This window comes from Trachemys scripta, chromosome 2, assembly GCF_013100865.1.
Source record: "Trachemys scripta elegans isolate TJP31775 chromosome 2, CAS_Tse_1.0, whole genome shotgun sequence".
Taxonomy (NCBI): domain Eukaryota; kingdom Metazoa; phylum Chordata; order Testudines; family Emydidae; genus Trachemys; species Trachemys scripta.
In genome coordinates, this window is record NC_048299.1 from 7,212,906 (window position 1) to 7,341,962 (window position 129,057).

General features: G+C 43.6%; 1 protein-coding gene across 7 annotated transcripts; it reads right to left on the bottom strand.

The window, feature by feature from the left end:
• Nucleotides 1-15,072: 15,072 nt before the first annotated feature.
• On the bottom strand, nt 15,073-91,258 carry NKTR (natural killer cell triggering receptor). 7 transcript variants are annotated; one of them, XM_034759837.1, is made up of 17 exons: nt 91,164-91,258; nt 86,916-87,010; nt 68,033-68,107; nt 65,957-66,064; nt 64,292-64,336; nt 62,312-62,399; nt 50,812-50,841; nt 48,812-48,957; nt 45,492-45,687; nt 44,513-44,668; nt 40,071-40,158; nt 34,698-34,843; nt 23,704-26,670; nt 22,551-22,646; nt 21,824-21,883; nt 21,050-21,151; nt 15,073-17,702 (listed from the first exon to the last, which is right to left on the bottom strand). In XM_034759837.1, exons 2-17 carry the CDS (start codon nt 86,971-86,973, stop codon nt 17,624-17,626), a joined length of 4,440 nt encoding a protein of 1,479 aa, XP_034615728.1. In that variant the 5' UTR covers nt 86,974-87,010; nt 91,164-91,258; the 3' UTR covers nt 15,073-17,623. The 7 variants fall into 7 exon arrangements, with proteins under 7 accessions (XP_034615728.1, XP_034615727.1, XP_034615726.1 ...); XM_034759836.1 differs by having other exon boundaries at nt 44,513-44,671; XM_034759835.1 differs by having other exon boundaries at nt 45,465-45,687.
• Nucleotides 91,259-129,057: the final 37,799 nt, after the last annotated feature.

Genomic DNA, 129,057 nt, shown 5'->3' on the forward strand with positions numbered 1-129,057 from the left:
GGGGGGGGGGGGGGTTGGGGGGGGGGGCCCCGGCCCCGGGAGTGTCCTCCATTAGGAGGCACAAAATATGGTAACCCTAGCTTCACGGTTTGCCGGGCGGCCTCCAGACCCTGCGCCCCTGGCTGGGCGCTTCCCCTCCCGGGCTCCAGCTGCGCTGGGGAAGCGCCGGCCGGGGGCGCAGTGTCTGGTGGTTGACCGGCAAACCGTGAAGCTGGTAGCGTTCGGGCAGCCCTTTTCATGTGGCTGGGAGGGAGGAGGGGGAATGTGGGGCGCTCAGGGGAGGGGGCGGAGTTAGGGTGGGGACTTTGGGGACAGGGCGGGGCCAGGGCCCCGTGGAGTGTCCTCTTTTTTTATTTTTTAAATACGGTAACCCTAATTCCATGGCGTCTCAGACATTTCTCCCCTTCTGGGGTGAAAACTGCTAGGGGAGAGGTTTTATTTTTGGAAGGGGAGAGTCACTGTTGATGCACCGAGCACCCATGACTACACTCAACGCCCATTGGAGCTGGAGGTGTTCAGCAGCTCCGATTTAGTTTGAAGCAGCTGTCAGGTCTACGTCATTGTGCCTGCCAGCTGGCGGCCAAAGACTGGGGCGGATGTGTACAATAACAGGTTGGATTTATTGAAGGCTTTTTAGGATTGTAGGTTCTCTTTTCTAGTCGAAGAGTTTTTAATGACTGTTTTTTACCCGGAGATGCCAAGTTCAGGAAGCACAGGTCTGCCTTTGGGCATTCCAATCTACAGGTCACAGCGAGGGAACGAGCTAAATTAGTTGAAAAATGGGAAAATTTCTTGCCAAAATTTTAGCTCTTCTTTTTTTCTCCATTGAAAAACTTCTGCACTGGAAATTTTTCAGCCATCGGTAAGTCCAGGCTCTGAGGATCCAAACAAAGAAGCAATGGGTGGAAGATGAATCTAGGCAAATTCAGACTGGAAATAAGGTGTCCATTTTTAAGTGAGGGTAATTAACCATTGGAACAACTTAACCAGGGTTGGGATGGATTCTTCTTCACCGGGTATTTGAAAATCACGATTGGATATTTTTGGAAAGATCTGCTCTAGTTCAATCACTGCTACTGGACATGAAGCAGGAATGAATTCACGGAAGGCTTGTGGCCTGTGTTCTGCGTTAGGTCAGACTAGCCAATCACCATGATCCCTTCTGGCCCTAAAATCTAGGAATCTATGAAAAAGGCATCTCCAGAGCAGAAACAAAGTGAGCTGGAATTAAGCTCCAGGCTTGGAGGAGTGCCTGTCTGAACATTAAGCCATTTTAAAAATATTTTTGTTCCCATTTATAGCTGTTTTGACAAAGCTTTTATTTGCTGAGCTTTTACTGTCTTCTGCTTCCCACTAGTTTAACTACAAAGGAGACATCTGTGTACAATACCGCTCCTTCCAGCACAGAGCAAATCAGAGACTGCACCAGGCTGGGGGGGAAGGCACTACAAAGCAGCCTGTATTTTATGTAGCTTCTCACTAGTTCATGTCCCCAAATTCACAATTGCTGACCAACAGAAAGGATCTTCTCTCTCTGCTTCTGTTTATATACCCTCAGCTGTATAGTATCTGAGCACCTCACAATCATGAATGGATTTTATCCTCGCAGCATCCTTGTGAGCTGGGGATGTTTTATCCCCATTTTACAGACGGGGAACTGGGGCATAAGGTAGATTAAATGACTTGCACAAGGTTCCACAGGAAGTCGGTGGCACAGCTGGGAAATGAACCTGGATTCTTAAATCCTAGCCCCACACAGATTATTAGATTAAGTGTCCTTGATATTCCGCCGTCCTGCTGTTTAAAATGAACAGCCACTTACTTGCTGTCAGGAAGAGGTTTGATCTTTGTCATTCCCTTCTTTTACGCCCCAATGCAGCAAAGCACTTAAGCACGTGCTCAAGGCCATCCTTATTTGGCAAAGCAGTTAAGCACATGCTAAAGTCCCACTGATGTCAGTGGGACTTGTGGCATGCTAAGTCCCATGTCCTTAAAATTAAGCATGTGCTTAAGTACTTTGCTGAATTGGGGCCTTAATGCAGGGACCAGCCACATTCACAGGCAAACCACAACTTTCCTTTGTTTTATATGTTTAAAAGGCCTCTCAGTGTCTACGATAGTGGATGCAGTAGCTGTTAGGAACTAACATAATGAGTCGCTAGAAAGAGCCATTCTGCAGAACAAGATTTATTGGTCCTACATAACTCAGGCAGTGCTGGGTTTACAATGGAGCCGGGCCCATGCTCAGAAGGGGCCCCTGGCTGCTCCCCTTGCACTGTGCCCCCAGCCCATCACTTGCTTCTCTGGGCCTGCCCGACGGCTGGCCGAGGGCTCCTCTCCGCCTCCTGGCCCCACGTCCTCTCCTTCTCTCTGCCCCCTGGCCAGACCCCAGTGCACCTCCAGTTCCGGGCACTCTCTGCTTCCCACCACCTGTGGGGCCCCGTCTGTCCCCCCAGAGCTGAGCCACCTGGGACTGGTGCAGAAGCCTGGCCAGTCTCGGCCAGTTGCAGGGGGCAGTGTGGGGGGGTTGTCAGTAGCTATCGGTGTGATGCTCTGCTCTTGTTTGATGATGCTAACAGTCGGCTGCGTGCATGTTCCCTCTGTGTGCTGCCCCGGCTCTGCACAGATAGCTGACACCGCAGACCCCGAGAGAACCCCCAATGACCACAGACTCTAGTAAAGTACGAAGGCACCCGGCCAGGTTTACTGTCAAACGAAGTACAGTAATAGTTTCCTATAGACTCTACAGGACATACTACGAATATGCACAAGTTCCTCTTATTAGCACTTATGTGGGGATGCACCTGCTTCTAGCAACCCTCTTCTCGCCAACTTCTGTGAGTGGGGCCTGCCTCTGGCTCACAGCCCAGCTTTTGCTTAGCAATTCCTGGAAGTACTTTGGTTCAGGCTTCAGGCCTCAGACCGGGCCTCTGACACAAGAGTTTATGTTTCAGGACCTCATCTTACTACAGGGGGCTTGGCTAGGCCTCTCCAGGGAAGTGCGTCTTGAGGGAGCCCAGCCGGAGCGATTCCCCGCCCCGGAGCAGCCCTGGCCGGAGCGATTCCCCGCCCCGGAGCAGCCCAGCAGACACCCAGTTGCCTCCCAGCAGGGCCGGTGAGTGCGGCCGAGAGGTGGAGCATGGGGGAGTGGGTCTCTGAGAGGTCTGGGGAGGTGGGAAGTGCTGGGCTGTGAAGGGGCAGGGAAGATGTGTATGAATTGGGGCACTAGGGCATGGGGGTTCTGTGGGGGTGCTGGGCAGAGGTGGTGTTGCTGTGGGCAGAGGTGGTGCTGCGTAGGGCGCTGGGCATTTGTGGGGAGGGTTGGAAGGGCGCTGGGCATAGTGGGTCCGCATGGCATGGGCCCGCCCCCAAAGGGAAGGGGCATGCTGGCAGCACAGGGCTGGGTGTGTGTCTGGCAACTGCCAGTTTGTAAATAGTGCCCTTGCACTGGGCAGCGTGGGGCCGCCAATGCCATGCCAAGTCCTATTGCCTCTGGCTGGCCCCTCGCTCTGGGGACTGACCTCCCCGCGCCATGCTCCATTGCCTACATGGGGGCCCACAAATATGTTTGGCGCCGGGCCTATAAAACGTTAATCCGGCCCTGAACTCAGGAACTTTGCTACATATTCTTAAGTGGCACCTACTGGCATTTTATCTGTTAACTATTTACATATACACATCTCATTTCCAGAGGACTGCTGTAATGTAGTGGACCACTATAGTTAAGGTTGCATGGTAGTTGCCATTCTAAGCTCCTGTCTTTAGTCTCTTAGGACTTATTGAAATGTTCCTCCATCAGGCTGAAATGTTTCTGGGTCATGGGCACACTTAAATTTTTGCGGGTTGTTTTTTGGAAAGTTAGAACAAAAATTCTTCAGCCATTTTGAAACAAGGGAGTGGGGAAATTATATACATTATATACATACATACTCTTCATTTTAAAATAATTCTTGCATATTCTTTTTGAACAGCTTTGCAGCTGAAGTGAGATAGGAGTAAAAATCCAAAATTTAGGCCGACCCTGCCATGAGATGATTTCAGTCATACCTTTCCACTCACGTAGAGTGCTGGGATATAATCTCATTGCAGGATTGGGGCCATAGCAGGGAAACAGCTCCCATTGAGAAGTGTCTTTCAGTGCAGTGATGAAAATTGTTTAGATTTCAATGAGCGATGAGCTGATAGAATCTGCGGTGTGCGTACAAGCAATGCATTTTGGAAATGGCTTTTTTGCTATGCTTAAGTATGCGCTTATGTTACCCATACCCACTCAGTGTGGTGCTCTGTCCCCCTCTAGTGGTGGCTAGGCCACATCTAGAGGTTGATGAGCCAGCTACAACCTTGGATAAGAGAGAGCTGAGTCTTTTAGCTCATGCAATAGAGGCTTATGCTTTAAGAACCAGGGATACCAATGCGATCCCTGCTGCTGGCAATCTACCCAGGGGCCTGGCATTTAACTTAAAGCAAATATTTAAGTACTTGACTGAAATGAAGTAGCAAAACAAAGCCAAGCTGCTAGTGTATGCTCAGAAATACCGGTTTCTCTTGTGTTGGTCACTGAAAAATGCACTCTTTTCACTGTACCACATTCCTTTCGGGACAATTACACCCTCTCACCATTGCTGCGCCATACTATGACTTTTCACCCAAAACACTTCAAATTTTTTGGGCGTTGTTCCACTTTCAAGATGAACGGAAAGTAGTCCCTTCAGCGGGGAGAAGAAAAAGAGGGGTAAATATGGTTTTGTTCCTTGTTGGGAGCCTTAGTTAGAAAACAAATCTTTAGGGACACAAGCCCCCAAACCTGATATTTAAATAATGTTATAATTTGTTCAGGGAAATGTCCTATCAATGGTAAATAAATTAAAATAAAGCCATTACTTAACCACAGGAAAATAATAGGGTTTATCTAGGATCTACAATGGCTTTGCAGCAGTTCACTAAATTAATTGAGTTCTATGCTGCTGTCTCATTCTAGGTCTGTACAGGGTCTAGGACAATTGGCCCCCGTTCTTGGCTGGTCCCTAGGCACGACCATAGTATCAAAGCAAGGGCCTAGTATTATACTGGTAGAGGTTCCATCTGGAGAACCCAAGGTTAGATACATTTTCTCATCCCTGTTTTAAGTGGAGGACAATTTTAGCACAAAGTATTTCCTACAATGGTGACAAACCCGGACATCCTCCACTAGAATGATCTGAGTTGGATTTCCTGCCTCCTAATACTTGTTCTTCTGCACATAGGTGAATATATGATCCTAAATCATTAAACAACATTTATTGGTTCTCTTTGGACCATTCTATTTTTTGCTATTTAATTGTCTCTACTCATCCTGATGGATGGTATAAGATTGTAAAAACAGAAGAGTTGAAATGTACCTAATGAATACTGTAAGTTTTTAGTATCCGAGTCTGTATTCACATGGGCTCCAACACTGCTAGAAGTGTTTGCTTTCAAATAAAAAATTCAGAATATAGACTAAAAGCCCTTAGTATTTATGCTATTCTTCACCAAAATGCAAAATAAGAGAGATGGGGCAGGAACTTGATTGTTAATTGTTACTAAAAGTAGACTGCATTAGGGATACAGCCAACAATAAATTCCAAGCCAGGTCATTAAAGATTCCATTGCAATTTTTGTAAAAGCACAGGTGTTTACCTCAGTGTATTGGCCATATTCCAATTGCTGGGTAAAATGAAAGAAAAGTGCTATGACAAATAGGATTACAGGTAAGCAATCTTCACTTATTTTTACACTTTCACATTTACAAATTGTAATCCTGATCTGCTGTCAACCTTGGTGCTGGAGTCATCAAAGAGGTCTGGAGGAGATCCTGCAGTATTCACAAAGATGACATCACTAGTGTGTTTCCTTGGAATCTCTTATCCCTCATGTCAGATTATCGACAGTGATTCTAAAAGATATAAACCCACATGCATCAACTATAGCAGGTTAGACTTCTCTAGGAGCAGATTATCTCATAACTGCCTATATCTGGGCTTTGCGCACCATCCTCTGAAGCATCTGGTGTTGGCAGCTGTCAGATTGAATATTGGACTAGTTGGATTAGGGTCTGATTCAATACGTCTCTGAACCCATTTGCAGAGAGACATTGAATCTTACCTACTACAGGACAGGCCCAAGTTAGGAAAATAACAGAACACCACTGGCCATCACGTACAGGCCCCAGCTAAAACCTCTCCAGCGCATTATCAACAATCTACAACCTATCCTGGAAAACGATCCCTCACTCTCACAGATCTTGGGAGACAGGCCAGTCCTCGCTTACAGACAGCTCCCCAACCTGAAACAAATACTCACCAGCAACTACACACCACACCACAGAAACACCAACCCAGGAACCAATCCCTGGAGCAAACCTCGTTGCCTACTCTGTCCCCATATCTACTCTAGCAACACCATCAGAGGATCCAACCACATCAGCCACACCATCAAGGGCTCATTTACCTGCACGTCTACTAATGTGATATATGCCATCATGTGCCAGCAATGCCCCTCTGCCATGTACATTGGCCAACCCGGACAGTCCCTACGTAAAAGAATAAATGGACACAAATCGGACATCAGGAATGGTAACATACAAAAGCCAGTAGGTGAACACTTCAACCTCCCTGGACATTCAATAACAGATTTAAAAGTAACTGTTCTTGAACAAAAAAATTTCAGAAACAGACTTCAAAGAGAAACAGCAGAATTAAAATTCATTTGCAAATTTAACACCATTAATCTGGGCTTGAATAGGGACTGGGAGTTGCTGGCTCATTACAGAAGCAGCTTTGTCTCTCCTGGAATTGATACCTCCTCATCTATTATTGGGAGTGGGCTACATCCACCCTGATCGAATTGGCCCTGTCAACACTGGTTCTCCACTTGTGAGGTAACTCCCTTCTCTTCATGTGTCATTACATAATGCCTGCATCTGTAACTCCATGCATTGGAAGAAGTAGGTTTTTTTGGCCACGAAAGCTTATGCCCAAATAAATCTGTTAGTCTTTACGGTGCCACCGGACTTCCTTGTTGTTTTTGTGGATACAGACTAACGCGGCTACCCCCTGATACTTGAATTTTATCGTTGTTATAGATGTGCATATTGGGAGTGTAGGGAGCAGCACCTTGTTCTGGTCTAATTATCACTAAGGCTAAGATTTGGTCATGGTTATTTTTAGTAAAAGTCACGGTCAGGTCATGGGCAATAAACAAAAATTCAGGGAGCCCGTGACCTGCCCGTGACTTTACTAAAAATAACCGGGGGCAGGGCTAAGTAAGGGGAGAGGAATGGAGTCCCATGGGCGGGAGGGGGCGACTGACAGGCCGAGAACCCCGCCATGGCGGGTGGCCCAGCCCTGGCTCCAGCAGCTCCAGCCGGGGGCGCAACAACGGGGGGTGCACAGCCCCTGGTCCAGAGCTGGCCGCAGCTGCAGCCCCCAGCCAAAGCTGCAGGGCTGGGGCGCAGTGGGGGGCGCAGCCACGGGGGGCACGCAGTCCCCCTCTGGAGCTGGCTGCAGCTGTGGGAAAGGGGTGCGGTGCACAGTCCAGAGATGCTGCAAGGGGGGGCGCATGGCCCCGGCTGCAGCCCCGGTGGAAGCTGTGGGGTTGGGGCGCAGTGGGGGGCACAACCACAGGGGACACAGCTCCCGCTCCAGAGCTGGCCGCAGCTGTGGGACGGGTGCGCACAGCCTGGCTGCAGCTCCCCCCCGCCCCGCGCCTGCAAGCCGCAGGGAAGGGGATGCAGGGTCCCTGCTTCCAGCCATCCAGCCCCAGTGATAGCAGGGCAGGGGCGCACAGTCCCACCTCCAGCTGCTGAAAGCTGAAGAAGTCACGGAGGTCCAGTCAAGTCATGGAATCTGTGACTGCTGTGACTAATGGTAGCGTTAATTATCACTTCCACCAGGTAGTGGCACAGGCCTTTCAACCCCCCCTCTGCCTTTGGAGACTTACAGATCTTGCTGGACTCCCAAATTCTCTAGGGCAGAATGTTGTCCAGCCACTGGACCAGTGAATTAATGGGCAGGAAGGGCATTAGAAACATCAGTTGTCTACAATCGTCAAAGCATTAGCTCTCAGATGTCCCCTTCCTTGATGTTGTCTTCACAAGACACCATGATTTATGGATGCCGAGACAGATCCGGCACAAGAGGAAGAGCAAGCCTTTGCCTAGGATTCGGACAACCTGGTTTCAATTCCTTGCTCTGCCACAGGCTGTGTGAACATGGGGTATGTGACGCAATCTCTCTGTGCCTCAGTATCTCCTCTATAAAAAGGGGACAATAAACAGCACTTCTCTACCTCACAGGGGTGTTGTGAAGGCGAACACATTAAAGATTGTGTAGATACTACAGTAATGGAGGCCATATTGATCGAGAGAGGGACGGGGACAGGAACAGTGGCGGGGAGCACTGATTGCGGAGCTGAGAGATTTTACAATCGAAGGTCAGGGCTGTGGTGAGGACTCAGAGGTTTCTTCTCTCCTGTTACATAACATCTGTGAATTCCCTAGCAACAGAACAGCCACAGATAGTGAGCCGTCTGATTAAGCTGGGCTGTCTTCCCCAAGGGCTCAGTCTAATGTTTCCTGCCATCAGGCGCTTTCATCTTACTTTGCAGCGAAGACAGAGTGGATTCAGGATAGGGTCCCTAGTGTCACCACGGGGCAGCTCGAGGAGCCCTTACCTCATACTACTGAGCATATGTGGTTGGCATAGAACGACACTCATCAGCAAGTGATGATCACCAACACAAGGGTTTCACAGTTCAGCTGTTCAAGCAAGTTTGAGCAAACACACTGAACAATTCAGTGGGAGTTGGAATCCTAAACCCCATCGGTTCCTTTAATAATCCCAGCCACCGGTCCATCCCATTTCACAACAGGGTGAACAGGGGATATCTGCTGTACTGTGTGTGAAGATCTATTGCTCCATGATTGATAAAAGCCAATGAGAAATGCCTAGATCTACTGCTGATGTGGGGGATCATTAACACTTCCCTTAAAGATGGTTTAAAACTCTTAAAAACAAAAACCAACCAACCACCTGAAACTTTAATTTCAATGACAATTAACCCTTTGGAGAAATAAAAAGAAGGTTATTCACTCTATGCATTAACTGAGGTTCTTTGAGATGGCTGTCCGGTGGATGTTGAATCTGTGCTCCTGAACTTGTAATCAGAGATTTTTATTAGTAATGCCTGGTTGGGTATCACATGCGCTGATCCCCTCTCATACGGTCTCTGGCGGTTACATAGCGCTGTGACACCAATCCCCACTCATTTCCTTCTCTACCGCAGAGCCACTAGCATGAAAACTCTGAAGTAGAGGTGAGAAGGGAAGGGTAGTGCAGCACCCACAGGGACAAGCATCTCAAAGAACCTCAGTTACTGCACGTGGTGAGTAACCTTCTCTTCTTCAAGGGATGTCCCTGTGGATGCTCCACTTTAGGTGACGGTAGAGCAGTGCCCCGCAGTGGAAGAGAGGGGTTTTGGAGTTGCAGTCATGGGAGATGATAAAACCACAAGTCCCAGTACAGCGTGTGATGTCGAGCGCTACTCTATGGCATAGTGCCGTGTGAACATATGGGTTGACACTCAGGTTGCTGCTCTGCAGATGTCCACAATGGGCACATTGTTGAGGGAGGCTACTGATGTAGAGAGAGCTCTGGTGGAGCATCTGTGGGCCCCTGGCATGTCCCTTGTAGCTATTGATGGCGACAGCAAAAGTCAATGCAGCAGGAGATCCATTTCGACAGCCTTTGTCTGGATGCGGCGTCTCCCTTAGATTGTTCGTCAATGGAAAGAAATAACTGGTGACTTTCTGAAAGACTCTGTCCTTTCAATGTAAAAAGTTAGCGCCCTTCGGATGTCCAGGGTATGAAACATTGCTTCTTGCTTGTTCCCGTGAGGATTTGGGAAGAACGATAGGAGATGGATGGGTTGATTCAAATGGAATGTGGAACTATTTTAGGTAGGAACGTGGGGTGTGGTCATAGGGTAACTTTGTTTTAGAAAAATATTGTATATGGGGGATATGCCATGAGGGCCCCCAGTTCTCCCACTTGTCAGGCGTAGAGTTGCCAACTTTCTAATTGCACAAAACCAAACACCTTAGCCCCGCCCCTTCCGAGGCCCTGCCCCCATTCACTCCAGCCCCCATCCCTCTGTCACTCACTCTTCTCCACCCTCACTCACTTTCACTGGGATGGGGCAGGGGGGTTGAGGTGCGGGAGGTGAGGGCTGTAACTGGGGGTGCATGCTCCAATATGGGGCCAGAAATGAGAGGTTCAGGGTGTGGGAGGGGGCTCCAGGCTGGGGCAGAGGTGTTCAGTTTGTGAGGGCTCTGTCTGGGGGTGCAGACTCTGTGGTGGGGCTGGGGATGAGGGGTTTGGGGTGCAGGAGGGTCTCCAGGTTTGATGGGGGCTCAGGGCAGGGGCACAGGCTTACCTTCAGCAGCTCCCAGCCAGCAGCACAGTGGAGGGTGCTAAGGCAGGGTTCCTGCCTGTCCTGACTCTGCACTGCACCCCAGAAACGGCCAGCAGGTCTGTCTCCTAGGCAGAGGCGTAGCAGGCAGCATTGTGTGCTGCTCTCACCCGCAGGCACCACCTCCACAGCTCCCATTGGCCACGGTTCCCAGCCAATGGGAGTGAGGAGCCAGTGCTCGGGCAGCATACAGAGCCCCGTGGCCCCCCTCCACCTAGGAGCCGGACCTGCTGGCCACTTCCAGGGTGCAGCACGGAGCCAGGACAGGTAGGGACTAGCCTGCCTTAGACCCTCAGCACCGCCGACCAGACTTTTAACGGCCTGGTCGGCAGTGCTGACCGGAGCCGCCAGGATCCCTTTTCGACCGGGTGTTTCAGTCGAAAAACGGACCCTGGGTCACCCTAGTCAGGCGGATGTGATAGCAACAAGGAAGGCCACCTTCATGGAGAGGTGGAGAAGTGAGCACACCGCTATGGCTCAAAAGGGGACCCTGTACAGTATCACAGCACCAGACTGTGGTCCCATGATGGAGTGGGGGCTTGTATTTCAGGGTAGTGGTTGCGAAGACCGTTGAGAAAATGTTTAGTGGTAGGGTGGACAAAGATTGAGAACTCGTCCATTTTGTGGTGGAAAGCTGTGATTGCCTCAAGGTGTACTCTGATTGAGCTCACTGAGACACCCGATTTCTTGAGGGCCAGTATGTAATCCAATACCATTGGTAAAGGAGAGGTCATTGCAGTGTTTGCTTATTCTGGCATCATGTATGAAATCTCTTCCATTTGCGCAGATAGGTATACTGGGTAATAGATCATCTGCTGTTTAAAAGAATGTCCCTTACCTCCGTGAACAGGTCATTTCACTGTCTCAGAACCATGGAGTAGCCATGCCTTCAAGTGGAGTCTTGCCAGGTTCAGGTGTTCAACTTGGCCAGTATCTTGAGACAGGAGATGAGGTAGAAGTGGAAGTGTGTGTGGTGGGCACACAGCCATCTTCAGGAAGTAAGGAAACCATGTTTGTCTGGGCCACCTGGGGGCTATCAAGATGACTCTGGAGTTGTTGGTACTTATCTTGTGTATGACCCTGGCTAGAAAAAGGGTTGGGGGAAAGGCATATAATAGATGTGTAATCATTTGCAGAGAAAGGCATTGTCGAGAGAACATGGCCCCCGCCTCGCTCTGGAGCAGAAGTATGGGCACTTGGTGGTCTGGTTTGTTGCAAAGAGGTCTATAGTTGGGAACCCCCGTGTCTGAATAGAAGATGTGGGAGATGTCTCAGGTCCTTGACCAAACCCTCAAAACTGTTGTTTAGAGGGAGGCTGTTGGGATGTTGAGGGCTGAGAAGGGAGTGGTCTCTGAGGTTGGGTGTAGGGCACAGATTTTGCCTCTGAGGTTGGGTGTAGGGCACAGATTTTGTTCTTTATGCTGAGTAATATTTCCCCCGTTTTTTTCTTTTGAGTAGGTGTGTAAATACCCAAGGATCTGAGGGTCACCCTGGAGTCCTTTAATGTGAAGCAACTCATCCGTTTTGGCTGCGAATAGCTTCGGGCTCTCAAACAGAAGATCCTTGAAGGTACATTGTACCAATTTTGGAAAAACCAGAGATGGAGCCAGGAAGCTTGTTGCATGACTACAGTCATGGCAATGGAACGTGCTGCTGTGTCTACTGAGTCCAGTGAGGCTTGTAAGGCTGTTCAGGCAAGAAGGTGGCCCTCCAAGATGGCTGCTTTGAATTGCTCTTTTTTAGCCTCAGGTAGAAAAATCAATACATTCAGACATTTTTGAATAATTTGTGTAACTGTATTTGAATGCCTTGCAATTGGCAATCCTAAATTGTAGGTTGCTGACGAGTAGGCATTACGTCCAAAAAGGTCCAACCGCTTCCAGTCCCTGTCATATGGGGTGGTTCAGGAGTCTTGTCGTCTGTCCCTTTCTTTCATGGCCTCTACCACCAGAGAGTTTGGTGTGAGATGTGAACAAAAATTCCATGCCAGGGTCTGCCAGATGGTCTTGGCCAGGTCCAGAAGAGCCTCATTTATTGGTAGGGCAATCTTGGAAGAAGTTGAAGTCTGGAGGATGTCCAGCAGCTTTTGTTGGGATTCTGCAACTTCTCCCAACAGAATCTCTATTGAATCGGTAATCCTCTTAAACAATTCTGAAACTGTTTAAAGTTGTTCCCCATCATGGGTGGTGAGGGCATGATAGCTTCATCCCAAGAGGAGAAGGAAAAATTGGTAGCTGGGGTTACTTCTTGATCAGAAGTCTCCTCCAGTTCCTCAACTGCCTCTTGTGGAGGTTCAAAGGGTTCTGGTACTGAGGGTGATGGGGAATGCCTCACCCTCTCTCTGTGTGTACTGGGAGGCTTAGCAAAGTTGGTGGTATGCTGCCCATGGGCCCCAGTAAGGCCACTGTGATGGGAATGGCATCCATGGGTGTCTGTATCATCCTGGAGTTTCAGGGTCTGGGGTGGTATTCATGGTGCTCTGGTGGACCTGGTCTGGTAGTTACGTGGATAGGCAAGGAGCGATGTGAGGAGTAGATTTCTCCTTCATCATCATCCTCGTTGCTGGATATAGGAAAGTCCGTCAGAAACCAGGATTGACGACCAGCAAATGAGGCAATGTTTAAAACCTGGGGAGCTGGCCATGCCTCTTAGAATAGGGTAAAGGGCAAATTAAACAAACAAAAACCAAGACACACCTTAATAAACCCTGACTAGAACTTTCTACATCATGGGGAAACACAAAAAGGGCCATTGCCCTGTCTCCTCCATGTGCTTGTTTCCCTCAGCCACCTATTCTGTCTTGCCTTTTAGATTATAAGCAGTTTGGGGCAGAGACTTTCATTTTCTGTATTTTTTACACAGCAGTTAGCATAACTGGGGCCCAACATGGCTGGCCCCTCGGTACTATCAATGCTAAATAAGTTCCATTTAAAAAAAAAATCATTTGTAGATCACCTTTAAGGGCTTTAAATATGACAGATTGCAAAATAGTAAGGACTTATTATATATAAATATAATACATATATATATACATACATATATACACATACACACACTCCAGTAGCAGTGTTTTAGCTTTATAAAACACTGGTAACACATTCTAACTGGTTATACCCATGCAATTCCATTGACTTCAGGTTGAATGGGTGTAATTTTAAATGCAGAAATTGGTCCCTTTAATTAACAGTTTATAAAATTTTAATAAGAGATTTAAACCTCCTATAAATAAATAGCTAAAAACTATCCTAAAATGCAGGTGGATAAGTGTGTTTCACAACCATATTAATGCAAAAAGTTGTTTATATTGGTGTATGACTGCAGGAGAATTTGAAGCTTTATCTTCTTGTGATTTAAATCCTAGGCAGCATTCATGTTGGAAATTACACCAGATGGGTTCCAGAGTACTGCAGCTCAAGGTCATCTAAATGCTGCGTTCTGCTCCAAACGGTAAGCATGATCATGATGAACCACGGAAGGCCATCAACAGAAATTTAATACTGTCAGACAGTGGGTGATCCTCAGCTAGAGCATTTTAAAATGCTTCTTACCACCCCAGGACAAGGACACAAACAACCCTCATGGAGGAACTAAAGACCTCTTCATGTGCAAATCTATTTAAAAAAGAAAAACTGCATTTATGTTGCTGCTCTTTAAACTGTTTAGAGCACAAGAGCTAGTTATTCATGTGATGGATTCCATTATGCCCAAAGTTATTATTTTCCTCCCTTAGGCATATTAAAAAGGAAATTGCTTACCTGTAATTATAGATTCCTGAAGATAGTATCCTCTACAGAGCTACATTGCTAGAGCATTCTGGATGCAATGTAGTTGATAATCTAATAAAAACAGCCAGAAATATAAAGACATAACCCACTGAACCAAATTTAGGTTTCTTTAAAATGGGGTTCTACTATATTTGAAACATAAGTATTAGATTTCAATTTTATGGAATGATGCCCTAAACTAACAATACATCCCTTAATATATGGAGATATACCTATCTCATAGAACTGGAAGGGACCCTGAAAGGTAATTGAGTCCAGCCCCCTGCCTTCACTAGCAGGATCAAGTACTGATTTAGCCCCAGATCCCTAAGTGGCCCCCTCAAGGATTGAACCCTGGGTTTAGCAGGCCAATGCTCAAACCACTGAGCTATCCTTCCCCCTAAGAAACAATGCTGATCTTTCCATGAAATCCAGTTTTTCTGGAACAGAAGTTCTAAAAGACTAATGGCTTAGTTTGCTAAGCCATTATATCTGCTGACTAAAACTAATCCCACGTTTTGAGTATTACACAAATGTGGCAATGTGTATTTGGGAAAGAATATTTAGCTCAGCATTTAAAGTGAGATCATTTCAGCAAAGATCTGTTAAAGGTCTTTCACAAAGAATATACACCTTTTACATATCTTGATTTGGTGTCAGACCACTTCCTTGCTTCAAACCTTTTCAAAATATTTGTTCCTCACGCAGCTATTATGTAAATTCACTATACAGATGTAGGAATCCTTTCCTATATTGGTCAGGAAGAGAAAAGACAACTTGTAGTCTTTTAGAGAAAAAAAAAAAAACAACCACACAGATGGATATAGAACTTGAAGTATACTTTTAATTTCTTTAAGTTCCCCTATTAAGTACTAGAGGAATTTTTTCAAATGTAAAGAAATCAGTGTTTGCATATATGTACAAAAATTCCATTGACATTTTTAACCACCACCTGCTTCTGAATAACAAATTTGCAGTAAGTAAACAGAACATTATAAAAACGCTCAATAGTGCATTTTCTATTAGGACAATTCGACGTAATACAGAGTCCTAAATACAGCGTGAATCCCTTTATAAAGCTGACAATTGCTGATGTGAACCATAAAAATAGAACATTCTAGCAGTATGCTTTCGACTGGTATAATTATTAGTTGACAGTATTTCTATTGCACCCAGTTTTTCTAGCTTTAAAAGTCAACCCTAGCCTGAAACACAACAAAGTTATAGCCTGGGAACACTTTTTGTTTTACCCCATGTGATACGGCAGTGTTGAAGATTTTGGATGCCTTATTTCATGTTTAGTACTCAAAATAGTAAAACTTTAATATGGATTAATCCCTTGCAAACCAGGTGAAATATTCACTTACTTTTGCATTTAAAATTATGGATCTGCACCAAATAACATTGTAGTTGTTTTGAGTTAGCAAGGACATATCCATTCATGATTCTGATTAGCAGGTTGCAACTTTATTAGAAAAATTTCTGTAAACCTGCATGACCTGCTAGAACACCACTATTTATAGCTTCAGTTGAATGTATATTTCAAGAACTTACAAAATATGGATTTAAAAGATTATGGGTGTGCTTTTTCTTTTAAAGCTACCATAAGAGTTAGAAGGGTTTAATCCTAACTTTTGGAATTAAGAACCTGATTTGGACCTATGTTTGAAAGCTGGATATTCATATCTCAATTAGTTCAGTTCTAGGTATCCCAGGACCTTGCAAACTAATTGCCCCCTCTTATCTATGCACAGAGGGTAAGTGGAGTATGACATTACATTTTCAACCTTCTTTTTGAATTTCCTTTGCATGTTTCAGTTGAGCACCTAAAGACTAATTTTTAAGTAATTTAATGCTATCAAAAATTATTGAATTAACTAAGAAAAAAATTGACAACTTTTTACACTTCAAAGCTCCTGATACAAAAAAAAAATAAAAATAATTTTCACTGTTGCAAAACATTTGAGAAAAGTAAACAATCTCAAAATATTACAGAACGTTAGTAAAGCAAGCTATTATAGTACATTGCAGTACTCATTAGCACCGCTAAAGCTATATTAGTCAGCTTTTCCATTATAAACCCAGATTTCAGGAGTTTATTACTGCCATTTAAATAAAAAAATCATTTCTTAGTATACAAATGCTTAAACAATGAAAAATGTATTTATTTACAAGTAATTTTAAATCAGTTGAATCAGAGTTTTGCAAAAAATTATTCAACACAACTTTTGCAAACCATGTGTCCATAATGTGGACTCGCTTTTGGTATTAAACTTCCAAAGTACTGTGGATACTTTTTATTAAGCATATCACTTTTATAGCAATGCCATATTACAGATTAATAAATAGTCCAATAACTGCACAATGACATCTCCCTAAGACAGAAGGGATACATCCTAACTTAGAAGACAATGTTTTACCTACAAACATTTTGGAATGGGCCATTATGATTTATTCTGTCAAAACTACTTTTCATGTCTATTTTCATGGACTTATAATGTGACTCAAAGATTTATAATGTTCAACTTCAAAGACAAACTGATGTGTTCCACGCACAGCGGCATGAATTGAAATAGGACTGCCTAGAAGCAATTTTTTTTCTGGGGTCTTGAACATTGGGCTAATTATCACAAAGAAAATCACTTAAAAACATTAAAGTTCTAGGCAACAAATCGGATATTAAGAATCAACTCTGATTCATCACCCTTTTCTTTGCACATTGTGCCTAATTATTACAATCTGCATGGTATACAATATCTCACCCTTTTCCTCATACCTTTGCAATATCAAGGTACAAAGGGGTTGAGTGTTAAGACAGTGTGGCAGTCTGTTTTCATCACCTTGCTACTGTTAATCAGATCTATGTTTATAAGAAGTATGTACAAGACACCACTGAACTGATGGCCAGCATTTAAAAATAAGCATTTTAATAAAATATACAGATGGCAGCCTTTACAAATATTTTTCTTCAAAGTTTTATAGTTATCAGCATTTATTTCAAAATAATAGGCTGAGAGCCCTCCGGTATTTATATGGACACTTTGAGACAGTACAGATTGCTGCACCCAGAAAAGGAATACCAGCAAATGTACATCAATGTAATTTCATGGCTTGGAAAATGTGATTTGATCAAATAAAGTTAATCTTCATAGTTTGTTACAGTAGCATTTGGCATAAGGGAAAAAACCCAAAACCTTAGCTGAGTTGTGCTCAAAATGTCCATTTGTCAATGCAGCCAGTCAAATGAACCCACTGCTAATACCTCACTCAGTAAACATCCTTCACTTTCACTTGTGACACTGACAGAACAAAGGTATTACAACATTTACATAGAATTACTAAATACAATCTACATTGCTGAGAAGACATTTTCAGCTAGATCGGCTGCTTTCACTGGGGCTTCGGTTGTTAGAATAACTGCGATCACTTTCACTGTCAGAACCATAAGACCTACAATTTAAAAAAAAAAAGAAGATTAAAACTCCTTACAAATCAGATTTCTATCTTTTTGTTTCAAGTTCAAAACTGGGTTAATCCAAATTTTAGGAAAGGAGTGTAGGTGAAAGGAAAAAAATCTGTGGAAACTTCTACAGGAACACAATATATATCCATTTTGAAGCACTTGGAGGAGAGGAAGGTGATCAGGAACAGTCAACATGGATTCACCAAGGGCAAGTCATGGCTGACCAACCTGATTGCCTTCTATGATGAAGTAACTGGCTCTGTGGATATGGGGAAAGCAGTGGATGTGATACATCTTGACTTGAGCAAAGCTTTTAATATGGTCTCCCACAGTATTCTTGCCAGCAAGTTAAAAAAGTATGGATTGGATGAATGAAGTATAAAGTGGACAGAAACCTGGCTAGATCGTCGGGCTCAACAGGTAGTGATCAACAGCTCGATGTTTAGTTGGCAGCCAGTATCAAGAGGAGTGCCCCAGGGGTCGGTCCTGGGGCCGGTTTTGTTTAACATCTTCATTAATGATCTGGATGATGGGATGGATTGCACCCTCAGCAAGTTTGCTGATGACACTAAGCTGGGAGGAGAGGTAGATATGCTGGAGGACAGGGATTAAGACAGAAGGATCCCATGCACTGTTACAGGCTGGGGACTGATAGGCTAAGCGGCAGTTCTGCAGAAAAGGACCTCGGGATAATAGTGGACGAGAAGCTGGATGAGAGTCAACAGTGTGCCCTTGTTGCCAAGAAGGCTAATGGCTAATTGGGCTGCATTAGTAGGAGCACTGCCAGTAGATCGAGGGAAGTGATTATTCCCCTCTATTCGCACTCGTGAGGCCACATCTGGAGTACTGCGTCCAGTTTTGAGACCCCACTACAGAAAGGATGTGGACAAATTGGAGAAAGTCCAGCAGAGGGCAACAAAAATGATTAGGGGGCTGGGACACATGACTTATGAGGAGAGGCTGAGGGAACTGGGTTTATTTAATCTGCAGAAAACAAGAGTGAGTGGGGATTTGATAGCAGCCTTCAACTATCTGAAGGGGGGTTCCAAAGAAGATGGAACTAGGCTGTTCTCAGTGGTGGCAGATGACAGAACAAGGAGCAATGGTCTCAAGTTGCAGTGGGGGAGGTCTAGGTTGAATATTAGGAAAAACTATTTCACTAGGAGGGTAGTGAAGCACTGCAATGGGTTATCTAGGGAGGTGGTGGAATCTCCATCCTGAGAGGTTTTTAAGGCCCAGCTTGACAAAGCCCTGGCTGGGATGATTTAGTTGGGGTTGGTCCTGCTTTGAGCAGGGGGTTGGACTAGATGACCTCCTGAGGTCTCTTCCAACCCTAATCTTCTATGGTTCTATGATTCCATTGAAAATGTGATCATTTTAATAGAGCTTCATCATTTCAAAGCCTATTTGTTACATCCAAAATGTTGCTAAATTTCCAGAGTTTGCAGTGAGGTCAACAGGGCATTTGCCATTAACTTCAGTGTGGCCAGGATATCACCCACAGTAACTAAATTTTGGAAGCAGAACCAAAAAATAGATTTTGTTTTGCTTGAGTTCAGTGAGCTAGCACAGGCTGAATAGGCAGTGTCTTTTTGAATGGATCCTTAGAGCTGTTTTACTTATGTTTTCTCCAAGGGCCTAATCCTGCAAAACCCTTAGAAGGGGTTTGCAAGACTGGGCCCCCTGAAATGATAAAGCTAGATTTTGGAAATATCAGCATATCAAAATGAGCATAGGCACTTCCTGGATGTATAAACCAGAAGTGTTGAATACTTGGCCAATGGCCAGGATGCAGCTCGCTTCATGTTCTTTTTTGGTCCTTTTGGCTGTGAAGAAAACCTTCCAAATGCAAATAAGTGTACCCTGATCCAATGCTGTCTTCCTGATGTTTGCAGGCAGCCTGAAACAATTATTCAGAGGGGTCTACTTCCCACCCTCCATTATCCTCATGAGGATGTCAACATTAATGCATAATGAAACTTAACTTTATGGGCATGCCTACACAGTGTGGTAATGCACACCAGTGTGGGGGTGTCAATTCTAGTGTTGTGCACTAACTGACTGACATAGACCCTGTTGGTGCGCACTAAAAGTTCTCTAGTGCACACCAGGAAACTGAGTGCACACCAGCAGGGTCTACACAGGCCAGTTAGCATGCAGCACATTGGTGAATGTTAGAATTCACACCTCACTGATGTGTGTTACTGCACGGTGTAGACAAGCCCTATGTCACCAGTGGATGGGATGGGAAGGGGTGGGAGTGATTTCCACAGGCTAAAAATGGAATTGTTACAAGGAGAGAAATCTAGAGGAAACAAGAAAATTGGGGAATGAAAAAGAAAGGAGACTGGAGAAGGAAGAAAAAAAGGGCAGAAACAGTGATGTTGCTAAACACTGGCACATTTTTCCACCGAGTGATGCTGGTTGAGAGAACAACTAAAACTTAACTTAACTTACTCCTGAAAGATCATATTCCACCCTTGATCTTTGTGCAAGCCTCCCACAGACATCTGAAGGAATTCCATTGTGGACTGAGGGTGATATATAGTCCCAAATTTATAGCCTGGACCACACTGTACAGACAGCAATACCAGCAATGCACTAGGCTTGTAGACAACGATTCTTTTTTAAAAACGTGCTAGGAATGTCACCTTTAACAGCAATTGGACTGTGAAGAATGGAGCCAAAGTCCATAGAAGTGTAAATGTAATTACACTTAGAGTTACTTTAATTGTAGCTGTAATTACATTGTAGGAAGCATCATTTCGATTGTCATTCCTGTTAGCATAGTTATTTTTCATCTTCCTTTCACCATTTTTTTGTATTAGACATTGAGGTCTAGCTAAAAAGGATCTACCATCCAGTAGAATCTGGACACTTAGGGTAGTTTTCAGTCCTTTATACCCATGGCATTTAAGCACAAGCATGGTCAAATTTAAATTCAGCAATTACTATTCCTGATTTAGCCAATGGGAACTAAATGACAGATTTTAAAAAAAATTGTATATGCATGTGTAGAGATGAACATATGCACACGTACACACAATGGATTACATAGAATAGTACGATGATGTCTCTCTCCTCTCAAATCCCTCTGCCCTCCTCTTTCCTTTGGAATTTTTGAAGTACGGATTGCGTGTGTTTGTGTTAACTCTTTATATTTCTGGTTCTTAATTTACCATTAAACAAATTTGCTAGTAACAGTACATTTTATACTTGAAAAAAGGACTGCATCTATTGAAATGTTGTTCCTTATAAACTTCCAGTAAAGCACCTAAGGAAATTAATTGTGTACAGTTAAGTTTTTGAAATTGTGGCACTGAAAAATTCATACCTGGATCGTCTGTCATAACTTCGAGATCTGCGGTAGCTGTCGCTCCTCTGACTTCTACTTCGACTACGACTTCTGCTATAGTAACTATCATAAGTATATGACCTATTATAACAGGGAAAAAAATCATTGAAGATTTTGGAAAGTTCTTTTCTAAAATGATAAAAATTAGAATTTTGGATGTTTCTTGTAAAGACATTTATATAAGGAAAGATTTTTGTTGCTATATTCCTATTACTTGAAGGATTTGGCAAATAAGCCAAAATAATTGTAAATGTAATAAAATGTTTATCAGGAAGAGTATAAAGTTTCTTCACAATGCAGCGGTTTACCCAAATAAGTGGTTTACTTTTAAAAATAACAATGTATTTTTAAATAAAATAAAAAAAATTTACAAATCTGTCGACAAATTTTGCACAAAGTATCAAGAATATCAAGCCTTGACTTCCCTCCTTGACCATACTCTTGTAAAATAAACAGCAGAAAAATTTGGGGAGATTTAAAACGGAGGACAAAGAGTAGAAAGCAGCAGTAAAGGGCACCAATCAATTCAATTCTCTTCAGGGCCTAATACCATGCCCATGACTGATATCTGGATACTCTAATTGTTTTAAAAGAGGAAAAGAGCAATCTGATTTAATTTCAGAAAGGTAAGTTTGCAATATTTTGGCTTACTATAAAGCTGTATGTACTTTGAACAATATCACTGTCTTAACATAGTTGCTCATTATAAAAATTACTTTGTTCCCAGTGTTCGTGTAGTATCATAATCCATACCTGGATCGACTGTGATGATCATATGAACTGCTTCTGGATCGACTTCTACTATAGGTTCGACTGTGACACAATCAAAGAAATACATTTTAATCATTAAATTTGGACCAAGGACTGGATTAGAAAAAAATTCTAAGTGACTTTCTTGATATTCCTTGTCCACACTGCATGACATTTAACGTAATTATTCTTCAAAAATAAGCAGTTACAAAAGTCTGTTTCTATTCTTAAAAAGTATACATATTTCAGAGTAGATTGCTTCCAGGATGCACTTGCATAGCTACAACTCAACATCAAAAAAACTAATGTAACTTACTAGGATGTGTCTGATTTGTAACACATACTCAGGGTATTCTTATCTCAATCATAGAAACTTACCTATGATTAAGGTTAAGATTTTGTCATGGGAATTTTTCAAAGTCACGGACAGGTCATGGGCAATAAACAAAAATTCACAGAAGCCTGTGCGTGACCTGTCGGTGGGTGGGGGACAGACAGTCCAAGCCCCACTGCAGGGGGTGGAGGGGAGGGGCTGAGAGCCGCTTCAGCCCTGAGACTCTAGAAGGGGGGCAAAGAGCTGAAAGCCACTCCAGCCATGCTACTCCAGACCCCTGGGGGCGAGGGGGATGGAGGGCCCTGAGAAATGCTCCAGCTGAAGAAGTCACTGACATCCATTAAAGTCACAGAATCCATGACTTCTGTGACCACCCTGACAAAATCGTATCCTTACCTATGACTCTTATAACTGTGGTAAGATCTACTTCGACTTCTTGACCGATCTCTACTGTACCATCCTCTGCTTCGGCTTCTTGTATAGCTTCTTGATCTATAATTGATAAACAACTTTGAAAAGCATATACAGTAACTCCTCATTTAACGTTGTCTCAGTTAACGTTGTTTCAATGTTACGTCCCTGCTCAATTAGGGAACATGCTCGTTTAAAGTTGTGCAATGCTCCCTTATAACGTCGTTTGTCTGCCTGCTTGTAAGATTCTGTGGAAGAGCAGCGACTTTACAAGGGAGCATTGCACAAGTTCCGCTTCTCCGCCTCCTCCTCCCAGTGCTTCCCCAGCTGTTTGGTGGCTCTTAGGACTTTCTGGGAGGGAGAGGCAGGAGTGGGGAAGCCCCGTGTCTCCACTCCTCCCTCCCCTCCCCCCCCCAAAATCCTAAGCGCTGCCAAACAACTGTTTAGCGGCACTTAGGACTTGGGGGTGGGGGGGAAAATGTGGCGTGCTCCAGAGAGGAGGTGGAGCAGGGGAAGAGGTGGGCCTGGAGTGGAGCAGGGACGGGAAGAGGCGGGTCTGGAGCATTCCCAGCAAAATCCGAACCTGTTCTCTGGGGAAGCTGCTCCTGTAGCTGCAAAGATGCTTCCTAGCGTCCTTGCCTGCAGCAGGCTGTGCCTGTGTGGGATAAGCCAGGGGCACCTTCCCAACCACAATACAGTACAGCACAATACTGTACAGTATACAGTATAATTCCTTTTGTCTGCCCCCACCCCAAATTTCCTTGGAACCTAATCCCCCGCATTTACATTAAATCTTATGGGACAACTGGATTCGTTTAACATTGTTTCACTTAAAGTTGCATTTTTCAGGAACATAACTACAATGTTAAGTGAGGAGTTACTATACTGAAATATAATTAAAATGAACAGTGACGGAAACAGAATTAACACTTCAAGATAAACTTGAAAAATAAAGTGCTTTCTTGCAACTAGTTAGTGAAGAGATATATTGCTAGTTTCTAGTTAGCACATTACTGCTGGAAAATGAGAGATCCTGTCAACACAGAACTTGCACTTCTATTTCAAATTCATTTATTTGCTTACTGTTTAAGTAAAACTGTAGATTACTAAAACAGAGATTACATAACAAATTACTAACCTATATGAGTAAGTGGAACTTCGTGATCGACTTCTTGAGTGACTGTAGGATAGAGATCTTGTTCTATGTCTGGATTTAGATTCAGATTTACTTCGTGACCTACTTAGACTCCTGGATTGGCTGTTGTCATCTCTACTTGGAGGAGACTGTTCATCACTTGAACTCTCCTGGTTCCTTGGTCTCCGATTTAACCGTGCTGTCTTTCTAACTTCATCAAACAGAGATCCTGGCCTGACTTTATTTTTACTTTTTATTTCTATTCTTAAACCTTGTGGCTTAGAATCAGGTGCTGAAGTACTGTTTGTAACTTCTGCAGCACTACTAGTAGTAGCAGATTGTAGATTACCTACACCTTGTAAAGGTTTCCATTTATTATCTATCATACTGCTTTGTACATTTTCAGTTATTTCAGTTTTCAAAGTGTTTTCCACAGTAGCGACCATGGTGACGGAGCTACTGTCTTGTATTTCTATTGTTTTGACTTCTTTAACATTGATCAATTGTTTAATACGGTTTCCTTGTTTGGCTGTGTCTGGTCCAGGGTTCTCATTCTGTAAATCTTTGTTTGCATTAATATTTAAAGTCTGAGATTTAGCACTCAGGATGACAGGAGACAAAATGTCCACAACCACCTTCCCAGGAGAGTTATGATCTGGAGTACAAATCTCCATGTTATCATCTGTCTGCATAACATCCTCTGATCCATTTTGTTTACTTTCTTCAATATGTTTAATACCTTTCTTTGAAGTAGCCACATTTATTTCTGGATTTAATGTACTGGCTGAACAGCTGTGCTCACTGTTGTCTTTACTAAAGTGACTATGCTCTGGTGATGTATTGCACGTAGTGTTCCTACTTGAGAGGTTCTCATCTTCACAAGACTTTTCACCATTTCCAGTTTTATCTTTGCACATTTTGTTGTTTTCATAAGCTTGTTGGTTTTTATCTTTACTGTCCCTGGTAAGTTGCTTTTGTTTTTTATCATCTCTGGTAACAGGCTTTTCATTCATGTCCTCATCTTCCTCCTCCCCAAACTCCAGTGGAGGCTGCCAGTGAAAAAGCTCTTTTTGTTTCTGAACCTTATGCTTCTTCTCTTTTTTCTCCTTTGATTTCTCTTTGGCTTTTTTGGAATGTGATTTTTTGAGGTTCTTTTTGGACCCATGTTTGTGTTTTTTTGACTTTCCTTTAATATTTGCCAAACTGGAGTGGGAATTCTCAGATGCAGAAGAGGAGGACTGTTGCTTGCTTGTTTTCCAAGTATGATCAGAAGAATCCAGAAAACCTTCTGAAGAATTTGATTTAGTTTTCACCCTGCTTTTGGTAAGACTGAGCTCTGTATCAGATCCTGATGTGGCCTCACCTTCCTCTTTACTGGATGAGGGCCTAGAATCTTCTCTACCGTTTCTAGTCTCTCCTCTTTCTGAATTTGATTCCGAGTCCCATTTACTGCCTGAGTAAGTCTTTCTTTTTGTCTTTGCACCACTTCTATGCTGTTCAGAAGTTTTCTCCCTCAAAGATTTCGTTTTTGAATGGTCACTGTCCCATTCAGACTTGGATTTCTCGTCACTTCTGTCAGCAGTCAAATTGTTTTTATTCTCTTTCTGGTTGTCTCCTTCTGGTTGAGAATGTCCTTCTTTCTCCTGGACTGGCTGTATTTTAACAGAATGCTCACTATCTGTAGAAAAGTCTAAAGATGATCTTCTCTCACTCTCTTTTCGTCCTTGAGAAGACTCATCACAGGTTTTACTCTTCCTGACAACTGTGCTACTTTCAGAGCTACTCTCTTGCCTTTTCTTCAATGATTGGAAATTTTGCTCACTGGATTCAGATTTCCTTTTGCTTCCATGTCTATCGTCATCACTAAGAGAGTAATAAGATGATGACCCGCTATAACCTGACTGATCACTGCGGTATCTATTTGGTGATTGAGATCTGCCAGTTGACCGAGATCTTGATCTTGAACTAGATGGACTCCTTGATCTTGTATAAGATCTAGAGTAGGATCTGCTTCGAGAAGACCTGCTCCTTGATCTTAGCCAACTATCTGAACTTCTCTCACTACGAGACCTTGAATAACCACTTCGATCACTATCTGAACTCTTTTGTCGCTTACGGGAGGAGGAGGAGGAAGTATTAACCTCTTTAATATTTGTTAAATTGTAGTTACTTTGGGTAGGCATTAAATGGGTTGTTTTAGCTTTCATTTCCTGAATTCGCTCATAGGACGGTTTCCAGGGCTTTTGTCCAGGTTTCCACCTGGAAGGTGGAGGACTGTCACTTAACGATATAACCGGAATATTTTCAGCTACAACAGGTTGTACTACAACAACTTTATCACTCTGTGGTATTGCTGCTCTTACAGGTTCAGTCTTATTTGGCTTATTTTCATTCAATTCTGCTTTAGTAGTTCGTGGTGAATTTGAAACTGTCCTGTGATGCCTGGAGTTAGTGCTAGATCTTGATCTGCTTCGAGAATGAGACAATTTAGAGGCTGTTCTTGATCTAGAACTCCTTCTGGAATAAGATCTTGATCTAGATCTAGATCTGGATCTACACCTGGACCTGTAATATGATCGAGAATCTCTGCTTGATAGAGTTGATGAACTCTGGTCATCTTTGTCAGATTTAGACCAGTCTCTTCTGGATGAGTGTCTAGAAGATAATGAGGAAGAAGGAGACTTCCTCTCACGATCCCGAGATGACTTTGTCCTCCTGATAGAAGAACGAGAGGATTCTACCTCTGATGAGGGTGAGGTTCTCTTTTTTTTAGTTTGTTTATGTTTCTTGAAATGCTTTTGCTTTTTGGCTTTCTTTTTGTGTTTTGTCTTCTTTTTCTCTTTTCGGTGCTTTTTGTGGTGGCTGGTATACCTCAGAGTACTGAGATCAGAATAGCCATTATGTGACCAAGATCTTGATCGCTGGGACAAACTTCTTTCATCCCATCTGCTTGAACATGGGTCACTCAACCTTAAAAAAAAAAAAAAAAAAGTACACATTAAAGGAAATTCCTTAAAATTAGTTTGCTTATTTTCTACATCCAATATAGAATATCAATACAATTGGTTCTCCAGAGAGCTGAATGAAACTAGATACAGGAAAATGCTATATTTGGTAATATATAAGGCCTTCTGTCACAAGGGTACATATATATCTTTAAAAAAGCCTATTATACTATAACAAAAAATTCCCTTTCAGATATGAAATGGCTTTAATTATGAAGTTATTAGACAGATACTTCTCATCTTGGAGATAATAGCTATCAATATCAGTTAAAATATTAGTTTTACAGCATGCAGATAAGCTAAATGATGTGATTGGCTTATATACTGCACAATCTCACCATCCAAAAAAAAAAAAACCAACCAAAAAAAAACACAACATCTGGTAGCTTACCAGTACAGTAACTGTTGTTCTTTGAAATGTATTGTATCCATATACACTGCAGGTGTTTGTGCACCCCGTGCACTGGAGTCAGACTTTTGTGAGGAGTACCACCAGTTGGCGCATGTGCGCTGCTTTCCTCGTGCTCTGAGGTGAGGGCATAAAGCAGGTATGGCTACTGCCTCCCTCTCTATTCCTTTGCATTGTTGTATATAATGTCCAAAGTAGCAGAGAAAGTGGGAGGGTCCTGGAATGTATACGTGCACAACACATCTCAAAGAACAACTTTTTTCTCTTTTGTGTGATTGTGCACATATATATTCCACTACTGGTGACGCATAAGCAGTTCCCTTACAGGTGGAGGGACTTCAGATCATCTGAACAGAGATTGTAACACTGACTTGCCAACGTTGGCATTGTCACGAGACGCTTGAGAGATGGTGTAATGAGCGCAAAAAGTATGTACAGACAATCACATTACTGCCTTGCAGCCATCAGCAAATGCAACATCGGTCATAAATGTTGATGAAGTGGACATGGAGTGAAGTTACTCTTGGTGGAGGAGAGACTTCAGCAAGATTGCAGTAGAGCTTAATGCAGTCAAAAATCCAATGAGCGATTCACTGACTGACCCTTAACTTGCTCAGCATAAGCTACGAAAAGCTTGGGAGAACTCTAGTGAAGTCCAAGTAGAACACCAAAACTCTATGAACATCCAATGTATGAAGTGTTTTCTCAGCTTCAGAGGAAAGGTTTCAGGAAAAACACCGTCAAATTAATAGATTGACTCAGATGGAAAGCTGACACTACCTTAGGGTGTGATCTAAAGGAAACTGTCTTAATGGAAATCCATGAAAGGAGGATCAACAAGAAAATTGTGATGTTCTGCAACCCTCTTAGCAGATGTGACTGCCACCAGAAAGGCCACTTTCATACACAGTAACGGTAATGAGGTTGTAGCCACAGCCTCAAAAAGGGGGGGGGGAAGGGGGGAGTCTATTGAATTTGGAGAGGACTAGACTGAGATCTCATATAGGTACAGGATCAGACATAGGAGAGTAAACATTGAGTAGATCTTTCAAAAAATTAGGAACGAGAGGGTGAGAGAAAATGGAAAACCCATCTACTGGTGGATGTAGCGCAGAAATAGAAGCAGGTGAACTCTCACAGAACTAACTGAAAGTCTGACCATTTTGGGGCAACAGATACTCCAGTACATATGTAGCCTCTGTGTGAAGGGGCGATAAATGTTAAGATTGTGCCCAAATCAAAAACCTCTTCCACTTTCCTGCATATGTGGCTCTAGTGGGTTCCTTTTTGCTGTTCAAAGATGGTCTGAACCTCTCGAGAGCACAATTTCTCATGAGAATTCAACCAGAGATCATCCATGTCATGAGATCGAGAGATTGGAGGTTTGGATGTAGAGACTTACCTTGGTTCTGAGACAACAGATCCTCAACCAGAGGCAAAGTTAACGGAGGTCGAACAGAGAGCTGATGAAGGACTGTGAACCAATACTATCTTGGACATGCCGGTGCATCAAGATTGAAGTTACTTTTCAGTTTTCTGAATACTCTTGGAATGAGAGGCATTGAAGGGAATGCATATAGAAGACAACTGGACCATGGAAAAAACAGAATCTGTGATGGAATCTGGGTTGCAGCCCATCCTGGAGCAAAATCTCGTGCACTTGTTGTTCAGGTTGGTTCCAAACAAATGTGTTACTGGTGAAAAATCTGGAGGAGAACGTCCTTCCTGATTGACCACTTGTGTTGGTCTATGAAAACCCTGCTGAAGGAATCTGCAAGTGTGTTTCTTAATCCTGGATGGTGAAAGTCCTCCAGGGAAACATGATGAATGCATAAATTCCATAGGATTGCTTCCTGGCACAGTTGGGACGATCTTGCATCTCCCTGCTTCTTCAGATAAAATATGGCAGTGGTGCTGTATGTAAGAACTTGTACCGTCAGGAAAGCAGAGGATGAAGCCTGAGCCCGCGTGGAGTGGGCGGTAAGGTGCGTAGATGGGGCACCAGCCAAGTCATAGCACGCATGGATGCAAGATGTGATCCAGGACGAGATGCGCTGGGAGGAGACTGGAAGGCCCTTCATCCAGTCTGCCACAGCAACAGTTTTCCTGAAGGGTTTCGTTCGCTCAATGTAGAAGGCCAGGGCCCTGCGAACGTCTAGGGAGTGCAGCTGTTGCTCCCGTAGAGAGGTGTGCGGCCTCAGGTAGAAGACAAGGAGGAATATGTCCTGGTTGACATGGAAAGCAGAAGCCACCTTAGGGAGGAAGGCTGAGTGGGGTCGCAGCTGTACCTTGTCCTTGTGGAACACCGTATACGGTGGTTCCAATGTGAGTGCCCTGAGCTCAGACATGTGCCTCGCCAAGGTGATAGCTACGAGGAAGGCTGTCTTCCAGGAAAGGTACAGGGGCAAGCAGGTGGCCATCGGCTCGAACGGGGCACCCATGAGTCTGGATAGGACCAGGTTAAGATCCCACATAGGGACTGGTTGTCGAATTCGTGGGAACAGGAGCTCCAACCCCTTGAGAAATCTGCTGACCGTGGAATTGGAGAAGACCGAGCACCCATTCTCGCCTGGGTGGAAAGCCGAAATAGCTGCCAGGTGCACCCTGATGGAAGATATTGCCAAGTCCTGCTGCTTTAAGGACAGGAGGTAGTCCAAGATGATAGGTACTGACGCCAATAGGGGGGATTGTATGATTCCGGGCACACCAGCAGGAAAACCGCTTCCACTTGGCTAAGTATGTGGACCTGGTAGAGGACTCCTGCTTCCCAAAAGGTTCTGCTGGACCAAGTGAGAACAGCACAGCTCAGACTGATTTAGCCATGCAGCATCCACGCTGTGAGGTGGAGAGATTGCAGGTTGGGATGACAGAGTCGACCGTGATCTTGAGTGATCAGGTCTGGCCACAGCAGGAGTGGAATCGGGGTGTCCACCGACAGCTCTAGGAGAGTGGTATATCAGGGCTGTCTGGGCAATGCTGGGGCGACCAGAATCAGACGGGCTCTGTCCCTGAGCAGCTTGATTAGGACTCTGTGGACTAGCGGGAATGGAGGCAAGGCATAGCACAGGTGATCCTTCCACTGAATTAGGAAGGCGTCCGACAGGGAACCCGGAGAGCGCCCTTGGAGAGAGCAGAACACCTGGCATTTCCGATTCTTGCGAGAGGCGAATAGGTCTATCAGGGGAAAGCCCCACTTCAGGAAGACAGAGTGGATGACGTCTGGGCAAACCGACCACTCATGAGCCTGGAATGATCTGCTGAGGTGGACCGCTAAGGTGTTCTGGACCCATGGGAGAAACGACGCCACCAGATGGATCGAGTGGGCTATGCAGAATTCCCACAGACGAGTGGCCTCCTGACAGAGGGGAGATGACCAGGCTTCCCCTTGCTTATTGATGTAAAACATGGCCATAGTGTTGTCTGTGAGGACTGCAACACAACGGCCTTGAATGCGCTCTTGGAATGCTAGACACGCCAGGCGCACTGCTCTGAGTTCCCGTATGCTGATGTGCAGGGATAACTCTCCTGCCAACCATATCCCCTGCGTACGGAGGTTCCCGAGGTGGGCTCCCCATCCCAGGGATGACGCATCCGTGACTAGGGACACGGAGGGCTGCAGGGCATGAAATGACACCCCTTCGCACACTGATTTGGGGTCCAGCCGCCAGCCTAGAGAGGTTAATACCCCTGGCGGGATGATAACCACTGTGCTCAAGCTGTCCTGACCGGGGTGGTATACTGTTGATAGCCAGGCTTGGAGTGGACGTAGTCGCAGCCTGGCATGCCTGGTCACAAACGTGCAAGAGGCCATGTGTCCCAGGAGGCATAGGCATGTTTTCATGGTTGAGGTTGGGAAGCTTTGCAGGCTGTGGACGATGTTCACCAGGGATTGGAAGCGTGCTTCCGGCAGAATTGCCCGGGCCAGGCCTGAGTCTAATACTGCTCCTATGAATTCTATCCTCTAGGTTGGTACCAGAGTGGATTTCGTGACATTGAGCCGGAGGCCCAGCCGATTGAACATGTTCATGGTGAGCTGAACATGAGACTGCACCTGATCCCTGGAGCGACCCCGAACAAGCCAGTCGTCGAGATATGGGAACACTTGGACCCGTTGTCGACGAAGGGAGGCCGCCATCACAGCCATGCATTTGGTAAACACCTTGGGGGCCGTGGATAGGCCGAAAGGAAGGACAGTGAATTGAAAGTGCTGTTGATTGACCATAAAGCGAAGGAAGCATTTGTGCGCTGGGTAGATCGCAATGTGGAAGTACGCGTCCTTCATGTCGAGGGCGGCGTACCAGTCTCCAGGATCTAGGGAAGGAATAATGGTCCCTAGTGAGACCATGCGGAACTTCAACTTTACCATAAATTTGTTGAGTCCATGTAAATCCAAGATGGGCCAAAGCCCACCCTTGGCCTTGGGGATTAGGAACTATCAGGAATAAAAGCCCTTGCCCTTTGACTCTCCCGGAACCTCCTCTATTGCTCCCAAAGCCAGGAGTGATTGGACCTCCTATAGAAGGAGGTGCTCGTGAGAAGTGTCCCTGAAGAGTGACAGGGAAGGGGGGGGGAGAAAGCAAATTGGAGGGAGTATCCTCTTTCCACCGTGCGTAGGACCCAACGGTCTGATGTTATGTAGGACCACGCATGGAGGAAATGGGAGAGACGATTTTGGAAAGGCGGGGAGGGATCCTGAAGACTGGTGCTCCGTCCTTGGGCGCACCTTCAAAAGTTCTGCTTAGGCCCTGCCGATGGCTTGGGAGGGCCCTGGGCTTGGCTGGCTTGGTATCCAGTTTGTTTCCTTTTACCACCTCGGCCGCGTCTTCTAAAGAAGTCCTATCTCGGCCGAGGAGGAGGGTACGACCTCCGAGACTGTGGTCTGAAGGGCCTTCTCTGTGTTACTGGGGTATGCATTCCCAGAGAGCGCATGATAATTCTCGAGTCCTTCAGACTCTGCAGCCTTGAGCCTGTCTTCTCGGAGAATAGGCCCTGGCCATCAAAGAATGGGTTCTGGAGGGTCTGCTGTAACTCTGGTGGTAAGCCAGAGACCTGCAGCCATGAGATGCGGCACATGGCTACGCCCGAGGCCAGGGTCCTAGCTGCCGAGTCTGCCGCATCCAGAGAGGCTTGTAGGGAGGTTCTGGCCACCTTTTTGCCCTCCTCTACTATAGCCCCAAATTCCTCTCTGGACTCCTGTCCATTGTCTTGCCAGATTGTCTTGGCATTGGCCTGTATGGTTCGTATGACGGGGAGGGCAACTCCGGACGGTGCCTCTGCGGACAGAATGTCCACCACAGGGTCCTCTACCTCCACCACCTCCTCTACCTGGAGGTTCATATTGCACGCCACTCTGTGGAGTAGTTCCTGGTGAGCACGGAGGTCCATAGGAGGAGGACCTGAAACTGTAGTCCCTGCCACTGCCTCATCGGGCGAGGATGAGGAAGATACCCCCAGGACTAAGGGATCCTGCGCGAGGTCCTCTTGTGGAGAATCTTAATGCTCAAGATCTATCAGGCTAGGAGCGTGGTCCTGCATTGGCGCTGGAGCAGTCGCCTCCAAGCCTCCCGGGGGTGGGAAGGGAGACACAGTGACCTCCGGTACTCGGGGCTCCAAAGGGGCGGAATGGGAAGCTCCCGAAGGAGCCCCCTGGGCCTGATGGTATGCCCAGGGGGTCCAAAAGGACCACTGTGGGGGTTCGTGGCCCGGGTCCTGGCCTTCTTCTAGCCACTGGCCTGTACCACCCTCTCCCTGGTCCTGGGCGTGGTAGCCACCTTGTGAGTGTGACGACGCAGAGGCGGAGCGAGATGGCCAAGGTGGTGCTGTACGCGCCAGTGCCGAGTACCCCGGTGCTGTACCGTGCCATGGTGCCGGGGACCAGTGCCGTGAGGCAGAATGGTACCGAGACGTCGATCGGTGCCTGCAGTCGTATTGGTACCGGGAGCCTGATATGGATCTCAATGGCGACCTCCGGTGAGATTGGCGTCAGGATCGGCTCCGTGTCTAGTGCTGCTCTGACTGGTACCGGGAGTCCGATCGGTACCAGCTGTAGCGCAACTCGGATCTCCGTGAGCCGGAGCGGCATCGCAAGTACGACCGGCGCCGAGAACGATGCTGGGACTTCGAGCAACACCGTGATGGATGCCGGGAAAAAGCTCGGGACCGGGACCAGCGTCGTCCTTCTTCACTTGGCGACAGTGGTCAGATGAGGGACGGCTTTCCCTTCAACAGCACCGTCCGTGCCGGAGGTGCTGCCGGTTGCAGAGGAGTCGGCTCTGTGAGCATGATCAAGTCCCGTGCCGTTGAAAAGGTCTCCGGTGTGGAGGATAGTCTCAGCTTGACCACAGTGTACCCCTGGGAGCTTACGTGCACTGGACTCGACGGCCCTTGCGGTGCTGGAGTCGACGGTACAGGAGCCAATATTTGTCCTACGCGCTCTGGCAATGGACATGGCTCCAACTGCGGTACGGGAAATGTCAGCGTCTGTCGCACCGACAAATCAGAAGTGGCCGGCACCTGCTTGGGCTGCTTCTTCTTCTGGCTCGGAGATAGAGACCTGTGCCATGGTGGTGGAGGTGCCGGGGAGATCTGGCACCGTGAGTCTTTGTTAAAGTCTGAACGTGCTGCCGGACCAGGCGGTGTTGCAGGGGCACTCCGCACCGAGGACGACCGTGCCGAGTTTTGGCACGTGGAGGAAGGGACCGGACTAAGTGCCGCCTCCATAAGGAGCTGCTTCAGTCTAAAGTCCCACTCCTTCCTGGTCCTCGGCTTGAAGACTTTGCAAATGCGGCACTTGTCTGCTTGATGGGATTCCCCCAGACACCTTAGGCAAGAGTCATGGGGGTCTCCCGTTGGCATCGGCCTCTGGCAAGCTAAGCAGGGTTTGAAGCCTGGAGACCCAGGCCTGGGCATCGGGATAGGGGAGAAGACCCCCTTATCCCCCACTGATTAAACTAACTCTAACTATACTAAGTAATTCACAACTATAACCAACTATTAACAACTAATCAGAAACTATTAACAGGTACTAAAGCGAATGCTAGGGAGGGTGGAGATCAGCTAAGCTATGGTCCACAGTTCCAATGATCGTCACAGGCGGTAAGAAGAAACTGAGGGGGTTCTGGGTCGGCCGGGGAATATATCCGGCGCCATAAAGGCGCCGCTCCAGGGGGCGCCTCAGATGACCCACTGAGGGTTGCTAGAGTAAAAATCTTCCGACGATTGTACATGCGGCGTGCGCACACCTAATTGGAATCGATATGAGCAAGCACTTGAAGAAGAACCATCAGATACATAAATGCAGAAAACTGGACTATACATATACTCTGATGATATAACAAAATTCATACCACAGTTACCAAGTCATTAGAATTTCTTGATAGAGCTGCTTCTGTTGAAACATTTATAACTGTATAAGGACTGTTTACAAGATTGATACATTTCATTTTCACTGTGCTTCCAAGCGAGACTGTGGCATAGTAACAATACGGAAAGGTTATGGAACAAGTCTTTTCTATTTTTATTATTCTGAACGTGAAGACAAGTAACATATATAACCCGTTTAAAATTTGTAGTAAAGATCTTACTTATCTCCTTTACTCCACTTCTCCCCACTGGGTGGTCTGTACGTTCTTAACCTCTGCATCTCCTCTTTCCAATGAGGAGGGGTTTCACTGCTCTCATCATCATCAGATTCAGAACAGGATCGTGATCGAGGTGGTGTGTGGTATCGCTGGAAGAGTACAAAAGCAGGCTTAAACAAAAGAGCAAAAAGGAAACGAAGTACCCAATAGGAGAGAACTGAGGCAAAAGTATCATTCAGCTGGTCTCAATAACACAAGCAAAGTCAGGAGTCTCATCCATAAATTCATAGATTTTAAGGCCACAAGAGACCATAGTGATCATTTAGGCCTCGTCTACACTACTGCGGTAAGTCAACCTACATTGTGCTACTCCAGTTACATGAATAAAGTAGCTGGAGTCAACGTAGCCTAGGTCAACTTACTGCAGTGTCTACATCGTGCTGCATCGACGGGAGATGCTCGACCCTTAACCTACCTTAATCTTCTTGTTCCGGTGGAGTACTGGAATTGACCGGAGAGCACTCTGCGGTCGATTTAGTGGGTCTAGACCCCCGCTGCATCATCGAAGCAGCGTAGACATGGCCTTAGTCTCACCTCCTCAATAACAAAGGACAAACAACCTCACCCAATAATCTCTGCATCAAGCCCATAGAGAACAATTACTTACCCTACAGTAAGTGTAGTTCAAGGTATGTTGCGCACCAAAAGTAGAACCCATGTGGACATGTGTCTCACGTGCATGAGAGCTGTTCGCAGTATTGATCAGCAGTATTCACTTTAGGGCCCCCATCTGACGGCATAATGGATTAAGCGAATCCAACTGTCTCAGTTCCTTTGCCAAAACAGAACCCCAGAGCAGTAGGATTCCATAAGAGCGGAGAAGGCGGGAAGGTTGCAGAATCCATGCAGACAACACATCTCGAAGAACCACAGTTACTGCAGGATAACAAACCTTTCTTCTTTGAGTCTACATGTATTTCACTAACAAAGCAGTTGTCCGTCTGCTTGGAGGAGAGTGGTAAAAGTCCTATTTAAATTTGACTGCAGTACATCGCTTCCAAAATGAGCATCCAATCTGGAAGCCTCTATTAAGGAATAGTGTCTTGTAAATATGCGGACCAAGCTCCATGTAGCTATTCTACAAATTACAGATGTAGGGCCATTTGTCAGATAGCCTGAGCTCTAGTGCAATGAGCTCCAATATGGCTAGCTAGATTGAATCTGACTAACTCATAACATGTCCTTATACAACTGGAGAACTCCTTAGATAACATGAATGTATATAGATTGCTCCTTAACTCTATCAGCAAAGGCCACAAATAGTCTGGGCAGTGCTCCTGAACGATTTTATCTTGTCAATGTAAAGAGACAGTGCCCTTTCTGTGTGAAGTTTAGCTTCTCCCATCGTTAAGTGAGACTTGGGAAAGAAAACTGGGAGGTGAATGGAGTGGTTTATTTGGAACTCTGAGACAATCTTGAGCAGAGGTCTAAGAGTAACCCCGTCCTTATGAAATACTGTATGAGGACCTGAATCTTCCCTACCCTGCAAAATGATGAAATGGTTACTAAAAAGGCATCTCCAGTGAGAGGTGGCATAGGGAATAGATTGCTATGGGTTCAAAGGGAGAACCCATCAGCTCTGCTAATACTAAGGTCCCTTGATAGAGGGAACTCCAGAGCTGGGGAAAAAAGTGCATTGCCCTGGATAGGAGAATGCTGCTGATAAATGGACCCTTATGGACCTGAGAAAAGCCCAGATTGTTTCAGGGCTAATAAACAGTCCAACCACTGCTGAAATTGTTCATGACAATGGAAGAAGCTGGTGCTGAGATGCCCAGATACAAAGCTAAATGGAAGAGGTTTTCTAAGTCTCTCTGGTTGAAGGTTTCCTGCTTTGGAGCAGAATATTCCAAACCTCAACTGAACAGCTTCTTTTGGTGTGTGTCATGCAGCCAGGATCCAGGCTGTCAGATGTAATGAAGCTGGGTCTAAGACGCTATTGCTCTGCAAGACTATATCAGGCAGGGTCAGCAGGGTGGGGATGGGGGATGCTGTGTTAAAGGATTCCTCAGATCTGAATACAAGAACTGCCTTGCCCATGCTGGGGCTATCATAATCTGAGTTTTGCCTCAGTTTCCTTAGAACTCTCAGTATCATGGGGATCAGGGGAAAGGCATACATCAGTCTCAGTGTACAGGGGATGAGGAATGCATCTATCAGGGAGCCTGGGCTTGAACCCTTTCGGGAGCAAAATGGCTGACACTTCTTGTTCCTGGTCTCGAGCAAAATAGATCTCTATAGATCTAGGAATCCATACTTGTGAACAATGTTCTGCAGGATGAAGTCTGACTTAATACCCCAGTTGTCTGAGGATGCCTGCTGAATTGATCTGCCAAGGTCTTCTGAAGGTTGAGAAGGTGGAGAGCCATCGGTTTGATCGGAGTCAGAATGCACCAACTACAGAGCCAAATGGTCTCCTGACAGAGCACAGACACAATCTTGTCTGGTGAAATAATGCATAGCTATGGTGTTGTCTGTCAGCACTAGTGTTGTGGATCTCCGGAGTAGAGAATGGAATATTCTGCATGTGAAATGGACAGCTTTGAGCTTTAAGATATTTAAATGGAAGCAAGCTTCCAGAGAGGACAATAGGTCCTGATTTTTAAGGTGACCTAGATGAACTGCCCATCTCTGAGTGATGGAGTTTGCCATCAGCATCGTGGTAGACAGAAGAGTAGATAAGATACTCTATGGCACACCTGAAGAGAGTCTTTTTCCACCAGCTTAACGAAGAGAGGAATTCTTGAGGGACTGTAATCATTATGTTCATTCAGTGTCTCTTGGGTAGATACAATGTGCATAGAACATATGTGAAGTCTGGCAATCGCTTCACATGGGTACATGAGACTGCATGTCCCAGAAGCCTGAGGCATGTTTCCACTGATATTCTGGGTGATCCTGAAGTTGGTTGATGACACCTACTATTGCTTGGAATCTTTTTTGTGGAAGGTACACTCTTCACTGATCTGGAGTCTATCAGTCCTCCTATTAACTCTATGCTCCGAGTCCAAGTCATTGTAGATTTTTGTCTGTTGACCTTGAGGCCCAGTGAAGCAAACAGGTGTGAATTACTTGAACTGAAAAGATGACCAGTTGGAGTGATCTGCTTAAAATTAGCCCGTCATTGAGGTAAAGGTAGAGTTGGATTCCTTGTCTTCTTAGATGAGCTCCTATAACTGCCAAACACTCAGAGAACACCCATAGTGTGGAAAGACCAAAGGGCAGGACCCTGTATTGGTAATAAAATGTTCCACAGGAAATCTCAGATTTCTCATAGGGCTTGCTGGCTATATGTAAATAGGCTCTTGCAGGCCACTGGTGCAAACCAGTCTTGAAGACCTAATGAAGGAATTATGGAGAGTAGAATCACCATCCTGAACTTGAAATGGTGGATATAGATGTTGAGATATCAAAGGTCCAGGAGGGGGTCACCAACCTCCTTTCTTCTCTAGGGTAAGAAAGTAACGGAAATCAAACTCCCAGCCCTGAACTCAAAGGACAACTCCCTCCACTGGTCTGAGTTGAAGAAGGGAGTCTACATACAACATTCAGGACCCACGGGTCCCAAGTAACCCAAGCCCAAGCTTCCCAAAAATAAAAGGCACTTTCCAAAGGGATGGGAAATCTTAGAAAGTAAAACATTCTTTAGTGGCTCTATTAGGCTCTCAACATCGGCATCAAACTCGATGTCCGGTGGGAGCCCAAGACTGTGAAGCAACAGACGAGGAGGCAGAGGGTCATATGCGATGGCATGTCTGTGGCCAATAGTAATACTGGGCAGATGAATGCTGTCTGAAGGATGGCTGCAGCTGTGGCTACTTCCTTCTTGGAGCTGAGTCAAAGACTCAAAGTATACTCAGTTACCTTTGAATCTTTCAAGGAGTAGAGGGCCTCAACAATTCCAAGGTTAAAAAGTTGGCTTGCCTCAAATGGGAGGATCCACGAGGACTGAAGCATGACGACATCCTCATAGCTACTGCCATGATCATAATATTCAAAGAACTTCTGTCTGAGTAATAGTATAGCTTCTAGAAAAATATCCAGTATTGATTTAGAGACTTAGTGATGGAGAATCCAACATATCCCTATCCAAATTGCTGCAGTGGCTAATTACCTTCACTTAAAAATCTGTACCTTATTTCTAGTGTAAATTTGTCTAGCTTCAACTTCTTTTGCCTTTTTCTCCTAGATTAAAGAGTTATCGGAACTCTCTTCCCCCATGTAGGCTCTTCTCACCTCAAACTTTTCTTGGATAAATAATGTACAGTATTTTGAGCTTCCATGTCTCATTATAAAACATGTTTTTCCTAGACCTCAAACCATTCTTTCAACTCTTCTCTGAACCCCTTCCAATTTTTCAACTTTCATGACTAAATTATAGGTGAATGTGACTATGAGATATTGACCTTGTATTAAACAACATTACACTTCACCTGTGGCTCATGTAACTCATTGCACAGTGCATCTAAGATGAGACCTATGTTGACCAACTGACCTACAACTACATGCGTCTCTTACTTTGGCTAGCAAAACCCATCAAAATAGAGACTGCAAGGCCAATACATCCAAAGATCCCACCCCCATACCATTGAATCCTCAGACCCCAACAATGTTACTCTACTTTCTCGACTTTCTTGACAAAGCCCTGGCTGGGATGATTTAGCTGGGAATTGGTCCTGCTTTGAGCAGGGGGTTGGACTAGATGACCTCTTGAGGTCCCTTCCAACTCTGATATTCTATGATTCTATGACTACATATATACAGTAATCAAAAGGGCACAGTTACTATAACTGCAGACATGATCAACAGCCATCATAATAAAAGGCAAAAGAGACAGTACTTCCTTATCTCTGTGCCTTACAATCCTGGGGTTCAATGAAGACTATTGTGGGGCACTCTGGCAAATGGAGAGAGGTAGCAGCTATTGTCATTGTGTCGGGCTGCTCCTGTAGTCTATCGTCCAGGGTGCCATAAGTTGGGATCCAGCGGTGATTATGAGATTAATCTAGCGGGTATTATTTACCCTCTAAGTATTTCATCCTTAAATGATTTTGTACCCACTCACGACTAAGGGGCAAACATCCTGCTTTTCCCATCAATCTAATAGGTAAGCCTGTTTTTAGTGTGAGGCGTAGAAAAATTTGATGATTTAACAAATACAGTTTAATTTTGCTGCAACATTTCGACACACCAAGCAAGAAAGCTATGGTCCTTCAACCTCAGTTACAATAAAATCACTTGCAAACCATATGAGTAATTTAAAACTCTGGGAAGTGGGAGTGGGTAGGGGAAGGGGTGAGAGAAATATATACATACTATTGTTCCTCTTCCTTTAATTTTTCTTCCAGATTTAGAGACTGACGGCTTCTGGTCAGTCAAAACTGGTGCAACATCAAGAAGTTTCCTAAAAGAAGAAGAAAAAATGGGTTTATTGTAACTCAATAAAAATATGAATTTGTTCCTCATACATCAAGCTAATAATGTAAAAAATATTTACTAAGAGGTCCAATAAAACAAATCGAAACACTGAAAGTCAGTGTACTGAGAATGCGATATTATTATGAGAAAAAGAAAAGTGAAGAGAGAGCTTCCCTGTGAAAGGTGGATCACTACCATAGTAATTTTCACCCAGCTAACAAGATTAGACTATCTACAGTAAATAATGATGACTTATTAATGAACTTGCAAAATGATCCGTTAGAACAGTGCACCCTTTTTCTAGGACACAGTCATTTTTATCACCTGTCTGCTAATCATATGTGCACTGAGTAATACCTGGATCCCCGCATCCACAAATATATTACTTTAAGGGCTTGTCTACACAGACATTTTAGTTCACAGCAAACTGGGATGTAAATCTAACCCACGCTATGCCTGCCACACACTAGGGTCCATGTGAACCCTGACAATGCACACTAGAGAATTGTAAGTGCACATCAGGACGGTCCACACTGACCCTTACCGTTCAGGAAGCTAGCATGGGATAGAATTACATCACAGCTCGCCACAAACTAAATATCCATGTACACAAACCCTAAGGGGCATCACTAGATTACCACCTATGGATAATTGACCAGTTCTAATGATTTTTAGCAATGAAAGGCAATTCAACATTCCTGTAAATACACTTTAGTATGCTCAGTAGAAATGAGTAGTTGTCAAAGCTTGAAGAAATGATTTATCATTTCAATCAGTGATTTATCTGATACTGTCAACTTTATTACATTCAAACAATGTTCATGAATGAAAACAGGCTCTGTAGATGATTGACCAGTACTGCATATTAAGCCATTCAGCGCATTACACAGAGTATGCTATAGGAAAGAGCATTTAAACTTTGTATAATATTTCTATTATATTTAATTTGAAACTATTTTACAAACTCATGATTGTTTGGTCTCTCTAGAAAGATAGCTTTTTTGGAAAATAGGGAGAAGAATATTAACATCAGGGTCTTGACCAAATTCCAACTGATCACATGACTGAAATCAAATTGCTCTTAAAGTTTAAATTGGAAAGGTAATACTTAATTTTCCCTCTTAAACTACTCTGTTATATTGCTATGCACTGCTAAACAATTACTGCATTTTATCCCGGGGTTTCATACAGAAGCAATGGATGAAGTGATCTATTTGTATTGTTTATATTTCAATTTAGGTTCGTAACACATTTAGGATCCTTAATGTAAAGTTATTACTAGGGCTGTCAAGCAATTAAAAAAAATAATCTAGATTGATCACGTGATTAATTGTGCTGTTAAACAATAACAGAATACTATTTATTTAAATATTTTGGATGTTTTCTACATTTTCAAATATATTTATTTCAATTACAACACAGAATATGAGGTGTGCAGTGCTCACTTTATATTTTTATTACAAATATATTTACACTGTAACAAAAAGAAATTGTATTTTTCAATTCACCTAGAACAGGGGTTGGCAACTTACGGCACGCAAGCCGATTGAGTGGCACACTGCTGCCTGCCCGGTGAGAGGAGGAGGAGGAGGGGGAGAAGGGGCAGGAAAGCACCACACTGGGGAAGAAGTGGGGGAGAAGGGAAGCTTGGCTGCCGCAGAACCAAGCTTCTGCCTCCTGCCCCCGCAGGGGAGAGCGGTGGGGATGGGGTCCCGGCCCCCAGCCGCACTCAGCCTTCCCACCCACGGCTCTCCCCTGTGGAGGCAGGAGGCAGAAGCTTGATCCTGCAGCAGCCAAGCTTGCCCCCTCTCCTGCTTCTTCCCCCAGCGTGGTGCTTTCCTGCCCTTCCTCCTCCCCCTCCCTGCCGCCGATCAGCTGATTGCCCTTGCGAGGGGAAGGGGGACGATTGGCAGCGTGCTCCCTGCTCTGTAGAGGAGGCAGAGAAGAGGTAGGGACGGGGGGCCTTGGGGAAGGGGGTGGAACAGGGCATATCCCTTCCAGCCCCCTGCCATGAGCCGCTCAGGACAGGGGGCTGGGAGCACCCCAGCCCTCTGCCCTGAACCTCCGCCCCCACACCCAGCCTTCTGCCCTCCACCTCCACACACACCCCAGCCCTCTGCCCTGACCCCTGAACTCCCCCCCCACCCCCAGCCTTCTGCCCTGCACCCCCCTACCCCCCAAGCCCTCTGTGCTGACCCCTGAATCTCCCACACACCCAGCCTTCTGCCCTACACCCTCCACACACCCCAGCCATCTGCCCTGACCCTGCACCCCCCCACAGCCCCACCCCCCTCCCCCCCACCCCCCCCAGCCCTCTGCCCTGACCCCTGACACCCCCCCCAGGTCTGGGGTCCCAGCTGCCGGCCCCTTGCCAGCCGGCGTCCCGGCTGCCGGCCCCGCTCAGCCCGCTGCCGGCCTAGGTGAACAGAACCCCAGTCTGGAAGTGGGATGAGCAGGCTGGCGGCGTAAGATCAGCATTTTAATTTAATTTTAAATGAAGCTTCTTAAATATTTTGAAAACCTTGTTTACTTTACATACAACAATAGTTTAGTTATATATTATAGACTTATAGAGAGAGACCTTCTAAAAAACGTTAAAATGTATTACCGGCACGCGAAACCTTAAATTAAAGTGAATAAATGAAGACTTGGCACACCGCTTCTGAAAGGTTGCCTACCCCTGACCTAGTACAAGCTCTGTAGTGCAATCTCCATCATGAAAGTTGAACTTACAAATGTAGAATTATGTACAAAAAAATAACTGCATTCAAAAATAAAACAGTATAAAACTTTAGAGCCTACAAGTCCACTCAGTCCCACTTCAGCCAATCGCTCAGACAAACAAGTTTGGTTACAATTTGCGGGAGATAATGCTGCCTGCTTCTTGTTTAAGTCACCTGAAAGTGAAAACAGGCGTTCGCATGGCACTGTTGCAGCTGGTGTCGCAAGATATTTACGTGCCAGATGCGCTAAAGATTCATATGTCCCTTCATGCTTCAACCACCATTTCAGAGGACATGCGTCCATGCTGATGATGGGTTCTGCTCGATAACAATCCAAAGCAGTGCGGATCGACGCATGTTCATTTTCCTCATCTGAGACACATGCCACCAGCAGAAGGCTGATTTTCTTTTTTGGTGCTTCAGGTTCTGTAGTTTCCACATCTGAGCACTGCTCTTTTAGGACTACTGAAAGCATGCTCCACACCTCGTCCCTCTCAGATTTTGGATGGCACGTCAGATTCTTAAACCTTGGGCTGTGCGATGTAGCTATGTTTAGAAATCTCACATTGGTACCTTCTTTGCGTTTTGTCAAATCTGCTGTGAAAGTGTTCTTAAAACGAATATGTGCTGGGTCATTATCCGAGACTGCTATAATACGAAATATATGGCAGAATGCGGGTAAAACAGAATAGGAGAGACACAATTTTCCCCCAAGGAGTTTAGTCACAAATTTAATTAGCGTATTATTTTTTTAACAAGCATCATCAGCATGGAAGCATGTCCTCTGGAATGGTGGCTGAAGCATGAAGGGACATATGAATGTTTACCATATCTGGCATGTAAATACCTTGCAACACCGGCTACAAAAGTGCCATGCGAACGCCTGTTCTCACTTTCAGATGACATTGTGAATAAGAAGCAGGCAGCAGTACCTCCTGTACATGTAAACAAACTTGTTTGTCTTAGCGAGTGGCTGAACAAGAAGTAGGACTGAGTCCACTTGTAGGCTCTAAAGTTTTACATAACTACACTCAAAAACAAAACAATGTAACAAAAAAAAATCTACATTTGTAAGTTGCACTTTCACGATAAAGAGATTGCACTACAATACTTGTATGAGGTGAATTGAAAAATACTATTTTTTAAATCATTTTTACAGTGCAAGTATTTGTAATCAAAAATAATAATAAAGTGAGCACTGTACAATTTGTATTCTGTGTTGTAATAGAAATCAGTATATTTGAAAATGTAGAAAAAACATCCAAAAATATGTAATAAACAATAGAATACCAATTGAAATGTAACAGTGCAATTAATCGCGATTAATTTTTTTAATCACAATTAATTTTTTTGAGTTAATCGTGTGAGTTAACTGCGATTAATCGACAGCCCTAGTTACTACATAAGATTCGATCTGATGAGATTAGAGACACAGGCTGAAGTGGAAATTCCAGTCGAGAATGTTACAAGCAGCTAAGTTACCTAATGTTAAGAACCTTACTTTCACCACTGGGTGGCCCTCCAAGAGTCAGAACAGAAAATCCTTTATTAATGGAAAGAACATCCCCACTAAGTTAATACTATAGTGTAACAAAAAAGGTTAAATCTGCTGCTTACGGCTCAGATTCTACTTTGACAACAGGCACATCTCTTCTCAGCAAAAATCTATTTTCAGGCACTGGTGGAATTTCTTCAGGGCGAACCACAGGTTTGTCCCTTTTTGTGCTCAAGTCAACTGATTTTCTCTCATTTACATCACTCTTGTCAGAATGGCTGCTGGGGAGGGGGGGAAAAAAAACAATTTACAAAGCAAAACTATTATCTAAACCTAGGCTGAAAGAGGCACAGATTATCAAAACTGATTTCAAAAAAATAACCTTAAGTGACATATACAACCTTATCACATTGTTAACTCATTTAATTTTATGCCAACATCTACAAGTCAAGCTATCAAACAACTAGAGAAACAAGGCTCCTTTCACATTTAACAGACAAAAGTTATATTTCCTTCTTGGATCATCAGTTACCTGTTGACACTTAAGACAAGACTATTATAGAAACATTATTCTCCAAAAGAGCAGAGTATAAACTAAAAACAATCATCATCAGCTCCCTTATTTCCCGATTAGCCATAACTGAAAAGAAACTAAGTTATCTTAGTATTCTAAAATATAGGAAATAATAATTGAAAATAAATATCACATTTTAATATGCGTATCCTTAACAGTACAGGAAATTTTCCTCTATTTTAAAAACTATCCCAAATAATTAAATCTTGTCTCCATGCATTAGTTTCTCCTTCCCAATGTATGTAAACATATTATGTCCCAAATGACTTTTCAGTGTGCAGAGATGCAGTTTATTACTTGTTATTAATAGCTTCTCTATAATTATTTAGTAAAGAGTCTTTAATTAAATCTACAGTAAACTTGACTTTAATTTTAAAGGATGAACAAAATCAAACTTCCAGAATTAAATACACCTTAATAATGTTTTCCATAAAGCACCCATATAATTAACATGGTAATTTCAGACATGATTTCTTTGGGATTCTTAACAGATTAGTCACCCTCTTTGGTTTGATATCCGTTTGCACCTTGGCTCCTCTTTCTTTCTCTCTTCCCGTCTTCGCTTTCTTGATTGTTTAATTTTAGGTCTTCTCTTGCGCTTTCTTCTTCTACTTTTCTCATTTTCAGCTTCACTTTCCGATGAAGATTCTGAAGAGGTTGATGAGCTAGAGGAGGAATCTGAAGCTTCTGAGTGAGTAGATGCTTTCCTCTTTTTCTCTAAAACTGAAGACAAGACTATTATAGAAACATTATTCTCCGAAAGAGCAGAGTATAAACTAAAACCAATCATCATCAGCTCCCTTATTTCCCGATTAGCCATAACTGAAAAGAAACAGGACACTTAAATGTGCAATTACATTAAGTAAGTGTTCAGACCATACATATTAAATGAATGAAATATCAATGAAATGATTAACCTGAAGTATAATTTTTTTTAATCAGAGTAAGGATGGGTGTGGTAAAATTCTTCAGTTTCTACCAGGTGAACTATACAGCTCTCCAATTTACATCTTTCTGCCCTAAAAAACAGAGTGTACCACTTTATAACCAACATTTCAATTATACATAATACAGGAGGATTTTTTAATATTTAAATAAACAAATTATAGTACATGAACAAGATGAAAAGATTGCCATATGAACAAATAAGTGTTTTATAAGGAAATTTTAATAAGTAAATGTGTGGCTATTTGGTCATATGAACAGAACTATTACACAAATTAAACCATGTTTTTGTAGTTACTTTAAAATAGGGCTGTCAATTGCAGTTAACTCACGCGATTAACTCAAAAATTAATTGTGATTAATAGCACTTATAACAATAGAATACCAACTGAAATGTATTAAATATTTTTGGATGTTATTCTACATTTCAACATGGATTTCAATTACAACACAGAATACAAAGTGCTTACTTTATATTATTTTTATTACAACTATAGGCACTGTAAAAATGATAAACAAAAGAAATAGTATTTTTCAATTCACCTCATACAAGTACCGAAATGCAATCTCTTTATCATGAAAGCGTGCAGCATGCTTTCAGATGTCTTAAAAGAGCAACACTCTGATGTGGAAACTATAGAACCCAAACCACCACCAAAAATCAACCTTTTGCTGTTGGCACCTGACTCAGATGATGAAAATGAGCATGCATCAGTCCACACTGCTTTGGATCATTATCAAGCAGAACCCATCATCAGCATGGACTCATTTCCTCTGGAATGATGGTTGAAGCATGAAGGGACATATGAATCTTTAGCACATCTAGCATGTAAATATCTTGCAACACCAGCTACAACAGTGCCATGTGAACGCCTATTCTGACTTTCAGGTGACATTGTAAACATGAAGCAGGTAGCATTGTCTCCTGCAAATTGTAATCAGCCTTGTTTGTCTCAGTGATTGGCTGACCAAGAAGTAGGACTGAGTTGTAGGCTCTAAAGTTGTAGGCTCTAAAGTTTCACACTGCATTCAAAAATAAAACTTTTTTTTTACATAATTCTACATTTGTAAGTTCAACTTTCATGATAAAGAGATTGCACTACAGTACTTGTATGAGGTGAATTGAAAATTTTTTGTTTTGTTTTTTACAGCACAAATATTTGTAATCAAAAATAAATATAAAGTGAGCACTTTGTATTCTGCGTTGTAATTGAAATTAGTATATTTGAAAATGTAGCAAACATCCAAAATTATTTAAAATAAATGGTATTCTATTGTTGTTTAATTGCACGATTAATTGTGATTAATTTTTTAATCACTTGACAGCCTTCCTTTAAAATAAATTTTAGTTTGCAATATTGTGACTTCATGTCATTGGTTCTTCCTAGGACAAAAAGAGAAAGATGAACAAGGACTGTGCACAGTCATCTGATTTTTTTTTTTTTTTGACTAAAATATCTTAGATGAGCAACCCACAAGTTACATGTAAAAATGAATATCAAGACTCTCAGACTCAGTCCCAATGTCCACCTCTTCTCGTAGAAACCACAGCAGTCTGCTCTATCATTCATCTTCATACTTGTAGAGAATTTGTCCACTACCCTCTAGGGCAACACCTAATCAACTAGGGGGAAACCTTCACAAAAGGGAATGTCACCCTCCTCTCCTCTCCTCCTGCAGGAATACTGTAAGCTGTCCCTCAGGCAACAAGACCAAAGTCTCTTTGTTCTAACCCTTTGAAAGTGAAGCTTCAAGAGAGTGTTTCTCCTCTCTTTCAGACTTGGTGTTCACTTTCCCAACCAAGCCAGGAAGACTCAACAAATCTCTGCTAATTTTCACAAGACGACAGAAGGAAGTCACTGAACCAGCAGTCAGTTAAGAAAGACTTTCTCTCCAATTCAAAAATCCCTCCATCTTTCTTCCTGGGGTCAGTAGCATGTGAAATATTTTTTGCTATATTGTCTGCCCATCTGTAGTCTCTCAATCCATAACTCTTCACAATTTTAAACGTTTGCACCATTTTTAAAAAAAATAATGAAATCTTATATTTCACTCAAAATTTAAAGGGACTCAGTTTAAAGTCACAAAACCAATTTTGTCCTTTTTCAATTTGGCAAGCTTATTATTGTAGTTTATTGTGGGTAATTCCGAAACCTACGCTGACTGTCTTTAGTTTATTTGGCATGTAAAAACAATTTCATTGATACCAGCAAGAATGTACTTTGCACAAGTGTTTTGCAGAGCATTGAGGAAGTCTGCATATCTTATTTTGGTGTAGTCACTAAAACGACAAGTGGTTTTGGTTAAGTTCAATTAAGTTGTGGAGAATTGGTTGCGGGAAAGGAAGGGGATGGATGGGAAAATATTTAGAATCCGTAGGCCTACCCCCATCTTTTAACAATTTTGAAAAAGGTCAAATCTTGGCCTATACAAATTTCTGGTGGTGCTTTGGATAAAATTTTTACAAATGATGGGATATCTAGTAAAGTTTGGTCCTCATACATTTTCCTCCGATGATTTAAGAGGAAAAAATTCTGTTAACATTAATTTCATGACTAGATTTATGTTAACAGCTCAGGTATCCTGAAAGGTCTATAGTTTGTGCAGTACCAAGGACTATATTTAAAGCTCTACCCCTCAAATACTGGGAAAGAAATTAGTGTTCAAGTTCAGTATGGCAGTTCACAAAAATAAATGTAAGCAATGTTGACAGGAAATGGGAGAGCCCTTTTTCAAGCGAGAGAATCTTCAGTTTAGAAAAAAAAATTTAATTCTCAGACATCTTTAAATCCAAATTAAAATGCCAGAGAACCATTGTAAGTTTTTAGAAATAAGTACAAATTTTGTATTCTTTGCACGCAACAACTTTCAATGTGTTTCAAGCAACAACAGGTTTGCTTACCATTTTTTGCTGATTTTGTAACAAGCACCCCACAGTCAATAACTCGCACGTCTGCATATGGCCTACTTGCAGTATCAGTTTTCAGATTTTCTATTTGTTCTATTACTTCAAAACCAGAAATAACCAGTCCAAAGACAACATGTACACTGCAGAAATACAAGATTCAGAAAGTACAATTGTTTAGGTATAGCTGGGATTCTTCTTCACTGACTTCTTCATAGACTAAAAGTCATATTCTTACATGGAAGAATTCAGTTCCATCTGTCTTATCAGGTTGTTTATGTCCAAAATTTAGGGTCAGTAAAACCATCTTTTAAAAACAAAAAAACAACACCCTCCCCTCCCCGTCCACAACATGATGTTATCAAAAATGTAAGGATTTCATGCACTACAAAAAAAGAGGGTCATGCCATGCATAGCTTCTTCTGGACGTCAACAGCAGCTTTGGAAAACAAATCCACCTTTGCATGTGCATTTTATTAGGCCAGAATTTGGCTCCTAATCACAATCAGGGGCAGCGCCAGCCTCTTCTCACTGGAGGGGCTGAGGTGGGCTAGACAGAAAATTGGAGAGGGGGGCAGGGAGAGAGGAATGCACCCTCCCTCGCCCCGAGATTCTGCCCCTCTTGTGAACCGCCCCCCCTGCTCCTCCTCAATTAAGTGCTGGAATTGCCTCCTCCTCCTCCGCTCCCCTGCAAGGTCTTGCCTCTGGCCAGGTCAGAGGCCAGAAGCCAGAGCTAGGCAGCTGCTGCCATGAGTCGGGTGACTATGGCACTCCCCCATCTCCTCCTGCTGCTCAGGGCCTTGGGGCTGAAGCTGCTCTGCAGCTCCCCATCTTCCTTTGATGGGTGGGGATGAGTCAGGGTTAAGTCCAGAGTTGTGGCGCTGCCAGACTATGGCAGAGGGCAAATCCTTGGCACAAGGAGGGATTGGGGGGAGAGGGGGAGGAGAATAGTTATCCCGATGGAGTGAGCCTCCTGCTGTGTTTGCAAAAATAGGGTGGGTGGCAGGGGGCCTGTTTTATTTCCCCTCTCATAGGACCATTTGTCTAAGCACCCACTTCCCAGGGCTGTGTCCTTAAAGACACAGGGCATCCCAATGCCTAGAAACAGCAGCTCTTCTCTATCGGATATAACATACTGAGATGCTAAAGGAGACACGATTCAGTGAAATATTTTGCATACACCCCCCCAAAAATTGCGTGTCACATACTGAGTGTTTAAAAGAGTCCCTTATCAGATCCCAGCCTGCCTGGCAAAAGGGTATAATGGCTCAGGAAGGTAGGGAAGGCACAGCCTGCTGAAAGAGGAGCACAATGACAACCCAGCAGACAGCTGTGTGGGTTACCCTTGGCACTGACAAGCCAAGGAAGAATGGGATCATGGAGGCACCATTCGGAGTGTTCGTAGGGCTCTAAATTGCCTTTATTGAGAGAACTACTCAATTTAGGTATTTGATATCTCAAGGCATTGACAAACTTATTACCTACCTTACTGATATGCAGTGAGAAATCATTATCAACTTTTTAGATAGGAGACTAAAACAGAAGTTAAAGGGCTTGCCCAAAGACACATGGTAAATCAACAATATAACTGGGATTATTCTTTACTCTCTATTCATTAGAGCACAATGACTTCTAAATTCTTCCTCCCATTTTCTAGTCCCATAATTAATATTTGCAGTGACTCTAAAGTATTTGTGGATAATAGCATATGGAAGACACTTCAGAAAATAATTTTATTATAATTTTATTTTTATATTATTAAACCCAGAGGCCCAAAGGTTGACAACAAAATTCATGACTACATGACATTCATGACTATGTAGGTTATTGTGTAAAGATAGTCAAAAAAGTTGAAATGGCAACCCTCTGCCACATTTTTCTACCAACCAATTATTTTTTGTTGCTAAGTTCTGTCCATCCTTCAATTGAGATGTGAAGTACTTATTCCTGAATATTAGAATTTTATTAACTGTACAAGTTAAAAATAGAATTCTTACCCATCAAGATGAGGAGCAGGCTTTGTTGTTCTAATTTGACATACATCAACATGGATATGATGGTAAAAATCAGGGATTCAGATGAAGAGGTAAAAAGTAGAATGGCAGAGTAAACAAAAAGTGAAGGTAAAAGACAAAAAACAGTAAAAAAATCCAGTTAAAAATTTGATAAAAGTCTAAATAAAGATTAAAATCATATTAAGTACAGGGAATTGTGAACATTAGTACAAAAATTAATTTACGTTAACGAGTACAACATTTATAAGTCCTATTTAAAAAAAATCATTACATGCATGCAATATTCATAGATATGCAATAAACAATTTTTTTCAAGTATTAATTAATACATTAATGAATGTATATTAATAAATATATACTCCAAGACATCTCATGGTAATATTTTTGAAGATAAAAAACTATACTATTTGGCAATAAAAAAAAGTGGGTGAAGTACTTCTGAAATTATTACAGTACAAGAATGCAACTAGTATTTTGAAGTGAATTCTATTAAGCAACACACAAACCAACAACTCCCCCCCACCCCCCCCAAAAAAACCCTGGAGTTACAATACAGGAAAGCACATTTTTCCTACTTTCTCCTTCTCCTTTGCTGGCTCCATGAATCAGCTTCCAAAACAATACATCTAGATAGAACATCAAGACTACAATACTGCCTCACATATTAAGTTTGCAGTCCTCCCTACAGCAGCAGATTGCTCTGCTGGGTAGGGAATCAGCTGTATAGTAAGAGATGCTAACACTATCTATGATTAATGCCTCATATAGATACCTCCATTCATTTAGGTTAGAAATAGCTGGGTGTGTAGGAGCCAACAGAGAAACAGTCACTGCACTACAGCCAGTAAAACAGAGCTACGTCTGTCACATTTCTTATTTCCCTTCAAGATCAGATTGAGTCACATCTTTTTAAATTAAACAATTTTGTAAAAGACATTTAATTTTATCATAAAGGATTGGAGTCACTCTTTAAATTCTCTCCCAGTGAGGAAAGGAAATTACTTCCAAGTTCAGAAACACTATCATGACATAATACTTGCATCCAAGTTCGCTCTGTTCAAAGCAAGGCTGCATTAAAAGATGCAAGCAGAACTGTGCTATTTAGACACAGAAATTCAACAAGGGACATCCTTTAAAAAAAACAACAACCCACCATCACATTAATTTTACTCATTAGAATATCAACATGACCTGTACTTGAATTTCTTTTCTCAAATTATTCCCTGAACCCGCAGAAATCATGATTTTCCCTTTCTATGCCCCTTCCACCAATTCTTTTCAAATCATGGGGGGTCCAGAGTAGATGTTCCATTTGAGGTTTCATTAAAGCAGACTTGGTATCAAGGATTCAGTACTTAAACTATCATTGAAAAGTTACTTTTTAATCAGACCATTCAAAACTAAATTGGCGGCCATGATTCTGTCCAATAAAATCAATGGGGTGTTGCAGCTCTGGATCACATCGGCCGAAAGATGGAACTACAAAACATTCATGCCTCACCTTTATTCGTGTCCAACCACCACCACTCCCCTCCTTCCCCACATTACATAGTGCAGAAAACCATTCTAGTGCAATTCCAAGACAAGAACTGCTTACATGGAAGACATTTAATTTCTTTTACTGTGTTGCATGTCCCTTCTGTTCGTTCATAAAATAAATCTATCTTACTTTCTCGATGAAATATATTACTATGGATAAGCAATTTCTTATGGCCATTGTAGTTTGATAAACAAAAAAATTAATTACATTAACAATCTACATCCAAGTAAATATTTTATTTTAACCAGGTTTAATTATAAAACTGTTCTAAAAGATTGAAATTGAAACAAGCGGATACTTTAGTGAAACCAGCACTGAAATGTATACTTTTAGTTTTTACAAGTCAAGAAAATAATATGCAACAGTTTAAAACACAATGAATATACTAGTGACTACTGAGTGACAAGAAAGACTTCGATACCGATTTGGCAAAGCACTAAGATGGGCTCAGGTACTTTGTTGAACTGGGGCTTGGATTAATAAAGAAAAGGGCAGCCAATGTGGCAAAACCCATCTAGAGGTTTTTCCTCCCTTATTTCACTGGCAGTTTGAGTCTGCCAAAATGGATAAATGGTTTTCCTCATTTGCTTGCTCATGAAATGAAAAAGTCCAGGGGGAGATTTTCAAATGCACAAATGGAAGTTAGGATAACAACACATAAGCCTTTAATGGAATCTGGGTGCCTAACTGTTTCTTGTGCCGTTGAATATCTCCTCACAAGACTACTTAAAATTAGATTTATTATATTTCAGTTAATTTTTTAAGGTCAGCTAATATTTCCATAGGAAGAATACTCTGAAATTTCATCTGTCTCATTTCTTGCACTATCACTTTTCAAGACAAGAAGTAGGCTCTATCTATCCACAACTGTGAATAGAATTCATTCCCCAAGAAATATTTAATTTCATATAGAGAACTGTATTTCTACATAACTTCATTTTACTAACAATTAAACTTCAAAAACTGCCATATAAGACAGTATTATCCAAGTTAATATTTACAGAAAAAAGTAACCATTGTCAGTGAAGATAACTAGTAAATTGATTAAAAATATTATTGCCACACAGAAGAGAATCCTTCTGATAAAGCAAGTTTATTTGTATTCTTAAAAGGACTTCAGCACTAACACAGGATTCAATGCACATAATAACATGATCAGAAAAAGACAAGAAAGAACGAGAAAAACAGGAAGAGAAGAAAAGAAAAAAGGACAGAGCCTTAGAGGAATGAGACATTACCTTTGGAGCGCACGATGTAACACTGTTTCTGTAAATTTTACACAAAAATGGCAAGAAATAAATTGTAATACATTTTCAAACAAAATGGAGTCTGTTTTATTAAAATACAAATTTAAAATTAATATTTTCAGAGTGTATGCAAAACAAGGATGCTTTAAAAATAGAGGGCTCTAAATTTTCTATAGAACAAAAAGGTATTTGGAAAGCTAGAACGAGTTTTGTTTTTAAACACTAAAGAAATGCGCTGCTTGAGCACTGAATTACAAAGACAAACTGCTGTGAAAATGGAATCCACTCACACCCTTATTAAATCCTCAATCCTGCAAAGCACTTGAAAACAAGCATAATTTAGCAAATGAGTAAGTGATTTCAATGGGACTACTCAGATGCTTAAAGTTACACAGGTGTTTAAGTGGTTTACTGAAGCAAGTCCTAATTCTATACTTTATAGGATGCCATACTACTACATTTCTTATATAAATAAGATACTGAAAACGACTGATTTACCAGTAAAATGTTAGAAATCTGTAAATCCACACTTTCACAAGTTCCAGCCACTGGCTAAGACTTCTCTCATGTTAATAAGTTTCCCTTAAAATGGGAAAATAGACTATCACTAAAAAGCAAGGGAGCGCAATCATTTAACTAGAAATCTAACAAGGAGATCAAGCTTGAAGATGCAAATGGAGGAAGTATTTTTACCGTATGACTTTACATTTTTGTTTTGACATATTTCTAAAACTGCAGCATTATTTCAGTAATACAATTGACCTATTTGAAATAAAGAAGATATACTGAACAGCTAAATATTGCTTAGTTAAATTAATCTCCAAATTAACAACTAAACAAAGAGCAGGGTATTTTTTACTCTGCCTTTACACACATAGGCCATGATCCTACAGTGCTTAAGTATGTGCTTAACTTTACTCATGTGAGTCGTGCAAGTCAATGGGATTATTCAGGTGTTAAAATTAAGCACGTATAAGCATTTTGAAGGACTGTGGTCAAAAACACTGAATCCCCTTTGATCTATTTAGTAGTTTAGTAACTTCTCAGCTCTGTGAGCTGAGGGGTGAAAACATTATTACTGTAAAATAGTACAAATAAAATTAAATAGAAAATTTTACTTCAAAGTAGTAATAATAGAAAAATTCTGAATGTTATTTGGGATACTCACATTATAAGACCTTAATCGAAAAGCTTAGTAATTAACAGTTTCCAATTAGTCATTGGTAATATACAGAAGTGGCTGTAACAATCATCATATAGCACAACCCTCAAAATGAGTTTTCTTCTTCACTCAGGAGTTCAAAGATGTTTATTCTATTTTTGTTACAAAACATAACATGTCACTGCGCTTCAGAAATGTTACTTTCTGAAATGTTAAAATTCTACCAGGAATTAATTTATCAGCATGAAAAAGTAGACATGTAATTCCTGTGGAGCACAGCATTAAACTACTAAGTAAGATTTTTTCCTCAAATGATGTTTAGTGCAGAAACAAATGGCTTCAGAACTTCATAAACTAACTCTTAAGATATATAAATGCAAAAATTCCAAACACTTCAAAATAATGGGGAACAATATTTTCACACATCTTCAAGGAGCTTTGGAAAAAAATCACTTGAATTCTCCGTAGGCTAACTGGTTAGTTTGAAGAAATACTGACAAGATCCCAATATGAAAAATGTGTATCTATTATTGTTACAAGTAGTATCTATACTACACAACGAAGAGAAAATGTGTTTTCTAGCTTTTCAGTCTTGGGTTTTTTTGTTTTTTTTTTACACACACTTTGGGCCTGATCCTGCAATCAAATACATGTGCTTATCTTACTATTACAAGTAGTCCCACCGAAATCAATGAGGTCTGTCTTTGGATTCTTCAACTCCCCCTTCTTCCCCCCCGTGTGTGAAAAGTAATGCTGCCAACAAGTGTTTGCAGGATCAGAGCCTTTGTGAATGTTATAACATTTTGTATGTACTCAGTTTCACTGTTTTGTTGATGGTCGGTTACACTTGTAGTCTCTTGTATTACTAGTATAATTATTACCACATTATACTCATGCACCACTCTAGGATGGCTCACACATGTTCTTCCCCAGGTGTTGCAAGAAGATATTTACCAGTAACAGCACCAGCACATCTAAAACTGAGCAGGCACTGGGCAGTGAGGAGAAAGAAGGGTAAGCCTAGTATATCCAGTATTGATTTCTGTCCCATCCAAAAAACACGTCTGAATATCAGCATGGGATCAGGAAAATGTTTGTTTGTTTTTCAAGGTTTAGAAAAAGTCAGGACATACGTATATACTCGTTCATAAACTGAATTTTTTTTAGTAAAAAAGGGAAGCACCAGAGAAGGGGGTTGGCTTATAAACGGGTACAGAGAGGGAGAGGTGGGACACAGCTCCTCCCCCCAACAGAGGGAGCAAGGAGAGGCAGCACAGTCAGAAGGGAAGAGGCGGGGCCAGTCTCTCTCCGCTTCTGGCCACGCTGCTCTCCCCCAAGCCTTCGAAGCAGCTGCAGCTCCGGGGCTGGCAGGCTGCAGCCGTGTTGCTCAGCCCCGACTCCCAGAGCAGGCTGTGGCTGCGCCGCCCGGGCGCTGAAGCACACTGCAGCTGTGCCACCCGGTCCAGCCCGCTGGAACATGCTGCATCTGCACCGTCCGGTCTGGCCCACCGGAACAGGCTGCAGCCGCGCTGCCCAGCCTGCCGGAGCAGCTCCAGCCAGGCCAGAGACATCCTCCCCTGGCCCTCCCCAGATAAGGTGGGAAGGGATGGGATGGGGAGAGTGTGGGGGTCCCAGGCTAGGGGTGGGGTCATGTGGGAGGTGGTCACAGGGGTTACTCCCCTGACCCCCAGCTTCTCCGCCCCCAAAATTTCCCCACCAGTTGCTGTCCCGGCCCATCAGGGTAAGCAACTGGCGCGCCGGGACACTTTGTTTACTTAGGTTTACCTCCGTGCCTGCGGACACTCGAGGTAAACAAACCATCTCGGCCCGCCAGCGGCTTATCCTCCTGGCCCGGGAGCCAAAGTTTGCTGACCCCTGAATTATAGGGTCAGCTAATGAATGGATCATAAAATTTTTCCATTTTTACTTATCCATCTGGGTGGGGGGTCGGCTTATAAACGAACTGGCTTATGATAGAGTATATACAGTACTATATTTAAAGGGTGTTCTCCCAGAACCCTGAATTATCTGAAAGTGGTTGATATAAAAAATTGAAGTTGGCAGTGGTCCTTTATGAGAAAAATATAAATGGGTAATTTTTAGCTTTACACCATTGCTTTATAATTTGTTTTCAACATGTAACAGCCAAATCTAAGAACCTGCAGCATATTCCCATGAAATATTAGGAGCAACACCTTGAATATTTAAAATCAAATGGTATAGAAAGTAAACTTCTTGAACATCTACTTAATTAAGCAACAATGTGCTTCAGTAACACTGGTGAACAGAATAACTCCTATTAGTAAATTTAAAGATTGGTTATTCCGATAAATGTGGTCTTGTCTTCAGCTAAGTATTTTCTATTCATACCAAATCATTCCCTGCATTTAATAATCATAATACAAAGTTAAATGGCAGAAAATAGCCTAACAATAAAAGCCTTTTATGTACCACTTGTGACACAGAGCACACTTCATTATGTTTCTCTGACCCGGTCTTATTCTCTACTAAAAGAGTTTTTTGCCTTGTTTGTTCTTCTCTCAAATTGATCCTTAATTTTCCCCCTAACCTATTTCTTCAGTCTTTTCCATTTAAACTTCTCTACCAGTGCTTGATAAGAGACCAGTTTCTCTGCCCTACTCATTCACACCCATGACATTCCTATCAATGAACTACACTGTTACTTCGATATAACGTGACCCGATATAACACGAATTCAGATATAACGTGGTAAAACAGTACTCTAGGGGGGCGGGGCTGCGCACTCTGGTGGATCAAAGCAAGTTCAATATAACATGGTTTCACCTATTACGCAGTAAGATTTTTAGGCTCCCGAGGACAGCGTTATATTGAGGTAGAGGTGTACAACTGAAGTGGTCTGAAATAAGTAAAATTCTCTGCTTATAAGATCAGAGCATTGGTGTCCAGTATAATCAATTTCAAGTAACTCACAATATAATAATTCAATTTAAATTTGTTTTTCATTGGGCATTTGGTGGAGCATCATACTGGACAGTAGCAACTGTGCATTAATCCAGTCTACCAGCCAAGAGAATATTCACAGCCTAATAGGATATTGAAAAGTACAGTTATACCAAACAGCACTAATGCCTGATTAGAGGAAAGGCCCTCTTAAAATGAGGCCAACAAATAAGTCATTTTGAACGACCATGTCTTTAAAGTTGTGCAATCCTTTATTTCTACTTAGGCTTCAGTCCTGCAAACACTTATGCTTAACTCCAAGAACTAATCCATGGTTTTAGAGTTCAGCACATGCATAAACACTTGCCAGACTGGGGCCTCACTTTGTATGGAGAAATAAATAAAAATAATAAAAAAAAAAAAAAAAAGATTTTTTTTATTTTAATTGGAATTTTGTTTTTATAAAATGCTTTTTGAGGAAAAAACCTATTTAAAGATAGTTTTAATTAAGATACATTATAGCTCAAAGATATCGCATCATGGAATAGGGATTATAAATTCTAATTCTATAGTATGAGACAATATATTCATGTAATGTTTAAGAAAAGTTTTGTAAATGAGTTCCAACAGTTCATGGATTAAGAACCCAATATTATGTGGTTCCACAGGTTTCTGTATAGATTATTTAGGTTAATCTTTCTATTTACCCAATGGGACTCAGTGCTGAGTCTAGAAGATACCATCAGAGATGCTTAGTTTTGCAGTTCTCAAACTGTGTATTTGTGTCTCCAGAGGTAACATGCTTGTTAACAGCAAAAATGTTTTAAAATAAATAAATAATATATAGAAGTGAGAAATAACAGACCTCAACTCTATTGTCCCTCTGCAAATTTGTGTACACAGAGGGACCTTACCTCTCTCTGAAAGTGCAAAGTTTCAAAAAGTTAAATGACTAGAAGGTTGTTGGGGGCGGAACAGATCTGTACAAGGAAAAGAAGTCTGGAGATAAATGTGAGAAGCGAGGAACATATACTTGTTTTGTTAAAATATTATATGTTTGCTGTTGAAGAAAAAAATCCAGAATACTTAATGTTGTTGTTTTAGTTAAATAAAACAATTGAAATGTCTGTCTGGTGATGTTCTCCTCCTAATACAGCAAGAAAATCCTCCAAATATTAATGATTAACCTGTTGAATTGGAGATATTTATGAAGTAATTGGGAGATGAACTATCTGCTTCATTTACCTTTGGTAAATGAAATAACCAAACAATCATTCATTTTCTGATATAGCTGTAAAACTAATCTGAAAAGTTTTCAAAATAAATCACTGTTTAAAAATTTATAGTGCAGGGGTTCTCAAACTGGGGGTCAGGACCCCACAGGGGGTCGTGAGGTTATTACATGGGGGAGGGGGGGGTCACGAGTTGTCAGCTTCTAACTCAAGCCCCGCTTTGTCTCCAGCATTTATAATGGTATTAAATATATAAAAACATGTTTTTAATTTATACGGGGGGGGGGTCACACTCAGAGGCTTGCTATGTCAAAGTGGTTCTCAAACTTTTGTACTTGTGACCCCTAGTATAGTGTATATCTTCTAAAAATGAAACCTGCTTCTATCTCGGAGTTGTGAAGAATATGTATTAATGTTGTAACAACCAACAAGAGTGCACTTTTATGTAGAAAACCATGATTAAATCGAGGTTTCCTGACTAGGAAATCAAATCCACCCTGTGGAGAAATGTAAAGCTCTTGACACCAATACAAATATGTGCAATATCAGAATATGCTATCCAATCATGCACCAAATCCTGTATGTGCAGGATTGAAAACAAAATTAAGGAAGAGTTGACATATACACCTCTACCCCAATATAACGCAACCTGATATAACACGAATTCGGATATAACGCGGTAAAGCAGCGCTCCGGGAGGGCGGGGCTGCACACTCCGGCGGATCAAAGCAAGTTCGATAGAACGCGGTTTCACCTATAACGCGGTAGGATTTTTTGGCTCCCGAGGACAGCGTTACATCGAGGTAGAGGTGTATCTCATTCTATAAATCCAACAAGTTGGATTATCATTTCAAAAAGCTTTGACTGCGTTTTATTTGAAGTCTGAAAATGTCCTTTAAAACCTATCCAATAATCTTTTTAGCTATATAAATAGAATTATATATTTTAAAATGAACATTCTATTTAATATTAAATATTAAGATTATATTAATTTTGCCTCTCAAACCGCTTAAAGGATGAGGCCAGAAAAGGACTATTTTGAGTTTCAAGAACTGTATACTTTAATAAGGGTAAATCAGGTTGTACAAACGTAATGGCATTCAGCTTGGAGGAATATTGTAAGTAGAGGTAACTTTGCTGAGTAAGAACAACTACTTTCATATATTACATTTTAAACGATGAAATCATTGGGAGTGAAATCTGGAAACAATTCTTTTTAAGAGCAATCTAAACCTGAAACTGTGCATGTTAAAAGCTATCTTATGAGCAGTTGCTATGATTTGTGAGTTTATACCCCTAAAGGAGAGTTTGCATGAAAAGAAAGCCATGGCTGTATTTTGTGGTCTCTCATGACCCACCCTTGCCCAACCACAAATCAAAATTACTAAAGAAGACCCCGCCTCTGCAACTGATCATGCATAGCCATACTGCTGCACCTGTGCAGCATTTCAATGCAACTTGTCTGGTGCAGCAGTCCCGCCCTGTGAGCTATCAGTTCCAGGATTCGTGCTTAACTGTAAAACTTTTTCTTTGGAGAAACAAAAGTGATATCAATTAATGCAGTTTTTAAAATACACGTGCTCTTAAAAACATTTCATATGTTTGAAAAGTATAATAGAAATGTTTCTTTAAATATTTATCTTTCCATGATTAAATTGAATAATTTAAATTTTGAATTCAATGTTACCTTAATGTTCTTTTTTATTTTAAAAAAAGTTAACCTAAACACACCAAACACTCAGCTTGTCTATTTAAAAAAATTTGACACACATATCTAAATATAATATGGGAAAGATAAAAGAAACTTTAGAGCCCTCAGATGGTAGCTTCTTGATTGATGTAGCTCATTAAATTTTCAAGTTTACAGTTCAGATAAACTCAAAAATGGAAAATTATGACTTGAGAATCAAAAAGCAAGTCACTATATATTACACTTAAAAGGTAATAGTGAACTAATCTGTTTTAAATACTTATTTGTAAGTTATGTAATTTTATAGATGTACGTAACATATGTTATATATACACAGCTTAATGTATAAAGTGTACTGTACTCAGTAACAGACAGCCGTCTTCCAGCCAAACTGACAGAGATAACAGCAGGTGGCACCACAAACCTGCAGCTTTTTGGGGAGCAGAGGGTTTCTGACTGTCAAATCAGAAGTAAATCAATTTCCAAAAATGGCCTCTTGTGCTTCTATTTGTTTTCCATTTTTAGGACAGTCTTTAGGAAGTGACCTAAAAATGTCTCTTATCTGAACCTTATTGGATTAGGTTGAAGACCTCTTTTCAGCAAAGAAAATGAGCATCCTTTTGGACAATTTACTCCTTTATTGAAGACAGTGAAGCGCCATTCATTCTTATCCATCAAGAAAGATGGCAAAGTAAACAAACGATATTACTGTTTAATTTCTGAAGAATAACAATGGAAAGATACTTCACAACGAAAGCCTCCTCCCCAACATAAACCCAAAGTTAGAAACCAGATTTTTTTCATATATGCACTGTGAAATGTTAAAACGGAGGACAATTTTTAAAAAAAAGATAGTGAAGTAGATGCATGGTCAAACATTAGCAAATTTTAAAGAGAGATATTAGTGAGCCTAAAATTTGATGTCAGCCAAAACGTGAGTTATTTCTTTCAGTATAGAACAGTTATTCCTGTTAGAGCTGTACTTTAGTCAAGTAACTTGCATATTGTAACAGAAATATGCTTATAAACTGGAGTGTTTTATAAGAGAAATAAGAACTGTATGAGAAGGGCTTTTCTACAGTTCCTTCAACAAATACCCTTAATTTAAATCCAGTTTAACCAGTGTTGGCAGAAAAGCCATTTGTACACAGGTATGTACAGTACTATGCAGCAACAGAGAAGAAAGGCACTTCAGGGATAGACTTGAATAGTAAGAAAGAATACCCCACAAAAACAGACCACATTTTGAAAACACATGCAACTGTTGACACTTAAACTGTCTATATATTAGACATCTTGTCCTTTTCCATATAAAAATTTTGAAGTTTGGAGTCTACAGATGCTCAATTATAATTTATTTCATGTGCATGATATTGAAGAACACAAAGCAAAAAACAATCTACCCCAGGGACACTAATGAACACAAAAGCCTAGGCCAATGTTATTTTAGAAAAAGAAGCAACAAACAAGTAACATTAATATATGATCAATTCTCATGCTCCAGGAAAACACAAATAAATTGAGACTATCGTATTTAATGTTTCCTAATTACAATAGCTCAGAGAGCAGCAGGTACCCATTGGATTCTAGTCAAACATCCATATATATTTAATTTAGCAATACCATCTTTCTCATGAACAGCGCTTCTCTGTTTAAGAAAAGCTCAGCTCTAAAATTACATCTACTCACATGAAAAATTGGGAACCATTGGTATGTTTGCCTCGGTTTGCCATTGACAAAAGGAACGCTCTGTCATGTTTGAGAACAAAGTTTTCATCTGTTTGAAGAAAAAAAAATAAATGTTAGTTTCCCCCATAAATGAATACAAGTATAATTTTCTTAGCAGCACATGGACAGTACAACGAGAAATTCTTCTTCTGCTCACTAAGGAAACTTGAACACTTAAAAAAAAGAAATCTATGCAAAATCTCTCAAAAATTAAGGGCGGAGACAGATTTATATTTGTTAAGTCAGAAATACCAAGTAAAGAACACAGGAGTTTGCCTTTTTTTTTTTTTTATAAAGTCACAACTGCTTTAGAAACAATCTGAAACATATTGTTAAGAATAAATGTTTTTAAAATGTTTTGTTATTGTCTTCAAAACAACTTGAACTCATCATACGCTTCCAACAACTTAAACCCAACAATGTCTCCTGAAAGAAAGCCACTATAATAACAGACTCTCCCTCTCCCATCCTAAAACATGGCTGAACATATTCAATGCTATCATTTACACATCATGTTGAGTATAACTTAGGTAGGAAGACACAGTTAAACAACTTTTTCCCTGCCAGGGTGTTAACTAGTGCACTACATCAATCTACAGAACCCAAACTTGAAGTTTCAAAATCCAAAAGGAAATTAATTTAATAGTGACACTTGCATGGGAGGAGTAAAACATGTCCTCCTCTTCAACCCAACTGTAAAAGACAGATTAGAGGTTGAAAAATAAGAATGTATATTTAATCCTAAGAACTAAGTAAAGAGGACCCATAGTTGTGCAGTTAAAATATTTTCAATCAGCAAAATGAAATAACTACACAACTAATTTACCATAGACAAACTCATATTAGACTTAAGGTTGTACCATTAATGTTTAAAAGTGCAGACAAATATACAGTACCAGATTTTTAGCACTTACCAATCCAAGTGTATTCTTTAGAAACAAGAGCTGAACTTTTTAGAGTAGGGATCTGTTCATATAGCTGCTTCTGATTAACAGCTGTGATATTCTGACATCTAACTATGCTTCCTTATAACATATTAAACAAACTTCACAGCATGCACCTAACTACAAAGAATTGCTCACAGCACACAATACATGAAACACCCAACAGCTTATGTACAGGCTTGTGTCAAGACTGGAATAGCACAATAACTTCCCATTTTTTACATTTAAAAATTATACTGTACCTTACTGATTACCATTACAAACGCTCACACCTCTCTCTTTCCAAAAAAGCTTTAGAAAGAAGGTGAATGGTGTACATTTATCTACTCTATGCAAGCAAATAAATAACTTGCACAGGAGTATAAATACAGCCACATATTTTTAGAAACCAACACTAAATATACAAACCTCAGAGGGAAAAAATGGACAGTATTTTTAAAGAAAAAAAGAACTGTTTTGAACTGGGAATAATTCCAAGTATTTATTCTCCAAATAATTAATTTTCCCTTAAAAAAGTTAGATACAGAATTCTCCACGTCTCCAAGCAATACAGATATCCATCCACAAACTGATACATTATCAGTTGTCCACATATTTACTAGGGAGGGTGCAAGGGAACAGAGTTTGAATTTGTGTTACTGAGCTTGTGTCTCTTACCTTTTCATTTTGCAAAAGACCACATTCTCTATAAACAAAAGAATATGTTGACAGTTTTAGGCAGGAAGATAGGAGTTTTCATGAATAAAGTTGCCTAACCTCCATGCTGAAAGTCACTTTTAACCAGTAAAGTTAGCCTTAATTAATTTTGTCAGTTAACATTAAATATCTCAATAAATGTATCTGAAATCCATGCATATAAAAATAACTGTCATGCAACATTAGTTTCATGCAAAAAGTGACCTATAAATAGACCTTTCCACATTAAATATCTTGGGAATCAAAACTTCTTTTATCTCAGAAATGAAGCAACAGACCATAAAGACATATTAGCCCTTACCTTTAAAATATCCACCATAAATAGATTCACCTCCTTTTCCATTACCTATGTAGTAAAAGCATCCATTAAACCTTATCAGAAGATTAAGTTTGTTTATAAAGCAAACAATTTTAGAATAGTAAGTGACAAATTATTTTTAAAAGGTACTATTTGTAAATAATATGAACTAAAGGGATACACTCAAGTATCAAATATCCAACATTTAGATTTTATACAAAAGTTTTATAAAGTCTAACATGAAGAGTTTCTTTTAATTTCATGAAATATTTTTGTTTGGCTTTAAATATGCCCCTATGGAGTCTGCAACTCAGACCTTTGCAGCAGTGATGTAGTTCACAGTCCAGTAAAGCTTGCCCTGGGGAAGGAGGGGACTGGAAAAACTCAAGTGAGGCTCCAAAGCAGTGGTGGGCAACCTACTGCCCGTCAGGGTTATCCGCTGGCGGGCTGCGAGACAATTTGTTTACATTGACCACCCATGGGCACGGCCGTCTGCAGCTCCCAGTGACCACGGTTCACTGTTCCCGGCCAATGGGAGTTGCGGGAAGTGATGCAGACTGCAGGGACGTGCTGACCGCTGCTTCCCGCAGCTCCCATTGACCAGGAACAGCAAACCGCGGCCACTGGGGGCCCTGCCTGCAGACGGTCAATGTAAAACTATCTCGTGGCCCGCCAGTGGATTACCCTGATGGGCCATGTGCAGCCCCTGGGCTGCAGACTGCCCACCACTGCTCCAAAGGCTACTCCTCTCCCTTAGCACTTATTGATCTGCAAACAGGAGGAAACAGGAAAAAGTAGCAGCAGGTATCAGAAGAGAGCTAACAAACAAGGTTGACAGCTTTCCATGCCCACAGAAATCCAGCTGTGGCTCAGATGCCACAGAAGTGAAAAAGTAGCTACCAGTTCTTTCAAAGCAACCCCACTCTGCATCTGTCCCCTAGCTTCTTTGTTGGTACAACGTACCTGCAGAGGCAGCCTTTTACCAGCTGAGAGAGTTCAATCTGCAAGGCCAGTCAGAGTGCAGCAGTAAAGAAAAATCCACTTTGGGGAGGGCAAACATTTTAGGGAAGGGCTGAGGGAGGGACACTAAGTTGTGTGTATATTGGGGGAAAAGAAGCAGAACAAGTCCTTGACGCTTTGAATTTGCATTTGGAGGCTCATCCAATAAGTATTTTCAATGCACCCATCACCATTGTACTTATTCCCATAGTTACATCCCTTTAATGCAGTATTGTACCAGCACAAAAGAATCAGAGTCAACATTACTAGCATTGCCCACACTGTGTAAAATGCAACAAGGAAAAGATTTAAAGTAAATTAGATTTAAGGTGTTTTCTTTAAACAACGAAAGATAGTGTTAGCAACTCAGGCAAGGAAATCTGTGTTTTAAAACTATATATTTTTTAACATCTAACAAGAACATTTTAGAACCTCAGTATCAAAAAATACCTCAGGGGATTCTTATGGTATTCCAAAAACTCCACAATATTTGCAATTCTAAATGCAATCTTAATTATAATATACAAGAATGAAAAATAATGTAATATTTGGCTTTAATATCTACCAAGTATAAAACACATTTAAGGAATTTTCTGGCAGTAATTTTAACTTTGTAAATTAGAACTGCAATTAAATCTCTTAGCACAGAGAAAAAATTTTCTGTTTTACCTTCACTGAAGTCTCCACCCTGAATCATGAAGTTTTTAACCACACGATGGAAAGTAGAGCCTTTGTAACACAGCTTTTTTCTAGTTGTTTTTCCAATTCCTTTTTCACCTGGTGAAAGGAAATGTAAAAAATAACTACCACCAATTTATTTGTTAAAAAAGTCAAATTACTGCATAAACTCCTAAGCAGGAATATATTTTTTCTGGGAAACTCGGAGCTTAAGAGACGCCATCAAAACAGGGAACGTAAGACAGCCTCATACAGATAAGGGAAAAGGGATGGAGCCCCAGACACTAGGACAATGCAGACAGCATCTGGTCACAGCAAAGACAGTGCACCGAAAAGAGTATTTTAAGGAGGCTGACCCAGGAGGACAGCAGCACTGAGCACTGCTGCAGACAGGAACTTCCTGTGATATGTATATGCATTGGGAGGGGGCACCAGAGAGATTCCTCTGCCTGCAGCACCAAATGGATACACTGGGCCTGATTTTCTTTTCACAGCAGTGGAAATTGAGCTTTCATTGACTTTGGTCAAAATCAACAGGGTTATGCCCACTGATGCCTAGAACATTCCCTAATATTTCAAAATTGATGTGCAGGACCACAACCCTTCAGGACATGTCACTGTTAAGGAATCAGCAGAATTGTATGTAACAGGCAGGTGGTGGGAGGGGCAGGAACAGAGTCTCTATCCCTGAACCCGAATGCCCTACCCTTAACCTTGGAGATCTCCACCCACATGAGAACCTCAAAGCACTTTATAGAGCTGAGGAAATTCACCTTCCTGCGCCCTTGAGCCAAGAGGAGAGAAAGGAAATTAAGTGTCATTATAGTCAGTTCCTGACACTTTGACCCCCTCATGTTCCCCCATGTCCCCACTACCCAGACTTGTAACCTCCATGTTGCCTTTTACTCTCACACACATTCCCACTCCAAACATCCTGGCTGCCACTGAATAATCTTTGATCTCCATCACAAACACAATCCCAACAAATCCTGACAGTTCTGCTTACGTAGGCCAAGCTGTATACCCAACAAGAAAGAGCAGCCTATTGAGCTGCTGGCAGTGATGTGTGTACAAAAGAAGCAGGGAGTGACAGAGATTTCTGTCTGCAGCACCATATCGGCATTCTGTGGGCCTGACTAGTGGAAATCAGGCTTTTCCAATTTTCACCAAACTCAGAGTTCTGCCCATTGATGCCTACAACATTCACTGAAATTTTAGAATTGATTGGATGCGGTGTTGAAAAGTCATCACATTATACACACCAGAAGGACATGCCCCTGAGCTGAGTCCAGGGTCTCACTTTACTTAGCCAACAGGCCGTATAGATAATAAAGCATACTGTTAGCGAGAAAAAAAAAATAAAAATAAAAATAAAAAAGATAGTTAATGACAAAACACTGTCTTAAAATCTTAGTAGGTTTATGTACTCAAATATGTGAAAAATATCTATGTATTTCACAGTGGGATGAGACTATAGAATACGCCTTTTGTCAATTGATGCACTCAAGTTAGCTTTTAAACCCTTAAAAGCTGGAACAGGAGTATATGCAGTCTCAACTAAACAGCAATGAGTTACTGAAAATGAGTAATTCATCTATGCTGCCACCCCCACCATAATATAAATGTGGGTAATTGCTACATTGCCAGTGCTCCAATCTCCATTTTCAGCTGTCAAACCCATGCATAACTTCTTATAGTCCCCAATCCATTCTCTGGTACCAAACCCTCACAATCTTTTATTCCCCTCATGAGCACCAGGCGATAACCTACCTGCAATCCCCCCCTTACCAACCTAGTATTCTGAATGTCCTTGAAACTTCTAAAAACACACTTGTTCCACAAAACCTACCAGCTATAATATCCACTCACCACTGTCTGTTCTCTGTATCTTAACCATTTATGCATTTAGATTCTTAAATTCTGAGGGCTGGAATTGTGCTCTTTGTTCATGGTATTCTGCACATTACACACTACCAAACCAATTATGGCGCTGTGGCTAATATTAAGAAACAACTGTAATGATAATTAACAATAAATGATAGATAACAATGGGAAAAAATTACTTACCTGAACATAAGCAAAGAAAGTTTTTGCAAGTCTTTGGACATACATCTGAGAACAGCTGAAACATAATTCGACCAACTGGAAGAAAATAGAAGTATATGGTGTTACAAAGTTTTCAGTTTGCCATTTTTTTGTCATAATAAACAAGCAAGCATGATTTTTATTTACCATTTCACTGAAAATGTATTTTAAGAAGTAGATTGAGAACTGAGCAAGTTCTGAAAATGTAGTATTAAAATAAGTGGTTGGAAAGAGAACAGTGACTGGAACAATTTACCTGAAATTAAAATTAAATAACTTCACCATATCTAATTTATGAAAAATCCTAATCACTTAATAGTGGCTTATAATTAAGAAATAAAGGTCAAATTATACCTACAATAAATATTTTATCTTGTCTATAACAACTGTTTTGAAACAAGTCACCTAAATTGCTTTATGCCTTAGATAAATATTTTGAGTATCACAGGAGCAATGGGAATTTTTTTTTTTTTTTAAAAAGGTAGCACACTTTGTACAAGGATCGATACATTTGAAGCTATAAAAGTTATTTATATTTCATTATCACCTAGAGGCCTCAACTAGATCAGGGCCCCACTGCATGAACTGTTGTACAGATGTAAATCATAATCTCTGGCCCAAAAAACTGAGTACAACACCTGCCTAGCTGCTTTGAGATAGCTTTTCTCTTTATGCAAAGAGAGCTGCACAACTTCCATTAACAATAATGGAAGAATCATGGAAACAGTAGGGCTGGAAGAGACCTCGAGGGGTCATCCAGTCCAGTGTTTCTCAACAACCGGTCCATGGAGCAGCACCGGTCCGCGGAAGCCTCCTTGCCCAGTCCCTGAGATTTCCCTGACACAGTTTAGGAAGGCAGCAAGCTGGTCTCTGTATCAAAAAGGTTGAGAAACACCAATCTAGTCCATCCCCTTGTTCAGGTAAAGGCCAGTCACACGCATTCTTAGAATTAGGGCTCAGAAGAAGTGGTAACTTATGGTGCCGAATAACATTACTTTATCTAGGCACATATTAATATGTTCAAAGGCACAAAAAGTGTTTTAAAAGAAGTTTTCATATTTCGTTTTGTATATGCCAAGCTACCTGAAACTGCATTCTGTAAACCAAAGATCATAAATAATGTTTGTAGAACAGTATAGTGAAACGCACAATTTGCAAAACAAAATTTGCTTGATAGACTTATTATAGCTTGTAAAATAAAAACCACAAAAACTAAATCATTGTCAAATATACAGATCTTTGTGATAACCTATTAAAGAGTACCCTCTAGTGGTATAAAACATTAACACTTCAACACTGACCATAAAAGCAGCAAAATATTGTATGGCTCCAAGTTTCCTGAAAAGCTACTATGGAATTAGTTCTACTGTCCTGCCATGAAAAAAGTCTCTTAAATTGAGACTGAAATTATTCTATACTGTGGCATCTAGGAACATTTTCAGATAACTTCCTTTCTAAGTAGCAGCCGTGTTAGTCTGTATCCACAAAAAGAACAGGAGTACTTATAGATTCATAGATTATAGGACTGGAAGGGACCTCGAGAGGTCATCGAGTCCAGTCCCCTGCCCGCATGGCAGGACCAAATACTGCCTAGACCATCCCTAATAGACATTTATCTAACCTACTCTTAAATATCTCCAGAGACGGAGATTCCACAACCTCCCTAGGCAATTTGTTCCAGTGTTTAACCACCCTGACAGTTAGGAACTTTTTCCTAATGTCCAACCTAGACCTCCCTTGCTGCAGTTTAAACCCATTGCTTCTTGTTCTATCCTTAGAGGCTAAGGTGAACAAGTTCTCTCCCTCCTCCTTATGACACCCTTTTAGATACCTGAAAACTGCTATCATGTCCCCTCTCAGTCTTCTCTTTTCCAAACTAAACAAACCCAGCTCTTTCAGCCTTCCTTCATAGGTCATATTCTCAAGACCTTTAATCATTCTTGTTGCTCTTCTTTGGACCCTTTCCAATTTCTCCACATCTTTTTTAAAATGCGGCGCCCAGAACTGGACACAATACTCCAGCTGAGGCCTAACCAGAGCAGAGTAGAGCGGAAGAATGACTTCTCGTGTCTTGCTCACAACACACCTGTTAATGCATCCCAGAATCATGTTTGCTTTTTTTGCAACAGCATCACACTGTTGACTCATATTTAGCTTGTGGTCCACTATAACCCCTAGATCCCTTTCTGCCGTACTCCTTCCTAGACAGTCTCTTCCCATTCTGTATGTGTGAAACTGATTGTTCCTTCCTAAGTGGAGCACTTTGCATTTGTCTTTGTTAAACTTCATCCTGTTTAACTCAGACCATTTCTCCAATTTGTCCAGATCATTTTGAATTATGACCCTGTCCTCCAAAGTAGTTGCAATCCCTCCCAGTTTGGTATCATCCGCAAACTTAATAAGCGTACTTTCTATGCCAATATCTAAGTCGTTGATGAAGATATTGAACAGAGCCGGTCCCAAAACAGACCCCTGCGGTACCCCACTCGTTACGCCTTTCCAGCAGGATTGGGAACCATTAATAACAACTCTCTGAGTACGGTTATCCAGCCAGTTATGCACCCACCTTATAGTAGCCCCATCTAATTTGTATTTGCCTAGTTTATCGATAAGAATATCATGCGAGACCGTATCAAATGCCTTACTAAAGTCTAGGTATACCACATCCACCGCTTCACCCTTATCCACAAGGCTCGTTATCCTATCAAAGAAAGCTATCAGATTGGTTTGACATGATTTGTTCTTCACAAATCCATGCTGGCTATTCCCTATCACCTTACCACCTTCCAAGTGTTGGCAGATGATTTCCTTAATTACTTGCTCCATTATCTTCCCTGGCACAGAAGTTAAACTAACTGGTCTGTAGTTACCTGGGTTGTTTTTATTTCCCTTTTTATAGATGGGCACTATATTTGCCCTTTTCCAGTCTTCTGGAATCTCTCCCATCTCCCATGACTTTCCAAAGATAATAGCTAGAGGCTCAGATACCTCCTCTATTAGCTCCTTGAGTATTCTAGGATGCATTTCATCAGGCCCGGGTGACTTGCAGGCATCTAACCTTTCTAAGTGATTTTTAACTTGTTCTTTTTTTATTTTATCCGCTAAACCTACCCCCTTCCCATTAGCATTCACTATGTTAGGCATTCCTTCAGACTTCTCGGTGAAGACCGAAACAAAGAAGTCATTAAGCATCTCTGCCATTTCCAAGTTTCCTGTTACTGTTTCTCCCTCTTCACTAAGCAGTGGGCCTACCCTGTCTTTGGTCTTCCTCTTGCTTCTAATGTATTGATAAAAAGTCTTGTTTCCTTTTATTCCCGTAGCTAGTTTGAGCTCATTTTGTGCCTTTGCCTTTCTAATCTTGCCCCTGCATTCCTGTGTTGTTTGCCTATATTCATCCTTTGTAATCTGTCCTAGTTTCCATTTTTTATATGACTCCTTTTTATTTTTTAGATCGTGCAAGGTCTCGTGGTTAAGCCAAGGTGGTCTTTTGCCACATTTTCTATCTTTCCTAACCAGCGGAATAGCTTGCTTTTGGGCCCTTAATAGTGTCCCTTTGAAAAACTGCCAACTCTCCTCAGTTGTTTTTCCCCTCAGTCTTGATTCCCATGGGACCTTACCTATCAGCTCTCTGAGCTTCCCAAAATCTGCCTTCCTGAAATCCATTGTCTCTATTTTGCTGTTCTCCCTTCTACCCTTCCTTAGAATTGCAAACTCTATGATTTCATGATCACTTTCACCCAGGCTGCCTTCTACTTTCACATTCTCAACGAGTTCCTCCCTATTTGTTAAAATCAAGTCTAGAACAGCTTCCCCCCTAGTAGCTTTTTCAACCTTCTGAAATAAAACTTGTGGCACCTTAGAGACTAACAAATTTATTAGAGCATAAGCTTTCATGGGCTACTGCCCACTTCTTCGGATGCATTAGCCCACGAAAGCTTATGCTCTAATAAATTTGTTAGTCTCTAAGGTGCCACAAGTACTCCTGTTCTTTTTCCTTTCTAAGAAATTCAGCAAGTTTTAATTCTCTAAAAATATATGTAATTGTCAGAATGTCTTCCTAATAATTTACTGGTTTGGAAAGTCAGGAGATTCTCTACCTTAGTGTGGGCACAAAGGTTCATCCAGGACAGATTGGAAGGCCCCACCTCCCTCCCTCCCTCCACCAGAAGTCAAGGGGGGGGGGGAAAAAGGATGAGCTCACACTTCAAGCAAATGGGGGGGAAAATTCTGCTGAAGTTCCCTCCACAGGACCAGAAGCTGCTCCTGAACCTCGTTAAGCGCCTTTTTTTAGTAGCTAGAATGTATCTAACAATTTATTCATGACAAGGACTGAGATGTGTAAAAGAATTTATTTAACACATTAAACTGTGGAACTCATTATCACAGGACACCACTGAGGTCAAGAGTTTAAATGGATTTGGAAAAAAAAAAATCAACGTCCAATAGTTACATTTGATAGTATAAATAAAATATTTATAGAAGAGATAAATGTTAAGAAAAATACTTCCTATGGACGTAAATTATTCCATAATTGTCCACAACAGCATTTTTTCCATCTTGAATGATCTGGTACTGACCACTGTTAGAAACAAGATACTGGACTAGATGGACCATTGGTCTGATGTGGTGTGGGAATTCTATGAATATTAGAGCTCAAAATTGAGAATTTATAACAGAAGAGACTACTCATCCTCATAGTACCACTGGGATATGTGTTAATGAATCTAACTCAACTACTGTAGATCCCAAATTTTGAACATTTTTCTTCGTCAGCTTCCAGTATTACACCATGATTTTACTTAGTTTAGAACACCTACAGTCAGACCTGTGGCTCTTCATAGTTGTAGACAGATATTAAAAAGTACTTAAATAACTAAAGATAGAAAAAACTGCTTGGTTTGTAGCAACATGAATGTAAATGGTACCCAGCAAGGAAACAGTTTCATTCAAACAGCCTTTCAAACACAAAAGCAAAAACAAATATTGCACATTTCCACTACCAGATAAAATGTTAAGATGCTCTTAAATGCTGAAGTAACTCTGTCCCAATAACTGTTTTTTTTTTTAAAAGGGTGCACGACATGGATATAATTAAAAAGACACCTGGGGGAAGAATTGGGACATAAATAAGTCTCCTTAGATGAGCCCTGTTCTAGGAGCTAAAAAGTCATGATTCTGGACATAGTATAACAAAGCCTTGTATTTATTTGAACAGAACTTTAAAAGGCATCTATCATCTGGTTTAAGTGCCCTGCAACAAATTAAAAATTCATTTCTTAAAACAAATAGTCTGACCTCTGTCCACAGAACTAGACCAACCAAAACTATGGCAAACAAAGACAGCCCACTTCCCCATAAACACAATTTTCCCTGTACCTCCCCCAAAGCTAGTGAAAATAGCTGGAGATAGTAACAGGATGTAGTCAGCTTGAAACAGCCAGAATGGGCAATTGTGATGCAAGGGTATCTGCTCCAGGGCTCCCTGGGTATGTCTACACTGCAATAAAATACCCACAGCAGAGCCACGGCTGGTCCAGGTCTGCTGACTTGGGCTTTTGGGGCTCAGGAGCTAAAAATGTCAGGCTTGGGCTGAAGTCTGGTCTCTGAAACCCCGCGAGAAGGAGGGTCTCAGAGCCCAGGCTCCAGCTCGAGAGGGAATGCTGACACTGCAATTTTTAGCCCCGCAGCCCAAGCCCTTGAGTCAGCTGACCCAGGTTCTGAGACTCAGTGCTATGAGATTTTTATTGCAGTGTAGACACACCCCAAGGCCAGAAAGAGATCTGGGTCAAGGGCAAGCATCTTGTCTACCCTTCCAGGATTCAACATTAATATTAGGAGATGGAAGAAAGACATGCAAACTTTCCTCATCCTGACAGTAACCCACTGAGGTTCACCAGCTAATGACTCAAGGAGCCAGAGCCAGAGGAGGGCATAGTTGAGGGATACTGTGAAGGTCACAGATAGCAGGGGTGTGGAAACTGTCTCAACCAGCAAACTAAAGGAGGTTCAACAAGAACAGAGCTGGTAGCAGTATTTTTAACACCCTCCTGTACCGTGAGGTCAACCTGAACAGTGTGTGCCAGCATCTCTGTCCATACTGGCACACAAATGACTGAGTCTGGAATGAATGAGGCTCAACTGTTGCCTATCCCTGCAAAACTAAGGAGTTTCTGGAACATTACTTAGCCCTGCAAAATTCTCTACTGTAGGTAATGCTAAAGGTGTCTTTGATGTCAAGACCACAAACCAATCCCATGGATTTAGAGCTACTATAGTTGAGGCTGTCATAATACTCAATTTGCATTTTCAAATAAATTATTGAGAGCTCTCCAGAATAGGTCAATGCCCTCCAGTTCTCTTATGGATAAGAAGATAACGAAAGCATAACTCCCTTCTTCAAAGCTTCTGAAGGACCATTTCTGCTGTAGAAGAAGTTTGAATTTGTCCCCTAGCAGATTCTTTGATGAAGGATCCTTGAAAAAGGGGTGTGTATTAATCTGGTGGTATGCAATAGAACTGTATAGAGTAGCCTCTCTGAATGATTTCAATTACCCACTTATCATGCTAATCCATAATACAGTAGAACCCCATTTATCCAACCCTTCATAAGCCAGCTCTGTATTAAACGAACAACCAGCACACACAGGTCCAGAAGTGGGTGATCTCTCCTGTGACCACTAGATGGCATTGCAGCCTCACGCTTTACAATTCTCCAGATTATTTGAATTTTTGATTAGCTGATCTGGCCTGGTCTCAATTAGATTGGATAAACAGAGTTCTGCAGTACCAAAATCAAGACAAAGAGTCCCCAAAAAGGGGCAGATGGAGAAAGAGCACAAAGGGAAAAAATGCAGTGGTTGGTTCAGGGCTTTCAAGTGCATTTTCAAAGGTTTTATTTGGAGGTGGCTCTAAGGTCACAAAAGACGACAACCTGTGGGTCTGTCTACTGAATTTCAATTTTTGCCTTCTGAATTCTTTTCTGACAGTCCAGTGCTGGAGAAAGCTGAAATTAACTGTGGTAAATAAAGGGTGCTCTTCTTTTAGAGGATTCTTTGAAATGCGTGGACCTGTATAAAGTTGATCGAGGGTCCCTTACTTTCTCCCAAGTCTCACCGTGCAAGTTCTGAAGAGGTCAGATTGCTCCACTTCAGCCGGTGTGTCCAATGACTAACTGATGTGCACCAGTCTGTCAGCTCATTTTATGATAATAGCTCCAGGATAAACAGCTCTGTGTCTGATGCAATGTAAGCTGCTCGTAGAAGAATGCCTCACTGCTTTCTGACCTTCCAGACATTATCTCCTTTACCTCTTCCTGTAGTTCTTCCAGAACACAGCTTGACAGATTGCCACACAATAGACAAATGGTAGGTCAATATGGCTTTCACTGTAGAAGATCATTCTTCCTGACACCACTGTAGCCTGTGGTGGTTTTTATTTTGTTTTTTTTTTTTTTTCCATTTGCCAGGGACATCAGAAGAAAAGGAGTCTGGGTGTTGAGAATTGGATTGGACTCCCTCCCCCGCCGGAAGGACTTACTATAACAAGTCTGTCTTCTGCTAAACTAGTGGGATGGACAGGGGTTATCCATAAACCCTTGTTAGGATCCATAAGGACTGCATTGAAAGGCAGGGTCAGTCTGCTGGTTGATGAAGTTTCAAGATCTTAAACTTATGAGCCTTTTCTTCAACTGTGGAAAGTTTGAAATCCAATGGATCTTGTGAGCAGATCTTAGAAGGATTTAAATCTGCCATGGTTAACACTGATGTCATCTCCAGCATAATACCCTCTAGAGAAGAGGAGGCATTAAGATTATGGTCTATGACCTTTTCCTTAGGACAATTTCTTTGTCTATGGATTCTGAACGCATCCTCAACAAGATGCATAGGTACTTTGGCAGGTTTGGAGGCTGACCTTACAATTGCTGATGCAGCATCAGGAAGATACTCAAGAGCAATTATTTGTTTCTGCACTGATTCTTAGGTTGCTGACCTTAACTGCAAGTGCCATAAAGAGCCAAGTGACTCAAAGAACAGCCCCCTCATAAGGATAAGAATGGAACAAATGATCCCAACTCAGAAGACCAAGAAAGCAGGGATTGAAAACAAGATATAGGGGGTTATATTGACGTTTTCTATGCCAAAGGTGGAATCAAAGATCTAAATTGAGGTAGAGTGGACCAAACATGTCTGCAGTGAGCCTCCAACTCCATCGTGAATGGTGGCAAGACAAATTCCAGGAACTCTTAAATTCTAATCACTTCCAAGTAAATCTGTGGCACTGCCCTAGATGGGGTTGTAATTGGAATGGGCTTCTTCCTGGGTGTACTAAAGATGTAGTTTGAGAGGAGGAGGAGAGGATAGAGTCCTGCACTTGCATCCTCTCTCTCTCTCTCTCCAAGAAGGAGAGTGAAACAGAGGATGGTGGCCTAACCCTTGAAACTAGGGACAAAGACTTTCCCCTCAGAACCAGGGGCCCTTAAAAGCAGAAGTTTCCTGCTTCAGCACTCTCTCTTTAGTGCCAATTTCCTGCTGGAAAGCTATCCATTGACTTCTCAGAAGTGAAGGACAACACTAGGGAGCAATGGTACCATCTCTCTCCTCTTTTCATGGTGTTTCAATCCCAGAGGAAGGGGGAGGATTTGGCCTGGTCTGAAGCTACCTCTTGGAACTTAACTTTAATATGCTCTGAAACCTGGAAGAAGGACCTGGTGTCAGCTTAGACTTCAAGATAGCCTTGGAAACAAATAGAACTTCTCCATCTGCATGGCTCAGAGCAGAGACCAATGGTATAAGCATTCTCTGGTGGACTGTCACTGGTTTCTAAGGAACCATGAAATTGTCTAACCCACTACATAAAACAAAATTAACTATCATTATGAAAAATAATGATTTTCACTAAAACTAGTCCTTAACCAGGGAGAAAAAAGCCCCACAAAAAAGTACTAATCTGAAAGTCAAGGCAAACTGAAATACAGAGAAATGAGGTGACTTGCTCAAGGTCGCAGAGCAGGTCAGTAGTAGATCCAAGCTAGAATTCAGCTCACAGTCCAACACCTATGCTGCCTGCTTTTTGCAAAACATCCTACCCTCAGCCACAAACTGAGATGGTCTTTCACATTGCAAAACCACTGCACTAAATAGAGAAAAGTGGTTTAGTGGCTTAAAAGACCCTGCTATGACTATGAATCCCTGTGGCCCTTGGCAAGACAACTATGCCAACATTTTCAAACCTGACTGTATAACTTTAGTTATCTAAATTCACATTTGGGCACCTACATTTGAAAATGCTGGCCTTCAGCACTATTTGCTTCAGACTCTATCTATAAAATAAGCACAGAAATTTACCTGCCCACAGGGCCATTGGGAAAATACTCCTGGGGGAATTTTACACCAAAAAATTCTGTACACAATATTTTAAAATTCTGCATATTTTATTTGTCAAAATAACATAATATAATCACACCAGTTTCAATTATTTTTGGTAATTTATTTCAAAATATCTGTTAGCAAGTATGTCTGTAACAATACAGATGGCTAAAAAGATTCAGGAAATGCTTTTTGACAAATAGATTTCTTACTAGGCATATTAATTTAACAGAACTCTGAGTAATAATTCATTTAAACTACAATCACGAACCGTATTCCCCACACCCTTCAGAAGCAGTGTAAAGGCTTGGGGGAGTCAGGGGTAACGGAGGAGCTGAGTGAAAAGCAAGTATTTGCTGGGAAGGAGCCTGGGTGTGAACTTGCAAGGTTGTTAGGTATGGGTGGGAAAAGTATGGAACAGGTTTATGTTTTTTTGTGGGTTTTGGGTGGGGGGAGGAGGAGAGAGAGGGAAGGATTGTTAGGGAGCTTCCCCCATGCAGACCCTGGCTGACCCATAGCCTCTCCCATTCAGTCAGGCACATGTGCCCCTGTCTACATGTGTCTCTCCATCCACACTCAGACACCCCTTCCCCCATCCCCATGTGTCTCTGTGCTCTCACGCAGCCACCCCTCTGTCCTCATGTGGCCCTACGCCTCCACTCGCATTCAGCCCCTGCCCCAGTCTGTCCTCCCCCACTAGCCCTTACGAGCCCTGGTCTGGGACCCCCGCCAGCATTCCCATGCTGTCTTCTCCCCCACACCCCCGTCCCAGTCTCCTGACCCGGCCTGACAGGCACTGTGAAGGGGGCACTGCAGGCGCTCTCTCTCTTCCCTTGCTGGCCAGAAGCTATTGCTCTGTTCTATTGCCACAATGCCCTCTGGTGGGCAGAAGGCAGAACTGCAATAACTTTCCAGCAGAAGCTATTTTCTGCACAAAAAATTAAAAGTATGCGCAGCTCATTAATTATTTGTGAGCACAATGGCGCAGAATTCCCCCAGGAGTAGGAAAATAAGAATGTTTATGAAGTTCTTTAAACAAAACTACTTCACAGATGTATTGTTGCTTTAAGCCCACAATCCAACTGAAAAAGCATAACATCAATTGCCTACATACAATTTAATTGTGTAGCCAATGTTGTGACCAAAAAAGCCTGGTTTTAACTATTAAAACCCAATCTACACTAACAAGAGGAAACACGTTTGCTGCTGGTATCTATGTAGATGAGTAAGTACAGCTTCTTTCACAGCCTGTTCTACTCCTGTGTTGCAATTTCCCCAATTTTACAGCTCAGCAACAGAGCTGACACTTTTCCTTTTAGGGCATGTCTATACAATGAGTTAGTGTGCGGCGCAAGCTGGAGTGCAAACTTACGAAGCTTCAGTGTGCCACGCAATAACTGTCTGTGTGGACCCTGCTACTGCACTAACTCATGGTATAGACATGCCCACAGATAGATGAATACAATGAGTGAGCCTCACAGCATGAAGGAATTTCAGGATATCACAGAGTTCTTAGCAGCAGAAAGATGTTGCAAAGTGCTGTCTTTCTGGGTATGACTGGAGTTGTGCAGGAAGAAACCATAGATGGTAGCATGCTGCCCACAGAACATGTTCAATATGTGGAGAGTGGCATTTTAGTGCGTGACCACTTCCTGTTTAATCTGGTGCCCTCAATTTTCCTAGGCCTATCAACTTTCTCAAGTGCTCCCTCCTTCTTTCTGACTGAATTGACACCCCAAAAATGTATTTAATGTCTTTTCCTGTTATAAAGATTAGATCATCCAATTAGAGAAGAGAAAACATACCACATGACTTTGGTGACTAACCACAGACCTTGAATAGCAAATTGTGGATACTGAAGGATTATTTACTATGAACAGTTTGTGAACAACATATAAAACCTATCTGAACCAGTAAAAAAGTTAGCTAAATATGAACTGTTTACAAATAAATCTGCAATGAATATTTCAGCCAGCTTTAGTTAAGTGGTCCTTCAGAGCTTTCACTTTGACAGGATACCCACAGCACGTTGGGGGTCGGTGTCCATCACTAAGGCTCCTAGGTGCTATAGTAATACAAACACATAAAAAAGAATGTTGAGGATGTAGTTCCTTTTTTCTCCTGGTGAACTCCCTCATTCAATCTGAGCTGCAAATCTCCCTGTTACCACCTTTCAAAACCTTCTTGGACCAAACAGAGTACTGGGAAAATTACAGCACACTCCTACTACCATTAATAGGAGGCTCATAATAAAGTATAGGCTCCTAATGTCAAGACAGTAACATACAACCTCTGCAGCATTGAGTGTGTAATGATGGCAGCCTGCCAGAAGCCTGAGGACCACACACAATTTGAACCTAAATTTAAATTATTTAATAAAAAACAGATGCATGATCATATATCCCTCAGAGTTTGAAATTCATAGGAATAAAAGTTTAATCAAGACAAAAATTTTAAATTGCAATAAAAGTAAAAGGGTGGCTACATTTCTTTTTACACAATAAGTTATTCTATTAAGAGAAATGAATAGCTTTGTTATTTAAATTAGTAGTTAAAAAAACTTGTGTCCCCCTCTGGTCAGGCATTTAAGGGTAAAGAGTCTTATCAAAGCAACACTTGAATAATTATTCTTTTCCCCTTTCTTGCCCTGCATTCTCTGAAGCAACCTAAAGCCCCACAAAAACTTCTTCCTTCCACAGCACTAACCCCGTCCCCAATAAATGTGTCTGTCTTTTGCTGCCACAAATATAAATGTATTTGAGTACTACCTGAAGATGATTAGGACTGTCAAAAATTACTCTTTTTCTGAATAACTGAATAAATTAGGTGGGAGACAATAGTAATCAATCTTCTCCAAGCACTAGTTTCTGCTTAAACCTCTGATTAATTTGGTGCCTTCAGTTTGCTGTGTTCCTAAACACAATTTGCTTTAGGCTTCATTTCAAATCTCTGTGGTCTTTCACTAAACACTAACAGTGAGCATAGCTCTATATAAAAACCGTGAAAAATATCGTGCTTGCCCCAAAGATTTATCAAGTTGGCTCCCAAAGGAGACCACCCGATCTCTTTCATACTATACTATGACTGAGGGAATGAATGAAGAGAAAACACATGGGAGAGAGATTGAGAGGAGAGAGAATATTAATAAGGAAAGTTCAGTAGAATTTAAGGGAGAGAGCAAATAAGAATAGCAAATACAGTAAGTTTTCTGGAGGATGAAGGGATTGTGGTCATAAGTATTAAGTCTGGGGTTATTCAGCTTTAAATTCACCACTCAAGGGGAAAAATAAATCAGGAAACATTGCTCTGCCCTGCCATATAAGTTACTGAAACTTGTGAGTGAATAAAATGAAAAACAAAACACACACACGCACACACACTCCTATCCAGAGCTTTACAAACCTTTGACATGTTTAAAACACAATCCAGAACATCACAACATTAAATGGAGTTATTCAGCTATGCATGTGCTGGTAACCAGACTATTTGGGAAAACAGGTACTGCAACTAGTCTGTCCCTAAAAATACATATTTATGAAGTGTTTTTTCCATGACATTTGCAAAAAAGGTAAAAAGCACACCAAGAACAAATACACTACACTACTAATAGCTCTCTGCGCTACTGTCAAATGCAAAGTTCTCACACTTGCTTATATTTCCAATTTATTTTGCAATTAGTGCTGAAAAAAAACACACCAACCATAAATATAAAGAAATACATACCACAGATAACTTACTTTGAGTAACTAAAGTTTCAGATTGTACTGAAAAACACTAATTTCCAAAGCATGCTAATAAAGTTCACCACACAGCACAATACAAATACATGGATTAAAAAGCTGCGTTTAAAGATCCTGTAGCTATAATAAAGATAGGACATACCTATTTGTAAAAAACCATACTATCTATCTATCTATGAGATCAAGACCCTCTCCCCAATGTACTGTGTACTATAACAGATCTAATTGTAAAAAAGAATGAGGAGTACTTGTGGCACCTTGGAGACTAACAAGTTTATTTGGGCATGAGCTTTCATGGGCTAAAGCCCACTTCACCAGATGCATGCAGTGGAAAATACAGTAGGAAGTGTATATATCAATCACACACACACACACACACACACACACACACACACACACACACACACACACACACACACACAGAGAGAACATGAAAAAATGGTATGGCAACATACCAACTCTAACAAGACTAATCAATTAAGGTGGGCTATTATCAGCAGGAGAAAAAAAAAAACTTTTGTAGTGATAATCAGGATGGCCCATTTCAAAAAGTTGACAAGAAGGTGTGGGTAACAGTAGGGGGAAAATTAGCATGGGCAAATAGTTTTTACTGTGTGTCATGACACACACACAAACAAAGCAACATCACTTGCCCCATAACCTCAGCTGTGCAGAACACAATGCCATCCACAGCCTCAGGAACAACTCTGACAACATAATCAAAAAGGCTGACAAAGGAGGTGCTATCGTCATCATGAATAGGTCGGAATATGAACGAGAGGCTACTAGGCAGCTCTCTAACACCACATTGTACAGGCCATTACCCTCTGACCCCACTGAGGGTTACCAAAAGAAACTACACCATTTGCTCAAGAAACTCCCTGAAAAAGCACAGGAACAAATTTGCACAGACACACCCCTAGAACCCCTACCAGGGGTATTCTATCTGCTACCCAAGATCCATAAACCTGGAAATCCTAGACACCCTATCATCTCAGGCATTGGCACCCTGATAGCAAGATTGTCTGGCTATGTAGACTCTCTCCTCAGGTCCTACACTACCAGAACTCCTAGCTATCTTCAAGACACCACTGACTTCCTGAGGAAACTACAATCCATTGGTGATCTTCCAGAAAACACCATCCTGGCCAAATGGATGTAGAAGCGCTTTACACCAACATTACACACAAAGATGGACTACAAGCTATCAGGAACAGTATCCCCGATAATGTCACGGCAAACCTGGTGGCTGAACTTTGTGACTTTGTCCTCACCCACATCTATTTCACATTTGTGGAAAATGTATATCTTCAAGTCAGTGGCACTACTATGGATACCCGCATGGCCCCACAGTACGCCAACATTTTTATGGCTGACTTAGAACAAGGCTTCTTTAGCTCTCGTCCTCCAACACCCCTACTCTACTTGCGCTACATTGATCTGCGCTTCATCATCTGGACCCAGGGAAAAGAACCCCTTGAGGAATTTCACCATGATTTCAACGATTTCCATCCCACCATCAACCTCAGCCTGGACCAGTCCACACAAGAGATCCACTTCCTGGACCCTACAGTGCTAATAAGCGATGGTCACATAAACACCACCCTATACTGGAAACCTACTGACCATGATACTTAAATACATGCCTCCAGCTTTCATCCAGACCACCTCACATGATCCATTGTCTGCAGCCAATCCTAAAATACAACCGCATTTGCTCCAATCCCTCAGACAGAGACAAACATCTACAAGATCTCTATCAAGCATTCTTAAAACTACAATACCCACCTGCTGAAGTGAAGAAACAGACTGACAGAGCCAGAAGAACAACAAGGAGTCTGGTGGCACCTTAAAGACTAACAGATTACCAGAGCCAGAAGAATACCCATAAGTCATCTACTACAGGACAGGCCCAAAAAAAGAAAGCAACAGAACGCCACTAGCCGTCACCTTCAGTCCCCAACTAAAACCTCTCCAGCGCATCATCGAGGATCTACAACCTATCCTGAAGGACGATCCCTCAGTCTCACAGATCTTGGAAGACAGGCCAGTCCTTGCTTACAGATAGCCCCCCAACCTGAAGCAAATACTCACCAGCAACCACACATCAAAAACACTAACCCAGGAACCTGTCCTTGCAACAAAGCCCGTTGCCAACTCTGTCCACATATCTATTCAAGGAACACCATTATAGAACCTAATCATATCAGCCACACCATCAGAGGCTCATTCACCCGCACATCTACCAATGTGATATATACCATCATGTGCCAGCAATGCCCCTCTGCCATGTACATTGGCCAAACCAGACAGTCTCTACGCAAAAGAATAAATGGACAGAAATCAATTATATCGTCAGGAATTATATCATTCAAAAACCAGTCGGAGAACACTTCAGCCTCCCTGGTCACTCAATTACAGACCTAAAAGTCGCAATTCTTCAACAATTTTTTTTTTTCAAAAACAGACTCCAACTGGAAACTGCAGAACTGGAATTAATTTGCAAACTGGACACCATTAAATTAGGCTTGAATAAGGATTGGGAGTGGATGGGTTATTACATAAAATAAAAACTATTTCCCCATGCTAATCTCTCCCGACCACCTTCTTGTCAACTGTTTGAAATGGGCCATCCTGATTATCACTACAAAAGCTTTTTTCTCCTGCTGATAATAGCCCACCTTAATTGATTAGTCTCGTTAGAGTTGGTATGACAACTCCCATTTTTTTATGTTCTCTGTATATATCTTCCTACTGTATTTTCCATTGCATGCATCTGATGAAGTGGGCTTTAGCCCATGAAAGCTTATGCCCAAATAAATTTTTTAGTCTCTAAGGTGCCACAAGTACTCCTCATTCTTTTTGCTGATACAGACTAACATGGCTACCACTCTGAGATCTAACTGTGCGGCAGAGAACTCCACTCAAATTCTCTCCCCACCACACTGCTTTCCAGACCAATCAATACACTATCCTTTATTTTTATATTAAACTCAATTTGTTTTATACTGTTCCCATATCTTAAATTGCTGCAGATATCATGACAATAAGTAACTGCCTTGTAGTATATATCAGGGGAAAGCTGAAGGTTTTGGATGTGTGGACAGGTTGGGGCTTTGGGCACCCAGGAAAGCATGGGAAGTTACTATAGGTTTTAGTACCCAGAAGACAACCAAGACTTCTGGTACTATGCAAAGGATGCTTCTTACCTTATCCTCCCGGTTTTCAGCAAAGGCAGAGATCACTTTAAAATGTCTATGTATGTTTGTGGGTAGGGGGTGATTTCTTGCTCTCCATCACAGCAACATTTGACAATAATTAGATGTGCCACTACACCCTGCTCCAACCTCTCTGCTATATCCAATAATGATGAATAAGCACACTAGCCTGATATTTTTCTAAAATAATCCACAGCTAACTGGATAATTTTGACATTTAAGCAGTCATCAGATTTCTGAATTAATACCTCACTGATAGGAGCAAGGCAGGGTAGTACACATCTCTGAGAGCCATTGTTTCAAGCCGTCTGCAGATTCAGGCAGACATCACTGTATAGTTTATATTTAATTCAGATTTTGAATGTCATCAAAAGGAGTACAGAATAAATAGGTACTGGATTTCTAAGGGTGACATGGTATTACAAATAAATGCAATATTTATCTAATCTCAAATAATAGCCCATAACAGTCTCACAGAACCAATACTGCAATGTTGGAATCTTCACTGCTAGAAAGCACTAGTCTGTTCATTTTTATAAGGGTGTGGAGTATGGTTGAATGGTTTAGAGACAACAAATCCTGCATCTTGGCAGGGGGTTAGACTAGATGACCTTTTCGGTCCCTTCTAACCCTAAGGTTCTATGACTTAGCTTTCATTTTAAAAGAAGGTTAACATTCTGAAGTACAATTAAGTGATACATTCAAAAAGAATTATTATGTACCAATATATGGTGCTGCATAATCACATTATACATCATTCCTGATCTTAATGTTAGCACAATTTGTAAATCAGCATGGTTGGCATTTGCACAGGAAAACATTACCCAATCGCAATAAATACAGCAGAGCTTTAAAATTGTTGTGCAGTTGTGAGGATCATTCAACTTTAAAGATGGAACAAGTTACATCATACCACACAAAGAATATGTCAAACAACATCGGAGTTCAAAGAGAATGGATTAATATCCAACCTTCCTCTATTTGCACCAGAGGTAATCTCTAAGAGAGGGGCAGCAGTTTAGGCCTCCCTTAGCTTGTCAGCCACTGAAGGCAAATTGGCAGTCTACCTCCTCTTGTGGATGCAAACACATGACTGAGGAAGGGGCCAGAAAGCAAACAAGAGACAGGTGGAGTTGGGAGCAGAAGACTGAACAAGGTAGGGGAGATTAGGTGAAGGGATCAAAAACAAAACACATAGGTTGAGGTCTAAAATAAAATCCCAGGATTGGAGAAATGCAGAAGGAAGAGCACTGAGAATCAATAAAGGAAGTTTTTGGGTGGAAATTGCATTGTGTTTCTTTCTATTGCAAATCCATTTAACTAACGCATTTAGACTGGAAACCAAAGATGCAGAATTGTAACCTTCCCCCCACAATCTATTTCTGAGTTTGATTTTTTGAATGCTCCCATCCTATGACAAGAGTGGATTTAAAGTTGTGGAGAATTGTGACTTTTGTATTACAACTGAAGCTCTGTTTTTGATTTCTGTTCAGAAATGGAGTGTAGAAAATGAACAGTAGTGTGAACTTCTAACAATACAGCTGTGAATTATGTTGCAGTGAGCTTATTCTTGTAACAAGCAATTGAAAACAGTTAATCTTTGCTCCTGAAGATTTTACAGAAGAGTGAAAGCAAGCAAAATGGCTTCAATATACACCTGAATATGGCAGAAATTTGGAAGTATAAACAGAGAAACTTATTTCAGTGATACTTCTAAACTTAAAGTCTTTCAGGGAAATGGTGAGATAGAAAATGAAAGTAAAAGGAGCCATCGCCCTTTACAATGTTTATTTTTGGGTGTGTGTTGCGGCAGTGAACCGTAGAAACACAACATTTAAACGGCACTTTAAAAGTTCAAAGAGCTTTACAACAGTAATCCTCATTACAGTGAGGTAGACACAAATACTACCACTTTACAGATCAGGAAATTGAGACAGACGGTGAAGACTATGCAGCAACTCACACAGCATAACAGAGACTAGAACTCAGACCTCCCAAAACTGGCAGACTATACTGCTCCTCATAGGGAACTATGAGCTAGGTATGGAAGAGATGTTTTAGACCATCCACTAATGGCACTTACATATAAGTGATAAGTGTCTTTAAGAACTGTAACAAATAAAGCTCCATCATCCTGCACAATCCCCTCATCAGTTTTATCCATTTTCTATAGTTTGTTTTGTTTGTACAATCTTGAAGATACAACAAAGCACACATGATGCTTAACTGGTTAGCACTTATACCATACAGCCCTTTTCACCTTCAAAGTACTGAGCATTTATTAACCCTACCAAACCCTGTAGGGAAAAACCTGGTTAGAGAAAAATTCCACAATACTATAAAAGTCGTTCCAAACACAACATCAAATTGCAAAGAATATTAAACTACTAGAAATATTAAGTATCTTATGTACAGTTGATCAAACCCACAAGAAACATGCTGATTGCCTAAATCAGTGGTAAGAGCCTATGCAATATATAAAGCAGAAAACTGAGCAAACACAAATAAATAAATAATTGTCACACAAAGCCCCAAATCTTACCTGGTTCCCGATTTATTTCTATATCAAAGAAGCACTGAGGCCGGTCCTGCGCCCCCATGGCAGCAGGGAGCTCCAGCCCCTCTCCTCCTCGCCACCTTGACACAGAAGAGAACAGAATAAACCAGGAGACATTCAGCACATCTTAAGATCCCGCCCCAGTGAGGGACTCTATCCTATTCTAGTCAAGTCCTTGTATTACAGTCCCCAAACTGAGCCAAGAAGGGATGGAAACAACAACACTGTATCATTTCCAATCCTGGAAACAACAGCACCCCACATCTCCCATCCTCCAAAAGCAGCCAATAATGACTCGTGCTTTAATGAGATGAGACAAAATGAAATAAAGGTTTATTATTATTAATAATGATGAGTATCTCTCACTGACAAGCAGGGAGCGAAGTGGGCCTTTGCCCTTACACACCCTAGGGAACTGGAATGGAAGAACAGACTCCTTTCTGATCACTGGAAATTCGGACGAGCAAAGAATGTGAACTCCTGTCCCCAAATCATTCAGAGTTGAGGGCAGGTTGGGAAACCTGCTCCACTTTGGTACAAATATTGCAAAAGATGGGTGAGAACTCTGCTTACTGCCCCTTCCTCAGGAATTTGGGGTGGGGAAGCGAGGAATCTGGGTACGTGGGGATGCTAAGTCCTTCCCTGCTGCTTCCCCTACTTTAGGGGGAATTTGGGTGTGTGGGGGGTTAAGATCTTTCCCTATCCCCCCACTTTTTTAGTGAATTTGGAGGGAGAGTTCAACTCCTACCCTGCTGCCCTCCCTTTGGGCAATTTGGGGGTGAGTGTATGAGGAAGTTAAGATCCTTCCCTGCTGCCCCCACTCTGTAGGAGATAGGATGGAGAGTTAGGTCCCTTCCACACACACCTTTTAGGGGAATTTGAGAGGTGTGAGCCCCCTGCCTTGCTTTCCCCCCTTATAGGAATGTGTGTGGAGCTTGGGGAATACACTGCCTCCCTTGGGAATGTGTCACTGAAGAGTTGGGGAAGTCCTTTCCTGCTGCCTCCCCCTTACAGGAACGCAGGGATATGCACAGGGGAGGGGGGAAGAAGGGGCTGCTGGGAGGAGAGCAAGCTCCTCCGGGAGTGAGGGGGAGCAGAGGAGGGAAAAGCAAGCTCCTATCTACACATCCCCCTCTCCTCCTTCCACCTCCCACTCCTGTGTGTCCCCACTACTCCACCCCCACCTCCCCTCAACACAGGCATTGTGCTCACCACCACACCCTGCACCTCTACCCAGGAGGGATGTGCCTGGGCCCTCCCCTCCATCCTCCTTGACCCACACCAGGAGAGGACAGAGCAGATCCCAACTGTAATCCTGTGAGAACACACGTCTCATGTTTTCCACCCTCATGTGGCAGTAAAAGGGCAGGGGTAATAAATGGAAATTGCTGGTACAGGTTTCAAATCAGCACTCCCCCATTCACACACACTCTGCCCCCTCTAGTGCCCTGCATACTCCCCCTGGCATGGGCTCATTCTGCTCATGTACAAACACCCCCTCCTCCGTGCTGTCCCACCTATCAGTCAAGGTCAGCGCAAGCACCCCCCCGCACAAGCACCACCCTTCCCCCAGCAGGCTGGACCCCTCCCACACCAAGAAGGGATAGAAACAATCACACTGTCTCACTGCCAACCCGGGCACAGCAACACCCTCCTCTGCCCCACAGCAATGTCTAGTTTTGTACCCAGATGAGACACAGCATCAGATAAAGGTTTACTGTTCTGAACAATAAAGAGCACCTCTCCCTGGCAGATGGGGGCAAGAGGGCCCTTGCCCTCTGACCCACCCCAGTGAATTAGAAGTGGGGAGCAGACACCATTTAGATCACTGGGAATTGGGGGAAAACAAAGACCCTAGACTCCTGCCCCCACATCAGTGGCAGTAGGAGGCAAGTTTGGGGACCCTGTTCCCACTTTGGTAAAGACACTGTGGAGGAAGAGCAAGGGCTCTGCTTGCCGACCCCTCCTCCTCCCTTAGGAATTGGGGGTGGGGGGAAGCAAGGGATCTGGGTTTCTGGGAGGTTATGCTTCTTCCTTGCTGCCTCCTTTGGAGGATTTAAATATGTTGGGAGTTAATATCTTCCCCTGCTGCCATCCCTCTCTCCCCATTTTGAACAATTTGGGTGGTGGTAGGGGGGATGCAGCAGAGTCCTAGACGGTTCCTTACTCAGGGAACCTGACCATACCCGGTTATCTACATGCGTGGTCACAACACCACGCCCACTTCCCCATTATTCACAAGGGGGTGGGGGGATTCCCTTTGTTAGTCTCCTTAATGCTCTCTCCAGCTGGGGGATCAAAATGGAAGTCACAAACACCCCACACTTTTGAGGATACTCTCTCCCTGAGGTCTCAGAAGAAGGGAGGTGGTGAGCTACAGCGCGGCAAACAACCCAGTCCCTTAAGTTATGGGTTTGGGTAATTCGCTCTGGCTAGGTCTCTGTAGCAAGCTCAGCCTATCTGTCTTACCCTGGGAGTCCGCTGTACTCTTCTCAGGGTCACGGAGAAGGTCTCCTGCCTAAGCCTTCCCTCTGCACCGTCAGCAACCACTCCTGCGGTCTGATGCTTTAGAGTGATCTTGCTCCTCCCCGCCCCACTGCAGTTTCCCCACTTTCATGCACGATCGACAAGGCCCGAGGGGTGGGGCTAGACCTACAAAAGTCTCTCTGGCCTATTCCTCATCCCTAGGGACTATACCCCGTCACAAGGGGCTTAAGATCATTTCTGGCTACTCCTACATTGTGGGAGTTGGAAGGAGAGTCAGGACTCTTCTCCATGCACCCTTCAGGGGAATTTAGGAGGGAGGGATTGCCTTATTGCCCCTCCCCTTATAGGAACACATACGGAGCTAGGGGAAGACACTACCTCCTATGGGAATGTGTCATGGGGGAGAAGTGGGGAGGCCTTTTCCTAATACCTCTTCCCTAGAGGAAGGAGGGGGGGAGAACCCCACCCTCCCTCTGTGTGGTGAATGGAGGGGTGACCCCCACTGGGAATTAGGGGGGACCTGTGGGAACTAATAGGCCTCTCCTCCCCCTCACAGGGAACTAGGAGGCGACCCTGTATGAACTAATCGGCCTCCCCTCCTCCCCACTGGGAAAAGGGGAATGACCCCGTGGGAACCAGCGGGCCGACTGGCCCCACTCCGCCGCGTCCCCTCATCATCACCACAGGCACTGCGCTCGCCCCCGCGCGCCCTGTTGGTGAAGACGGCGCGCGCGCGCCCCCGCGACGAGAACGGATTCCACGCTGTAATCCCGCGAGAACACGCCCGTCTCGTGTTTGCCGCCCGGCCCATGATGTGGCAGTCAGAGGGGCCGGGGGAACGAAGGGAGGTGACTGGGGTCGCGGGCTCCTTAGCAGCGCCCCTTCCGCACACGCTCTGCCCCGGCCGGGGCCCCGCCGCCTCCCGCACAAATACCCGGCCGGACACGGCTCCGAGGCCCCTCTTCCCCCCCCGAAGGGACGGAAGCGCGACCCCAGTGTCCCAGCAGCTCGCCCCCCCCCAGCAATGGCTCGTGCTGTACCCAGAGGGGACCCAGCACTGGATAACGAGCGCCTCTCCCTGGCGAGTAGGGGGAGGGAGGCGGCCCTTGAGTCCTGACCCACCGGGGGGCGGACACCGCTTGGTCAATGGGGAGGGGGGGGAGACCCTCGACTCCTGCCCCCACATCACTGGGAGGTTTGGGGATCCTGCTCTCCCGCTGGTGCGGACATTGGGGAGGACGAGCGAGGGCTCTGGCTGCTGCTGCCCGCGCCTCCTTCCCCGGGAACTGGGGAAGTTGGGGGGGGGGGGGGGGGGTGCTGGGGGCCGGCTGCCCCCCCCTTGGGGGGGCTTGGGGGGGTGTGGGGGGGGGGGGTTTAAGCTCTTCCCCCGCTGCTCCCTCTGGGGCAGTTCAGAAGCAGATCCCTTCCTGCTGCCCCCACTGGAGCCAGGACCCTTAGGGGAACGGGGGGGGGAGTGAGCCCCCGCCTAGCTGCCCACCCCCCCCAATAGGAACATGTGTGGCGCTGGAGAAGACACCGCCCCCTACAGTAAGGGGGGGGGCGGGGAGGCACTTTCCTGCTGCGCCCCGCTTACAAGGGGGGGGTGAGGATCCCACCCTCAGTGGTGACTAGAAGGGCGACCCCGTGGGAACTAATAGCCCCCACCAGCAATGAGGGGGTGACCCCGTGGGAACTAGCAGGTCTCCCCTCCCCCTTGGGGGAGATTAGCAGCAGCTGCGTCCTTACCTGGCCGCGCCTTCGCTTTGTTTCCCTTCCCCAGTTCCTCCCCCCGTGTGAGGAGCCGGAGCCACCGGCCCCAAACGTCAATAACGGGCCGACTCCCCTCCCCTCTGCTCTGCTCTCCCGCGCGTCCCCGCCCCCTCCCCTCTTCACGGGCGCGGCGCTCGCCACCGCGCCGTGCCTGCGCACGCGCCCAGGGCCAAGAGGAAAGCTTGCGCTTTGCCCCCTGGGCCCCGCCCCCGTCGCGCGCGCGCGCCTCGGACCAACGGTCGCTGCTGCTCCGGTCAGGAGCAGTGAGAGGGGCGGGGGCGAGAGCAGTGAGGGGAGGTGGCTGGGGCCGGTTTCACAAGCGCCCCTGCCCCGCTACACACCCTCAGCCCCTTCTCGTGCCCCACGTCTTCCCCCGGCCTGGGCTCCTTCTCCTCACGTACAAACACAACCCGTCTTTCCACCCCCGCCCTTGGGGGGAACTAGGGGGGGGGGGTTATGATCTTATGATCCTCCTCTGCTGCCCCCCCCCCCCCTTCGGGGAAATTTGGATGTGGGGGTAAGAGTCTGTTACCAAACCCCACTGCCAACTCTCATCTTCTTGGGCTCACAGTGTTTCCCTTTGTATGTGTCCATATCAGCCTTTTGTAACACTCCACTCAGACTTCCAGAAAGAGCCACAGTACTTCACATTGGGAATGCTCAGAGACTAAACACAGGCATAAGCATAGACTCCCATTTTTATTCCGTCATTTCATCTGTACAGTCACATGCATCACAGTATCGTGATTCCTATTATCAAACCCACCGACCCCTATGCCTACCTTCATGCCGCCAGCTTCCATCCCGGACACACCACACGATCCATCGTCTACAGCCAAGCACTGAGATACAACCGTATCTGCTCCAACCCCTCAGACAGAGACCAACACCTACAAAATCTTCACCAAGCATTCTCAAAACTATGATATCCGCATGAGGAAATAAGGAAACAGATCAACAGAGCCAGACGTGTATCCAGAAGCCTCCTTGTAGTGTTCCAAGACTGCAAGACAAGCCCAAGAAAGAAACAACAGAACTCCACTGGCCATCACATACAGTCCTCAGCTAAAACCTCTCCAATGTATCATCAGTGATCTACAACCCATCCTGGACAACGATCCCTCACTTTCACAGGCCTTGGGTGGCAGGCCAGTCCTCGCCTACAGACAACCCGCCAACCTGAAGCATATTCTCACCAGTAACTACACACTGCACCATAGTAACTCTAACTCAGGAACCAATCCATGCAACAAACCTCGATGCCAACTCTGCCCACATATCTACACCAGCAACACCATCACAGGACATAACCAGATCAGCCACACCATCACCAGTTCATTCACCTGCACGTCCACCAATGTAATATACACCATCATATGCCAGCAATGCCCCTCTGCTATGTACATCGGCCAAACTGGACAGTCCCTACAAAAAAGGATAAATGGACACAAATCAGATATTAGGAATGGCAATATACAAAAAACTGTAGGAGAACACTTCAACCTCCCTGGACACACAATAGCAGATTTAAAGGGAGCCATCCTGCAGCAAAAAAAACTTCAGAACCGGACTTCAAAGAGAAACTGCTGAGCTTCAGTTCATCTGCAAATTTGACATCATCAGCTCAGGATTAAACAAAGACTGTGAATGGCTAGCCAACTACAAAAGCAGTTTCTCCTCCCTTGGTGTTCACACCTCGACTGCTAGAAGAGGGCCTCATCCTCCCTGATTGAACTAACCTCGTTATCTCTAGCCTGACTCACTTCTGCTTGCATATTTATACCTGCCTCTGGAAATTTCCACTACATGCATCTGAAGAAGTGGGTATTCATCCACGAAAGCTCATGTTCCAAAATGTCTGTTAGTCTATAAGGTGCCATAGGACTCTTTGCTGCTTTTACTTGATTCCTATTCTTACAGTGACCGACACCTTGTATTGCACCCAGAAAGAAGTAACCAGTGCAGAGCTCTGAGCACTGATGAAATATGCTCACAGTAATAATATGCCATCTGGGAGATGAGCTTTTGCCTTCTGCACTTGCTGACCCCCTTCCAGATGCTCTCCAAAGTCAGCACAAATGAGAGCCCATTGTAGTATCTAGCCTGGAGATGAGAACTGTTTTGAAGTCCACATTGAAGAGGAGGGTTCAGAATTCTCCTGGCAACCTTAGATAACAAACATACTATGAGCGAACAGAGGCAAGATGGAAATAAAAAGATATTTTAGAAGTCAGAAATAAAATTGTGACAGAATGGATTGGATTTTGGTTATTTACCAGCTTTATGGCCTTCATCACTATTTCTGAGAACCTCACTAAACAAAAACTCAGATTCTTTCATCTTGACTCATGTTTCGTGATACATTACTATGCACTGTAGTCCCACTGGGGATTCAATTGTTGTGTACTTTCACAGTTTTGTAAAACCATTGGGACTACTTGCAAAGTATCATTTCACTAAATATGAGTAAATATGACAAAATCTGGCCCTAATGGATCTATCTGCACAACAACCCGTGTGAGATAGGGAAGCAATATTATCCCAGTATTATAGATGGAGAACAGATACAGAGTGATTAAATGCCTTGCCCCAGGTCACACAGGAAGTCTGTGGCCGAGCCAGGATTGGAACCCCGATCACCTTGCTTTCCTTTGTCTTCCTAAAGTAACAAATATCACCTGGTATTATTCTTTTCTTTATAACTGAAGTACATCTGTACTAATTCATTTCCCCCTTCCTACATTATCTGATCTTCTAATTTTATTGGAACTTGAACTCTGGGCTAAGAGCAAACAAACAAATTAAAAACACACACATAAAAGACTTGGAAATATGCTAATTATTCTTATTGCAGGTAGCAAAGGATTTCCACCCATTAAAAAAATTTCAAGCCCCAATTACTTTAATAAAGAACTAAATTAAGAAGGTCTGGTGCTCTGGGAAATGAACTCTCATAATCATATCTAGGACAGAAGCTGATAAATATGCAGCTCAGTGGAGGAAAAGATATTATATGAAGAAAAAAGTTTGCTAAGCAATTTTGAGGCCAGTCTTTTGAACCAGATCATGAAATATGTACGCCAGTTGCAAATCATTATTTTTTCATGCTATTCCAATGCTAGGTGCTACTGCAGATGGTGCTTTAGTTGAATTAGGGTCTGATCCTGTGCCCACTGAAATCAGTAACAAAGCCCGGGGCCCTATTGATTTCAATGGGCACAGGGTCAGGCTCCTAGAGGAAGAGAGTACACTCAGTGGTTCATCTCTATAGATAAAGCTGCGTAATTGTTTCTGTTATAAATCTTATTTTTGTTTGTCATAAATTCCTGAAACATTACATTTCTGGTTGAAATTTTCCAGGCTTAGGCCCTAGTCCTGCAAATACCCATGCACAACAGTAGTCCTACTGGCAAATCTGCTTGAAGGTGAATTTTTTTTTGAGAGAGAGAGATTGAACAAACTCGGTTCAGCTATTTTTGAGACTTTCCCCATTATAATACATTGCTTGCCACCATTTATTGAACAGCTGTGCAGCCAAAACAGCTGGGGTTAGAAGGTTCAAATTTGGAAGCTATTCCTCATTGTAGGAAGTGCCTTTGTTCTGGTGACCATTGGTTTAGATATGACCGCAGGAGGGTAGCTAAATAGTTTTAGCTTCTGAAATTTTTTCCATCTTTTTGGAAATTTTGTACAAAAAAGCATTGTGTGAAATTTAAAATGAACAGCGACTTGTCAAATAGTGCTTGCTCTTAAATTTTCCATTGCAGTTAGATAACTTTACTGAATTATTTGTGGTATTACACAGACTTCTCTGAGCCTACTGTACTTGTGATCTGTTTACTGGATGCTGCTTAAGGATCCATATAGAATTTGCACTTGGAGTGCTTCTTAGCTACATAGGGCAGACAAGGAAATGTTTAGACACGGGCCTTACAACACCTGAAATTTATCTGTGTAGGGCTCAAATCACTTCATATAACTGCATATTCTGTAGCTGCTCTACACATAAAAGGCCAGATCCTCATCTGATATCAGTCGATATAGCTCCATTGACTTCAGTGGAACTAAGTCAATCTGCAACATGTGAAGAACTGACCCAGAACTCTGAGTGAGGCCTAGTGAAAGTACAGAATACCAAGGAGAGAACACACTGGACAACAGGAGTAGAAGTTTCATAGCTAAATCTGAAAACTTGCATAACAAAGAAGATCAAAGCAGAATCCAGTGTGTTGCCAGTCATGCAAAAACAGTTTTTTAATTTCTTCTTTCTGGAATGATAATATTGCAGTGCAGAATAACTTAAAAAGTACTTTAATTAGCAAATGCTTCGCTGTTGAGCAAACAAGCAGTTAGGAGCAAAAAGCCAGCAGGCAGTTACCCATTAAGTAAATTCAAACAATGAAAAGGAACTTAATTAAAAATATCCTTGCCAGCTCTTGATTTAAGAGTTCAGAATTTTAAAGGAAACTAAATGGCTTTGGGGTTGGTTCTTTCTTTCTTTCATATGTCAATTTGAAAAGCAACATTAAAAGTCAACATCCAGGTTTATTATCATCTAATCTGTGGTTTCTGTTGACATGGAATGAATCAAGGCTGTCCCTCCAGACAAGGATCTTAGAGAGCAGCAGTTCACTAGATGTTCCATGGTTTGGATGTCTTCTCTACATTGTCATATCCAGCTGTCCTTCATTTTCCATTTGTGTAGTAGGTAATTGCATTGGCTACCCTCACTTGGTTTAGCCCGCTCGTTGAAGCAGTTTACCAGTGTGTGGCTGCTGTCATATGCAAACAGCTACTTGGAGCCACAGGTGAGAGCTGGGTGTAGGTGGGGGCCAAAGTGGATGAACTAATCCCTAAGGAGCACGACAGGTTCATCCAACAGAGGTACTACCCTTCCCTAGTATACACCTCATGCACCATGAGGGTAGCCGATGGGTCTTTTGCCCTCAGCGAGATAGGGAAACTGCCTTTCTCTAGCATGCAAAGACTGTTCCAGTGGACTTGCCGGGGGAAATCAATTTGTGATTCAATGGCCATGAAGGTGGTTCAGCAATCAACGTGCTGTGGCACGTGGAGAGCATGACAAGGCACGGAAGATGTCCTGGTCACCCACTGCAGCTAAGGAAGTCCTCAGCCATAACGATTCTTCATGCCGCTGGAATCTGACTTCCACAGCCGAGAGAGAGGGACTGCCCTCGTGCAACGGTTTTCTCGGACAAAAATTCCCGCACAGGTTTTCTTGCAATTCTCATCCCATTAAGATCTTATCAAATCTCTTCATCATTATTATTCGATCATTCATTCAAGTCCTGCGGCGATGGGGGCCTGACAGAGCAACAGATGGAGATGAACTGGCAGTCACGTAGGCGGCCTTGGGCCATTCAGCTCTGTCCCCGGGGCAGCAGAGAAGTTCGGCAGCATCCTAGAGGACTGAGCGGCCCTTTTTAGGATAGCACTGCTCACCCTTTTTAAGGGAAGGGGCTAGAAAAGGTGCCCAAAACATTGCCTGTCCCATAACATCTGGCCAGACTACCACAGCTGGCAGATCATCCTACAGTGGTTGAAAAACAATAAAGAAGAAAAGACTCACTCTAGGAGCATGGAATGTCCACACCCTTATGGATGGAGGCGAGGCACGAAGGCCTGAGAGAAGAAACAGCTCTTGTCTACAGAGAACTTGACCGGTACAATATTGATATTGCAGCACCGAGGGAGACTAGATTGGCCAGAGAAGGTTCCATCAGTGAGCTAGGAGGCAATTACCCTTTCTTTTGGAAAGAAAAAGCAGAGGATGAAGACAGACTCCATGGAGTCAGATTTGCAATAAGACCACCACTTCTGAAACAACTTCCCGACCTCCCTGTTGGCCTGAATGAACGGCTCATGAAACTTCGATTTCCCCTGACTCCTCTACGGCATGTCACTATCATCAGTGCTTGTGCACCTACACTGACCAGCACAGCGGAAAGCAAGGAACAGTTCTATTCTGACCTGGACTCCATCATCAGATCAACCCCTGCATATGACAAGCTCATCCTGCTGGGAGACTTTAACGCTAGGGTTGGTAGAGACAGCAGTGACTGGAGAGGTGCGATAGGATGAAATGGAGTGGGAAAGATAAACAGCAATGGATTCCTCCTCTTGGGTAAATGTATAGAACACAGTCTGCTCATCACTAACACTATCTTTAGGCAAAATGATAAATATAAAATGACATGGATGCACCCACAGTCCAAACAATGGCATTTGATCGACTACGTTATCACCCGCCAACGAGACATCCGCAATATCAGAATTACCAGAGCTATGTTTGGTGCAGAATGCTGGACAGACCAAAGATTGGTAAGAGCAATGCTGAACCTTCATATAGTCCCTTCACAGCGCAGGTGTCCCAAACTTCATAGAACAGCCTTCAACATAGCAAAGCTCAAGCACACCAACTATCAGGCAAAAAGAAGAACAGGAGTACTTGTGGCACCTTAGAGACTAACAAATTTATTAGAGCATAAGCTTTCGTGGACTACAGCCCACTTCTTCGGATGCATATAGAATGGAACATATATTGAGGAGATATATATACACACATACAGAGAGCATAAACAGGTGGGAGTTGTCTTACCAACTCTGAGAGGCCAATTAATTAAGAGAAAAAAAACTTTTGAAGTGATAATCAAGCTAGCCCAGTACAGACAGTTTGATAATAAGTGTGAGAGTACTTACAAGGGGAGATAGAGTCAATGTTTGTAATGGCTCAGCCATTCCCAGTCCTTATTCAAACCGGAGTTGATTGTGTCTAGTTTGCATATCAATTCTAGCTCAGCAGTCTCTCTTTGGAGTCTGTTTTTGAAGTTTTTCTGTTGTAATATAGCCACCCGCAGGTCTGTCACTGAATGACCAGACAGGTTAAAGTGTTCTCTCACTGGTTTTTGAGTATTTTGATTCCTGATGTCAGATTTGTGTCCATTAATTCTTTTGCGTAGAGACTGTCCGGTTTGGCCAATGTACTTGGCAGAGGGGCATTGCTGGCACATGATGGCATATATCACATTGGTAGATGTGCAGGTGAACGAGCCCCTGATGGTATGGCTGATGTGATTAGGTCCTATGATGATGTTACTTGAATAGATATGTGGACAGAGTTGGCATCGGGGTTTGTTACAAGGATAGGTTCCTGGGTTAGTGGTTTTGTTCAGTGATGTGTGGTTGCTGGTGAGTATTTGCTTTAGGTTGGGGGGTTGTCTGTAAGTGAGGATAGGTCTGTCTCCCAAGATCTGTGAGAGTAAAGGATCATCTTTCAGGATAGGTTGTAGATCTCTGATGATGCGCTGGAGAGGTTTTAGTTGGGGGCTGAAGGTGACAGCTAGTGGTGTTCTGTTATTTTCTTTGTTGGGCCTGTCTTGTAGAAGGTGACTTCTGGGTACTCGTCTGGCTCTGTCAAACTGTTCTTTCACTTCAGCAGGTGGGTATTGTAGTTTTAAGAATGCTTGATAGAGATCTTGTAGGTGCTTGTCTCTATCCGAGGGATTGGAGCAAATGCGGTTATATCTTAGAGCTTGGCTGTAGACAATGGATCGTGTGGTGTGTCCTGGATGGAAGCTGGAGGCATGTAGGTAAGTGTAGCGGTCAGTAGGTTTCCGGTATAGGGTGGTATTGATGTGACCATCGCTTATTAGCACAGTAGTGTCCAGGAAATGGACCGCTTGTGTGGATTGATCTAGGCTGAGGTTGATGGTGGGATGGAAATTATTGAAATCATGGTGAAATTCCTCAAGGGCTTCTTTTCCATGGGTCCAGATGATGAAGATGTCATCAATGTAGCGCAAGTAGAGTAGGGGCGTTAGGGGACGAGAGCTAAGGAAGCGTTGTTCTAAGTCAGCCATAAAAATGTTGGCATATTGTGGGGCCATGCGGGTACCCATAGCAGTACCGCTGACTTGAAGGTATATATTGTCCCCAAATGTGAAATAGTTGTGGGTGAGGACAAAATCACAAAGTTCAGCCACCAGGTTAGCTGTGACATTATCAGGGATACTGTTCCTGATAGCTTGTAGTCCATCTTTGTGTGGAATATTGGTGTAGAGGGCTTCTACGTCCATAGTGGCCAGGATGGTGTTTTCTGGAAGATCACCGATGGATTGTAGTTTCCTCAGGAAGTCAGTGGTGTCTCGAAGATAGCTGGGAGTGCTGGTAGCGTAAGGTCTTAACACAGAGTCTACATAACCAGACAAGCCTGATGTTAGGGTGCCAATGCCTGAGATGATGGGGCGTCCAGGATATCCAGGTTTATGGATCTTGGGTAGCAAATAGAATACCCCTGGTCGGGGTTCTAGGCATGTGTCTGTACGGCGCAGTTTCAGCAGTCACTTGATGACAAGCTTTTTTCATGGCCGCCAATCACTGGCAACCCAACAGAAAAATGGAAACAGTTGAAACGTGTGATTATTGACACAGCTAAATCAGTGCTGAGGCCAAAGAAAAGGATACACCAGGATGGTTTGATGAGAATGACAAGGACGTCTCCAAACTCCTAAGTGATAAGAAGAAATCATTTGTTGAATGGCAGAATAAACTCACCTCCATCTCAAAGAAAGATGGATTTAAATACCTACAGTGCAAAGCCTAGTCTAAACTAAGGAGGATGCAGTATGAGTGGTGGGAGAGAAAAGCTGCAGAAGTCCAGCATTACACAGATAAAAACAATGCAAAGATGTTCTTTGACTCTCTCAAAGCAGTCTACGGACCATCTAGCTCTGGCACAGCCCTCTTGAAGTTGGCAGATGACACAACCCTCATCAAAGACAAGGAGGGAATCGTACGGAGATGGGCTGAACACTTCAATAGTCTACTCAATGGACATCCACAGTCGATCAGCGTGTCCTTGATTATTTACCTGAGAAACCCATCAAAGAGGATTTTGATCTCCCTCCATCGGTTGAAGAAGTTATAAAAGCCATCAAACAACTGAACTCTGGTAAAGCATCTGGAAAGGATGATATTCCAGCAGAATTGTATAAAGGAGCAGGCCCAAAGGCTATTGAGGTGTTTCATGACATCTTGAGTAGCATTTGTGAGGAAGAAGAAATGCCACAAGACTTCAAAGATGCAATTATTGTATCACTGTTCAAAAACAAAGGCAGCAAAGCTGACTGCGGAAACTACAGAGGCATTGCTCTCCTCTGTATAGCAGGGAAAATTCTAACTCGCATTCTACTGAACAGACTCATCGCAAACATATCTGAGGAGATTCTGCCAGAAGAGCAGTGTCGTTTCAGACCAGGTTGTAGTACTATGGACATGATCTTTGTCATAAGGCAGGTCCAGGAAAAATATTTAGAGCAGAACATGGACCAGTATGCAGCTTTCATCAATTTGACCAAAGATTCCCAGCTCCAGTGCCACCCAGTATGGTTCCCACTGTGTCCCTCTTATCTCTACGGTTTCTGTGTCTGTGAAATATGCCTCCCACTGGATCATGGCATAATCAAATGTGTGCCTTATATTGTAACTGAATCATTTCTTACATGGAGCCGGGCAGGTTCCAAGCAATATGTATTTTGTAAAATTTAAAATGAGTGGGAGGTGTATCCAATTTACATCTTCCACCCCTGTTTCCTGAGTGAGGTGTATAAAAATAACATGTTTGGGCCATGGAGTGGTCACTGGACATAGAGGAAGAGTGTAATATTTATGGTGGTCAGTGGCAGAGGTACTCATTTCAGGCTGGGGCATGAGATGGGCCTACAAGGAGAGATCCTGCCCAAGAAGTAGGGGAGAGACTGACAAGCCCTCAGGGAAGATGGGGCTGTGCCCAGTTGAAACTGGGGTGAAGACTGCATGAGTGTTTTGTTTTGAAAGACTTTGTGTTGGACTACTGGGAGAGACACTGAACTAGAGGGCCATTGGGCACCTGAGAAATAAATAAATGAGACCCTTCTGGGGATTGTTTAAATTCCTTTGTGAATCTGAGTTGGCTTAAGGAGCCCTGAAGCAGGGGAAAACAGAGATGTCTGGTCATGAGGGGGCGCTCTGATGGCAGCCAGCCCTGCTACAAGTCCGAAAAGAGTTGGCTGAAGAGGTCTCCAGCCCACTGATGTTAATTTTTAATAAACCTTAGAATACATGAGACATTCCAGAAGACTGAAAGAGTCCTAATTTTGTGCTTATATTCAAAAAGAGCGAGCAAGATGACCTGGATAACTATTGGTTGACTAGGTTGCCATCAATCACAGACACAATAATGGAAGAACCGATACAGGATCCAAGTTATAAAGAGTTAAAGGATAGGAATATAATTAATGCCAGTCAACATGGTTTTATGAAAAATAGATTTTGTCACACAAACCTGATTTCATTCTTTGGTGAGATTACAAGTTTGATTGAAAAAGAACAGCATAGATGTGATATACTTAGAGTTTTGTAAGTCATTTGACTTAGTACTGCATGACATTCTGATACAAAAGTTAGTCCTGTAGAATATCAATACAGTTAAATGGATTAAAAATGGACTGACTGGCAGCTCAAAAAGTAGTCCTCAGTGGGGAATCATAATCGAATGAGGGTGTTTTTAGTGGCATTCCACAGGTATTGGTACTAGGTCAAAGACTGGCGGAATGGTAAGTAATGATGAATACAGGTCAGTCATACAGAGTGATCTGAATCACTTGGTAAGCTGGGCCCATTCAAACAAAATGCATTTTAATACAGCCCAGTGCAAATCTATACATCTAGGGACAAGGAATGCAGGTCATATCTACAGAATGGGGGACTGTATCCTGTAGAGCAGAAACCATGAAAAGGATTTAGGGTTCATAGTGGACAAGCAACTGAACATGAGCTCCCAGTGTTATACTGTGGCAAAAAGGGCTAATGCGATCCTTGGATGTATAAGCAGGGGATCAGGGAGTAGAAACGGGGATGTGATATTACCTCTGTCGATGGCATGGGTGAGACTGATACTGGATTACTGCGTACCGTTCTGGTGTCCACAGTTAAAAAGGGTGTTGAGAAATTGGAGACGGTACAGAAAACAGCCACAAAAACGATTCAAAGGCTGGAGAAGATGACTTACTGTGAGATGCTTACAGAGCTCAATCTTTAATTCATCAAAAAGTAGACTGAGAGGTGATTTGATGGTATACCTTCACGGGGAAAAATACTGAGTACTAATGAGCTCTTTAACATAGCGAAGAAAGGCAGGACAAGAACTGATGGCTGGGAGATGAAGCCAGACAGATTCAAATTAGATATAAAGCACCATTTTTTAACATTGAGGGTGATTAACTATTGAAACAAACTCCTAAGGGAAGTGGTGGTTTCTCCATCTCTTGATATCTTGAATTCAAGCCTGGATTCCTTTCTGGGAGCTATGCTTTAGCCAAACACAAGTTATTGGGCTCAATATAGGGGTAACTGGGCAAAAGTTAATAGCCTGTGATAGACAAGAGTTCAAACTAGATGACCTATTAGACTCTTCTGGCCTTATACATTTGTAGATTCATAGAGTTTGACTGGCACTGTTCGGGGAAATTTTTGCAAAACAGTAAAGTGCCTAAACCACTATTGCTTGTTGCTAACAGTAGCCGAGCTAGCAGGCCGTACTGAACCACTATTGTGTGTTACTAACAGTAGTCAAGTTAGCAGGCTGTATTGAACCATTCTGGCTTATTGCTAAAAGTAGCCAAGTCAGCAGGTCGTAAATTGGTCATGCAGTGGCCTCAGCATAACCAAGACAGGAGGGGAGGGGGTTTTGGGAGCCACAGATTGGGCGGCTTGACCCCGCACCCTTCCTGCTAAGAGTGCTGAAATTGCTGATGCATGTATTTTAGAAAAACAAGAGGTCTGTTTATATGCGCCTCCCACCCCCGGGAATGTTTGCCAGGGCCCCAAGGTACGGACACTCTGAAAAAAAAAAATCTCTGGTTAATTGATGCTCATAAAGTGCTTGACCTTTTAAACCTGCTTGCTTGGCAAGTTTTCTTTAAGGGATATGCCATTGTATTACTAATGTATAAATAAGGGGGAAATGTTTGAGGTAATTGGACTTCTCAGAAGGGGCCCTTCAGGGACGCTCCCTCTGGATGCATCTTCGGGACCCCACTGGCAGACAGAAGCCTGGCCAGCAGAAGCCTGTTACGGTGCCATTCGAAAGCCACACTCGGCTTCAGTAATTTCGAAGGTTGGGGGTGTTTTACTAACCTGTTGCGGACGTGTGTAAGTGCTTGAGACTGTTAGCTTTAAGTGAAAGCATTCTTGTGTTGTCCTGTTTGTGCCAGCCATCTATCAGTCGGGCGGCCGTGTATCTCTTGATTTATTTCCTGACACCACCTCACACAGAATAAAAGTTACCAAGAGCTTTGGGTTGAAAGAACCCCAGGTAACAGCACCACTGCAATAAATAAATAATAATTGGATATAATTATCCACAGATCAAAGAACAAGTTCATATCAGCCATCAATACCTTCCAGCATAACAATACCCTGTCCCATCTCAGTTCTGCCCATCCTACCAAGAGAGTTTCAAATGTTGGCACCAGAGTGACTTATCTCCCAGTCAGGAAAAAAATAATAATGATGCATGAGAGGGGAGACACATACATGAAAGAGCCCCTAGCACAAAGAATGGGGGAAAAGAGTTGCAGGGAGACTCTGAACTAGAGAGGGAGGGGAGGGTGGCGGGCAGAGAGCTTCTGGGAGGAATGGAGGAATACTAGAAGCCCATGGCATGTGCAATGAACTTGGCCAACAGAAGCAGCGAAGGGTGCAACCATTTGATAGTAGTAGTTATAATAATTATTATTAATAATATGAATAAATAAGACTAGCATAAAATTATGATCAGTTTGTTGTATGATCCTATTGTTGTTTGTTGTATGATCCCATTGTTTGGGAGTGAACAATTATATGCAGAGTGTGCATGTGTGTGTTCATGTAGGGGACTGGACTAGATGACCTACTGGGGTCCCTTCCAGTCCTTCATTTCTATGATTCTGTGCAGTGTGTGTGTGTGTTTTCCTCCATTGTTTGGGAATGAACAATTAGATGTGGAGAGTGTGTATGTGTGTGTGCATGCGCCTATACTCCTCCATTGTTTGGGAGTGAACAGTTAGATGGTGGGGTTGGTCCTGCTTTGAGCAGGGGTTGGACTAGATGACCCCCTGAGATCTCTTCCAATTCTAATCTTCTATTATTCTATGGTGTGTGTGTTTTCCATTGTTTGGGAGTGAACACAATTAATTGTGGAAAGTGTGTGTGCAGGGAGGCTATAGGGCAGTGGTTTTCAAACTTTTGTACTGATGATCCCTTTCACATAGCAAGCCTCTGACTGTGATCCCCATCCCCCTATAAATTAAAACCACATTTTTATATATTTAACACCATTATAAATGCTGGAGGCAAAGCGGGGTTTGGGGTGGAGGGTGACAGCTCGTGACCCCCCACGTAATAACCTCGTGACCCCCTGAGGGGTCCCGACCCCCAGTTTGAGAACCCCTGCTATAAGGTCTTCTGAAGCATTCAACATTGGCCATTGTCAGAGGCAGGATACTGCATTGATCTGTTTGGGAATGACAATTCCTATATTCTGCAGCAATAGCAAAATAGTCATTCAGGAAGTTCAGAAGCCTTGACCTCACTTAATTTGATACTAATAGATCCTTATAGGGGGCAGAAAGACATAAAATTGTCAACATGATCTAGTGAGAACCCTTGTTTATGTCCCTGCATAGGAACAATTTGTCTGATGATTAAGCAGAAGCTGAAAATAAAATAAGATGACTGGTATTTAGCTTAGAGACTAACAAATTTATTTGAGCATAAGCTTTTGTGGGCTACAGCCCACTTCATCAGATGCATAGACTGGAACATATAATAAGAGTATATAGATACATACAGAGAAGTTGCCATACCAGCTGTAGGAGGCTAATTAATTGAGATGAGCTATTATCAGCCGGAAAAAAACTTTTGTAGTGATAATCAAGATGGTCAATTACAGACAGTTGACAAGAGGTTAAGCTGTAGCCCACGAAAGCTTATGCTCAAATAAATTTGTTAGTCTCTAAGGTGCCACAAGGACGCCTGTTCTTTTTACGGATACAGACTAACACGGCTGCTACTCTGAAACCTGGTATTTAATTGACACTGTAAATTCTAGATCCCCAAATATATGCAACCAACATAAGAGTCATCATCTGAAGTGTAGTCTGGGCTTCTGTGCGTTTGTTCCAACATAGAGAAATACTAATAATGCCTAAGAAATTGTAATCAGTGCTGCCATGTTCCTTTAGCAGATTGCATTTGTTGTTATAAATGAGCAATAATTGCTTGGGCTTTTAACATCTGTTGCAAATGTACTTTTTACATAGAATTCCATTGTCTATGGCAGGAGCTGCAGCATCTTTCCCTTTAATCGTATTACAGTATGGAGGCAATTTGCAAAGAAAGTAATGAGGGTTCTCATTGTAACTATGAATTATTACTTTTTGCAGTAAGCACATAGAGCTGATTCTGGTCCCACTGAAGTTCATGACAAAACTCCCTTTGATTTCAGCGGGGTCAGGATTTGCCACATGGGGAGCAGGACTGGACCTCTGATATTGCAAGAAGGGACTTTCAGTTTCCTTGGTATAAATCCAGGTATACACTGGTGTAACTGAGGACAGATATTGGCCTTAACCGTGTGTTAATAACCTAATTTAGCCACAACTAATCAGGAGAGAGATCTTGGAGTCATCGTGGATAGTTCTCTGAAGACATCCACACAGTGTGCAGCGGCAGTCAAAAAAGCAAACAGGATGTTAGGAATCATTCAAAAAGGGATAGAGAATAAGACGGAGAATATCTTATTGCCCTTATATAAATCCATGGTATGCCCACATCTTGAATACTGCGTACAGATGTGGTCTCCTCATCTCAAAAAAGATATACTGGCATTAGAAAAAGTTCAGAAAAGGGCAACTAAAATGATTAGGGGTTTGGAATGGGTCCCATATGAAGAGAGATTAAAGAGGCTAGGACTCTTCAGCTTGGAAAAGAGGAGACTAAGGGGGGATATGATAGAGGTATATAAAATGAATGGTGTGGAGAAAGTGAATAAGGAAAAGTTATTTACTTTTCCCCATAATATAAGAACTAGGGGCCACCAAATGAAATTAATGGGCAGCAGGTTTAAAACAAATAAAAGGAAGTTCTTCTTCACACAGCGCACAGTCAACCTGTGGAACTCCTTGCCTGAGGAGGTTGTGAAGGCTAGGACTATAAAAGGGTTTAAAAGAGAACTAGCTAAATTCATGGAGGTTAAGTCCATTAATGGCTATTAGCCAGGATGGGTAAGGAATGGTATCCCTGGGTACCTGGCATTGGCCACTGTCGGTAGACAGGATACTGGGCTGGACGGACCTTTGGTCTGACCCAGTATGGCCGTTCTTATGTTCTTATATGTTCTAACCCAAGGGTTTATCACAATCCAGGTAGTAATGAGTGGAAAAAAATCCCATGGCCTGGATCCTTTATTTGGCTATAATTATTTCTGTAGCATCAATAAGAGAGCTAGTGACTCCAAGTATAAATACAGAGCTGTCACTAGCTGAAGGTAACCTGTGCCTTCTGCATACAGCTTGGAAAATGTATCCAGATTGAGTAGTGTGCCTCTGTCAGTCAAATAAAGATAAATGCTGCTATTTTGTAAAGGTGAATATACATCAATTGGGATATTAGCTGTGTTATAGTCCCCTACAGTCCATTTTGGTTATTTTGCTCAATGCTGGAAAACATTTATCTGGAGGTATCTGCTAGTCCTTGTGAGAGGAATAATGAATAAATAGATTTTTTACTATCACCGGTAATAAATGAAGTGCTAACAGTGTATCAAAGAACAAACCATGTGGAAATTCAGCCATGCAGTTATTAGTGTCAACTGGAATCCTACTATATAGCCAGATCTGTAAAACCTAATGTCACTAGATGTGTGTCTGAATGATATAATGGTGGAACAGCAATAAAAATAAATACAAATATCAGACTGTACATATCCTGAAGGTGACTGCAATGGCTTTGTCTCTACGGTGTTTCATTTGTTGTTTATTTGATCAAATGAACAATGTCCCAAAGCCTTAGTCACATATTCTAAGCATGTTACAATATCTTTTTGTTGCAGAGACTTCACCAACCTCTAAGTTATGTATATTTATTTTAGGAGTGGGAGACATGTTTGCTGTACCAAGGCTAAGATAAATAGCTTCCCTATGTGCAAAAAAAGTCTAACTTTAAATTATCTAGCCATTGATTTATTTGTAGGAGGAAGCCAGGAATATTCAGTTCCTTTGCTATTTTCCCCACATTCTTTTAAACTGAGCTTGAATGTCAGTAGCCACCATCTGTAGATCAGGACAAACTGCATTCAGTACAGGAGAAGCAGGTTTAAAATATTTTTTCGGAATCAGATGTAGACCTGCCTAAGTCTGATCTACAAAAAGAACAGGAGTACTTGTGGAACCTTAGAGACTAACAAATTTATTAGAGCATAAGCTTTCGTGGACTACAGCCCACTTCTTCGGAAGCATATAGAATGGAACATATATTGAGGATATATATATACACACATACAGAGAGCATGAACAGGTGGGAGTTGTCTTACCAACTCTGAGAGGCCAATTAAATAAGTCTGATCTAAACATCCAGGCCAAAGTTTTGATCAACACTCACTGAGGTCAACTGGAGTCTTTCCATCAACTTCATTAGTCATTGGATCAGGCCCATTATTTGTTCAAGTTCGGATGTTTTCCAAGTAGGACTCAGCCTCCTGGAGTTGATGAGGGACCAGATTCCCTGCTGGTGGCACACCATTGGGTCAAATTCCTACTGCAATGTAATTGAGAGAAGAATATGTACTGTCCTCTCCACCTAATGTACCAAATACAATTGCTTACCCGCTAAAACAACATCTGCCTATACCTCACTTTGTATCTTCTCTTTCTGATTTATCCTACCACTTTCTTCCCACGCTCTCCTTTGCCAGAGTACTACCTCAATCATTCTGCTCCCTCAAAGACTCCCTCCATAGGAGATTTGTCCCCCAACAGCTGCATGATGACCCTTACTGTTAGAGAAGATCTTCTGCTTCCTTGCATTTGTTGAACTGGAACTGTTGTGCCACAGATTCACTAAAAACTTCTCTCTGCATACCATTTCTTTGTCCCAGTTATGGCAAAATAAAGGATTAAACAAATGATTTGCATCTTTGCAGCATCCTTAGGGAACAAACCACTCATAGGAAGAATGCTGAACAATCACACTCAAATGGGACAACTCTAGAGCTAATATGAAAACTTAGTGTAGAATATTATTGGGGTTGGAAGGGACCTCAAGAGATCATCTAGTCCCAACCCAAGCAGGGCCAATCCCCAGACAAATTTTTGTTCCAGTTCTCTAAATGGCCCCCTGAAGGATTGAACTCACAACCCTGAGTTTAAGCAGGCCAATGCTCAAAACACTGAGCTATCCCTCTCCCCTGTGTGCAATGTGTGGTAATGAGGGCAGCATGTGGAAAAGTTTAAGCCAAGCAAATGCTGAATTCAATGGATGCATCCTCTTTTTCTGTTTGTGGGGTTTTGAGATTTTTTTCCATTTGATTTGTTATTTGAAATGATTTTCTGAAAACTTTCTCCCAATCAGTCTGTCTGTATATTGCTCATGAACAGCTCATTGTTGGTATTTGATAGCCAAACACTGAACTGGGTTGGTTAGTTTTGATTGGACATACAGGTCAGAGGTATCGGGTCTGTACTTTGACTGCGTTACCTTGACTCTTAGACTCGTATTTCTGGAACAAATACTGTTTGCGAGTTCAGATGTCATGTTCTGGGTGAAACTGACTCCACTTGCATTCGTTCCAAACAATGTTCCCTCTAATTTTTTACATCCATGCGTGGAATGAATTTTGTTATGTGCACCAATATGGAGGTGATGTGTGGCGGGGATGGAGCCGAGGGGTTCGGAGTGTGGGAGGGGGCTTAGAGGTTGGTGCGGGGTGTGTGTGTGTGTGAAGGGCTGTGGCTGGGGGTGCAGGCTCTGGGGTGGGGCCAGGGTTGAGGAGTTTGGGGTGTGGGAGGGGACTCAGGGCTAGAGCAGAGGGTTGGGCTTCGGGTGCAGGGGATGAGGTCTCTGGCTGGGGGTGCGGGCTCTGGGGTGGGGCTAGGGATGAGGGGTTTGGGGTGTGGGAGGGGGCTCAGGGCTGGGGCAGAGGGTTGGGGGGCAGCGGGGTGAGGGCTCCAGCTGGGGGTGTAGGCTCTGGGGTGGGGCTGGGCATGAGGGGGTTGGAGTGCAGGCTGCCCTGGGGCTGCGGCAGGGAGAGAGGACTCCCGCCAGCCCTTGATAGCCGCAGCAGCCCAGGGCTGAGGTCAGGGAAGAGGCGCCTCTCTCCGCCGTGGCAGCTCTGGGGCTGGGGCCAGAGGAGAGGCACCTCTGCCTGCCGCAGTCCTGCATGCCCCAACTTGCTCCCCTCTCAACCACCCCCCCTCTCCTCTCCAGGCCCCCGGGGCTGCGCGGCTTTGTGGCCCTTCATAGCCTGCTGCGCGGATCCCAAATACCTGAGCTCTGTGCAGGAAGACTGAGGAGTCCTCCACTGCATGTGCTGCTGGAGCCATGTAAGTGTAGATTAGGGTTACCATACGTCTGGTTTTTCCCGGACATGTCCGGCTTTTCGGCAATCAAACCCCCGTCCGGGGGGAATTGCCAAAAAGCCGAACATGTCCGGGAAAAATACTGGCCGGGCACTTCCCCTCCCGTGACTGCTCTGCTCCTCCCCTGACTCAGACTTCGGCTCTGTTTAAGAGCCGACCTGCCCGAGCCAGCGCTAACGTCTTTGGGCAGCCCCCTTGCCTCCGGACCCTGCACCGCTGGAGCAGAGCAGCTGGAACCCGGGAAGGGAAGTGCCCGGCCGGCGGCTCGGGGTCCGGAGGCATGGGAGCTGCCCGAAGCCGGTTGCACTGGCTCGGGCAGCTTGGCTCTTAAACAGAGCCGAAGTCTGAGTCAGGGGAGGAGCAGAGCAGCCGCGGGAGGGGAAGTGCCCAGCCGGTATTTTTCCCGGACATGTTCGGCTTTTTGGCAATTCCCCCCGGACGGAAAAATACCGGCCGGGCACTTCCTCTCCTGCGGCCGCCCGGCCGGGGGCACAGGGTCCGGAGGCATAGGGGCTGCCCGAAGCCCGAGCGCTACCGGCTTCATGGTTTGCTGGGCAGCCTCCAGACTTGCGCCCCTGGCTGGGCGCTTCCCCTCCCGGGCTCCAGCTGTGCTGGGGAAGCGCCGGCCGGGGGCGCAAGGTCTGGGGGCTGCCCGGCAAACCGTGAAGCCGGTAGCGCTTGGGCAGCCCTTTTCGCGTGGCTGGGAGGGAAGAGGGGGAGTTAGGGCGGGGCCTTTGGGGAAGGGATGGAGTTGGGGCGGGGCTGGGGGTGGGAAAGTGGCGGGGCCAGGGCCCATGGAGTGTCCTCTTTTTTTATTTTTTAAATATGGTAACCCTAGTGTAGATTTGTGCCCATTTCCTTGGCCCATCCCAGCCTAGTACCCACAAAGTGGCCTTCTGTTGGGTGTGGGCATGCAGGACATTTCTGTAGCATGCAGAGGGTGTGCAGCTTCCAGGGGTGTCTTACTGGTACAGGGACCGGCTCCTGCCCCTGGAAGGGGCGGGGTTGGGGGGTGTCAGCCTCCCCCAGCCAGCCCATCCGCGCTGCCTGGCCCCCACTGCCCGGGGCTCTGGTGGCCGCTGCTGCTGTAGTGGTGGCGGCGGTTGGGAGCCCTGGGCCCTTTTAAATCACCAGCCCCAGGGCAGCTGCCCCTTTTGTCCCCCGGGGTCAGCGGCCCGGGGGGGGACACAAAAGGGGCAACAATGTTAAAGCGCTGTGGCAGTGCTTTAAGCAGGGTCCTTTGCTGTGGCAACGCTTTAACTTTGCTGCCCCTTCCCCCACCCAGTCGGCGGCCCTGTCGGTACGGACCTCACCAGCCGGGCCGCCGACGCGGGAGGCAAAAGGAGCAGGGACGTTGAAGCGCTGCCACAGCGCTTTAACATGGGCTCCGTACGGGCCGGACCGGCTTCTTACCCGTACACCCTATTGGCTCACTTTCACCCCTGCCAGGTTCCCCTGCGTGGACACTCAGCAGGCAGATCTCCCAAGCAGCCCTTACATAAAGCTTACGTGATGTGGGGAGTCTTGAGCCATGAAAATTTCACTTTCTGTGCATAGTCTCTGTTTGCTGATTCCATGAGCATTCGCACCAGGAAACTCATTTGCTAGAATATTTGTGGGTAACGTGTGCAGGATGTAAATGCCCAGCTCTCAGGAACTAGTTCCTTTCACGTCTTCTTTTTAAGATGTGTCACTTTGTGCAGATGGTAAAACCTGCTATAAAGCCGCTCCTTTCCCCCTCCCCCCAGCAAAGAAAGTAGCAAACTGATTAGCATAAAAGAAGAGATGAGTCACCTGAACTCTGCATACCCTCTCCCAATGTACACTTGCAGTATTGACAGCCCCAAGGGTTTAAAACTCATGAGACTAGGGCAGTGTCTCTCAAACTGGGGTCGCCGCTTATGTAGGGAAAGCCCCTGGTGGGCCGGGCCAGTTTGTTTACCTGCCCTCCCGCACGTCCGGCCGATCGCGGCTCCCACTGGCCGCGGTTCACTGCTCCAGGCCAATGAGAGCTGCTGGAAGCGGCGCAGGCCGAGGGACTTACTGGCCCCCACTTCCAGCAGCCCCCATTGGCCTGCAGCGGCGAACCGCGGCCAGTGGGAGCTGCGATCAGCCGGACCTGCGGAAGGGGCAGGTAAACAAACTGGCCCGGCCCGCCAGGGGCTTTCCCTACACGAGCGGCGACCCCAGTTTGAGAAATACTGGATGAGACAGACCCCAGAAAATTGTGAGATTGGCTTAAAAATCATGAAACTTTGACAATAATAAATGCTGGGGTCTTTTTTAATTTCATTTCTGTTTTTGAGCTTTTAGGATTCAAAGTTCCAAGCTTAAGTCCAGGAGTGAGCCATGTAACCGCCTCTCTTCTCTCTCCCTGACAGCTGGAGGATTGTCTAACCTTCAGACAACTTATCTGGAAGTTGTAAAAATGACACACCTATTCCATAAGGGTAACTGTAACTGTAAACTGGACTGCAATTCAGCTGATCAGCTAGAGTGGCCACTGCAATTGTTAAACTTAGGGTACGTCTATACTTACCCGCTGGTTCGGCGGCAAGCAATCGATCTTCTGGGATCGATTTATCTTGTCTAGATGCGATAAATCGATCCTGGAAGTGCTCGCCGTCGACGCCGGTAATCCTGCTTCGCGAGAAGAGTAGGCGGAGTCGATGGGGGAGCCTGCCTGCCGCGTGTGGACCCGCAGTAAGTTTGAACTAAGATACTTCGACTTCAGCTACGTTATTCACGTAGCTGAAGTTGCGTATCTTAGTTCGAACTGGGGGCTTAGTGTGGACCAGCCCTAAGGCTTTTTCCTTCAAGGGGCTGCTTCACTGGGAGTTGAGGATGCTGAGTACTTTGCAGGATTGAGCTTTTAGTCTGCTGAACTGCTGTTGAAAAGACCCATGTGTGTATGTGACAGCCTGTGCATGTGTTTACTTCCTGCGATGCTTCAGATAAAAGCATCACACATCGATTCTTGAGGGAAACGTAGATAAGAGGATTTTGTGTCTTTTCACTGCATCAAATCACTTGAATGAAAGGCTCATACTTTCTTCTATTATTTAGAGACATTCCAGCATAGGCAGGGACTTTGTTAGCTTGTACAAGCTAAACAAGGATGGTGCTTGTGAAGAAGACCTCCAAGGAAACTCAGAAAGTGGTGTTGGTGATTCAGCAGGGGGATGCTTTTCTCAATGAGTCTCTACTGAAGCAGGTTTCAGAGGGGTAGCTGTGTTAGTCTGTATCAGCAAAAACGAGGAGTCCTTGTGGCACCTGAGTTTTAGCCCATGAAAGCTTATGCCCAAATAAATTTGTTAGTCTCTAAGGTGCCACAAGGACTCCTCGTTGTTTCAACTGAAGCAGTGCCCCAGCATGGTGTTAGGGGGAGCTGCCAGAGGTGCCATCTTTCAGATGGGATGCACAAGTTAATGAATGCTTATGTTCGTCAAATAGCCTCAGACAGATAGGGATGCTTGCTCTGGTGTTCTTGTCAGATTCTGATGTGAGTAACAACATTCTGCCCATTGAAATTCCCTCTGCAATTTTAACTAGACATGTTTGTTTGTTCACTTCTAGTCCTAAAGTGTTGTTTTCTGTGCACTGTTGTATTACAAACGAGACTGCATTTAAGTGGCAGGCAAAGTTGTTTCTCTCCAGGAGATCTAAGCGCTAAGATCTTTTAGGAAGGAAGGTGCTAAATGAGTGTAAAATCTTATATTCTTCTTATTATACAAAGCTCTGCATAACACTGTTTTTGTACTATTAGGGCCACCAGTTTGAGTCTTTCTGGAGATTAGTGGGAACAAAATGCCCTGAATCCAGGTAGAGGAAGGTTAACATTAGAAACAGACAGTTTTCTATCTTTTTGGCTTTGGAGGAGACAGATAACCTCTCTACTGAATGAATGCATTTAGACATCATCTAACAGTGCTGCAGGGGATACTCAGATGCCTGGGAACCAAGGTCATTGCAACCTGCTTTTAATTATTATAGTGTTCATGCTGGTACAAAGTAAGTAGCAGAAATTGTACAAAGTGTACATGCTTTAGGCCTTCCAAAAAGCCAAATGAGGAAGCAATCATAGTCAGAGAAGTGTGTAAGAAGCAAAAATACCAGCACCATACAGTTTAAGGCCAGAAGGTACCATCCGTTATGAACCAGGCTGTGGTCAGTGATGCCCAATGGTTGGAGCAGAAGGCAAACCTACCAGTTGGGGTAGGAGCCAGGCCTAGTGTGTGTAGCATGGTTTGGGCTAACAGAGGAAAGAAAAAGCCCTGTCCACTGTGGACAAAGAAGCAGAGCTTCAAAAAGTCCTGCTTTTGCATCATGAAAACTGGACAAGAGCCATTTTAGGCATCTATTTTTCACCCTGGTTGTTATGACATCACTGTCCAGGTCATAGTATGGACTGGGCCATTCCTCCCAGATGTGTTACCTCTACTTCAAGGCACCTAGGAAAAATCTTGAGGTTTTCAGGGGGAAAGAATGAGACACATTCTTCATTTCTTCAAACAAGCCTTAGTGGTCCCTAGATGTCAGGTGACGAAAGATTTTTTCAGACGAACTCCCCCACAAAGCCTCATAAAACCAATATTAATGCTTGTTGACTCTGATAAAGCTAACTGACATAGCATGCTTCATTTATTACACTGCAGTTAACCAAGCTGGTGAACATAAGGTAAGTTATGTTCACTTAAACTGCCAGGGAAACCTGTTTGGTTTTACAATGTAAGGGCACAGAACAATGTAATTTACTGCTGAAGATAAACGACAAATGACTTGAGTTTTGGCTGGGAGTCAAACACCTCCAAAAGGGCCAACCAGTAGAGGAACTGGATTTAGTCCTTTACCCCTAGATCAGAGGACTTTGCCACTGTCAGACAGGGAAGAGAGGAGCTGGGTCTGTGCTGGAAAGCAACGATTTCTATATTTTGCTGTTTCCTCTGTTCTCTTCCATATGGCATTGTGTTCACAACCTAAGTAACTTTCTTTGAACTGGATGATCCCTGTCATGATCAATATCAACAGAAACGATGGCTGGGTCATTGCTCACATAAATCTGCGTTTTTAAAATGTAGTGCATACAGTGCTCACAGCTGCTAAAATATTCCAAACAGACGATCATCTGAGGGTCCGAGTGTAAATAAGATACAGCAGAGAGTTAAAAAGAAGGAGGTGCGCTGAGAAGTTAGCGGATATAGGTGGGGTGCATCTAGTCTTAAAACGTTAAATGGGTCGTGGAAGAACAGAAACAGGGAGCACAGAGAGGGTCTGGGTTTGCTGTTGTTCAGGACTGAAAACGGCGTTGGAATGGGGGAGAGGTTATCCCACATCTGCCTACTATGGATCATCTCTGAAGCATTTGGTACTGGCCACTGTTGGAGACAGGATATGGGACTATATGGACCATGGATCTGATCCAGTCTACTAACTATACCTTTACATTGGTCCAAGACACATGTTCACATGGTCAATTGATTAGTATGACTTTCCAAATCAGCGATGTGGAATCCCTAACTTTCTGTTGAAACAACCATCACGTTTAATGGGGAAGGAGAGGGGGAATGAGCCTGTAAGGTAAAACCCTGTATCAATGGGACAAATAATTTGTCATTAAATCAGAGATGAGAGAGATTCACAAAATATCCCGGACATGGACATTGTATAGTCTTCGCAGCAGCAGGGTTTAATAATTTGTATGTTGTGACAGTTTGAGGAACAGGCAGTGCTTAATTTGTGCTAGGGCTTGCCAAGGCTGAGCCTTGGTACCTCTAGACTTGGCACTTCATAGTCCAGGCATCTCTGTGCTTGCCGTGTCAGTTATGAACATAGACTCATAGACTTTAAGGTCAGAAGGGACCATGATGATCATCTAGTCTGACCTCCTGCACAACGCAAGCCACAGAATCTCACCCATCCACTCCTGTATCAAACCCCTAACCTATGTCTGAGCTATTGAAGTCCTCAAATCGTGGTTTAAAGACCTCAAGATGCAGAGAATCCTCCAGCAAGTGACCCGGGCCCCATGCTGCAGAGGAAGGCAAAAAACCCCCAGGGCCTCTGCCAATCTGCCCTGGAGGAAAATTCCTTCCCGACCCCAAATATGGCGATCAGCTAAACCCTGAGCATGTGGGCAAGACTCACCAGCCAGCACCCAGGAAAGAATTCTCTGTAGTAACTCAGAACATAAAAAAATTGCTTAAGCCACGGCACCTCTTTCATTACAAATTAAGCACTGGGAATGGGCTCCTGGAAACAGAGTCCGGGTAAATCCAGAAAACAAAAAAACATATGCAAGAAGATCCAGCTTATATTTAATATTAATAATTTTATTACTTTTAATTGATCCACTGAGGCATGCTGAGTAACTGCAGAACTTATTAATTCTACTTGCTGCATCCTGTCTAAAATTAGCCCCTGATCCTGTAAATGCATATGCACATAAGTAACTTTATTCTGTCTGGGAATAGATCCATTGACTTCAGTGGGACTACTCAAATAAATAAAGTTAAGCAAGTTTGTAAGTGTTTGCAGGATTGAGGCCTTAGGTTGAAAACTTCTGGGACAAGGATTGTGTCTTCCTTTGTGTTTCATAGGGCACCTAGAAAACTTTTGGTTGCTGTAAAAATAATAAAATAACCTGTTGGATAGCCATTTTTTATTAACAAACCCCCAGAATATAGAAAATACACAGATCCAGCTCCTTTATTTTGTGGTTTGTTTCCAACGATGTTTTGGGAAGTAATGATGAAGGGAATATGACCAGAAATGATGATCATTGTAATACGATCAGGTACTGGCCTCAGTGTTTGTGCTTGTTTGTCAGACCACAGCACTCAACAAATATCTCCTGCATCAATGTGTGCACGTTCCCAGACTTTTAATCCTTTTTCTTACAATAGCCTTAGCTCTGGGTGTCCCAAGTGGCAGCATGGGAAAGAAAGATGGGAGCTGCTGAAACACCTGTTGAAGACCTAGATCCTGAATTTACCCTACCTCCTCCAGGAGGTCAGACTAGATGATCACAACGGTCCCTTCCGATATGAAGCCTTGATCATTACTAGGAGAACATCAGCACAACGTGTCAGATAGGGTCGGTAATGCACACTTTCAACATCATGTCATTACCAAAACACATAGAATTAGGCCCTAATTCCACACTTACACACAGGGTTAACTTTACACGCCGTGAATAGTCTTAGTGATTTGAACAGAACTATTTTCAATGCATAACATTAAGCTTGTCTACTACCTAGCTACCTATCTAATATACAGAGGTGATATCCATATGATAAAGGTATTTATCACTCATCTTTGACCATCTCACCTGAACTCTACCGGTTAATCCATCTTCCAGCCATCTGATCTAATGTTCAAAGTCCATGAGGAGCTTCAAATAGGTGCCATTTAAAAAAAAATAAACCTGCTAGAGAAATAAGAACATAAAAGCTCCCAAAGTGGGTCAGACCATGGTCCTTCCTTCCCAGTATCCTGTCTTTGACAGTGGCCAGTACCAGAGCTTCAGAGATAGTGGACAGATCAGGGCACTTTTGGAGTGATCCATCCATGTCTTCCATTCCAGGCTTCTGGCAGTCAGTGGTTTAGGTCACCACGAGCATGGGTTGCTAATAGCCAGTGATGGACTATCTTTCATTAACTTATCTAATTCTTTTTTGAAGCCAGTTATATTTCTGCTCTCCTTCTCACACCTATGGAATTTCCTCCCAAAATTACACCTGTTCAAGGACCAAGACAGGCAAGAATCAGTCCTGGGCCAGAGACAGGTGTTCCCTACATCAAAATGTCATGCTTTCGAAGTCTAATATTTCATTACTCTGCAGGGCTAGAAATGGGGACGTTATGCCATTTGTAAGGGGGGAATTCCCATTTTCTTATTGGCACCCACAGCACTTGCTTCTAACCTTAGAGGGAACTGAGATAACGTACCATAAGGGCCTAATCCAACATCCACTGAGTCAATAGGACACTGTCCATTGACTTCATTGGGCTTTGGATTAGGTTTATAAGACATAATGTATTAACTACACTTTACAGAAGAAAGAAATAGCACACACTGGGTCAGATTCTATGCTGGTGTAAATTGGCATAGCTCCAGGAACTATGCTGATTTACATCAGCAGAGAATCTGGCCCAGTGCCTACGTTATCAGAACTATAACATTTGCATTTCTTGACTTTTTAGTAAATGTAACTGAATACATTTAATAGTGTATTAACACAACCTATTTTTTAAAGAAAGCGAGAGAGGGGAAAAAAAGAGGGTAAAAGGAGAGGAAATATCTGGAACTACGTAGCCTGTGGAGTTTAGAAGATATTGCCCTCATGCAATTTCTAACCATTGTAATTGTGTTAAATCAAAACTAATTTGTTTTTCAAACGAAGCAAAACCACTAGTCCTCAGTGAGGATTATGTCGATGGCTCATATTCAAACTTGAGTCATTTTTATTATAGCCAAGTCTAAAAGCGTGGTTAGCGTCAAGGTGTCCTGCAGTGATTCAAGAACGTAAGTACCAACCTCAGGTCAGAATGTTAAGAACCAGGGCACAAACCCCAAATTGATAGTGAGCTCTATACTTAGATTTCACCAACCAATTAAGTGTAAACTCCTCAGGCACTATGGCAGCCTAAACATGGAGTCACAGACAGTCCCCTTGGGTACTCTGATTTGTCTCGCCATACAGGTGAGCCTATCTCTGTGATAGATGGTCCCTTACACCCAGGGCAAGTCTACACTACAAAATTAAGTTGACCTAAGTTACGTCGATGTACAGCTACTGCAGTAATTCAACTGCTTTTGCATGTCTACACGACACTCCTTGTGTTGGCGGTGCAGGTCCTCACCAGGAGTGCTTGCACTGATTTAACTGTCAGTGTGGGGCGTTGTGGAATGGCGCTGTGAGTAATGAGGAGTTGCCCCCTTTTCGAATCATGACATCATACTGTTGGGGAAAAAGAGAATTAAAGGGGGGGTATTAAAGGACCCCTGCTAATGACGGAAGTTCAGATTATCCCTGATTAAGGTCTGTCACCTATGGTCTCAGTGAAACAGAAGAAGGACAAGATTAAAGGTGAACGAAAAGACAGTTTATTAGGTACAGGTAAGTAAAGAACACTCGGTGGTTTGGAATCGAGGGCACGAAGCCCAGGCCTTCCAGCCCTTACAGATGTTATGGACGAACAGTCAAGAAATCTATACTTTACAGAGGAGATGTCAGTCATGGAGGGATGGTCGTGTCCGACCAATTGCCTCAGCTCTGGTGCAATGGAGCAACCCAGACCTTCCACTGTGCCTGGTGATGGTGATGTGCACAGGAGGAACACGGATCAAATCGGCTGCTGGACCAGAATCCATCAATCTCAGGTAAGTAGGGGTGAGTTGATGTGTTGCCTCTCCCAGACTGCTCACGATGACCGACGCAGACATGGGCTGCCAACATGATGGACAGCACCCTATAGCCTGTGAGAGGAGTTTATCTATTCTCTTGTCTCCGGGCAGAACTGCTGGATCATGTGACCAATCTTTTCCCACCTTACAGAAAAAGGTAATCCCCAGTCCATTAACACCAGACCTAGAGTCTGTTCAGGCCCTTTCTTCAGGGAACCATTTACTGGTTGCACAAATGATCTTCAGGAAATCCCCAAATTCAACAGTTCAACATAAATCCAACAGCTACTTTCCCCTGGAGCTTCCTTGCCAGAGTCTCTTTGATTCTGGTAGTTCTTCCCTAATCATCCCACAGTCTATCCGCTTGAGAGACCAAGTCTTCTCTCAAACTCTGCTACAGGGCCTGTCACAGGAGCCAACCTGCACTGTCGCTGCAGCTCTCCCTTCCCCACCAGCTGAGTTCTGACCCTTCTCAGCTGGGTGTGATAATCCCCTCTGCTAAACTTAAACACCTGTTCTTAAAAGGGTTCCACCTAAGGACAGGGCTGCCTGACCCAAGTCCACCTAGCTTGCAAAGGGCAGGCCACTCTGTCACACATGCATTCCAAATAATTTCAATAGACGTGTATATGGCCCCCATTCACTCTCCTTTTCCTCAGCACTCCATGAGTAGCACTCCTAGAGGCACCTTCAAAATGTGCTGTATTTGCTCAGGGAAATCAGGGAAGTTAATGGCACTTTCGTATTTACTTTCTCAACAACAGTCAGGATTTCATATACTTCTATTGTATTCATTCCCCCTTTAGTTATCTCTTTTCCAAGTTGGAAAGTCCTAGTCTTGTTAATCTTTTCTTATATAAAGTTGTTCCAGACCCCTGATTATTTTTGTTGCTTTTTTTTCCAGTTATGGCTGTTGCACATTAAGTGAATGTTTTTAGGGATCTATACACAATGATTCCAGAACCGTTTTTCTTTTGGATGGTGGCAGCTAATTTAGACCCCATTCTTTTATATGTATACTTTGAATTATGTTTTTCCAACATGCATTATTTTGCATTTGTCAGCACTGAATTTCATCTGCGTAGTCACCTAGTTTTGTAAGATCCCTTTGCAACTCTTTAAAGTCTGTTTTGGACTTGACAATCTTAAAGTTTTGTATCATCTGCAAATTTTTCCCACTTCATTGTTTGCCTTTTTAATATATAGATCATTTAACAGTACTGCCTTTTCCCAATACAGACACCTGGAAATGCCACTGTTTACCTCTCTCCATTCTGAAAACTAATCAGTTATTCTTGCCTTTTGTCTCTTATCTTTTGACCAGTCAGGGCTGGCTCCAGGCACCAGCCGAGCAAGCTCGTGCTTGGGGCGGCAGATTCTAAGGGGCGGCATTCCGTCCAATCCTAGGGTGGCACGGCCGTCTTTTTTTTTTTCTTTTGGTTCGCCGCTCCGGACGCCCTGTGCCCAGGTGGTTTTTTTTGTTTGTTTTTATTTTGTTTCGCTAACGACTTTCAATGCGCCACTGTAGGGGGCGGTGGCGCGGAGGAGGGGAGTGCCCTGCTGGGAGGGGGCTGCGTGCTCCGTCTGCCCCAGCCGGTGCCATGTCTGCAGCAAGCCCAGCAGCCCATGTCCTTTCCTCCCTGCCGACCGACGACTTTCAATTCACCTGCAGGCGGGAACGGCGCAGAGCCCTCCCAGCAGGTGGCGCAACGGGAGGGGCCGAGTGGCGAGCGCCCTGGCCGAAGGAAGCCCTGGCTGCCCCCCTTCTCTCTCTCCCCCCCGCTAGCTGGGGCGTGCACTCTGCTACCCGGGGCATGTCTGCAGCGCAGGGAGTCCCGCTAGCCAGAGTGCAGCCGCCGCCCGCCCAGAGGCTTGCCAGCGCGGCCGGGGGAGGCAGCCGCAAGCTGCCAAGTAAGTGGCACTGAAAGTATGCACCCTGTTGTGTTTTTTTGGTTTGTTGCTCCGGCCTTCCTGCACCCTGGTTGTTTTTTTGTTTTTTTTTTTTGCTTGGGGCAGCAAAAAAGCCAGAGCCGGCCCTGTGACCAGTTATTTGATCCATAAAGGACTTTTTCTCTTATCCTATAACAGCTCACCTTGCCTAAAAACCTTCAATAATCCTCTCAGAGAATTCTAGTAAACTATTTTGTACTATAATTTCTTAACTGTAAAGATGAATGCAAATTTCTATATTGGCTTTAGTCTTCTTGGGTGTTCCAAGGTGCTAAGGAAGCCTTAATTACCCAGTGGCCTTACTGGTTGTGTAGTAGGCTTCCTGCTTTTGATATACTCTCAGTATAGAAAAATCTCAAAATCTGAAAGCAGCCTGCAGGCTTAATTCTCTGAGGAGGGGAACGTTTTAAAAAAGCTTTTGGAAAGTCTAAATTCCAATATTGGCATAGATAATGGTGCAGATTTAATCAAGTCCTAGCCAGTGTAAACTTTACTGTGGGCAACAAGTTGAAGTCAACCTCTGAAAAAAGTCCTGTACAAAAGTCATGTTAGAGCTGTTTCCCTGATAATGTTTACTCTAGCATCATTTATTTCACTAGGATCAAAGGGGAGAGGGGGGGAAAGGCTAAAAGAAAAAGTAAAAGGGAATTAAAAAAAAAATCTATCCAGGTAACTGATTTTCCAGTATAAAAACTCTCCACAACTCAATAAAGGAATATCCAGTTGCTAAACCTGGTAAAGGGGGATGATAAAGAAAACTGTGGAAGATGGGGAAACTTGGCACTCTATGGTAACAGAAACTGTCATTCCCTTTGAGGCCATAAAAAACACTCAGGGAATGTGGACATTTCATGTACCAAATAAGGCATGTATTTCTGTATAGTATAAGGATTAACATCCAAGATATTAACAAACGGGTGGCAAGAAACTTCAGGAAAACATGCTTTAGTAGTTAAGAGGGAATATAATCCAACTAACAAAAGGTGTTTAGGGACCTCGAGTGTAACACATAGTTAATATGCATTGGTGGCCAATGTATCCCAAGCAATTAATACCAAAACTGGGGAATTGTGGGACCCACATACACCACATAAAGAAACTCCTCAGACACACCAACATCATCAGGAAAAAGCACCCCAAGAATCTATAATTCAAGGGGCTTAGTTTAAAAATAAAACTAAAATTCCAGTCATAAATACAGGATCAACTGTAAAATTGTATAGCATCACTAAGAATATGAAAATGTGTCAATAAAAATGTAATTGGTGCACATAGAACACATTTTTACTGGGGTATGGTAACAAATCTGTATTTAAAGTGTCCAAACAAAAGTACCCTAACATAAATGTGCTTTAAGATGCCATACCTCATATGGGGACAATATGTAATACATGGAAGGATGAACATGGGTTAATGTGATATTTTTGTGTTGATTTGGTTACAATGTTCCTAAACATATAAAATGGTTAATTCCAGATTGTAATCACACGCAACGAGTCTAAATGTAAGATTTTTGTAATCTTAGTCCCTAAGGAGTGGATAATCAACAGTCTGTCACAGAGTCATCAGGCTAATGCTCTAAAACTGCTCTCAAAAAAGCCAGTCAAAACCGGAGTAAGGCATGCCTCCCCTCACTCTGTTGCCGGGGCAAAAAAGCCTAAGGGTATGTCTACACTACGAAATTAGTTCGAATTTATAGAAGCCGGTTTTATTGAAATCGGTTGTATACAGCCGATTGTGTATGTCCACACAATAAAATGCTCTAGGTGCTCTAGTCGGCAGACCGCGTCCACAGTACGAGGCTAGCGTCGACTTCCGGAGCATTGCACTATGGGTAGCTATCCCACAGCTATCCCACAGTTCCCGCAGTCTCCGCCGCCCCTTGGAATTCTGGGTTGAGATCCCAATGCCCGGATGATGCAAAACAGTGTCGCGGGCGGTTCTGGGTACATGTCGTCAGGCCCCTCCCTCCCCCGTCACAGCAACGGCAGACAATAGATTCGCGCCTTTTTACCTGGGTTACCTGGGTTACCTGTGCAGACAACATGGAGCCCGCTCAGCACAGCTGAGCTCACCGTCACCATATGTCCTCTTGGTGCCGGCAGACGTGGGACTGCATTGCTACACAGCAGCAGCTGCTAACTGCCTTTTGGCGGTAGACGGTGCAGTAGACTGGTAGCCTTCATCGGCGATCTGGGTGCTGGCAGCCGTGGGGCTTGCCTTTTGGCAGTAAATGGTGTATTATGACTGTTAGCCGGCCTATTACAAGTCGGGTCATCGCACGTTAGCAGAGTCTTCCCTGAGCAGCAGCTCGTGCAATAGGCCTGAAGACCATCGTCATACACCGCCCCGTATTTGCTGCCAAGCACCCAGAAAGATGCCGAGGGCTATCAGTCACGCTGCACCGTCGTCTTAAGATGTAAAAAAATAGATTTTCTCTGTATTCATTTGCTTCCCCCTCCCTCCGTCAAATCAACGGCCTGCTAAACCCAGGGTTTTCAGTTTAATCTTTGGGGGGGACCAGTCTGTGACAGTTGTTTGTGTCTCTCCCTGATGCACAGCCACCGTTCTTTATTTTAATTCCTTGTGCCTGTACGCCATGTCGTCACTCGGCCCCCCTCCCTCCTTCCCCTAGGCCGTCAGATACTACGTTTGCGCCACAGCTCGAGCTGAGAAGCGGTTCGCGCCTTTTCTTTGAATTCTGGGTTGAGATCCCAATGCCCGGATGATGCAAAACAGTGTCGCGGGCGGTTCTGGGTACATGTCGTCAGGCCCCTCCTTCCTCGTCACAGCAACGGCAGACAATAGATTCGCGCCTTTTTACCTGGGTTACCTGTGCAGACAACATACCACGGCAAGCATGGAGCCCGCTCAGCTCAGCTGAGCTCACCATCACCATATGTCCTCTGGGTGCCGGCAGACGTGGGACTGCATTGCTACACAGCAGCAGCTGCTAACTGCCTTTTGGCGGTAGACGGTGTAGCATGAGTGATAGCCGTGGGGCTGGCAGCCGTAGTGCTGCATTGCACCAGCCCCTTCCAGGCGATGGTATATTATGACTGGTATCCGTCATCGTCATACTGGTATGGCTGTCAATCATGGCCACCTGGGCAGACATGCTACTGTTTTGATGATGACGGTTACCAGTCATAATATACTATTTTCTGCCAATTGCCCAATATTGTCTGCTAAGCACCCAGAAGAGGCCGAGGGCGATGCTGGGTGCTGGCGGATGTGGGGCTGGCAGACGTGGGGCTGCATTGCTACACAGCAGCAGCCCCTTGCCTTTTGGCAGATGATGGTATATTATGATTGGTACCCATCGTCATCGTACTGGTATGGCTGTCACTCATGCTGCAGCGTCGGCTGCCACCTTAAGATGTAAAAAATAGATTTGTTCTGTGTTCATTTGCTTCCCCTTCCTCCGTGAAATCAACGGCCTGCTAAGCCCAGGGTTTCCAGTTTAATCTTTGGGGGGACCATTCTGTGTGACAGTTGTTTGTGTTTCTCCCTGTTCCTGTACCTGTACGCCATGTCGTCACTCGGCCCTCCCTCCCGCCCTCCTTCTCCTGGTCCATCAGATACTACTTTCGCACCTTTTTTCTGACCAGATCAGATCACCGCGGCAATTATGAGCACTATGAACACCACGCGCATTGTCCTGGAGTATATGCAGAGCCAGAACATGCCAAGGCGAAACCCGGACCAGGCGAGGAGGCGATTGCAGCGCGGCGACGAGAGTGATGAGGAAATTGACATGGACATAGACCTCTCACAAGGCACAGGCCCCAGCAATGTGGAAATCATGGTGTCACTGGGGCAGGTTGATACCGTGGAACGCCGATTCTGGGCCCAGGAAACAAGCACAGAATGGTGGGATCGCATCGTACTGCAGGTATGGGACGATTCCCAGTGGCTGCGAAACTTTCGCATGCGTAAGGCCACTTTCATGGAACTTTGTGACTTGCTTTCCCCTGCCCTGAAACGCCAGGATACCAAGATGAGAGCAGCCCTCACAGTTGAGAAGCGAGTGGCGATAGCCCTGTGGAAGCTTGCAACGCCAGATAGCTACCGGTCAGTCGGGAATCAATTTGGAGTGGGCAAATCTACGGTGGGGGCTGCTGTGATCCAATTTGCCAGGGCAATGAAAGACCTGGTGATAGCAAGGGTAGTGACTCTGGGCAACGTGCAGTCAATAGTGGATGGTTTTGCTGAAATGGGATTCCCAAACTGTGGCGGGGCCATAGACGGAACCCATATCCCTATCTTGTCACCGGAGCACCAAGCCACCGACTACGTAAACCGCAAGGGGTACTTATCAATGCTGCTGCAAGCCCTGGTGGATCACAAGGGACGTTTCACCAACATCAACGTGGGATGGCCGGGAAAGGTACATGATGCTCGCGTCTTCAGGAACTCTGCTCTGTTTCGAAAGCTGGAGGAAGGGACTTTCTTCCCGGACCAGAAAGTGACCATTGGGGATGTTGAAATGCCTATCGTGATCCTTGGGGACCCAGCCTACCCCTTAATGCCATGGCTCATGAAGCCATACACAGGCAGCCTGGACAGGAGTCAGGACCTGTTCAACTACAGGCTGAGCAAGTGCCGAATGGTGGTGGAATGTGCATTTGGACGTTTAAAAGCGCGCTGGCGTAGCTTACTGACTCGCTCAGACCTCAGCGAAAAGAATATCCCCATTGTTATTGCTGCTTGCTGTGCGCTCCACAATATCTGTGAGAGTAAGGGGGAGACCTTTATGGCGGGGTGGGAGGTTGAGGCAACTCGCCTGGCCGCTGATTACGCGCAGCCAGACACCAGGGCGGTTAGAGGAGCACAGCAGGGCGCGGTGCGCATCAGAGAAGCTTTGAAAACGAGTTTTGTGACTGGCCAGGCTACTGTGTGAAACTTCTGTTTGTTTCTCCTTGATGAACCCTCCAACCCCCCCCCCCGACCCGGTTCACTCTACTTCCCTGTAAACCACCCACCCCACCCCACCCTCCCCTCCCCTCCCGCTTGCAGAGGCAATAAAGTCATTGTTTTTTCACATTCATGCATTCTTTATTAGTTCCTTACAGAGGTAGGGGGATAATTGCCAAGGTAGCCTGGGATGGGTGGGGGAGGAGGGATGGAAAAGGACACACTGCATTTTAAAACTTTAACTCTTATTGAAGGCCAGCTTTCTGATGCTTGGGCGATCATCTGGGGTGGAGTGACTGGGTGGACGGAGGCCCCCCCACCGTGTTCTTGGGCGTCTGGGTGAGGAGGCTATGGAACTTGGGGAGGAGGGCTGTTGGTTACACAGGGGCTGTAGCGGCGGTCTCTGCTCCTGCTGCCTTTCCTGCAACTCAACCATACGCTCGAGCATATCACTTTGATGCTCCAGCAGACGGAGCATTGCCTCTTGCCGTCTGTCTGCAAGCTGACGCCACCTATCGTCTTCAGCCCGCCACTTGCTCTGTTCTTCCCGCGATTCAGCCCGCCACCTCTCCTCTCGTTCATATTGGGCTTTTCTCATCTCCGACATTGACTGCCTCCACGCATTCTGCTGTGCTTTATCAGCCTGGGCGGACATCTGCAGCTCCGTGAACATCTCGTCCCTCGTCTTACGTTTTCTCTTTCTAATGTTCACGAGCCTCTGCGAAGGAGAAACATTTGCAGCTGGTGGAGGAGAAGGGAGAGGTGGTTAAAAAAGACATTTTAGGGAACAATGGGTACACTCTTTCATTACAAGGTCGCATATTTCGGCTTGCAGGCAGCCATCGTAGGCCACAGTGTTTTGGCTTTTTTAACCTTCTTAACATGCGGGAAAGGTTGCAAACAGCAGCGCATTTCCCATATCAAGGATGAATTGGGTTGTCCATTTAAAATGGGGTTTCAATGTAAAAGGAGGGGGCTGCGGTTTCCCGGTTAACATGCGGCACAAACACAAGTAAACCACCCCCCCACACACACACACACGATTCTCTGGGATGATCACTTCACCCCTCCCCCCCACCGCGTGGTTAACAGCGGGTAACATTTCTGGTCAGAAGAGCAGGAACGGGCGCCTCTGAATGTCCCCCTTAATAAAATCACCCCATTTCAACCAGGAGAGCTTTCTGGAGATGTCCCTGGAGGATTTCCGCTCCATCCCCATACACGTTAACAGACTTGCTTTTTTTTTGTAATGTTTACAAATATTTACAAAGTTACACTCACCAGAGGTCTCCTGTGTGCCCTGAGGGTCTTGGGTGAGTTCGGGGGTTACTGGTTCCAGGTCCAGGGTCACAAACATATCCTGGCTGTTGGGGAAACCGGTTTCTCCGCTTCCTTGCTGCTGTGAGCTACCTACAGTACCTCCATCGTCATCTTCCTTGTTCCCCGAACCGTCTTCCCTGTGTGTTTCTCCAGTGAGAGAGTCATAGCATACGGTTGGGGTAGTGGTGGCTGCACCCCGTAGGATCGCATGCAGCTCCGCGTAGTAGCGGCAAGTTTGCGGCTCTGCCCCGGACCTTCCGTTTGCTTCTCTGGCTTTGTGGTAGGCTTGCCGTAGCTCCTTAATTTTCACGCGGCACTGCTGTGTGTCCCTGTTATGGCCTCGGTCCTTCATGGCCTTGGAGATCTTTTCTAATACTTTTCCATTTCTTTTACTGCTACGGAGTTCAGCTATCACTGCTTCATCTCCCCATATGGCGAGCAGATCTCGTACCTCCCGTTCGGTCCATGCTGGAGCTCTTTTGCGATCCTGGGAGGACTCCATGACGGTTACCTGTGCTGATGAGCTCTGCGTGGTCACCTGTGCTCTCCACGCTGGGCAAACAGGAAATGAAATTCAAACCTTCGCGGGTCTTTTCCTGTCTACCTGGTCAGTGCATCTGAGTTGAGAGCGCTGTCCAGAGCGGTCACAATGAAGCACTGTGGGATAGCTCCCGGAGGCCAATAACATCGAATTCCGTCCACACTACCCCAATTCCGACTCGCAAAGGCCGGTTTTATCGCTAATCCCCTCGTCGGAGGTGGTGTAAAGAAACCGGTTTAAAGGGCCCTTTAAGTCGAAAGAAAGGGCCTCGTTGTGTGGACGTGTCCAGGCTTAATTCGGTTTAACGCTGCTAAAGTCGACCTAAACCCGTAGTGTAGACCAGGTCTAAGGTGCCACAAGTACTCCTGTTTTTTTTGCGGATACAGACTAACACGGCTGCTACTCTGAAATCAGATCTCATTGTGATCTATGGACTAAGTTGCACATGATGTTTCTACCTTCAATGATGTTTCATTTATCCATGCCCGGAATATCTGATGGAGCACACCACTAATGTCGAAGCATGAGTATTTTCAGGCATATGTAACTCCAAAAATAATTGAACCGATTTTGCTGAAAACTTTCCTGAATAATTCACCTCTGGGCTGAGACCGAACATGGAAAAAATCACCCCTTAAGAAGTCTGGCTCCAGCTCTGATAGGCACCTGACTCCATCACCCTCAGTCCAATGAGCTGATGGCCAGATTTAATGGGACCCTGAAAATGACACTGAGGACTTCTATGGATCAGCATTCCCAGGACTGGAACAAATGCTTACCCTACCTGCTGTTCATTTACAGGGAAGTGCCCTAGGTATGTACAGGGTTCTCCCCTTTCGAACGGTATAGTAGGAGAGCGAGGGGACCCCTGGACTTGATGAGGGCTGAGTGGGAAGGGACGGCCTCTCGTGGTAATGTGTTGTCCTTGCCAGAGAGGCTCCCTGAGCTCATGGGCTTTGTCAGGGGGAGACCCCAGGGGCACAGACGGCGGGGGGAGTTGGGCGCCTGGGCACGGCCCCGGGGAGCGGGCGGGGCGGGGGGAGTTGGGCGCCTGGGCACGGC

What these genes read in the sequence shown, in the direction of transcription:
- NKTR (XM_034759833.1), bottom strand. Translation starts at nt 86,973, where the DNA reads ATGGGGGCGCAGGACCGGCCTCAGTGCTTCTTTGATATAGAAATAAAT. An exon ending in CTTTCTTTGCTTATGTTCAG is followed by an intron (nt 66,065 to 68,032) that starts GTAAGTAATTTT and finishes TCCTTTCACCAG; the next exon opens with GTGAAAAAGGAATTGGAAAA. An exon ending in AGTTCCACTTACTCATATAG is followed by an intron (nt 22,647 to 23,703) that starts GTTAGTAATTTG and finishes TATCAATTATAG; the next exon opens with ATCAAGAAGCTATACAAGAA.